This window comes from Pagrus major, chromosome 18 (genome assembly GCF_040436345.1).
Source record: "Pagrus major chromosome 18, Pma_NU_1.0".
Taxonomy (NCBI): Eukaryota; Metazoa; Chordata; class Actinopteri; order Spariformes; family Sparidae; genus Pagrus; species Pagrus major.
The window spans coordinates 18,314,092-18,455,808 of NC_133232.1; the positions used below are offsets into that span (position 1 = coordinate 18,314,092).

The window sequence follows — 141,717 nt, forward strand, 5'->3', positions numbered from 1 at the left end:
TGCACGCAGGTTATAATACACTCTGGGATGCTGTCATTAATCGACGACAGAAGCGCGTTGATGTTCAAGGTGTGCAGGTGGGAAAGTCCCACAGTATCACAGCGCAGACAGGAGAGAGTTGGCAGCAGGCTTGACTCCCCGTATCGAGACACCCCCACTGGCTCGCCATCACACACACATACACACACACACAGGCTGAGATCACAGGCTGAGCTTTTCATGCTTCAACACAGATCTTCCCCCAACCGTGGAGGAAACTGTGCACAGATACATGAGATAAGACCTCTTGAAAATAAATCAAGAATTCAGCTGCTGTAAAATACTTTTGGTTAGTTCTTAAATGATGGGACAGTAAAACAATCCTTCTATTAAACATTTTAACACAAACAAATAGAAATTGTCTGAAAAAAAGAGATTAACTAAAAATGTCTTGGCCACCTTGACTTCCATCATAAGATGTTTCAACAGGTCTACTGACCTAAAACCGTCAGCAGAGGTTACTTCATCCTTATCGCTCTGACCTCCACTTTTATACAGCTGCTAATGTTGCTGGGCCCGAGTTAAAGGTCACATTTTATTTGGCCCCGATCGCGTCGTTGCGCAGCCTCGACATTCAAACGATTGAGGAGGGAGGCTTTGAAGTTTTTATGCCCGCACCAGGTCTACGACTCGTCCCTCGGCATAAGTGTGTCCATAAAGAAAGACAACATTGGTCTCGTAAGCAGGTTTATATGTTTAAACTCTGAAAGACAAAAGCAACCAGTAAAGTGTCCACTTGTTTTAAAAATAAATATCGCTCTGTTGAAAGTAAAAATGTGCCTTTTTTTAAAGGAAATTTGGTAATAACTGGTCACATATCTTCATCTCTGACAAAAAAAAAAGCATTTTGATCACATTTTGAGCAATTTATTGTTTGTATCATCAGTTTTTTGACTTCAGATTCCTCCTGTAACACATGTAACAGTAGTTTGGTTGGAATTAATACGTCAACATTACAAGGATTTAAAAAGAGTTGATTCACAGTTGTCATATTGTGATTAAATGCATTTCAGATGTGGGGATCTTTTCCAAATTTTGCCAATATTTGTTGTCATATTACAGGTTATCACTAGCGAAGCTTGTTTTTCAGAATAAAAGACATAATAGTACAGTGTGTCAGTCTTTATATAATCGATACAGTTTCTAGTGGTTTCTCTATATTGCATGTATATAACTGTAAAAATATATTCTCAAATAAATAAATATATAACATAAATATATGTATCTAAAATGAATAAATAAATTGTTACATATTTTTTCTCTTTTCAAACAGGTCTACACACAGGTAAGAAATAAAAACAGAATTCCTTCAAAGTCCTTCTGAACAAACTACAGCTCTCTGACACCAAATTAAAAGTACCATTCATGATTCCCTCGGGCTCCACGTCAGCTGACCAGAGGAGATGCTCCCCGACCATCCAGCACCGCTTCCCATCCCTCTCCTATTCCATGCAGGTACTTTTTAGGGTCGTCTATCCTCTAAAACAAACGACCCCCTCATGCCGAGTGTGCAGACATTCTCGCCTGTCTTCCTGGCTGCTGAGAGATGGCCCGTGCATTCCTACAAGAGGCCCCCGGACTGTACCTTTATCCCTGCTGCTCGGGCTGATGTCCACCAGCCTGCACCGGCCACATCATCCCCATGCCTGCGTCCCTCTTCTCTTCTCTTCTCTTCTCTGCTCCCTGCCTGCCAGGGCTTTAGCAGCTATTCCTGAACTGGACCAGGGCTCCGGGTCTCAGCTGTGTCCCAGGATATCCCTGTACAGTTCTGGCACACGGTCAGGGTCCACAGGCCTGGGCAAGAAGTGTGTAAATTTCTGGTGCCGCCTGGATTTAGTCCCATCCCTTGGTGTCCCGTCTTTATTTAATGCCACAAAGTAACGCGTCCCTTTGTCTCCGTGTTTGTAGAGGTTGGACGAGTACGTGTTGTACCAGTTCTCCTCAAACTGCTCCCTGAAGACACATTCGGCCGTGAGCTTCTCCTGAAAACAACAGGGCACAACATAAGACAAGTCCTGGCTGATTACACATTTCATTACTTCTCTAAATGTATCTTCCTGTAAATCAAATTCTCCAAATATGTGAAAAGAAAAAGGCTGCATGCGCATCACCACAGGGATTTAGGCAGCATGAATAAGCGGAGGTGTACTTACAGAGCCATACAGCTCTCCTTTGTCGTTCATCCCCAGGTAGAGTCCACTGTCCACCCCTCTAATGCTTATCAACCCAACAGCAAGGCTTATGAACTCCAAAATACCTGGAGAAGAATAACACAGTTGTTCAGTTCAGACTTTGACAGAGATGAAAGAATAATATTATAGACGCTCAAAAGTTCAAATTCAACTCAACATTACATCGTAATAACAGGATTATATCATAAGATGGGTTTTTTTAATCATTATTTCCTTGTTGCTCATTACTCTAATAATTTGGCCACTTTCTTATATCTTTTGCTACCAAAACAAATTGAATTTTATTTACCAAATCGACTGTGGTCCTTCCTCGTGCCTTGCACAGTGCCGTCCGGAAGTATTTCCAGGTGAAATCCAGTTCTGCAGTACAGCTGTCTCCTCCTGAGGATCCCTTTGAGGTGCGTTAAATCCGCCGTGGTGCTCCGGGAGAGCCTGTCCCCGGGTATGAGGTGCTCGCCCAGCAGCGTCGGACTGTCCCCAAAAGGGGTCAGCAGGAAATGGGACCCGACCTGTGCGACACCATCGATGCCGTGCAAGACGCCTCCAACTTCCCCCAGAGTGGCAGCAGCAGCAGCAGCAGCCATCGCGTCAAAGCTCAGCGGGTAAAGTTCAGTGAGGAGGTCCGGAGGGAGCGCTCTTGCGTAGTAAGCCTACCTGGTTGCCACCGTCACTTACTGCATGTTTACGTCCACCTCCTCCGTTACTTAGCACATGCACTGATTCCTCCCCCCTCCTCACATGAAACACTCAGTAAACCTCCGCAGCTGCCCGCACCGATTTCTCCTTCTGTCGCTGCTCAGACAGCCCTCATGGTGCATACCTGTCCACAGCGGATGGTGATGCCTCAGTGGAGCCGGGCAGGATTGAGGAGTGAGGGCTGGATAAACGCTGCAGTGCAGGTAGAGGAGCTCCTGGAAGGTTTTCCGCTCAAAGTGGCAGGGGTGGTGAGGCAGGTGCAAAACCACAGGACTAGTAATGGGCGGGGCTGTCACAGTTGAGACGTGCCCTGGCAGATAGATTTTTCCTTCTCCCAAGGCATAAAATAAGAGACAGACAGAGAGAGAGAGAGAGAGAGAGAGAGAGAGAGAGAGAGAGAGAGAGAGTTGATGGTGGGCTTAAACTGAGCACTTACACACTTTAAATTCAAATTAAATATGTAAACACGAAACATTTGACACTTTAAAAAGAGACGAGACGTATTTAAGCGTTGTGTTTCCACGTTTGTGCAAAGATTTGAACATTTCCTTCACTCTCACCAAATCACGCCTTAAAATCCCCAAGCGACCTGAAATACCCACGGCATTTCTCGCGAGCTCGGAGCAGCAGGGCTCGAGCTGCTCTGCCCTGTGTGTGCGCGCGCGTCTCTGTGTGTGTGTGTGTGTGTTGGTGGTTACGACACCTTAGTGTAAACAGCCATGGCTGCCCTGCGCAGGCTTACACATTCACTCAGCTCCAAAGCAGCGACGTTTACGCCGCGGGAACAACGGAGCGGCTCGACGGCGACAAAGGTGCTGAAGGTGGTCGCAGCCGGAGCCTGCGTCACCGTCGCGGCCGGAGCTGCTTATTACGGCTCGGGCTCCGGGCTGAAGAGCCGCTTCGAGGCTCGGCTCCGTCATCTGCCGCTGCCGTCAGTTTCTGCCAGCGATAAGGTACAGTGGACATCTGTGAAGCTGACATCACTCAGCTCACACACGGTCACACAGAAAAAAGACACCAGCAGCCGGTCAACACGCTCCAGTTTACGTGAACACTGACCGAAGCTGCACTTCCAACACAATTAGCTGACGTCATATAGTGCACGTGAAAGTACAATAAGGTAAATGTGTCGTCACCACGAGGAGCTGTCCTCGACCTTTGGTGCTGAAGTGGCAAAACGGTCAGAGGAAGTTCACAGAGCACGTGACCTAGACTAATTGCTATCATAGCTGAAGGTTTTGCTGATTTTTCTGCACATATGAAGCATAAGTAATGTTCACCTCAAGAAAGCTAGGAGAAAATAGATATATTTATTCAATAATTATACTGTATTTACATATTTTAGGTGTTCAACAAAGTAACAAGAACACCTGGCTGTGTAATGTAATGTACTATACAATAGATTAGCAACAATTCATAGCTTTGGGAGGTTTGGAGTATGTTTTTTCTTTTTTCTTTTCTTCAAACCGCATCAGACATTTTTTAAATCAAATCATGGTGACGTTAGTGATGCCAGATTTAAGATGTTCCTATTATTAAAGCCACCCTAGGTAGCTACAGGGGTGGACAAAATATGGCAACGAAACATCTAGGATTGACATCATAATATTGTAAGTATAACTCCAACAAATTACTTTTTGATAGTGAGCAATATATTGATTATTTATTTGAAGAATTGATTAATTGTTTAGTCCAGAGAACATCCAAAACTAGTGACATCACGACTTCCGAGAGCTCAGTGACTTCTTCATTTGCTCGTTTTGTTCAAATAACAGTCACACACCAAGAGATATTCAACTTATGGAGATATGTAACAGCAAATCCTCACATTTGAGAAACATAAACCAGTTGACAGTGTATCCGATCTATTTTAGAGCTGAAACGATGAGCTGATTAGTCTGTTTCATTCTACAAAAAAGATAAATAATGTTTAAGAGTCAAAGCTTCAGCAATACTTGTGGAATAAAAAACTACTTTGTTGTGAGACCTTTGAGAGGTTTTGTGACTAAAAGTCATAAAAATAGTAATTTGTTCGATCCCTGGACACCAGAGAACACTGACGTATTTTCTTGAAAAATGCTTCCCCCCCGTTATTTAAAGTGCTGTGTCTATTGAAATTAAAATAAAAAAAACATTATTTATCCCCAAGGGGCAATTTCCAAAGGCAGACATAATAAAAGGAGGAAAATACACACAGTACATGTAAGACAATATGTAATGGACAAACAGTAATACATATGACAATATATGACAAACAGTATGATTGATACATTAATTGTTTAATCATTTCAGCAACAATTATTGGCTTTAAACAGGTTTTTTGCAGCATTATTGTATTTTTTTGCATTATGTCTGATGTTCAAGTTATTTTGTCCACCCACTGTACATTGAGCGTTTGGCCCTGTTAGCCTACATACCAACACTTCTACAGTAAGTCTCTTTAGCTCAGACGTGCTGACATTGTTGACACCATTCTCACAGATCACAGGGGATGTAAACAAACATGTAAACCATGTAAACCAGGTCTAGTTTGCACTTGTAGCTACAGAAGATTCCTTGTTTCTAATCTAAGGGAACCTTGACTGGTGTCCACAGGCAGCAAGAATCCAGGGACACAGGAAACTGGACACTGGGACTTGGCGGAGGGGCTGACATTTGATGAGAGGTGGGGGTGGTTGGAGGGGGTTTAATGGTTAAGCAGAGGGGGGCACACATTCCCTGGGTGTTTGCTCTGTGCCCAGTGGACCTGGCACGGTGCCACCTGACAGAGAGATCCACTCTGTCTTCACCAGTCCAGCCTTCTGATCTGGCTGGGTTTGAACAGTTGTAGGGACATTATCTGGTGCTCGGGGATGAAAAGTAGGGCTGACATAACATGCGCCCCATTACTGAATTAAAGCTCGGGCCTCTTTGTTGTTCCCTGTGAGCGAGGCTTTTCGTGACAAGAAAAGCTTCAGTGGATTTCATAAAAAGCATCTTTCAGACAGTATTATCACTATTTAGATGAGTTGCAGTATTTCATGATGGTGTGTGTGTGTGTGTGTGTGTGTGTGTGTGTGTGTGTGTGTGTGTGTGTGTGTGTGTGTGTTTACAGGCGAGGAGCTATGGTCTGGATGATGGAGATGTGTACATGTCATCCTATGAAAACAGATTTCGCCTGTTCAGTTCAGTGGAGTGCGACGGCCAGCTCTACATGACGCCACTCAACTTCATCGAGTCCATCACTTTGAATGAACCCAAGAGTGAGTGTACTCCTATTACTCAGCTTTTTCCCACAATACTAAAACTCACAATCAATCAGCTAGTCCACTGACAATAAATTCATTAACACAAATTTTTTGACACCGTCTTAAATGTGAGGATTACTCCTTTTCCATCGGTCATCAGCGCAAGTTCAATGTTTTTGGTGTTTTGGATGTCACCATGGGATTTGTGAGTGTGAGCGATCAAACAATTAATCCTGGAAATAATCAGTAGATTGATTTGTGAAAGTAATCATTAGTTGCAGCCCTTCTGATGTTAAGCCCATTTTTGGCCAAATGGTTCCAGGAACTTTGAAGCCACGAGAACTAAACTCAGGAAGTAAACGAGGAACCAAAGTCCAGTGTCTGAATTCCTGCTTGATTTCCACACATCTGACTAACGTTAAAGATTAGACAGATTAGAACAACATTGGATTAGATCTTTTGTGTCACAATATTCATACAAGAGAAAACATCAATGCATTGTTTCTGAGTTCGAATGTAATGAATGGATTCAGTGGATACATGCAGAGCTGGTTTCTGTCTCCAAAGTGGACAAACTGCTGAGTGTTTTGCCATCATTCATTTATTTAGTGCATAACTGCATTGAATCAAACATAAAATATGTTTTGAGAATTTGGGGGCCAGGTTGACGCCTTGAGCTCTTTCTCATGTTCCTCGGGCCATTCCTGAGGAGTTTTTGCAGTGGCAGGGTGCATTGTCCTTCTGCAGGGGACACTGCCATGAGTAGTTGTACTTGGTCTGCAATGATGTCAAGTGGCATCTACATGAATGCCAGAACCCAAGACTTCCAATGAAAACGTTGTTACGAAATGATCGCTGTTATTCACTTCAGCTGTTAGTCCCTTTGATGTTGTGGTTGATTGGTGTAATATCTGTACAGCAGTTGCAGAAGCCTGGACTTGATGTGTTTGATCAGTGAGCGACATTCAGCCCTGTAAACTCGTAAACCCGTCAGGAAATACTGTCTCCAGAGAAATTACTTTTAGGGGAGGTCAGGAACTATATGAGAGGAACCATATTTAATTCAGTTTCAATTGTTGAAGCACAAGTTGTTGAGTTCTTAAGAAGGTTCCTGGGTTCCTATAAAAGTTCCTGCATGGGACCAGAGGACACAATTTCTGAAGTGTTTTCAAGACTTCAGTTTCCCTTTGACTGTCTATAAATGAGTGCTAAAATGAGTTTAAAATCTTTGCTATCAATAATTTTTTTAAAGAAGGTGGCCTCTGACTCTGTAATGCTACACTGCCTTTCTAATCTTTGTAGCTCTTTGGAGATATCAGCCACATTTGCCATCAGCCAGTTGCTTAATTACACTTCCGTCAAGTGATCAGATAAACCCCCTGCTCCTTCATCCTCAATACCATGAGATTGAAAAACAACCCATTGTTGTTGTTTTGTCCTGGATCTTGTAGCTGAAGGCCCGTGAAGTGTCATCGGACAATAAGTTGTGGCTTGAAGAGCCTCAGTCATAACACCTGCATAAAGATAGACATCTTTACCAGCAACCCCACTTTTATGGCTCATTTATGTGGCAACAACCTCGCAGAGAGCCAGAGAGACCAAACAACTTAGCATGGATGTCATAAATGTAATGATAAGACATTCTGATTCTGATTTTAGGTGTGTGGCCTGCTGTAATCTTTTAGATATGTCTTCACTGGCAGCTAATGAAAAAGGAAAATAAGGAGCACTAATGTGTCAGCATACCGTGCGTCATTGTTCTCTGGTGGCTAATGGCTTGAGTAATCATGGTGTTTTAAGGCCATATAATAGCTGTAAAAATGGATGTGTTTTTCTCATTCTTATAGACGTTTAGGAAAGCCTTGGACGTGCCCACTTATGGTTCAATTTTAGAGACATTAAGCAGAGGACGGTGGGGTTTAGAAGTGAACCATTTGAGTCAAAAGTTAAAGTGCTGTCACTTAAATAATTCATATCACATCCATAAGCGTTTGCAGGTTATGAAACATTAATAGAAAGCATCAAATACATGAACATTGAGGACGATATCCTCCTTTTATCTCCGCATGCTCACTCAGACACCTCACTGTGGACGAGAGCAGGCCATCACAAGGCAATCATAATCCCAGCTTTAGACACAGGCTTTAAAATGTGTCGCTGGAGGGTTATTGTCACTGTTATCGATGTGATTTTTTTTTACAACGCGTCCACCTTATCTTCTGCTTTATTGACCAATGGAATGTGTTCATGGAGATAAACAGCTTGTGTTTCTGTCCACGTATAAACACCAGTTTTCACTTTTGTTTCCTGGTTCTGTATTCCTAACACAGAATTCACCTTTTAAATGTATTATTGTGAGTCAGATGTCATTTATCATCCGCTAACTGTTAACCTTGTTTTGTTTAGGTAGGAGAACAAGGAAGTCCCTCACCACAAAGGTGAGCAGAATCTACTCTTCATCCTGTAAAACCTCCAACAAACACTGCATTACGTCGTGATTAACTGGGAATTAGAAATAAGTGAGTGATTTTCTTCTATTCTCGCAGGATTTAGACAAGATGCTGGCTGATACCCCGCCTGTTTGGAAAGGATCATCTAATCTGTTTAGAAATCTTCGTGAACGAGGTGAAGTAACCCGCCACATAAATCCACTGAATTTAAAGTAATTCCCCTTTATGCTTTTATTTTTTTAAAGGCCTCTATGTCTCGTTCACAGTGTGCTCTGTTGTGCATGTCGACCTCATATAATCCAGTGAGTGTGTTGTAAATACTATCTTATCTCTCCATCAGTCTGGCAACATGTTGTAGATTTATTCTCAAGTAACCTCTGCAGGAGGGAATGCTCCATTGATAATACACGTAATTGTCTTCCCTGCTTTCTCTGCTAAAAATGCCCAAAGTTTCCTGGAAAGAAGTATATAATTTGGTACTAATTATAGGGAGCGGAGGAATTTACTTGAAAGCAAAGCTCATTTTAAGCCAAAGCTCGACCGATACTGGATTTTTGGGGCCCATGCCAATACAAATATCAGGAGGTGGAAAATGTTGATATTGATGTATTGGCTGACATACACACATTTTGGAGTGATGCCTCAAATGTAGTTATCAAACACTTGAGAAGTATTTGTAACAGAGGCAGGATATTTTACAGTGTTACAATAATCTTTTCATCTAAAATGACACGAACATGACATGAAAGAGTAAACTTAAGATTAATTTGATAATTATAAATTATCCCAAGAATCTGTTTCTGCATTATAAAAAAAGAGTTTTCATATTGCTCGGGAAACGATACCAATACCAATATATAAATCATGAAAACATCATGAAACAAGACTTATTCATTTGTTTTTGGAAACTTTATTGCCCATATATGTGGAACGGTGTGCTTGTTTGTAGACAAATTTCACAATTTTGCATGTTTACCTGAGCTGACTCTAGGGTTCATTCTCAATTAATTGGAATTAATTAATTTAAAGTGTATTTTTTCAGAAAACTTCTCAGAGACTGAAAATTGCTCAAAACTTTTGGACGCTCAAAATAAAGGCTAATAATGTGTTTAATGGTGTTCCTGTTAACATCCAGCCACTAAATGTAGCACTCCATGTTCCCCCTTCAACCGGTCTTGTTTGAATCATCTGCCCACTCAAGTGGTTGTCAGATTGTTGCACTACCTAACGTTGCTAACATTAGATAGTTCACCCATTTTTATGTTTTTTGACACTTGATGCTGACGAAACACAGATACCACGTGATACCCAGTGTCATACTATTGGTTGACAAACCTTGTTAGAAGCTGGAGCCACCTGTCCGAATTCTTACACAGAGATAAACAAAACAATCATTTTGGACCCGACAGTTTATTTTAGATTATTAATTCATAATCATAATAATGTTTTTCATGAAAAGATATACTTTTGTTCTGCACCTTTCTACAAGCTCTGTAGATGTATTATTTTTCAAAATTGATGACCTTTAAGGGAGTTCATGAAATACCTCTCATTCTTCATTCTTCACCTGCAAACCTCAAAGGAACAGTTCACCCAAAAATCAAAAGTGCATATATTTCCTCTACAAATACATCACAGATTATTTTGGTGTGACTTGAAGAGTTTTGGAGATATTTGCCGAAGAGATGTCTGCCTTCTCTCCAGTATAATGGACCTAGTTGGCACTCGGATAGCACACTGTTGCTAAAGCACACATCTGAAAAATGAACAGCAATGTCTCTTTGCAGAAATCATAGGTGCACACTTCCTTCTAGGCAGGTGTACTTCTGGTAAAAAGATGGTTTTTTTCTGGTGCTTTGAGCACCACAAGCCAGTGCCACCTAGCTCCATTATATTCATGAGGTGGCAGACATCTCTACAACTGCAACTCAAACCCTGTAGTGGATAAATAGCAACAGAGGTAAGAAGAAAAATGTGTGTTTTTGATCTGGGGGTGAACTGTCCCTTTAATTCAAACTAAAGTTGCATGAATAAAATGAAGTTGTCAGCGTGAGTGAAGATTTTTAAATTTTCCCACCTGGGCCTGCACACTCCCGCTCCGTAGGTCATACGAGCCAGTGGAGCATCAGATCTCACTGTTCTGCTCTCTCCTCTGTTGCTTTAGCTAAGTGCCAATGCCGGGATTTGGGGCTTTTAATCCTCCTGTTAAACGTTGCGGCTTTGTCAGGAAAAAAAGGACTGGATTGATCTGTGAACAAAGCGCTGCTTTAGAGAATGAGGGAGCTGTTTGAACCCAGCTATGTTGAGACATGTCCCACTGGCCACCCCCCTGATCACCACGGACATTATGAAGCCTAAGAATGGCATTGGATTACATCTCCGGGACTGCCACTCTGTATGAAGTGTTTCTGTGGAATTCTTTGTATTGTCTAACAACATCTACTTGAGCTCTGAGGCTCAGAGGGAGGAGGGAGGGGGGGCGGCTCCCTCCAGGACTGAAGGTGTGTGGTATTGGTGAAACATGGCTGGAATCTTAAAAGTTTTTTTTCTCTCTTCAACCCATTTAAGCTTTAAAGGCTTTGAAGCTGGAGATCTGCTGTCATTATAGGGCCGTACCTGCCAAACAGAGAGAGCTGGGGTGAGAGGATGGAGCACTTCGCGTGGGGATTTTTTGATGAACTTAGTCGAATGGCACGCATTGCTAATTCTCTTTTCACCCCTCAGTCTGTACATGTGTTTCACTGACTTTTACATCTTGTTAGCAGCAGAGTTTAAGCCTCTAGGGCAAATGTAGAAGTAAAAATGACATCTCTGTGTGCTAGTTTTTTCCCTCTCTCTGGAAATATCTCCCTGCAGCAAACCCTCTACCTGAATTCTTTTCCCATAACACCACGAGCACTCACCCAGAACTATCTGCGCTCGATTCTCTATCTTCCCGAGCAAACAAAAGCTTGGGAATGCTTTCAGAGTCAGAGGGGAGAAGCCTCCCGAGTCGACTGAGATGTCTCCTGACACTTACTCTTCCCTTCTCCGTGTCACACAACAAAGGGAGCTGAAGGACGCGACACAAAACCTGAATCGGCCATTCTCAATCAGTGACAGATCACTTGAGAATGTATTACACCTTGTTACCCAAACACGATCAGAAGCCGTGGGCCTTAAATTTGTTTGGGTTTGTGTCCAGATAGGTCAGCTCAGTTGTAAAGCCTGTGTTTGTGTGAGGGGAACACCAAGCATGAAGGAAAAGGCACCTTTTAAGATGTTATCAGTGAGCGCGAGAAGATTACTCTTGTCTGAAGGCGTGCACTGTTTCTTCGGATGGCTTATTCATCTCGGGCGGATGACTTTGAACATCTGTAAACATCTTGAGCTAACTGGTTAATGCTGTTTGATGCTGTTCTGTGTGGAAAAGGGAACATTTAGGTTTTTGTTTCCCAGCTTGACAAATCTTTCTCTTTTTTTCCCAGGTGTCATCAGTTACACAGAGTACCTCTTCCTGCTCTGCATTTTAACAAGTCAGTATTTATTTTAAGCAAAATTATCTTTAAAATGATTTCGAGTTTAAAAGGTGTCTCATGTGATTCTTGTTTTGTTTGATTTCAGAGCCCCATGCAGGCTTCAGGATCGCTTTCAACATGTTTGATGCAGATGGGAATGAAATGGTGGACAAAAGGGAGTTCTTGGTGGTAAGAGCCCCTTCTTGATATTCAGGTATTGTTAAATGCATTTGATCGGTTACATTCTGCATAATAACTTATCATCTTCTCACCAGCTGGAAGAAATTTTCCGTAAGAAAAAGGACAGAAAGGAAGTTGCTGAAGACGTGCAAAGATTTGACCAGCAGGTATGATTTGCTTTCAATTGCTTTTTAACAGTTATTAAAGCTGCTGTGATCAGTTTTTTTTATACTAACAATGTAACAAATGACTATGCATAAAGGTGTTGCTGGTGATTATTAACCCAGTCTTTGCAGTTCCCCTCATCTTTTTGTTTTTTAGCCATTGTTTTGGTCTATTGTGTGCAAATTCCAGTTTCAACCTTGGGGGTGTTTGTAAATCCAATCTAATGCTCTCCACTGAAATGAGAAAGTGGCTGTTCAAAGTACCAATACCTCTACAGTCTACAGTCCTCAGTTGCTACGTTTAGCCAGGACTGCAAAATAATTAGCTTTAGGTTTGTCGCTATGAATGACACCTTTTACATTACACACAGTCCTTTAATCCATTGTTAATTTAGAATAATATATCAATGCAGCTTGATATTGACCTGAATCTTACATTTGAATCAATAGCCCTTTTCACACAGAGACTCCGCATTATCTCTGCAGCAGAGGTTCGCCAAATCTCCGCCGTTGTTTGTTCACACTGAACCAAGCAGCTCCGGTGTAAAGCCGCACCAGTGTGTCAATTCATACAACAAGCCAGCGCTGCGGATCCAAAAGAGGCGTGACGGTATACGTCATGATGATGACGTCAGTGTGTTTTTTCAACGTGTTTCCCCTGGTGTCCACCTGTTAATCTAAACATGTACCCGCTGACTGTTTATATGCGGTATTTTTTTCCTCATGTAAGTTGCCAAAGACACTACCAGTTACCACATTACTGTTGTTTGGTCCTGTAATGTTGCTTTGCGGGTCCTTTCTTTTATTTGATGAGTGAAGGATCTGTTTAGCTGTCAGACTGTGAACACCATCAGACCGACATGCCCCCGCTCCGCGGCTCCGGCTATCCATTCACACAGACGCCAGCTCGCCTCTGCTGCGACTCTGATACTACCTCCGGAGGCGGATCAGAACTGCAGCGAAACTGTTCCCCCTCTCCGCATCTGAAACTTTCACACAGAGGACGATTCGGAAAATCGGCGCATGATTCCCGCACTCAAAGGGCAGTGTGAATGGGGCTAGTGTCTTACATGACATGACATTACACTTGCAGAGTTCCTAGATAGAAGACAGGCTGCACAGAGGTTAATGTGGTCATACAGGGTAAAACATGCCTGAGGCTTTCATCTCTTTAGGGCCATCTTAAGCTGCATGCAGGTGGATGTAAACAGGGAGAGCTGAATGGAACGATAAGAGCAACTCTTTGAGGTCTTATCGCACAAACACAACATGGAGGAGCTTACTCTGCCAGGACAAACGTTAGCATCTCTGGACGGTCTTGCATTAATCTGAAGCCCGTATGAGCTTCAAAAAGATCATTAGAATGGGTACTCTAGATTTGAAAATATAATGATGCTTTGCAAGAAGACAGAGCTGAAGATGAAGACAGCTACAACTTCAATCGACAGCTTAAAAACTCATTTCCATCCATCTTCCTGCTCTAAAATACTTTGTGAATTATAAATGAGTCTCCTCTTTCTGATCTCTCTTTGCGTTTCAGAGCCTGCAGCTGTACGGTCATCACAAATCCCAGCCGCACACTGTATGTATTGTTCTCTCTCCCTGAAGGAAAAATGAACTGTTCTGCTTGTTGCTTGTATTTTTGGCATGCGCTCTCCCTAACCTGACAATGTTTTTGCATAGTGAGTTAGCACAGAAAACACACATGTATCTCAGGGGCTGACACCACCCGTATTTGTGTCTGTTAACACCAGATAACCTCATTCACACTCACTGGAATTGAAACAGACCACTGTGCGCTTCAACATTATCTGACATATTGTCTTTGTGTGTGTGTGTGGTAGTATAGGGGGTGCACCGCAGATGATTTATGTTCTCGCCTTTTGTCAGCGTCGGGCAAGAGATTCCACTTCAAAAAGCTCTTACCTGAAGACTGACAACAACTTGCCCAGACCCCCATGTTTTATTTTTACAGTTTCTTGAGGAGTGGTATTTTGGTTCAGGTTACCTTTTGTGATGGGTTTGACCATGAAGATGCCAGTCAGAGAGGAGAAGCAGCACTGTGAGAAAACATTTAACACACACACATATAGAAGAGCCTCCAGCTAACAGAGGGACAGACCCATCTTTTCAGAGCACTGTTTGAAGACTTTCCCTTGAGGTGTGTCTGTTTTGTTTTGATTCCTCCTGACTTACTGTAGGTAACTTTCCAGCAAAAAAGTTCAAAAGTCAAATCTTTTCAAAAACACATAACAGGCATGTCTTCAGTGCTGCGGTTGGGCTTTCCCCAGCAAATTCTAATTACAAGTGTATCAGGATCTTTTCATGGGATGAGATGGGAACAGCGCGGCGCATTAAAGAGTTGTTCCGTAATTAGCTGTGGGATCATGTCATAAATCTCTCTCTCTGGTGAAAAGCGACGAGGTGCAGAGGAAGAGCTGTTTTATCAGCTGTCTCACGTTCCCCCTCAAGCGAAATGAAAAAAAAAAAAGTAAGATAAATAAATATTATGAAATGGAACAAGCCATTCCTAAGAATGCGTGTCGTCGTCTACTTGCTGTTTCTGGTTGGTCACATGAGAAACATCTTGACTGAAAGAACAGATTTAGAGCGAGACGCACCAACATGGTTTATAACTGCGAGTTAGAAATCCAAGTGTTTCCTTACTACTCGATTTCCTGTGATCTTTTTATTGCACATGGCCCCAATTACAAGAAAATTGTTGTTGACAGTTGTGTTTCAGTGCAGCTGTAGTTATAGTAGTCCCACGCAGCTGGGAGACTGCAGGGAGCAGCGTAAACTGTAATAACAATAATGATTGGTTAATCCAAGATCAGGAGCGTGACCTCATTGAGAAAAATAGCAGAGTGGCTTCTTTACTCGGAAACCCTGAGCAGGAAATGTGTTGAGGTTTTGTGCATTTTAGCTTATTGATCAAATCTGCACCATCATCTTTTATATTTAGACTTACAATCTCAGACTAAATTGTTCCAGAAAAAGTTTCCCAACAGTAGAGAGGTGTCTGATAACCTGCATTTACCTCACTGAGTAGCATCAAATGATGATGGCCTGGGTGGGATCAGTCACATAGTTAACCTGGCATGAATCACCCTTTAGCTCTCACGCCCTGCATGCTTTGTCCATGTGCTAGCTGTGTTGGCTCGGTGTCCTGCCAAGAGGCTGCATGCATCGCTGCAGAGCAGGCTCACGTCAGGGCTGATGGGCCCCTCAGATACACCGCTGTCAGCTCCCGTCTGAATGTCTGTCCCTCCCGTCTGACTTTTTGTCTCCTGCTACATTTGTCTGACTCTTCTTTCCTCAGTGTGCATTGTCCATCTTTGTCCGTCTTCCTTTTTCCTAATCTCAGTAACATGTGTGAGATGTATTTTCTAACAGCTGTGCTCCAACTGCTGCTACAGGTTCTTAAAAAAGGCAGTCAGCATGTGGAGGCCCGGGGCATGTGGGATGTTCTGAGACGTGGCACAAGTCAAGTTCTGTTTTCTGATCTCACTGAGGTAGCCAGATATTTCTTCATCACTTTAGTTACTCAGTAATGATAAGCACCAGGTTATGATTGTCCTTAACTGATTTGTTTCTTATAAAAACTCCTGTAGGTTCCCTGTTAGTGAGCACTGGGGAGCAAGTTATAGATGTACTCACAAAGAGCTCCTCTATTTTTTCCTCTGTAGCATGTTTAATGAATCTGTTGCATGGCACGTCTTCGTATCGAGCAGAAATGAGAAATGCTGGTTTGGTTTCAGGCACAGTGAAAAATTAAGCATTAACTCTGAGTAACTATTCAATAGTAGAATCTGGGTATGGCCATTAACTAACATCTCTACTTTCAGCATGTTGAATCAAAGTCATTGTTAATGTTTACCAGGTGTTACCATGATACGCTTGTATGTAACAAAACAGCTCTGCTCACAGACTGCTCAAACTGAAGACTTTACTCAATATTTGACTGAATCATTTCTGTGATTAACTCAATTTATTTGACTATATCGAACATATTGCATCTGAGGTGGATATTTAAAGCTATGAGGTGTCATAATGCACTCACTTTTTTCCCTCTCTGATAGCAAGTGGTTGAGAAAACAGAGACAACACTTCTGGTGCATTTCTTTGGGAAAAAAGGCAAAGCTGAGTTGAAATTTGAAGATTTTTACAAGTGAGTTGAAACACCTTTTTCTCTGCTCTGTGATAAATCATGGTGTCCCTGAGAAAATCATTATCTCACACTGTAATAAGGTCGTTAATCATTTTCATACCACGCTGAACCTCTTACCGCTCAACCTTTAGTGGTTTTGTTTGTGCCTACGTTAAGTGTTCCTTTGTGCATGCGAGTTTCTGGTGGTGGTGGTGGCGTTTCCTGTCAGCAGCTGCCGTCTGTCTCGCTTCTCCAGGTTCATGGACAACCTGCAGACAGAGCTGCTTGAGATAGAGTTCCTCTCCTACTCCAAAGGCCTGCCCACCATCAGTGAGGAAGACTTTGCTCAGATCCTCCTCCGCTACACCAACGTGGACGACGTCAGCGGGTATTTGGAAAATGTCCGCCACAGCATGCCGGACGAAAAGGTTCGCCTTTTTTTTCTCTCTTCAGATTCACTCTGTTATCACTTGTTACCTCTGACAGCTGTAATTTCTCATCTCAAAGTACACGGGGTAGATGCAATAACAGTAACAGCTTACATAATGATGTAATCCAATATAACATCAACAACTGGAGCCTCAAAAAATGCAGGAGACCTTGATGAACTTCTTTCTTCAGCATTAGAAGATTCACAAATCTTGTCGAAATAATTGAAGGTCCAGTGTGTAGGATTAAGGAGGATCTATTAGCAGAAATGTAATATAATATTTATATACTAAAACTAAGAATCAATTTTAAAAGGAGCAGAAGGAGCGGGCCCTATTCTGTGGGGTTGAATGTTGCACCACCATGTTTCTACAGTAGCCCAGAACAGACAAACCAAACACTGGCTCTAAGAGAGGGCTTTTCACGTGTTTTGCATGTTAAGTGGCCATCGTAGAGGAGGGTGAGGCGAGGGGTATTTGGTTGGTTGCAATGTAAAATCTCACCACTAGATGCCACAAATTTCTACACACTAGAACTTTAATTGGACATTTTTTCCGGGGATTTAAGGGCAACAGTCCAACATTTGGGGAAATAAGCTTTTTTTGAATTAAAAAAAAAAGGCAAATTGACATTTTTATATTTTGTTTTTTGTACAGCTAAAGCAAACAAAGAAAAATACTGTATAATGTGTAATTATGGTGTAAAGGTGCTCCCAGAGAGATACTTACTTTGGAGAGAGTAAGGCTAGCTCTGTCCCCCTGTTTTCAGTCTTTATGCTAAGATAAGCTAACAGCCTGCTGGTTATCATATTTAGTTCACAGACATGAGTGAGTGAGGAAGTCTTCTCAGGAAGACACTGTGATCTGACTTAAAATGGAGCAAACCAATTACCTCAAAATTACCAAGTAAAGTAGACTAATGTTTTTAAGTTGTCAAAACTTTTTAGCTCATAATAGTCTACTTTGCGTGGTAATTCTGAGGTAATCGGTTTCCTGACTTTTTAAAATTAATGAACAAAGCTCATAATCTGAACATGAACTGCAGCAGATTTTACAGATGTTTAAATATCGGGATAACAGCACTTGTTTACAGTTGTTTCAATTGTTTTGTGTGAGTATGGGAGTATTTCAGTCGTCTGTTTATTTGAATACCGCTCTCTGAATTAGCTGCTGAGTGAGGCATCCTCATTTTAGCTTTAATGTGTTTTTCCTCTTGGCTCACTGACCCGCTCCTCAGCCGCCTCGAGTAGCCTGTTGCTAGATCTCCATTATTATCAAGTGGGTCTCCTCGTTGGGCTAAGAGATATTTTATGGCCCTCACCTTGTTAAAACAGCAAAGCGTCACAGATTAGTCATTACTCCATTTGTTCGGCTGTGTGCGTTGCCTGTTTGGTGGGGCCCTGGGCGAGAGAAGCAGCTAGTAGCTGCGAGATGGTTGAGTGGACATCAATAGGCTCAGTGTTTGAGTCATCAGCCAAGCCTGAGATGTTTGGGGATTCATCACTTTTGTTGTTTTTGTTTATTCAAGTATCAGGTTAATCTGCCATAGAAAAGTCTGCAAACGGGCTGACCTCTCACCAAAAAGCTACAGTCCTCCCCCCGCCGCTGACAGCTCAGCGTGTCCATACTGCGCGGGGAAAATCCAGCAGTGTATACTTTGTGTGTTTGGGTGTGTTATCTATCTGATGGCTTCAAGGTCCCACACACACTAAAGGATTCCCCCCAGGATGAAAGACACATAATGTGTTGTGTGAACTGTAGCGCTATCCTCTGCTGTGTTGACACATGCAGCAGTTTGCTTTATGTGGCACTTCATAATTTCTCAAGCTTTATGTTTCAGAAATAAAGTCATCGTTTTATTGTCTCTTTGCAGGGAATCACCTTTGAGGAGTTCAGGTCCTTCTTCCAGTTTCTTAACAACCTGGAGGATTTCACCATCGCCATGCAAATGTACAACTTCGCCAACCGCTCCATTGGTCAAGGTAAAGCCTCAGTTTGTAGTCACACACATAATAGTTGTATAACACTCTAACTGGAGTCACTGGATAGTTTAGTTTTACTGTTTTTCCTTCTCATAATGTGACAAATTAGTTAAATGCATGGATATCTATGAGAGTAGGAGCTCCAACACAAACTTCTGGATTACACAAAAATTCATGAATGGATGTCTACCAAACTTGTATGGAGGATAAGTCTCGGCCCAGAATAAGAACTATTAACTTTTGGTGCCGATCCAGATAAAGGGAAGGATCCATTTTTCTCACTTTCTTCAACATTGTGAGATAGGAAGTTTGTTAAAAAAGGGAATAATGCACGGATCTTGATGAAAAAAACAGGCCAATTTAGGTGGCTGGTATCTATGAGTGAGTACAAAAAAGGACTGTTGGGCGTTGGTGGAGGTTTGTGCTATACTGAGTGCCATTCTAGTTATAAAGCCCTTATTTTTATTACAATACATATGTATAAAAAATAACAGAAAAAGGAGATGACTTGCTGCTCTATGCAACACAATGCAGACACAAATTGTATGCTGGAAAACAGGGAAAAGAGAACCCCAAAAACCAGAGGCAATCTGATGGGGATAAAAAAATACGTTTGTCACTCTCCAAACACTGATATCACTTTGATTTTAGTCTTATTTCAAGCTGAATTGTTAAAGGTAGTTGGATGCTGCTCCCCTCTTAACATGAGTTGTTGTTTACTTCTCACCTGATCACCTGTTTGTCTTCGCTCTCAGAGGAGTTTACCCGCGCTGTCTACGTGGCCACGGGCATCAAGCTGACCCGCCACCTGGTCAACACAGTCTTCAAGATCTTCGACGAAGATCGTGATGATAAACTCAGCCACAAGGAGTTCATCGGCGTCATGAAGGACCGGCTGCACCGCGCCGATGGGGTGAGACAGCAGCATATAAACGCCATCTGTTTCTGTTTGATGTCACTGAAGGTGACAGAATAAATGTGCTCACCCGGCCTTCTCTCCTCCTCCCTCGTCAGTGTGGGAGGGCAGCAGAAAGAGCTCAAAGATGGACACATGGATGCAAAGTCAAGTCAGTTTAGCAGGTTAAAGAAAAAAGGCAAATATGGGTCGGTGCTGAGCACAGAAATACATGTTTGTTTTCAGAACAGGGTACTTTAACACAATTAAGCCCACTTACGCAGCTATTAGCATCACAAACACCACCTTTCCTGTTTAATTACAACTTTGAGTCAGCCCTAATTATGTCACTTTTTTCTTTAGGTAGTGGTGTACTTAAATACCTCCATACCATAATGTCTAAATTACACTGCTGCCACTTTTTATTACTGAAACACATCTCACCACTGAGCTGGCGATTAGTGAGTTTTGTGAAATTATACTGCCATCTAGAGGGAGCTCATGAAACTGGTCTTCTCATAGTATTTCCCTCTGTCTCTTACCCACACACACCTATTTCTGCACTCACAGGGCGTCAGAGGGGAGGAGAAGTTCACCTCTTTTAAGTCCTGCATGAAGAAGGAGCTCTCAAGCAAATAGGTAAATTATTTTCTCACACTGTCAACATTAAGAATAAAGACATACTAACAATGTTTAATATGAGGTTAAAAATGCAACATTACTTTTAAAAAACTGTTCCCTAACAGAGTTTCCAGGCGCTGTATCCCAGTGCACAGTCAGTCTGTTCAGATGTGTTTTGAGGCCCACACTCTGCTCGCCCCGAGCATTGAGTTACACTGTAATATTAACGCCTGATCAACTGCCACCAGATACCAGCTTAAGTCTGCATACATGAGCAGTGAGCAGTGCAGTTTAAAGCCGTATAAATGTTTCAAAGGAAATGCACCTCATGGGAGAGGGCTTGATAATCTTCCCTGATAAATCTTTGGAAAGGACTCGATATGGATGTTTTTGAAAACAGTGCTGCTACATGAAAATATATATTTATTTATATTTATATTTTGAGAATTTCAAGAGAAAAGTGGCCTCTGTTTAGCCTCATTATTGTGAGATTTTGATCAGAATGTGAGAGCAGTAAACAGTTAATATTTCATTTTAAGTGCAGCATTTGTATTTATCAACAAACATGTAACCTTGACAGCAGCTAAAGGAACATTTTGCTTTCCTGGCAAAGTTGCATGATCCTCATATCTGTCTGTTGAGTCTTCAACCAGCAGCTGATTAGTTTAGCTTAGCACAAAGACTAGAAACAACAGGAAACAGCCAGCCCAGCTCTACCCAGTGCTAACAAAATCTTTCTTTTAAAACTTTGAGTAAGAAACAGACATTTGTCAAAATATTTTTGCCTCTCACAATTTCTCAGTCTGTTACTCTGTCACTATTTGTGAGAATTACAGCTGGTTGCTGCGTGTCGCCTGTACACTGAAAATCCACAGCTGTAGTAAATATGCTGAGGACCATATATTTTTCTGCATACTTGCAGAACTACTGCAGCTCTCGCACTCCATGGCTGTTTGATTAAGAGTTTCTGTTTCTCTGTAGTCTGATGTACTCTTTTTGCTCAGTATCTTAATTCTGCTATGTAATATAAAAGAAAGAACAGGGTGCAGTTTAAAGTAAGAACAATTCACATAATTCATCCTGTCTGCCTTCATAAGACAGCAGTGTCACACGTATTTATCATTGTCTCTCTGTTTTGTGTCCAGGTGAAAAGCCCATCATCGGTGCATGTCTCAGAAACTGGACAAGCCGTGCCTCCTCTGTGTTTTCTACCAGGACAGGCGGGTTAACGCATGTCGTGGCATCTTATTGCACTTTGTTAGAAGTTTTTAAAATAAACAGGATGTGGCGCAAACAGGAAGTGGTCAGCTGAGTGGGAAGCTGTCAAACAAACAAGAATGACCCTTGTGAGATCTAAACAGGAAAATCCACTGAACTCAGCGTTTCAGGATTCTGAATTGGACTCAATAACATGTCTTACTGCCTTTGAACTATTAATTGATTCACGTACTTGTAAATATATTTATCCCTTTACGATTGTTGTTAACACTGATTTTATTTATTTATCTAAAAGTCCAACATTGTCTTATTGCTGCTTTGCTTTGTTCAGGCTGATTCTCCTTTTTGTCCCGCATGGCTGCATTGCACACATACTTTGTCCTTCTGTCGGCTCTGCAGCCCCCTGCACGGATCAGCTTAGGACAGCACCTCCCCTCCTCCCTATCCACCTCCCCCTCCCTCCCCCTTCTCCTCTCTCCCAAAGCGCTGCAGCTAAAAACCCTCCAGGATCCCCCAGAGGCAGAAGGCCTGAAGCAAACCCAGTCTGTGGCTTTTTCACTGTTTAACTACGGGCAGCTAACAGCGTTAATCATTTCTTGGCTAGTAAAGACTAGTTCTGTTTTCATGCCACTGGCAGCAGAGACCTCTTTATAAATAAATATGCAGAATACTGAAGCCATATGTTTGTTCCACTCTGGGGACACTCAGCTGAAATAAGTGTTGGTTTTAAAGGAGCAATTTATAAAAATGACCCTCCCTTTAGGCTCTGTAAGGAAGAGTTTACACTTCTTTATCTTCTTTATAGAAATCCTCTCTTAAACTCTTGTTCACTCTTACTGAGTGATGCTGTTGTTTTCTGGTGTAATGTTTGCTCTGGGTGGGGTGTTTTACATGTTACATGCTTTACCAGAATAATGGGTTTGTATTTTAGGCCACTTACTGTTTATTTTGGGTGTTTGGATTAGTTAGTCTACCTCTTGAAGAGTTTTGGAAACTTCTCTCCATATGTGCTTCTTTTAAATCAGGCCTTGACTGTTACGCTGACATTCGAGTGTACATGCATTGATAAAGACATGGTACAATAAATATAACATAAAATATTTGGGTTCTTGTTTATTTTGTCCTCTCTCGCACACAGGCCAACATGTCTTGCTTTGTAGCAGTTATGATCACACGCCTCAGACAAACCTTTTCTTTGTGTCTACACTGGACTGATGGTGGGAGCACAGAAGAATAAATTAGCTGTTTTATTTCTCAACCCAAAGGCAAATCATTAACCGTATTAATCATCAGGAACCCAAGGCTGTGTGGGTGTACAAGACTTTAATCAGGGACATTTTTTTAATCTTTAAATGATTAATTCAGCAGGGTAATATTTTGCAGTCTCGCAGTCTAATCCTGCACTTCTTGATGTGAGATCAAGGAGATCAAGGACTCGGTAAAAGATCCCGGAAATGTGGGGAAAAGTGGAAGTTACAGCTGTTTTTAATGATAGAATTTTCTGATCTTTACCTGTTTTTGTGTGAAAGAAATAATTGAATGGCTGCACTTGTTTGCCCATCATATCCATGCAATGGTAAGTACCAGTAGTTTCCACCACTAGGAACAATCCTCTGAAGGGGAGTCTGAAGGGATGCATTTCCATAAAGTTCGGGGACTTAACAAGAGACAGATTAAAGAAAGAATGATCAAAAGTGATGCTGCAGAGGCGGTGATACCCTGACTTCTTTGTCCCTTTTAGAGGTGAAAGTCAAAACACACAGGATCCTACAATTGCCACAATGCAATTCGATGGCATCTTTTATTAGTCCCCCCTCGGCTGGTAAATGGCCACATCTTTCAGATTCCATACGACAAGTTTGTGAAGCAGGCTCAAGGGGTATTTTCTCAGACTTTAAAAGGGGCTCTTCAGAGCCACAGGAGACATCATACAGCTGTTTTCACAGGCTGAGTAGTACTCCTCTGATAAGTGAATCAATCCTCGTATGTAAAATCAGTGAAAGGGAGCTCAGGGTCAGTTGTAACATTTTCAAAATGGCCCCAAATATCTATAAAGGCCAACACAGTGCTCGTATTTGCATATATTACAGCTAGACACGCCATATGTTGTTGTAAATAGAAAATATGTATCCAGTGAAATGTACAAAAGTGCATTTACTCAAGAACTGTACTTAAAGCGACTTTAGATAGCAATCTGTAGAAATGTACATGTATTAATCATGTGACGGCCTCAGGGTTGGTCCTGCTCTGTCCTCTGTTGGCTGTGTCTTTCCTTGGTTTCAGGAAGTTGATGGGTGGAGCTGGGACCTCATCAGTGATGCAACACACCTGAGCAGGCTGGGCTCAGGTGGCTATAAATCAGACCTGCAGGATCCTCTCACTCTCTTGCCCTGACCTGCCGACTGACATTATTATTTATTTCTATACTGTGTTCCACATACATACTGATCGACTGATGGACATAATTATATTGCTTATTTCATTTAGTTAATTAAAACCTTTTGCATTATTTACAGACTATGTGTGGTCTCCCTCTTTGTTTTAATTGGCCATATGTGAGCGGATTGTAACGGGACCTTCAACAACTGGCATCTACACAGAAGTTCCTTTAAACAGACATTTGAGGAACTTGTTCTTCACTTGAGTGTCTTATTTTTATGCCACTTTCTACTTCAGGTTAGATATATTGTGCTTTTTTATCTGACAGCTTTAGTCACTAGTTTCTTTACAAATTGAGATTTTTGCACATGATGAGCTCATAAAATATGTTTTGGTTATAAAATGAACTACCCAACAGTTTATTCAAGTATAGCTGAAACCATTAGTTGATTAATGAATTGGTCAATTGACAGAAGATGAGTTAACAACTATTTTGATATCCATTTAGTCGTTTATCATGCAGAGCATATGGCTCCAGCTTCAAAAATGTGAGGAGTTGCTGTTTTTCCTTTTAATTATTTTAATTTCTAATTTTTAAATTCATTTTGAGGTTTGGACTGTGGTTGGACATAACAGGTTGTAATGGTGTCACTTTGGGATAATTGTCAGTAATTATGATGACATTTCACATTATTTTCAGAAATCAAACAATCAATCAAATAATGGTGAAAATAATCAGCAAATTAATCCAAAATAAAAATAATCATTAGTTACAGTCCTATACAAAAATACTTCAAAATGAGCTCCACCAAAACTATTCAACTTTTAATACTTTATGTACATTTTTCTGATTATTCTATTATTTATTACACTTTAACACTTTCAATGCAGGACTTTTACTTAAAGGGTAATTCCACCAGTTTTACACATTAAAGTTTTTAGTCTTGAGGAGCACTACTGCATATGTGAAAAAGCAGTATAAAGCCTTTTGTGGCTGCAGAGGAAGCTGCATGTAATCTGATAAACTACCTCCAGTGATGTAACTCAGTGGCTAAGTTGTGGGTAATGTAGGCGCTAGGTTTTAAAAAGGAAGAAAAATGTGTGGAATAATAAAGGCGGTGTCTCTGCTGTATCGATTTTGATCATTTGTTGTCCATAATGAGTCCAACAGTGTTGTAGAAGTGCAATGCACACCAGTGGACTGCTTTTCAAAACCTGGAGCCTACATTATCCAGAGGTGATAGAAATACACACGTTCTTCACTCAAGTAGAAATACAGATTCAGCTTCTTTACTCAAGTAAAAGTAAGAAAGTACAGGCTCTGAAGTGTACTCAAAGTGTTAGAGTAAAAAATATTTCTTGGAGCCAAATACTTCAAACAGTTCACTTAGATAAGGCCATGGGTGGGGAATGTCCTGCTTCTCACAATCTGCTCCGGTGTCGTCGGCAATGTTGCCACGGTCAAGTCTCATCCATGTCGCTGCCTTTGTCACTGCTACTTCTACGTTGTTTCATCTCACTACGCCTGCCATGCGTGATATGCATTGATTGGTTGAAATCAGTCTGGCGATGCTGGGAAGGCGCTGGCAATGACACAAAATAAAAATAATCGACAATATCCCTCAAATCCATCCAGTAACAAGCCTGTTTTCAACATGTAAGAAGTAGAAAATACAGATATTTGTGTTCAGATCTAGGGAGGAAAAGTAAAAGTTTGTCAGATACATAAATACTCGAGTGAAGTACAGATTCCTGAAAAATCTACTTAATTAAAGTAACAACGTATTTGTACTTTGTTACTTCCTCCCTCTGACATTACCCACAATCCAACTTAGCCACTGAGTGGCATCACTGGAGGCAGTTTATCAGATTACATGCAGCTTCCTCTGGAGCCACAAAAGGTTTTATACTACTTTTTCCAGATATGCAGTAGAGCTCCTCAAGACCTGTAAACACACTTTAATGTGTAAAACTGGTGGAGTTACCCTTTAAGTAAAGGATATGACTTCCTCTACCACTGGTTGTACCATGTTCGTCTGCTGAAACACTGAAACAGGTTGAGTTGTGACATGTGGCTGAGCCATCTGTCCTTACTGTAAGACTGCGATGCTTTATCATTGTGGTGCATATTGTTAGCTCGCTGCAGAACGCCATCCACCCACAAACCTGGCAACAGGTGGAAAATCACAGCCTAAATCTAACTCTATCTCACATTCAGACACCACTTATATAAAAGACCTTTGCATGGAGAAAGTGGAAGTGAAATGTGATGCAAAGAGCAGTTGGTGAGGAGAGTGCGGCTTGTACAATGCATTGAGCAGCAGCACTGCAAAATATTCTGCAGGTGCGGAAGCAGGTGGATCTTGCAGACCTCCACCTACACTGTCAGGTAACGGGAGAACAGAATATGCTGGCAACAATCCCTCAGACACGAGCAAATCATATTATAGCCTGCATGCTTAACAGTCATCAGATGGATTCTAGTTTGATATTGTCACATTGCACCATCCACAATGTGATACAAGGAGGTGAAAGAGTAAGAAATGTTGATAAAACTCAAAAATGGGTGAGTGTTTGGCTGCCTGTTGTTACATGTTAAGGTGAGGATTTGCTTTATGGTGAGTGTGAGTCTCCAGCGTGTGTGTGTGTGTGTGTGTGTGTGTGTGTGTGTGTGTGTGTGTGTGTGTGTGAGCAGACCCCCGTTTGAACACAGCCAGTGTGAACTTATTGAACCCATCTGCTCGCGGTGAAAAATGTGCCAGGCTTGCAGCATCCCGCGGACGTCATGGCAACCTGTGGGGAGGCAGCAGGGGCGGTCCTGACGCTCCTGCGCGCGCGTGTGTGTCAGTGAGTGTGTGTGTGTGTGTGTGTGAATGAGCTGTCTGATATTTTGTTGTAGTCTGTACCAGTGACTGAGCAGGACGATCAGAGGGGAGCAGTGCAGCAGGAGCAGCAGCATCAGTGGCGGGCGGGAGGCTGGTAGGATGTTGCGTCTGTGCTGCCGTTTAGGCTGATCAGAGCCGGAGCTACGATGCAGTGACAGTCTACACAGGAAGACACGGGCACACACACTTACACACACACACTTACACACACACACACACACACATACACACACTTACACACAGACAGACACACACACAGAGGGAGAGGGAGGGAGAGTAACACACGATTGCGCACGAGAAATGATCCGCTCCTAGACTATGGCACCGTCGGGCTCGCGTAGTATCAAGAAGGGCTGTCAGAGAGTTTTGTACTGGATCCCGGTCCTGTTCATCGCCCTCATAGTGGCTTGGTCATACTACGCCTATGTTCTGCAGCTTTGCATAGGTAAGAAACCAGCTGTCTGGGTAGTATGAGGAGGAGGTGTGTGTGTGTGTGTGTGTGTGTGTGTGTGTGTGTGTGTGTGAGGGGGAAATGCTGGCTGGTGTGTGTGTGTTTTTGGTGATGGGGTGGGGAGACATTTCTGTTTCAGCAGTTTGTGGTCCAGGCTGATTTTTTTTGTGTGGATGCAGGAGGCTGTCTTGTTGTTTATGCAGTGTGTGGACAGTGACAGTCACATGACAACAACAGTTCAACCAGGAATTGTCAGCATATTGTCACAAGGAAGTGGCAATTGTGCCTGAAAAACACAAGTTGAATATTTGTGTTGATAACAAAGACAGAATTAGAAATGTTTGACCTGCTTTTATTGTGAAGGGGGATGTACAGTGCAGGATTAGACCATTCATTATCTGACTCCTCCACTATCACTCTATCAGCACTATCTTAAAGACTTACTGTAATAGCTTCAGGCTCATGTAGTTGCAGAGCTTCATTATCTGAATTGTTACCATCCACCACAGCACCAGCAGCATTATCTGTTGGCACAAAGTCTTTCTGTAATGGCTTTGAGTCGGGCCTGCCTCCTTCCTGATGGTGCGTTTACAGACAGCGAGCCTCCTTGGTGAACGGTGAACACAAAGTTGACCTGGATAGTGAGTAATGGTTTCTAGGATGTCTCAGAGGAGTCTCGGCAGCCTACTCATGTGCTTCATTTGGCAGCTTGTCAGACCACTAGGAAAGCAGATCTCCTCTGTCAGAAAGGGGGATGAAATGGAGATGGTTTAATGAGACCAAACAGAGGAAAACACAGGGAGGGAGGGTTTGATGTTCTGGCTGTTTGTCAGTCTGATCTTCTCCAAATTTAGCCAGACATGCTGTCCAGCTGAAAGTTTACACCTTTAACTTTGTCTTTACTCCTGATCAGTGAGACTGCTGCAGGAGTCACAGCATCACTGGGTTCACCAGCACAGGTGTGGCCAGAGAGGTGGCGGGGGGGGTGATAGGTGGTTAGCTTCTTAGTATCATGGATGAATTACTGAAAGAACCTTCCAGGAACAGACCCAGGGCCGCTGGACCAGAACCTCTTTGTGAACTGACTGTTAACATGTGTTGTTTTCAAATGACCACAAAAAAAAAATCAGATAACCATAAAGAAAAAAACCAACCACAAAGAGACACAAAACTACTTCAAAGAAATAAAAACACCCACAAAAAGATGAAAAACAATCCTAAAGAAATGAAAACCAAGCACACTGGGATGTAAAATGATCTCAAAGAGATGCAAAACAACCAAAGACAAAAAAAACAACCACGAAGAGGTGATAAAGACCACGAGACACAAATGATTACAAAGAGAAACAAAACGACTGCAAAGAGACACAAAACGAACACAGTGAGACACAAAACGACCACAAAGAGACACAAAACAAACACAGTGAGACACAAAACGAACACCATGGGACACAAAAAGACCACAAAGAGACACAAAACAAACACAGTGAGACACAAAACGACCGCAGAGACACAAAGCAAACACAGTGAGACACAAAACGAACACAATGGGACACAAAACGACCGCAAAGAGACACAAAACGAACACAAAGAGACACTTAACAGCTGCAAAGACACACAAAACGTACACAAAGAGACACAAAACGACCACAAAGAGAGACAAAATGAACACAGTGAGACACAAAACGACCGCAAAGAGACACAAAACGAACACAAAGAGACACAAAACGAACACAGTGGGACACAAAACGACCGCAAAGAGAGACAAAACGAACACAGTGAGACACAAAACGAACACAGTGTGACACAAAACGACCGCAAAGAGACACAAAACAAACACAGTGAGATACAAAACGACTGCAAAGAGACACAAAACGAACACAAAGAGACACTTAACGACTGCAAAGAGACACAAAACAAACACAAAGAGACACTAAACGACCGCAAAGAGACACAAAACAAACACAATGGGACACAAAACGACCGCAAAGAGAGACAAAACAAACAAAGAGACGCAAAACGAACACAGTGAGACACAAAACGAACACAGTGTGACACAAAACAACTGCAAAGAGACACAAAACAAACACAGTGAGACACAAAACGACTGCAAAGAGACACAAAACGAACACAAAGAGACACTTAACGACTGCAAAGAGACACAAAACAAACACAAAGAGACACAAAACGACCGCAAAGAGACACAAAACAAACACAATGGGACACAAAACGACCGCAAAGAGAGACAAAACGAACACAGTGAGACAAAACAAACACAGTGGGACACAAAACGACTGCAAAGAGACACAAAACGAACACAGTGAGCACACAGAGAAAGCAAAACAATCACAAAGGAACAACAAAGAAGAGACGCAAAACTACAACACAAAACGACTACAAGGAGACAAAAACTACTGAGTCCAGAAGTCCATTTTCTCATGATCCATCCGTGGATGTGGCCTTTTTGGTGTTATTATAGTAAATGGAAGCTATTTATTGATATTATTTCATGGTATAATGTCTGAAAATGTGTTTGTTTAGCATTCGTTTATTACACTAAGAAAACTATGTAGCTATTAATGAATGAATGAATGTGCAGTTTATTCTTGCCAAGAGCCTTACAGTTGAGTCTAAACACATTTCTACTCATTTTATAAATGTCCTCCTTTTTTAAATCTACCCCTCACTCAAACATTTCTAGAGCCACCTCTGTTCACCAGAGAGTCCTGCCAGCTTCTGTCCCAGGATGAACCTCGTCTAGAGTTACAGGACGCCATGTCTCTGCTGCCCGCTCGTTGGCATATCGTCCTTCAGTACTTTAGGGTGACAGAAAAGCAAAATCACTGTTTGGTCAGGCGTTTCTTTCTTTTCTTTTTTTTTTTCAATAAACCATTTTGTTTGGTATTCTGCAGAACAAGAGCGAATTTGTGATGCATTCGGGTCACAAGGGACAGACAGATGAAAACAGCAGCAGCGGGGCAGGACAGCGGCTGCTCGGGGGCCAGCATGTGCTTTGCAGACAGACACACGGACAGTTGTGTGAACGTATCGTCAGCTGATACCTCTCGTTCGGCAGCTCAGTTAATCCCATTGTCTGGCTTACATAATTCACCCCAAGCAATCTGTGGTTGACCCACTTTCTTTTTAAGCACCGAACATCAGCCCCTGAACAGTTGGTCCCTTTTTTCAAGATTGTTGAAAATGAGAAATCAGGTGGTCTTATTTGTGTTTTGTTGGAAATGTAGCAGGAATTCAAAGATGGAAACAGAGTACAGCAGTGACCATAATGCTTTCATAGACACATTGATGTACATACTTGCAGATGCCCTTAATCACACTCACACACTTATGCTTCACCGTCAGACTCTCAGGCTTTTATGCTGGCAAGGCAGCATGCACATGATTTTTGGCTGCATGCCTTGATTCAGTTCCTTGGCTTACCTTTCTTCAGTTCCTGCTGTGTGCATGCATGCGTGTGTGTGTGTTGGCTAATTACTCAAGATGGATGACTCTGTATGCTCAGCTAATCATTGCTTAGATATTAGGACAAATATAAAAAAACAGCGTCAGCTATTCCTCCAACAGGTGTCCACTTGTCTGTCTTCATGTTCGGGTGCAGACCTTTAGGTGTGTGTTTGTGAAGGTGCTCATCAAGTGTGTATGTGCTGATGTCAGCCTTCAATCAGCAGCTGTGGGAGTTGTTGCAGTTGTCAGCATTCACACACACACACACACAAACTGTGCAGGATGCTCGTGCTGTTTTTCAATGCTTTTTGTCGATGCACAGTAATGCTTATCTACATGAGAGGAACAATGAGTCGAACTATTTGACTGGGAGTTTGCTGTATATTGATTTTGTGACTGGTGTGGTATTGGGCGCTGGCATTAAGGGTTTGCAGAGTCAGCAAATTTTCAGTTTTGCTAATTTGAGTTCAAACACTGCTGTCAGTCATGGACATTGCTCCATGTGAAGGAGGTCCCTGTGCTTGCATGTTGAAATTTGGGAATATTGTAAACATGCCCCACAGTGTGTTTCACCATCTTTTACACAGACCTGACTGTGTCTTTTCATTTTTACCTTTTCAGAGTCCATCGATGACACAGGAGAAAAGGGTAAGTGCTGCTGTTTAACATTAAGAGGAATCTTAAGGGTCTGCAGTTGTTTTGTATGTGTTAGACGTTGAGATCTGCAGCCTTCCGTCCGTGCAGAGGCAGCCCACATCAAAACAGAATAATCAGCCTGAATCAGAGTGTCATACATTTGTTTTTCATGACCTTGGATCTGTATTTAAATGCAGGCGTTTATACAGTGGGTGTTTTGTTTCCACTCAGTCTAGAGATGCATTGAAGACAACGACAAAAAAGATTAATTATGATTAATTTTGCGAGCAGCATTCCTCTATGGATGGTAATGTCAGTCTGTCAGTGAATCATGTTGGTCCAGGCTGAAATATCTCAACAACTATATACAATTACCTACAAACATTCATGGTCCCCAGAGGATTGATTCTCCTGACGTTTTGTGTATCTGACTTGAGGTCCGCATTTTTTGTTTTGACTGAAATGTCTCGACATCTATAAGTAACAATGCCATGAATTTTGGGGACGCACATTCATATTCCCCTCAGGATGAATTTTAATCACTTTGGTGGCCCACTGACTTTTCATCTAGTGCCATTATCAGATGAAAATCTCACCAAATAACTGCAAAACTAAAAAAAAATTCTCATTAGTCTAAGGGGAACATGGTAACCATTAAACCTACGAAACAACAGCATGGCATTGTAATAGATCCCACTGCAGTTCTCGGCTTTGTACGCAGTAGCTCTAGTAATGTGTGTTTTTCTCTTGGCTGTTCATAAGCAGTAGTTTTGCAGGTAAACACACCGACCTCTTTGGCCTCTTTTCAGGTCTACTGCTGCTCCTCTCTGGGTCAATCATCCTCTGGAGCCGCTCTTCACTAAAAGAGCATCTCTCAGCATTTGTTAGGTGGAGCAGACAGGCCAGCTGTCCGCAGGTCAGGGTGCTGCTGGGCTGTCCTGCCGCTTGGCTGGCAGGTCAGCCTGCAGTTGTGACAGCCAAATTGGTTGATGTGTTTGCCGAGACAACTACAGCTCACAAACCACTGCAAGAAAAACAGACATCCCCAGAGCTACTGTGTGAGTTAACAGTTTGAGTCAAGCATAGAGAATGCGACCACCAAAGCCAACCAATCACAGGTGGAGTAGGGCGGGTCTTGCGAGAACTGTGGTGGGATTCATAATAATGTATCAGCATGTTTGCAATGTCATTGTGTGGAGGTTAGGATGCTAACCTTAGCATTTAGGAATATGCATCATCAGGCACTGTTGATGCCTTATCATGCAAAATAGAGAACAAAATGAAAAATGTAAACTTCACTGTCTTTGTCAGATGTAGTGTAGATGTTCTGCAGTTACACAAAACAGACATTCAGATACATAAATATTTGTCCCACAAGTGTAAGAAATTATTGTCACATTAATCTCAATGCTGAGTTATCAACTACAGTGGATGATAATGATACAATATTTTGAATATTGTTCACCTGCCAGTGAAAACAAGTGTAAACACACTGAATCACAACACTATTTTTAATATTCACTGAAGGTGTAAACTCTGAGTAAATGGTTAAAAGCACACTGCCGATGAGAGGTGCTGCTGCTGAGGACTTGTTTATGTTTCTCTGCTTGCAGTTGTATACCTGCTGGTGTACCATGTCATTTTCATCATGTTTGTGTGGGCGTACTGGCAAACCATCTTCACCAAGCCCATGAATCCCCTGAAGGAGGTGAGTGTGTCTGACTCCGACGCAGCGTTATTGTCGGCTGCGACGATGATGAGGCATGGTGGGAAGTGCAGATGTAGGTTACAGCCTCCCTGTGTGATTGAACGCTGCATTTAGACTAATAATACTTTCCAGTGGAAGTGCCTGGAGCTGCTCTGCACTGTAATGGCTCTGATCCTGACCACAGCACTTCTGCTCTGCAGGCTCAACACACACACACATGTATGCGTCTTAGAGAGGACACTCAGAGAAAAGCCACCATTGCATTTCAGTTTGAACTGAGGCGACGCACGCATGCAGCAATGATTCATATGAAAGCTTTCCTTTATGAGACGTGATCGCTGGATCACTTGAGGTTTTGAGATTGTAATAAAAGTCAAATTTCATGTGTGCTGCACTGTTTGTTATCATCTGAGTTATTTGTTTCCAGTGTTCAATCATAAATCGCCTGAGTGGCTGAAAGTAATATCGCAGCTCTGTGCTGCTTTGCTCCCATTTGCCTGCTGGGGAAGAAAGAAACAAAACAAATGGAAGATACAGATACACCCTTCACTGCCTACTGAGCTGCAGCTTCACACTAACAGACATCCCTGCGTTATTGACACTCACACAGCCTGAAGCTTATCTGACAGATAATTTAAATGTGTAAGGGTATGATTCATTAGAAAAAACCAGCCCTGCTCACAGACAGAGCTATTGATAAATCACAGGTGTTGTTTGTCTTCCCTCTGTGTTCTGCCCCACATAGTTTCACCTGTCCTACTCTGACAAGGAGCTGCTGGAGCGTGAAGATCGGGGAGAGTCTCAGCAGGAGATCCTGAGGAGGATAGCCAAGGATCTGCCCATCTACACCCGCACCAACTCTGGAGGTACAGTACAGTACACACAGCTGCTGATGCGGAACTCAAGGAGCGGTCTAGACTGACGTGCAGCCCTCAGAGCTCATTTCACCCCCGTCACCTTGTTAGTCTGTGGTCAAGTGTTAGGAGAGGCTGCTGACGGCTGTGTGATTGAACTGCCTGTGTCTCCTCAGCAATCCGCTTCTGTGACCGCTGCCAGCTGCTGAAGCCTGATCGATGTCACCATTGTTCAGTCTGTGATAAGTATGGCTCCTATAGAGAAAAGACCACACAGTATATATTGCATTCTGGCAGGCGGAGTGAGATTCAATTACACTGACTTGTGACCCTGTTGTGTTACAGGTGCATCCTGAAGATGGATCACCACTGCCCATGGTACGTAGTGGCACTCTTTCATTAAACAGGCAACAGGACTTTAAACAAATATCTGTGACGGTGTACTCACATGGTGTTGTATTTTTGTAATTACACACTACTCACGGTTTCATGGAAAAGAGTTTTTCTGCCCAGTGATACTCCTGTAAACACACATCACATGTTAGCACAAAGAGCTTGTTTACAGGACAGCGTTTGACACTTGTAACCTCTCATCCTGCCAGATGACAGAATTTGGCAGCAGAGGGAAACAAAACAAATTTGATTCCATTCTGTGTAATTTTTCCAAACATGATTGGTTTGTCTGCTCTCGTTGCGATTATCATGTCTGGTGTTCAGACCAGGGATATGTATATATTGAAAAAAAGAAGATAAAAATAAGTCATTTTGTCAGTTTGCACTTGGATCATTCTGTAATGATCTCCAAACATGCCAGATGTGAACATGTTGTTTGTTGCTTTAGTAAAATTGCTGCCTGCGTCGTATTTGGCCTGCCAATTGTTTCTAGAGGGAAAAAAAGCTAGTTTTAAAAAGTTACTATAATATAAAGTTAATATGAATAACTTCTATAATAAATAATTACTATAATATATTAATATAAATCATTAATCTGTTGGTAGGTAAAATGCTCGGCGGACACTTATAACAGAGAATTTGGGATCCATGAACCATTTTGCATCTTAATAAATACAATACAATAGGTGTTTCCAAGGAAAAAAGTGTGGGCACCTCTGCTCTAGACAAAATTAAACTACAATAATGGCCCATGATTGGCTGAAAAAACAGATCCTCTAATTCACATGAAACAAACCTACTGAATGAACGTTTTCCTGTAAAGTTCTGTTGACCAGTTTGAATGTATTTACCTGTTTTTCACGCAAACAGGCTGAAAAATCGAAAAACAGTTGTATGCACATCTACAAAACATAAATCAATAGACAATAGACAACAACAGAAAAGTGGCTGCACTTTCCATTGTATATTACTGCTACAGTCACATTTTGATGGAGCAACTCACCCACAAAGTCATCCACAGTATTTACTGCTATGCTGCTCTTGTATATCAGCATTTTGAAAAGTTTTGAACATGTAGGGATGCACCAATTGTGAAATTATGGGCTGTTACCACTGTTTATTTAAATGCATTTATTTGTTGTTGTTGTCATTTATTCCCTCTTTTGTGCCAGTGAAACAAAGTATCTATCCAGTAACTATCTTTTAAAGGTGCTAATATGTAAGAATTTGCCACCTGTCAAAATCACACTCAAAACAAATGGGGTGCAACACATCACCTGAGCAAGACTAGACTGGGAGCTCGGGGACCAGGGGACTGTTAGTGTTTACACCCATGGCACCGGAGCATTGGACTGGGATGAGCTAGCTGGGCTAGGTTAGCATGCTAACTTAAGTAGATTGCTCTACAACATAATACATAAACATCATAATGTCAAAACTGCTATTTATTCACATTCTTTTGATAATTTTAGTTAATTTTTGAATGTTTTCAACTAAAATTATTATGTATTCAAAGCCAAAAAATTAAATCATACTTATTTATTAAACAATCTTTAATATAACCTTCTTTCGCAAGAAAAAACATTTTGAATTGTTTCAAAAGCCTGTTTAACTACCCACACAAAATTTGTAGTACTTACATAGCTTTACAAACTGATAGCAGAGCTGTCATGAGCCAGAAGCCCATTAATGTACACCACAATTGATGTTACACATCAGACAAACATCGGCCACTGCTATCAGTAAACTTCATCTTATTCGCTGACAACAGTCAAACAGTTGAATATTGGCTGTTATTGATGTTCGGCTGATAAATCAGTGCATCCTTAAACATGTATTAATGCTTACACTGACCTGTCATTATTGTTGCAGGGTGAACAACTGTGTGGGATTCTCTAACTACAAGTATTTCATGCTGTTCTTGGCATATTCGCTACTCTACTGCCTTTTTATAACTGCTACAGATCTTCGATTCTTCATCAAATTTTGGACGGTAAGTTTTGCTTGTCCACCACAACATGAACCATTGATCATATTATGTATTTTTTAATTAGAAATTGTTTGGCTTGAGACAAAATATCTCTAATCAAATCTGAAATGTCATCTGAAAAAATGCATTCTGTGTTAAATACCTGGTGTTTGATTTTTTTTCACAAGGCTGGAGGTAGAGCTCATTTCCGTCTGAGAGAGTACCTGGTATGAGCCAACCAACTAGTTAGTGACACTGCAGTAGAAACAGTTCAGTAAGCTCCTCTAGAGTAGAAATGTCTTAGATCCCTCTCAGAGTCCGCCATCACTTTTTTCACTCAGTTGGTTTGATTGTTCAGTTGTTGTTTTCCCTCAGAACGGACTCCCAGACACTCAGGCCAAGTTCCACATCCTGTTCCTGTTCTTCTCAGCCTCCATGTTTTCAGTCAGCCTGGCTTCACTTTTCACCTACCACTGCTGGCTCGTCTGTAAGAACAGATCTACTCTGGGTAGGTGTTCATGCCTTCGTGCATGTGTGTATTTGTTCTGTTTGCGGATGCAGTAATTATACAGCCCGTGTCGTACAGCAGCTCACTCGTCTTTGTGTACGGTGAGTTTCTGCTGTCGGTCTGCCTACAGTTTGCACAGTGTCGTCCCTGCGCTAATGATGAAGGATGTTTCATTGCATTTTTCCCACCGTCAGTCACCGTCCTCATCAGCACAGTGATTTGATGAGCCTCTCTGGGCCGTTATCAGACGGAGCAATTTCTCATTATGTGTGCACAGTGGCACACTTTGTCTGTCAGTTGAGGAGAGTGGATTATCCAGAAGAGTACGTTACAGTGTAATGCAAAGACACAAGGCTCAGAGCAGTAAGAAGCTTAGTAACAGACACTGCTAGGAAGAGAAGTCACACATGGTGGAACAGTCTGAGATCTGCTTTTCCTCCACAACAAAGACACTTTCATTCAGAATTGTTCCATTCATGCAGCCATTCAGCAGGAGTGTGTTGATCTGTTGTCTGAATGAGCTCCTTTTAATGGTCTGAATAATATAAAGACTGAGAGGGAGAGTGCTGTGTTTATTCATCTTCATGTCTGACTGAATCTTCTTCTCCATATGTGTCCTCTCAGAGGCTGTGCGCTCTCCAGTGTTTCGCCACGGCACAGATAAGAACGGCTTCAGTCTGGGCGTCAGTAAGAATTTCCGCCAGGTCTTTGGTGACGAAGTGAAATACTGGCCCATTCCTGTTTTCTCCAGGTGGGCTCTTATTTTGTCACATTGTATGAGTGAAAAGACTTCAAGTTGTGGAGCCTGAAGTTAAAGACGGAGTTGTGGAGCCTGAAGTCTTTAACTTAAGGCTCCACAACTCTGTTGTGTGGCAAGGACCTAAAAAACAGATCATTGAAATCAATGGCACAGATTTTCTTCAGAAAATGTTTCCGTAAGTCAGATAATCTCACTCAGGATGTCAGAGAGTCTTGAATGAGTAAAGTCACCGTTCAGCTCAGGGATTTGTTTCCTAGTTGAAACAAATGGTTTCATTTAGGAGGAGCGAAAAGTCCCGAAGGACACGAGAGAGAATTAGCTTCAGTAAACAACAACAACATCACCACTCAGGATTCATGCAGAAGCTCCAGTTTTGCAACATTATTAATTCATCCTGACAGAATGAATACTATTATGACTACAGCTTTTTGATTATTACAGTCAAATTATGAAAACATAAACCTCTGAACTTTACATTTTTAAATTAAAAGACTGTAACTGAAACAAATTTCAGATTAAAGGGACAGTTCACCCCCAAATCAAAAAACATATTTTCCCTCCTGTAGTGCTATCTTTCCATCTAGGTTGTTTGGGTGTGAATTGTTGAGTTTTGGAGATATTGGCAGTAAAGATGTCTGCCTCTCAAATATAGTGTAACTAAATGGCACTCGGCTTGTGGTGCTTAAAGTGCATAAATAAACTCAACAGCAATGTCTCTTCACATCTAGGAACTATTTTTGAATTGTATTTGTATTGTATTTTATTTTGTTGAAGGAAGAATGCATCCACTCATGGACAAGAGGCTAGCTAACATTAATGGTTTACAATCCACATACAAGGCCATTAATGTTTACAATGTGTGTTGTACATCCTGCGCTGTCACAGGGACGAGTCTCTCCTGTAATGAGAAGATGAACGCTTTCTTCTGCCCAGTGATACTGTTGAGTTCGGTAGAGAGAAATAGGTTCATACATAAAACTGCTCACAACAATGTCTGTGGATTATCTTGGGTAGCCAGGTCATGTGATCTGGAGAGGAACATTGCTATTTAGTTTTTCAAATGTTTATTTAGCGCTTTGAGCACCAAAAGCCGAGTGCCATCCAGATAATTAATTCAGGCATCTCTACGGCCAATATCTCCAGAACTCATTAACTCACAGCCAAAACAGTCTATATTGATAAACAGCACTACAGTTAAGAGGAAAAAATATGTCTTTGATTTAGGGGTGAACTGTCCCCTTACATAATCCCAAGTCTTTACTGGCCATCATGTCCACATACATAAAATAACGTATATAACATATAATTCTATTGATGTGTAAAATGTCATCTACATTGAACAGTTTTATGACCAGCTGCTCATTTAAACTTAAAGCCGTTCAATCATCTGTGTTTTCTGCTGGTCTTCCAGTTTAGGGGACGGTTGCTCGTTCCCAACATGTCTGGTGAACCTGGACCCAGAGCAGCCCTCATCGCCCACTGGCTCCAACCCTGCCAACAAGAGGTGAGTAAGAAAAAAAGTGGTAACACACAAAAATGTGAGTAGTTACTGAGGAGCGAGTAAGGAATGAATCAGGAATTACTTATTAACTATCAAGTGGTTCCTGTAATAACTGTGACTTCAGGACTATACAGGAGATAATGATGAGTTACTGGAGAACAGACTGGCAGGTACTGTATTACTGAATCATTGGGTAATGATCAGTTCATTAATATCTGTGAATATTGTCTGCTTTCTTCATGAGAGTAATTAGTAATCAAGTCATTTGTAATTAATTAGTAATTTGTCCACTTGTTAACTACTCAGTGTTATGTTTCACTTCACTTGAGGGTGTGAAAAGGAGTAACTAATGATTAGGTAATGAGTATTTAATGAGTTGTCACTAGTTTGTGCCACTCAGCTGGCTGATAGTTAATCAAGAACAACTCATGAAGAAAGTGGTCTGTATGTTGATTCACAGATATTTATGAATGAATCATTACCTAATGATTCATTAATGAAGTAACTAATCATTATCTACTATATGGTCCTCAAATCACAGTAATTCAGGTATTGCTCATTAATAATTTATTGTTTATCAAGAGTCATTCCATACTCGCTCCTTAGTTTTGTGTACCTTAGTGCAAAGTGTTACGGCAAGTCAGCTCCCAGTGGGTTTTTTATTTTAACCCTATAGGTTTAATGATGCAGGAAATTCCCCCCTGCAGTTTTAAATGACTCATTCAGATCACAGGATTACAGGATTTAGGGCTATTTTATTTAAAGAAGCATGTGGGCCCAGAAATACTCCTGAGGGATCATGATTCCTGGCTTCATCTCTGCTCATATGTGTGTGTGTGTGTGTGTGTGTGTGTTTGTTTCCAGTGCAGCAGAGGGCCGCCAATTTCCCTCCAAGCCACTGAGGGAGTCTCAGAGTCGACTGCTCACCAGCACCCCCTCCTGGACAGAGAGTGACAGTGCAGCTGACAAAGACAAGAAGGGTCAGATAATGTTCCACTCTTTTCAATTACATATCTCCCAACATTATCACAAAGTGCAAATGATTTTACATTTTCTAAATGATGGATGTCCCCCCCCGTGTGTGTGTGTGTGTGTGTGTGTTCAGGTGCCAGCAACCCAGTGATGACCATAGAGAATGAGGCGTAACCAGAGTTAAAGATAGAGGTGACACGTTTAACCCAGAAAAGTAAGTTTACAGTCATACAGACAGTATTCTAATGAGTAAATCTTTTAATTATCATTTGAACTAAAATAAATAATATCTCATAATTATGAGAAAAAAGTTAAGTTATGAGATAATCAGATTTTTCTTTTTTTTAATCAAGGCTAAATTTTCATACCTTTTTTTTTTTTAAACTGGCAGAAATAGGCCTCCACAGTATTCACCTATTCATACATGAAATTAATATCCGTCCCTGTGTGTGCTCACCCCACAGGTCTCTGCTGGCCCCTCCTCGGTGTTTGTGCCTATCAGAATGTGACGTGGTGGTGACATCATCAGTATTTGTTGTTTCCCATACATGCACACCGCTTCTGAGAGGTTTACACACGACTGATATCACATACAAACCAGAGAAAATGAACCACTGTTATCATCAGTATTGCTGTTATTGTTATGAGCAACAGTTCCTGCTGCTGTCTGAAAGAACAAGTGGACTGAAATGAATATATTGCATTCCAACTGTCACACTTTCTTTTGTTTGTATATGAATAAGCACAGCAGCAAATGGAAGACATGTTTTTGCACTTCGTACACTAGATTATTAATCTGAGCTGCTTTTGTATGTTACAGTAGAGTTATGTTACGTTCATAGCTTAGCACATGAAGTAAACGATGTTATGAGTTTGCCAAACGTTTGCACATTAAGTATAGATTAGTAATCGTGTTAATGTGATGTAACTGATATTCCTTTAGCCATTTTTTTTCAGTGAAGTTTCATGTTTTGGAAGGGGAGGGGGGGCAGGTTTTCCATCCACCATGTTGAGTTTCAATGAAGCTCAGATGATGCATGCTCTCATCTCAGGATGTCAACACAAACTGTTGTAGTGAAATGTACCACAAAATGTTCTCCCCTTTGCTTGGAAACAAACAAACAAAAAAAGTATTAATTAGTAATCTGAATAAGGGCTCTTTTGACTCGTTATAGCATGAGTGAGGATGTTGCTGCTGTCACATTGAAACACCTGAGAGTTGGTGCTGCGACAGAGCGCGTCCCCCTCTGCCAAATATCTACACTGTTGTCTGGTAGTCTACAGTACACAACCAACTGCCGGCCAAAAGCATCCCGATTGTCTCTGTGTTAATGCTGCAGATCTGTTCACCATCTAAAAGCAGATACTGTGGAGTTTTTTTCTATCTCAAGACACAGTGTCATGGATGAACTTCAGAGCAAAAAAAAAAAAAAATTATCCAACAGCTCCAGCTGCTTTGTATATTTTCACCTTTTGTGGATTCTGTCTGTTCTTGTCTCTGGCTGGAAATTATTGAATCATCACCAAAAATTAGTGAAGAACGTATGCTTGTTTAAAAAAAAAAAAAAAAAACTCCATGGTGACAGTCGGTGTCAATCTATATTTTTCTATTCTTCTCAAGAGACAATATGGATGTGTGAGGTAATGTACTGTACAGTTGTGATGCCTTATAAGAATAAAATGAGCTCATCTTCAGCCTCTTTATTCATTGCACATCTGGAGGAGTTTCGAGTCATTAAAGAGATGTAATGGCCAAGAGCGCTTTACGGTAGAAAAGTTTCAAGCCTTTATTTACAAAATAATCTAAAAACAATCCTTTTGTATATATTGCATATTCTTCTTTTGCTCCTTTACAGTGTGAAAGATGTGCTGCAGGGAGAAGGAAAAGTGTTTCAGTTGTCAGTTTTAGGGAGGTTAATAAGTACCTACACTTCAACACACACCTATGGAAGTTCAGGATACTATTCAACAACACAGCATTTATTCAAACTCTTTAGTACATGCGGCTGTTCTACGCAGCATGAATGAACTGGAAAGCAATACAAAAAAAAAAAAAAGTCATCCAGAAGGCCAGAACTACATGTGAAATGAACTGGAAGAGAAAGATGCATGTTTAAAATAAGGCCATGTCATTTTTTTACCCACTGGTTAAAAGTATTTTCTTCTTTTGTTAACACTAAAACTCCACAAAACCTTCAATTCAATTAAAAATGAAAATGTACTCTCAACAGAGTAGTTAAGGGTAACCTCAGTGGCTCCTACAGCAGGAGAATGTTTTGTTTTTTAAACACTTTTTTTTTTAAGGTTTGGTGAATTTGGTTGAAATCAGCGCAGGACCATGTAGAGCGGTGATGTGTTCATGTGTGCTTGTATCAATGAGGGTGTTTACATGCACAAATAATCCGCATTCCTCCACTGAAGAGTATGCATCTAGTACCAACTGTATATATATATATATCTCAGCATAATAAATACAAAAAGGAAATGGTGTTCACTTGTTTTAGTATACCATCTACGTATAAATAAAATAATCCAGCTTGTTAAAGGCTACTCACAGTGGGATTAGAGCTTATTCACGTCGTTATAACATCTTTATATGAACAAATGAAAAAAAAAACTTCAATGAGATATTCATGTGCACGTAAACAGACTCACTGAGAGCTCCCTTTCTCATCATCATACAAGAGATCAGATGACTTATTTCTGAATCTGTTCAATCTCAGAAAACCAGCACAATAAAATAAAGTTTAAAAGAAAAAGAATGCTGCTAATATTAAGGCTGAGCGTGGTGAGAGCGGCTGTTGTGATAGTACAGGTTTACATGTTCACAATGTAAAACTGGAACTTAGAGAAGGCAACAAAGAGAGAGACACCAGAAACAGCTTTCCATATAAAATCAGGTTAGAGCTTTAAAGTGCAAAACATTTTTCTACAGAACATTTTAGGAAAACTAAAATCCCATCTTTTCAAGCATGTTAAAGTGAACTGATCCAACCAGGCTACCTACAATGCTTCGTAGGAATAAAGACTAAACTCACACACACACACACACACACACGCAGCCATCAGGGGCATGTGTGAGGAGGACAGCTGTGGGGTTTTTTTTTTATGACCATCATATTCAGTTAAGGTGAGCAGAGCCTATGAGAAGAAGCTTGCTAAATGATGTGTGTATGTTCTGTGTTCTTCCATTATTATCATCCGGTTGGCGAAGCTTGGCTTCAGTGCCACACTGATTGTGCACGTTGAACCGCAGGATGGGAAAGTTTCAGAGTGATGTCACGACTGCTGTTTGTTAGCCTCTTCTTCGTAAGCGTTCCCCGTTCCGTTCTGGACGTAGGCCGAGCCGGAGCCCAGCCCGTACAAGTGACCACAGTACTTTGCATCGTCGATATGATCCTCAAAGAACATCTGTGGGACAAATAGAAAAAATACAGGAGATGTTTTAATATCATATTATAAAGTGCATCATAATTCAATTTGTTTGGAACTGTTAGATAGACGCATAGACACATCGAGTATTATGCTGATGATAGCATCATCATGTCAGCCTTGCAAAGCATTTCGGAAGCTCACCTTACAAAAGTAGTTTATCGGAAATGTTCACATTTCAGTGGATAGCTCTTAGAGAGTCACAATGTTTATTACAAAGTTATTTTCCGACTCATTTTGGCCAGTTGCTGATGCCAGTATATGCACAGCTGTCCACCTAATTGCAAAGAACATCAAGTCTCTCCAGTAATGGAATTAACATCTTATTAAGCTTGCTCTTACTGGCAGATGAAGACGTACAATGCTTTTCAAAATGTACAGTCAGTGGGCAAAATAAGACACTACTTAGCCTTAATTTGTGTGGCGTGCTTCATCTTACTTGCCTGTCACATTGGCAAAAATGCCATTTCAGACTGATGCTGATATTTCATTTAAGGTTTACAATGTTTCTGTGAAAAAGAGCTCTTATATTCATCAGATTGTTGGTTAAAAACTGATCCAATCATCTGCAAATATTGGTCTGAGGCCTTGCCTGATGACTCTAAAGCCCTTTTCTAGCTGAGCGATACTCGAGAGAAAAACGGGCCGATATACACACATTTTTTGCAATGATAATATCAACTGATAATATTGGCCAACTAATAAATCGGTCGGGCTCTAATATTAACATAGTAACATTGCTGGCATGATGGCATCCTGTTAGTCGGACATTGGTGCCTCTTATGTTATTGTCGCTCACGGCTTCATTCGGATATATGTGCTATCTAAGGAAAGAGCTGCATGCTCACGCCATATTTGGCAAAAAACGTACATATAGAATGATCTGATCAAGCTTTTTAACCACGTTTCATTAAAATGATGGTTGGAGAGGTGACCGTGACCACTGAGATGAACAGAGCAGGAGCTGGGAGTCATTTAGACTGAAGATTAGGAGAAACAGAAACCCCTGTGAATGCCTGCTGTTGATAATGCATTAAAATTGATGATTAAAGAGTAACTAATCCTCCAAGTAGTGTTTGAGAAGAATACTTTGTACTTTTACTTTAGCAGTTTTATTTGTAATTGAGTAATATTTCAGTAATGGAAGTGTACTGATACTTGAGTACAGATTTTGAGTACTGCCACCACTGCCAGGGTGCTTTTTTCACACACGAGACCTACCTGTTAGAACTACCATTGGATTAAGGGGTGCAGGTGTGAAAGGGGCTTACGTAACACTTTGGCTCAGTGAGGTTTGAGTTTCATCAGATTCCTACAACAGATCTCCTCTGTCTGACTTTTGGAGCGTACCTCTCTCATTTTGAAGAAAGCCATGCCTGTGAGTAAAGAGTCGGAGCCGGCTTGATGCTGTGGTCCGATCCTCTCCAGCTCCAGCTGCTCAGCTACTTCCTGCAGCCCGCCCTGAAAACAAAACACACTCAGTTACTGAAGATCCAGAGAAAACAAGGTACTAAGCTCTGCTACCTGCTGGAATATTGATTTAAATACCTTCAGGTTTTTACAGCTCTTCATGAGGTACTTGACATCATAAATGACTGGAAAGTACAAGCGAAGAATCTCAAAGAAGTCCACCTCCTCCTCAGGCAGGTTAGCGTTGGACAGAATCTTGATCAGGTATCCAAAGTCATAGCCACTGCAACACAAACACACACACACACACAGACGCAAACACACGCACAGTGTTTAACCTTGTTTTTAACGAACACACAGTAGGAGGCTTCAAGAGACTATCACTCCCAATCTGCCATGACACAGAGATAATTAAGGACAGGATGACTGGATTGTTCGCCTGTACATGCTTGTCACTGTGTCATCTCTACAAGAATACTACACATCCAAGGACAAGAAACTACACGAAGCCATTATCCCAGAAAAGACCTTGTGATTCAGGATTTTGATTTCACAATAAGCGTCTTACTAGTCATTGGCTACTAGGAACTGAAAAAAGATGCATAAGATGATCATGTTTTTCACAACATACTATTTCTCCAGTAACATAAACAATGCATTCACAAGAAAAAGCAATACAATGAATCTCGAACCATTACCCTGGAAGAGATGACAGTAATGTTTCAAGCCTAAGCTTTATTTACTTTCTGAGGCCTGGTTATCTTTGGCCTCAGTTTGTCATGGTGACACAGTGGGAAACTCAGTATGACATGAAGATGTTAAGCAGAAGAGTTTAGAACAAATACTGGGTAAAAGTAGCTTTATAGTTACAGATCAGAATAAACAACAAGTGTTCATTTTACTTTAGTTTTAACATGACATTTTCCTGTTTTATCATGTTTGTAGGACAACGATCATAGTTTGGCGTAACATCTAACCTCTCACTTAAAGACGAAAAAAAAAAACATTAAATAAAGCATTAAGTCATGATACCAGAATTAACACAGTGTGTTTCTGATAAGTGCTTGTTAATTAACTGAAGGGCTTTTCACACTGCATATTCCTGGCCCTGGGATAACCTATCCCCTTTACACATACATTCCTGCTCGCCCAGTGCATATGTCAAGAAAGTTTTCTAGCTTCCAGGTTTACTTCCTGGTTATGTGGCTCATGTGCAGTAGAGTTTCCACTGCTGGCCCTAGCTACGAGCTCCTGCTCCGCCATAGACTTTACATAGTGATGATGTCATGTTTTTTCAATTTCTCAGCTCAAATAAAGTTGTACAAAGAGTCAGAGTTGACCTTGTTTGCAGTTCAAGGGTTCCTGTCAACAGTTTTACAGACTGTTGTTTATAATGGTGCACTATGGGAAAATGCTTTTTTGGGCCACAGTGGAATTTTTCACTACAATACCGCAAGTGGCCACTGGGCAAAATTGGAAGCAAGGCTGAGTGGCACTGTACAATCTAAGTTCATTAAAATCTATGTTAACTCCTCATTTCTACTTCATTAATCTACTGTTCATTGTCACATTTCAATGCGAGTAGTGGAAATAGAAACAGGGCGTTCGGCTCAAAACAGCAAGACTGCGTAACTTGCAGCCAGGAGACTCCAATAGGAAACAATGACAACAATATTAAAAGCTAATTTTGTCGCTTATACTCACTTGTGTTGCATGCAGTTAGGACACAGTGTTGGTCAGGGGCTTAAACTGCTCTAAGAATCATTTTAGCCCTGGGCTAAGTGCAGCATGAAAAGACCTTTACATGCAATGAGTGAAAACCTATGAGAGATGGGGAGAGAATTTGTAATTTCTGTACATTTTTCCAATGAATATGACTCCTGTTGCTATGCAGCGGTCTACAGTGTAGCTGCCACAATTCAAAACTAACTGACTGCATACAAAAACAGCTACACTGGCAGAATACCTGTGAAAAGACAGCCACTTGACCCCATCACAGAGCACCACTCCTGATGTCATCAGCAGCTCTGCGAAGTACAGCGTCTCGATGCCTTCGTCCTCGTGCTTCTTGAACTGAATCCCTGAAGTGGTCAGGAGCTCAATGGAGTCCTGTGCATACATGTCTTCTCTGATGACAAACACATGTCATACTGTTATGAAAGACAATCAAGTGGGTGTGAAAGCAGTAATCGAATGTCATAATCATGATTTTGTAAGCGGATTCTGAGGTGTTGTGCTCTGCAGTGTATGCAGTTGAAAAAGCTCTCAATTTTGTCCTCAACTGTCCTCTGTCCTCAACAACTGAAAATATGTAAGAGAAACACAAAAGTTATCTTACGTGAGGTTAAACTTGAAGTTGAATTGCCATGTTGATGTTCCTGGAGGGTATTCCCCTTGTTCGTTCATAAACGTGAGGCCCAACTGGATTATCTTGAGCAGGTCCACATTACAGCGCAGTAACTGGTACTGATAGTCGGCGTTGCTTCTGAACTCTCCAATCGGTCTGGCTACTACACCTGGGAACTCGGTGTCCTGTAAGAAGACAGACAACTCATTATGCACAGCAGAAATCTGCTCGTATCGGACAGCTTCTGCCCTCTACGAGCACAACTCACCATAGCAATATAGTTGTATTTTCGGATGACATGTCGGATCCTCTTCAGCTCCTCCTCCAGGTTGTTGGCCCAAACCTCACATATTCTTTGGCTGTGATCCACAGTAGCTGCGGGCATAGTGCCACTTCACCATGCAAAGAGAAAAATGCAAACAAAGAAGCTTTATGACAGTTGGTTCATAGATCTATCAGCTAGGGCTGCAACTTATAAATGTTTTCATCGTAGATCTATCTTTTCTTCTAAAGTAATGGATTAGTTTGGTCTATAAAATGTCAGAATATTGTGGAAAATGTCAACGAGGGCTTCCCAAAGGCCAAGACGACATCCTCAAATGTCTTCTTCAAACCAAATATATTCAGTTTACTGTCATTCAGGAGAAACGACAGCATTTACACACGTAAGAAGCTGAAACCAGAGATTCTTTACTTAAAGATGACTTTAACTGATTAATCAATTATCAAAATAGTTGGCAATGTATTTAATAGTTGACAACTAATTGATTAATTGTTGATCTACAATCTGCTGACCTGTGACAGCCCTAATGATAATAGGTGGAAGGACAAAGGCATACAACACATGATCTCAAGATACCAAAGAAGAGCTCACAAACCATTTGGCTAACTATATAACGTTACTGCAGGAAATACAACCTGCCCAGGCACAGATATGTCAATGTCAGTCTCAACATTTGGGGACGCTAATTCAGCCTCAGAGGAGACTTCACGTTGACTGAGATGAACACGTTGCATTAATACAAACAGACATGATAGCAGCAGCTGTCTACTGAAGATATGCAGGACGTGCCTGCTGCTGCTGCTGCTGCTGTTAACATTAGCTCGTCGCAGGCAGCTTCCAGCAGCACTTGGGGCTAGCTAGGTTACCTGTAGCAGTTAGCAGGCTACAGACAGCTAACAGGAGCAGGACAGTGGAGGCTCTCAGGTGGGAGGGCTGTGTACAGTTTCAACACTCTTCTCAAGGTAGACAGTTCGCTCGACAGATGAACAGGAGTGTGGCAGACATATGACAGAGGCATGTAGTAACTAGCAGCACACACACAGACACACTCGGCGCCACTTTGATACTGCAAAGCTCACAGTAGCTCCGTGAACTTACCGTTCCCCAAACCGGCCGGTGTGTGTTTTAAGTGTGTGCTATCTGAAAAATGTTAATTTGCTCTACGTTATTGCGCCGGGGGTTTTCCGCTAACTTTTAAATAGTTTATATTCAGTAATGTTTCGATGTCAACCTACGGCTGCCATCATAGCTGAGCCTACAACACGACGTCATCACGTACAGCAGGAACGTCACGTGCGTATGTATGCATGTGCCGTGTGGCCCACGTCCTGTTCGTCCAGAGCCTGCTGCAGTGTTCACTGACAGGGGAGGTGGGTACATGTCAGTACTGTGTTCAAACACAACTGAGCAAAAGGGGGGAAAAAATCTGTAAAAAAAATTATTTATCTCGTAATTCGACTTTTTACCTTAGAATGGACTTGTACTCACATATTTTCTACTTTTTAGACTTTTTGCCATGACTTTTACTTTTAATCTTGTAATTTCGATATTTTAACTCATAATTCTAACTTTTTATACAATATTTATTACTTTTTATCTCATAATTTCAACTGTTTGTGTGATAATCATGACTTTTTAGCACAATTATGACTTTTTTTATCTCACCATTAAAAAACTTCTTATGTTATAATTATGACCTTTAATCTTATAATTTCGACTTTATTATGACTCACAATGGACATTAAAAAAAAAGAGAAATGGGCTTCCATATAATTATTATTTGCAGCATATTTTAGTACATATGTGCGGAAGTCCTAAAGGGCCATGCATTCATACATTTTATTTCCTTCGTTTTCCCGTGATAACGAGTTAATTTCATTTGTTTTCTCGATATCTCGAGTTATTATCTCGAAATAACAACTGCCATTTCCCGAGATAACGGGATAATTTTCTCGAGATCTCGAGATAACGAAAGTTTGTTTTCCCGAGATAACGATATAATTAATTCGAGATCTCGAGATAACAAAACTTTGTTTTTCCGAGATAAAGATATAATTAATTCGAGATCTCGAGATAACAAAACTTTGTTTTTCCGAGATAAAGATATAATTAATTTGAGATCTCGAGATAACAAAACTTTGTTTTCCCGAGATAACGATATAATTAATTCGAGATCTCGAGATAATGACTGTGATATGATAGGCCTGATTATGACGCCCCGGACCTCATAGCTGGTCAGCTATGTAGTTAACGACGACATCAGGCTCACTTAGATTGTGCCGCCGATATAGCTGAAGCCTTGCTAACCGTCTTTTTAGATTACGCACACTAATGTGTATATTATCTGTAATAGCAAGGCATAATGCTATTTCAGCCTGTGTCAGGCCTTGATTGAAAAGATAAGTGACGCGGTGATCGATATGCTCCTGCTCCTCTGACATTGCTACACTGAATGATGTTTCCTGCAATGATTTAATATACTACACTATCGTTTTCTCAAGATCTCAAATTAATTATATCGTTATCTCGGGAAAACAAAGTTTCGTTATCTCGAGATCTCGAGAAAACGGCAGTTGTTATTTCGAGATAATAACTCGAGATCTCGAGAAAACAAATGAAATTAACTCGTTATCACAGGAAAACGGAGGAAATAAAATGTATGAATGCATGGCCCTTTAGGGCTTCCGTACATATGTGTATCATAATCTTGCAGTTTTATTCATTATGTAGGCAAACTGGTTTAATACTAAAACTATAATGGCAAACAAATGGACAAAAATACACATTGTTGATCCTCAGAGTAAAATTCTCTTTGCTTGCAGATAATAAATGAAAGCAAGCTGGATGAGCCATGGAGCAGCACTACTGGTGCGGACAGGGCTTCAGGGTCTGGCTCATGGCCAGTATGGCTGGACAGATGTTCATAAATGACAGGGAATGATGCTGAGCCCTAAATTGAAAGACAGTATCTGCTACCATTGACTGAACCATTCACTGACTTGACATATATAATTTGTATCAGATTTTCTGTCAATGCAACCTGTAAACTGTGATTGCTGTTCTTTCTGTACATGCGACATCTATTGCATGACTGTCCATACTAGAAGAGGGATCCCTCCTCTGTGGCTCTTCCTGAGGTTTCTTCCATCGTCTTTTTTTTTCCCTGTTAAAAGGGTCTTTTTTCCCCATCAAGATGGCAAGTTTTTCCTCACTCGAATCGAGGGTCTAAGGACAGAGGATGTCGTTCACTGTACAGACTGTAAAGCCCACTGAGGCAATGTGATTGTGATTTTGGGCTATATAAATAAAATTTGATTTGATTTGAACTTAATAACATCATAAAATCTGCTGCATGCCTACTAAACAGTCATCATGAAATATATTATTGTTTGTGCATCAAGCTGATGATGCAAATACAGTTGTTCAGTCATAATTCATTTGATAAAGTTGCATGTCTCTTGCATTAAGGCTTCTATATGCTGAAAAGGGAAACAGGAATGAACACAGCAAGGTTTCAGCCCTGCTGTTTCAAGTAAATAAATGTGTTTGTCATTCTCAAGACTCAGCCTTTGCATATCATCAGCTGTTAAGAAGAATTTAATTCAGTTGAACTGAATATACAAGATGCCTGAAGATGCCTATTGTAAACTGAGTTTTTTTTCAAGGTTGGTTCACTCAAATTACTAAAACATAATTTCTCACCTTCGCGGCACCATGCAGATAATTTGGGTTTTATTCGTCCAGGGATTAAGACAGTGAAATGTCTACCGACACCTCATTACGAAGAGCGGTGAAAAATGACATCTCAAAAATTCAACAGTGACCCATTTCTACAATCAGTGTCCCAGTTACTTTGTAGAATCCACAGCTCACACTGTCAACATTTTTTTGCTGGAACTACTTTCTACTGACAAGTAAAAACTCTCCAGTGTGTTCTGCACATTCTCCACAAATGTCAGACCTTGGACAAATGCATGTGAAAAAATGTGAAGCGGAACTGTTAAATAGGCCAGGCATGCACACCACCAAGAATTATGATTGACAATAATATTTATTTCAAAAGAAAACAGACACATGTTACACAAGTCAAATCAGTTTGAGAAATTTGGCTCTTATTCCACCTGAACAAATAAACCCAGCGATATAAAGCTCTTTCTGTTATACAAGGTCACACTGGACATTTTCGACCTGCAGATACAAATAAAAACAACATGCATTAAAGCGAGATTACAGTAGTCAAAAAAATAGGTCAAAGTACAAAAATATCTTAACATGCTTTGCTCGATAATCTCTACATTGTTCATTTGCAGTGCTGGAGTGCACCTACTGTGTCCTAAACTATTAAAGTCAGCAGTTTTAATGCTTATTTTTCAGTCGAGATGGCACAAATACTCACAAAGTCAGTCGTTCAATCTGCTGCCCAAAGCAGCTGTACCTTTTTGTTCACATGCTCCAGTCTGCTGATTCAGTAGTCATAATTTACTCTGTGCACCATTAACACCAGCAGACAGATGATTCCCTTTGGTAAAAGTTTTGGTTTGTTCACAACAAATATTGTGTACAGAAATGTAATAAGTCTACTTGTAAAGATTTATTTTTCATACTTAAATATCACATGATATTGTGATATTTACACAACATGTATCTAGTTGAAATACTCAGATGTGGCCACAAGGTGCCAATCAACCACAACTTACCACTTGTTATTGTATTGTAACAGCTCTAAAACCCAGCTGAGGTCACTGTGGTGTGCTGAGTGAGTGATGTTCATTCATAACACTTCAAAACATCGCTACATGGGTGGAACGAGATTATTGCCGCTCCTACAGATCAGACTTAAATCTTGAATCTAGACAGCCTGCAAGTAGCGGCGACCATAAGGTGCGACAGCATTTAAATCAGGTGTCAACAGAATATTACAAAGACACTTCATGGAAAAAGACTTCTAGAGATGCAAACACTGCTAAAAAGATGAATCATTCTCCAATTAGAAGCGTCGACAGTCAACACCTGTACACGTTTGTCAAATCCTTGTTGATGAGCTTTCACTTGAGTCTTTTGTTTCTGTTTTTGTCTCTGCAGTTTGTCTATTTGTTGTTTGATCGGTTTAATTCTGGTGTAATTTAGCTCTTTATTCAATTATACTATTATTCAGTGCACCTAAAATGATGGTTTTGTTTCTTTGGAGCTCTCTTAATTGCTTCATGTTGCTTTGAAAACTCGAAAGGTGTTCACAAATGCCTGATGAATAAACAAAGTATATGGAGGAAGACTATAGTAAAAAGCAAGCTGTCCTTAATTTTTACGCTGATATTAGGCCTCAGTAGAATCTTGGTTACAATGTCTCTTCACCATTGAAGCATTTCCGTTACCCTGGAAGCCTTTCACTGTTTTCCACTCTGTGTATACTCTCATTGGTTAATTCTGCTGTCAACAACAGATGAGCAATATATTAAGCTTTGCTGTTACTTTTAGAATCTTAATTTCTTTCACCAACATAAATACAAATATGGTCAGCTACAGTAAACTACTACTAACTAGTATGTATGTGGCAACAGGGAGAGTCCACCACACCACATGCAAACAAAAGTGCAAGTCACTTGTGTAACCCAAATAAGACTTTTCACTGGAGTGAGCCTACAGCCGGGTTACTTGGTGAATGTGAAGGTTGTTCAGCGGCTCCGTGGACCTCCCACCAAATGCTACATTCTCTCAGGCAGCTGAGTAGGCAGCCTCATCGGAGTCTGGATCCCTGGTGCTGTCCTCGCTGAGGGGTGAGCGGCAGCTCAAATCTGCAATCCCCGACTCCTGGTCGCTGCCGTTGGAGAGGTTGGTCTCAGGTGTCTGGTTCAAGTCCTGGAGGATCAGGCTGCTGTCTGGCACTTTGGGCTGACAGGGGCTGCTGGTGATGAAGCCTCCGGTGTAGTCCTGAGGGGTGTTGGCCAGACCGAGGTCAGTACCGAGAGCCCACGCTGTGGGGCTCTTATCAAAAGTGGTTGTTGTCTGGGTCTCACTCCTCCACCCCTGCTCCTGCTCCAGCTCTGCAATTTTCTATTGATGACGTAAAACATGAAGACTACATTCATCTTCTATAATTAGGAAAATAACTGCCATAAAAGTTTTCTTCTCATGACAAACGACAAGCAGGATAAATTCTGTCCTACCTGTTTGTGTGAAGCCAGCTGCTCCTCCAGCTGCTGTGTCTCCTCCTGGATGGCGCTCAGATAATCCTCTACAGACTGACGAGGATGCATCCCGCGGTCAAAACGGTTATACAGCCCTCTCCAAAACCTATAGAGAGCAAGATATTTTAAAATCTGCAAGGAACATATCACTAACTCATACTCCTTCCTTTGTTTCATTTAACATTTATATAAACAGAATTGTTAAGAACTTTACATACTGTACATGTAATAGGAAAAACACTCGTATGCCTAGATTTAAAACAAGTTTTATGTTGTTAGAGTTTGTGAGAGCCTACTTAAAGCAGTAGGGGGCGGTAGAGGGCCTGAGGAGGCCCTGTGTTTGGCTGTGGTCTGGTCGGTACAGAGGGTTCATGTAGTCTGCCTGGTTGGTCCACAGATAACTCCACAAAGAGTGAGTCCTCTCACGCAGACTGTATGGGTGTCAAGTGGCAGTCAGGAAAAAAAGACAGCGAGAGAAAACTTTATTAATGGGCTTCTGAGGAAAGACAGAAACTTAGTTGTATTTTTGGGGGTTTCTTTCTAGCAAAGAGTTGTCTACATTTGCATGAGCCTGGTGATATACTGCTGGCTGTAGTAAATCTTCTCTCAGAGCAGTGTCTCTGTGCTGTGAAAAGGAAAAGAAACTGCAGGTGTAAATCTTACCCCAGCTCTAGCCTCTCCCGCTGGTTGTTGCCAATGAAGTTGCCATACTGACAGGAGTAGATGTGGCTGTGAATGGTGATGAGGAACCTCTCGTTGAACTCAAAGGCACAGGGGTACTGCTCCATGAGCTGCCACACACACTCCAGGAACTGATCGATGACGGGAGATACCTCTTTAGGGTCTCCGACCTGGTGGTTGCATCTGAAGAGGAGGTGAGGACTTTTAGATCCAAACACAACAAATAAATCATGGATCCTACAACAGTGATGCTTTATGGCCAAACCTGTGAGAGAACTTGTGTCCAAAAGAAACCCAGTCTTTCTCAATGAGAACCTGAGAGCAGGAAAAAAAACATATGCTGAAACACATTGGGGCCCAGAGATTGTGAACATGTTGAATTTCAGTGTGAGCAGATTAAAGGTTCAGACATAGTACACAGTTAAACCCTGCAGAATGACTGAACCTCTTCACCCTCTGTGTGGGGTCACTCTCCTCTGACTTTAGGGGCAGTTCCAAAAAGCAGGCTACTGTATTTTATTTTCCACGGTGGCTCTTAGTGGAGTCCGAATAAAACCACAAAAATCCTTCTGATCACAGAGACAAGCCTCATGAGTCCAGTATGGTATACTATCTTTCAGAATGAAACTGGATATATGAATATGATGCAGAGTGTACCAGTGGGGTTTGTGACATGCACAGGTTCAGTTCGTACCATTAGTCCTCGGAAGGTCCTGTAGTAAGGATCCAGCAGCACACAGGCCACCGAGCACACCTGGGCAGTGCGGTCCCAGCCATCTGAACAGTGAACCAGGACACTGACACCCTCCTCAGCAATAGCCTACACAAACACACACACACACACACACACACACACACACACACACACACACACACACACACACACACACACACACACACACACACACACACACACACACACACAGAGTATGTGTAGTGCCACAGCACAATCAAGGTAAAACAATACATTTAGAAACATCTACAGTAGTCAAAGTACAAATATCAGCATCTTCTGTCCCAGAACTGGAAAGTTCCACCTCCTGGTAGATGTGGATTAGATGCCAGTTACCCATTAATTATTCTATTATTATTATTACTGTTTAAAAAAGGGACAGAAGAGGAAGACTACAAGCAAGAAAACAAGGATTTAACGATATAAAAATACACTTTAAAAAATCCGCTTTGGAAATGTTTTCGAGGAAGGAAATGCATTTGCCATGTTATTTAGACCGCAGGGATACACACAATGGGCTTCTCTGTAAACAGAAATTTGTTTGTTTACAAGGAAACTCTAAAGGGCTCTTCTAAATGCTCAGATACAGCACTCCACTTTAGACGTGCTGAAGGACCTGCAGTGCACACGGACTCAAAACATGCATGACTAAACAATAAAAAAACTACTTAGACGAGAGTGCATCAGAACCTCAGTCTCCTGAAACCTGAAGTTTATGCTGCCGATGTTCAAGGAGATGGACAGATGTCACACATTTGTGATTATATTTTATTGTGTTTCTGTATGATTTCTGCCTCATGTTGGTCAAAGTATTTTATCAGTTAAATGCACAATACAAAACAAAGACGTTTGCAGAGTGTCGTGTGGGAGGGCTGGGCAGAAGTGGGGTGGCAGATTTGCTGCTCAGCTACTCAGAGATGGACAGATCTGGAGGAGAGAGTTGGGTGCAGAGCCAGACCTTCTGGAGGAATAAACATCCATTGTCACATTGGATTCTGCTCTGATCCAGAAATGTTTACTGACGGGAGGAGAGTTCAAACATTACTTCTGAACTGGATCTATCTTTACTCCCATTTATCAACCTGACTGCATCATTGATCCACGGAGGTGACCTCCATTGTCAGGTGTTTATGTACTGTAGTGATGCGAAGAAAACAATTTGCTTTGCTGGTGGTGAAGACACCATTCAACAACCACCACTGCAGATGAAAATGTGGGGCTGACTAATTGTATTGTATATACTGACAGGTGTTTCTATTATTATGTCTACCTTATTAAATCCCTGGAGGTAGCCAACGAACTAATTTGAAGGACAGATGTATCACACTTAATTACTTTCAGCTAGGTACCACATAACTGTGGTCAGTGTACAGACAGGCATCATGACAGGACACAACACACACACACACACACACACACACACACACACACACACACACACACACACACACACACACACACACACACACACACACACACACACACAGACAGAGAAAAACACCCACATACACCTAAGCTAATATTGAGTGCAGTGGTGAGGCAGACAGCAGGGATTAACCTCCAGACTGACCTTGGCGATGAAGATGCCTGCATCCAAAACAGCTTTGATGTGCTTCAGCCAGCCTGAGCTCTCCAGACCTTCCAGGAAGTCGGACATGGAGGGGGAGCGCAGCTCGCACACTGCAACCACAACACAGCTGTCTCACTGACAGGAAGCATGGAGCATACCTGATCACTGCGCTTTATTAAATCTCACATTCACCTTCGCATCACTACAAACAGCCATGACCATGAATTTATATGGAATCTGGGCATGACATGGGAAAATATGGGTCACATTCGTGTATTTTATGTTTCCAAGCAGATTTCCTTCTGCTTCTCATGTAAGGGTTCATTGGGAACAAAATTAATGGGCTTAGTCACACTGGCAGCGAGGCTCGAGGAGCTGCATTGTCAGCTTTACCAACACTTTGGTCCAGATTGAAATAGCTCCACAACTGCCATCAAATTTTGAACATGCATCATGGTCCCCAAAGGATGCATCCTCTGACTTTTTCTCTAGCGCCACCATCAGATCAAAGGCTTGACATGTGAAATATCTCAACATCTTCTACATGGATTAGCACAAAACCTGATACCAGATTTCCTTGAGCACAACCATGAGGTTCATTTGGGGTTCTGAGTGAACCTACTCTGCACCTACTTAAAGCAACATTATGCAACTTTCTGACCTTAAAATAACAGCTTCAAAATCATGTTGATGGTTCAGTGTCTTGTAATGCGGTGAATGGTGTCTCTGTCTCAGCTATCACTTGTTTCTGCTCTATGTCACGTCAGTGAGAGGGTAGGATCACAGTGTTACATACATGTTTACTTCAACATACAAGTTTTTAACATGTAACATTGTTATGACGTAATGAGTTTTGTTTGTAGTTAGCACCTACCTGACAAATTGTTACAGAGCTGGGATTTGAATTTACAACAGTAGTGTTGCACTCAGAAACTGTGGGGGGCACCAAATTGCACAAAATGCCAATTTCTACATAATGTTGCTTTAATGGATTACCATGATACTTGGGGCAGACATTCACATTTCCCTAATGATGAATTTTAATCACTTTGGTGATTTTCATCTAGCCTCATCTGGACAAGATTTTAAATTTATCCAACACTTTGACCAAATATCTGCAAAGCTAATGACATTCCCATCAGCCTCAGCTGTACTGTGTGTTTAGTGCTAATTAGCTAATGTTAGCATGCTAACACACTAAACTAAGGTGGTGAACATGGTAAACATTATACCTGCTAAACATTGTGAACATGCTGAAGTTAGCATTTAGCTAAGAGCCACAAGGTGTAAGTATAGCTTTAAAGAGCAGCTAGCATGGCTGTAGACTGTTAGTCTCGTGTTTGTATGTTTTAAAATTTGAATGTAAGACAAAGTAATGTGCAAACACATTAACACAAGCAAGGCAGACAATTAAATACAGATCCATGTCTGTATCATAAGGCTTCCTGCATTATGTTTGTTTATCTTCTAAAACTGTATCTAAAATTTATTTTTCCATCTTCAGGGCTCAACATAAATATTTGCGAGTTCACTGGAGGGGCAGGGTGACATGAACCCATTTATCCTCAGCTGACATTTCATTTGCTTGGGACTATTTATCACACTTATGTTCATAATTCAGATAAGTGTATGAAAAGATCCGCTCACTCCTCACTCCTCACTCATTAAGGCGATGAAGTGTTTTTTGCTGACCTGTAAGAGCGCTTTGAGGCCACCGACAGGAGAGCGAGCAGGTGAGTGGGTTCATTCACCTTTTGTTACACTTTGTAGAGCAGACTTCGGCTCAGAAGAAATGTTTGAGGTAATGCCACCAGGCAGGGGGTCTGCAAAGTCTTATTCAAGTGTGCAATTGGGTAGAAAGAGTCAGGCGCTGTCTCTAGCATTTAAAGACTTCCCTTGTGCTGCCAGGGGGCAAAGAGTTATCACAACTAAGAACAGCTATAACTTTTCAGACTTGAAATCACATCATTCTCACGCCCTCAGTCTCTCTTTGGGGGATAAGGTCCCGGATTGTCCACTCCGGGAAACCAAAATAGCTCAGAAATAAAATCCAGATGGATTCAAAGTCTTCCTAGGAGCACCCCTGCACAATACCCAGAAATTCTCCTGTGGGCTCATTTGAGGCCTGATTGCAGCACAGTCCGGTCTGCATGAGCGAATATGAAAGCCACAGGGGGAGCGTAGGGTCCCGCTCTGCTTTAGTAATGTGAAGAAGCGGCAGACTTTAAACAGAGGATGCCAGAAAATATATATTTCGTTCCACAAACACTGGTGTGGTGAAACATTTCTGACATAGTGATGAATGCACTGCTGTTTCTGAGGCAATTAAACATAAAAATCAGCGTGAGAAATCATTTGAGGCAGACGTGATAATTACCTTCCAGCATTTTTTGTTGGCTGTTTCTCATAACGTGGATGTTTTCGATGCCGATGAACTGGAATTTAATGTTGGAGTAGTTGTCTTCATTCTCATAGCCTTTTCCGGCAGCTCGGTTTGCGATTGCATTCAGCTACAAAGAAATGCGCTTAATCATCAGAACATACTTCTTAAAGAGCAAAAAAAATATAAACGGCTGTTACGTGATATTGATGATTGTTCAACAAGCACATGGTCAGGATGTTTTCAAGGCCTTTGTTGTGAGCACATCCAGCTGCCAAAACCCACCATGGAAAATAAAGCCCACCTGAACATACAACATTACTGTAAGAGTTGTATGTCCTCAGGGCTCACCTTAGGCCTGGTGTCCACCACATACATGAAGTCGCTGCGGGGATTGGACCTCAAGATGGCCTCCAGCATCTGTTCATCCTCCAGGCAGCGGGCGCTGAAACCTGACAGGGGCTGGCTGCTGCGGCAGATGGCAGCCTGGGAGGAGGCAAGAGGCACTCAGGCTTCATACAGGAATGTTTACTTGTCCTAACAGTCGATTTCAGGTGAATTATTACTTTGGATGACTTTAAGAACGAAGCAAAATGTGATATGTGAGAATCATGGTGAATACAAATTCACAGTACTTTTTCTTTCCTTGCATGTTCAATTTCAATTAATCAACCACACAATATCTTATTTGTGCATTCAGTAGCCACGAGGGATCAGGCCTGAGACCGTTGTGTGACTCTCCCTTCTGACTCATGAACCCGAGCGGAGCCCCTTTGTACGATCAGAGCTCCACACACTGGACCCTCTACCCTGGGAAGCTGACCTTGCACGCATAAAGCACTCCCAACTGTCCAGTCGAGGATTAATAGAACGGATCACGAATGTTATTTCTCATTCAGATTTAGAAAATGGGAATGATTCATGCTTTGATTTCAGCAGAGAATGGACATCTCCTCATGGGACCTTCGTGTGCCTGTTTAGCTTGCATGGCTAATAATCTGAGTCTTACATGCTGTAGGTTCTCTTTCCATTTAGTATCATTGTTGATCGAGTCTCAGTGAATCTCTGACACCGACTCACTTAATTCTGATTTCAGCTTCATGTCTCTTCTCGTCAGAGTCTCAGTGATCGGTTCTTTTAGAGTTATCATATGAACACTTAAAAACAAAGAGAAAATATATGCTTATGTCAACTTACATGATTTTCTTTGGAGTAGTACGACAGAGTGGGAAATCTGCCTCGGCTTCTGAACTTGGAGCTCCCCACTATGACCGGCGGTGTGGCGGACTCGGGTACAAACAGGTCAGCAGGGTAGGTGTCACTCACCTTTGGAAAATAACATTACAACAGTAGGCTGCTGCCATGTCCATATTAGGTTAAAACAGTACAACTGGTCATTGATGTTGGCTAACTGACCTTGTAGTGTTGGTTGACGGTGGAGAGTTTCCACAGGGAGTTTGGGAGTCCCATTCTGCTGTAATCAGCCTTGAGGTCCAAGAAGTCCCATTCCTGTCGTCTCTCCTCATCATCAACGTTAGGCTTATAGGAGAAGCAATACAGCTCCTCGTAAGTCTCTGCAGGGCACAGTAGTGGTGATGGATAAAAGGGTGATGCACAAAACCTCCAATCTCGAAAATCTCATATATCATCATATCAGCTTTAGAGCTGCAACAAATAGCCAAATAAACCAATAGTCAATTGAGATAAAATTAATTGCTAACTATTCTGGTAATTATTTATTATTTAATTATTTCAATGATTTTTCAAGGAAAAATGTAGATAATTTACTGGTTCCAACTTCTTCGATGTATTTAAGATGTTCTTCGATGTAAGAATTTACTGCTTTTCTTTAAAATTTTTGATAGGAAATGATGAGTCTTTGGGTTTGGAACTGTTTTTTGGACAAAAAAAAGCAATTCGAAGATGTTACTTTGTGCTTTGAGGGAATTTTTGACAATTTTTTGACATTTTACAGTCTAAACAATGAATTGATTAATTGTGATACGATAATATAGAACTTCTGATATAGTGGTTTGTTACTCTGACTCTTAGGTCACATTTGACCCACAAACTACACCACATTGATCCTCTGTTGCCATGACAACACAGGTTACCTGGCTGGGACAGACGCTGCAGTGACAGGTGAACATCATGACACTCTCGCTCTCGAGGTATGACAAAATGAAGAACCTGGAAGTTCTTGCAGTGAATGATGAGAGGACATCCTGAGGCTGAGGCGGCTTGTTTCTCCAGACTGCACACCAAACTGTGAAGCACCTGGTATGAAAGATTAAAGTCAAATACAGACATTTTATTTTATGACTTATATTGCAAATATTTTGTACAGCATGACGCCTGGATGCACACAGTGACTAATGAATGCATTGTCTACTACATCTGTACTACAGTGTACCTTGCACTGTATTTAAAGGATAAATTGACCCAAAAATGAAAATTCTGCATTATCTTTTCATCCCCATTTTGCAGTCTGCAAAACATTTCTTGCCTTACAGCAAAACAGGGTTGCAGCATTCTTCTTAACAGCTGAAGTAGATGGGGACAACAGAAAAATAAACTCATCGAGCATAATCCAGGGCTCCTTGAAAAGACATCATTTATACCCTCAGTATAGCTTGTGCACCCAGTTCAGACAGGGTGTGCGCTAATGCTTATTAGCTTGGCAGCTACAGTGAAAACTCAGCTGTATTAAGGGTGTAAATGGTGTCTATTCAAATAAATTTAGGATCTCGGGGCTTCCGGAGACTTGGATTACAGTGGACGAGCTGTATGGAGCAATTTTGTGAGTTTTAACAGTTGTTTTCTCACCTTTTTAAACAAGTCCCCAACTACTTCAGTTGTTTAGGAGACTGCTGCAACTCTGTTTTTCTTGTGAAGCATTTCTGGAAATGTTTTGTGGATCACGAAACTTAATCTGGCTTTCCATCAGCATGAGGGTGAGCAGGTAATGAGTGAATATTCATGTTTGGTTGAACTTATCCTTTAAAGAAGACTCTTTCCTAAACATTTCCTGTACTTTGATCTTTGTCCTGACTGATGTCTCTGATGATTACCCATGTTTCATTGCGCACTCCGGCCTCGTTCTCCACGAAGATGGTGTGTGTGGCCGTCAGGTAGAGGGTGCCCACCCTACTTCTTCTGGGGGACACTCTGTCGAGCAGCCTGACGCTCTCCACCTGGAAGAGGAAGAACATTAAACAGCCTCATCCTCAGCTCGTGTCCAGCTCCTCACACAGCAGCTGTGCTCAGGTGTTAGCTGCACTGACACACAAACACACACTGTCTGATAGCAGCAGGAGCAGCCCCGGCTGCCTACGTGGCCGACACGGCACACGCCCTTTTATTAACCCAGTATGTTTGCTTAATGGTTCGTATTTAAAGTACAGTTCATGGCGGCTCGTGTTGAGGTGAGACAGGAGGCTCAGTGCGGAAACTGTGGCTGAATCAATCAATCAGAGCCGCGGTTACCTTTGGTAGTCGGATGTGCTCCATCAGCAGCTGAGAGACGAGCCGCAGCTTCCTGTGGGTACTGAACCTGACACAATACAGCTACCAACAGTCCGACATGTGATCAATAAATCACAGTATGCTATAGGTTAGCTTAAATGGTTATCGTTAGTCGCGAGAAGGTAAACCCGACCATAACATTGCTGTCGGTGTCTTCACAGGAGATGCTCCGCCGGGTCCTAAAGCCCGCCACTGTACAGCCGTGGCCTGTATGACATGTTAAAGGGCATCTCAGGCTGCTGCTCACTGAACCCTTATTCACCGCCAAAAGTAAAGAAATACAAGACATTTATTTACCTCAAGTCATTTAAAATCTTCACTGAAATAACTCCTAACACTCTCAAAGACTTCTACTGAGCACAGGTCATCGGAACGAAAGTGAAAATGACTACAAATTGTTTTTACTGCACATTTCACAAACAAAAAACCATATGAAGTAAAAACTGATGAAGAGGTGAAAAGTAATTGTTCATTTTGTGTGCCGCCATACTGCTGTGATGTCGTTTGTGTTAATGTTGGGGAATTGGGCTTTTCTGATGATGACTGTCATCCAAGAGACAGTTATGTACGGCAAGCGAACAACAAACAACAAAAAAACTAGATACACAAACTAGACACAGCCTGTTTTAAAGACCCTGCACAGGGACACAGATGTTTTCATTTATTCTGGCTGATTACATCTGCTGAGGGTCGTGCTGGGTGAACCTTTACTGGGAATTGAGCGAAGTCACATAATAAAAATGTTCTGATTAAAACGATTACGGTGAAATTTCTACATTAAAATGCATATCAAAAGGTTAACGGGAGTTTGAAAGACACAGGAGAAGAGATCTAATCAGTGAAAACACAAAAAAAAGCTCAACTGACCAAGACAAAGTTAAAGGGAAACTCTACCAAAGGTAACTTGGGGAGTCCTACTGCATATGTGAAAAAAGTAGTATAAAGCCTTTTGTGGCTCCAGAAGAAGCTGCCTCCAGTGATGTCACTCAGTGGCTAAGTTTGATTGTGTGTAATGTGGGCGGCAGTTTTTGAAAAGGATGAAGAGCGTGTGGAATAAAAAAGGTGATATCTCTGGTTCTGCTGTATCAATTGGGATCATTTGTTTTGTTTAACTGTCCAACAGTGTCATAGGAGTGAAATGGTAAAACAGTGGGTTGTTTTTCAGAACATGCTGACTACATTATCTACAACGTATCTTAGCCACTGAGTGACATCACTGGAGGCAATTTATCAGATTGCATGCAGCTTCCTCTGGAGCCACTAAAGACTTTATACTACTCCTGACATATGCAGTAGTACTGTACACCCCAAGACCCTTAAACATACTTTAATGTGCGAAATTGGTGGAGTTACCCTTTAAAGCTGTTTATCAGCTCTGGCCTGGTCTTTTCACTGCAGTCAAAAAATTGTTTGAGGAAGAATATTAGTTACAATTACATTTTACTGCTCAGAATCAAACAAGAATAAAACATTGAAAGGATTAATTTTGAGATAAGATGTAGCATACCAACTTCAACAATGTGTTGAGCCAGCCCAGATGTCAAAGGATGTGTCACAAAGTGTGCAAGCAGACAGTTTAAAGGCAGAATTTATAGTGTTTCACTTATGTCACTGAGCATAAAATATGTAGAGTTTGCTTAAGGGATTGTTGCACTGTTAAACAGAGCGTGAAGCTATTTTGAGAAGTGCAAACACAGATAGATCCCATAAGATTTAAACAGCATTTATAAACATTTTATCTGGACAACCACACTGAACTGTTCCCGTTTATCTAGTTCTTCTGACATAGTTTCAGGAGGTTATAACCAAATGTATTTTTATATTCAGCAGTGTTTCAGTATTTTGCACATCAGTGAGCAGAGCAGCCATCTGTTGCAAGGCAGTAGACAGAAAAAAACAATAAAAGTGGTTAGTTAAACTAAGCAGAAGTGATTGACTTACTGACGCCTGGCAGCCCTGCTGCACGCCCTCTCCTGCTGCCCTGCGTTCATGCATGAGGAACCAAAAAAACCTTGATTGTCCAATTCAGTTCTGGTAACATCACACGGATCAGATAATTCGCCACTGTTTAGACGAGCAATCATATCATGTGCATATACTAATTCAATTTGTTCATGTTTGATGTCTGTTATATTGCAGGGACATGTAAGTGATGTCAAGAAGTAACTGCCTCATATAAAGGGTCAAAAAAAGATGAGAGGTTCATGACACTGCAGAGGGAAGATTTAAAAACCAAGTATTTATTTGTGGTTGTAAACCTGTGAAATCCCCCATGCATATCAGCCAGTTTTACGTGAAACCACATTTTATCCTTAGTGTGGAATTCATTTTTGGACGTCAGTGTATCCCGAGGGACTTGGAGTAAAGTCAGTTCGAGGTCACAATTAACTTGCAAGCCAAAAGATTCTTGGACATCACAGATCTTATTTAAAGGAATCTGATACTGTTGCCAAATGTGTTGAAAGAAGAGATTGAATATACCGTATACTAGTGTCACATTGTACCTGACCCGCGTCCAAACCTGTGGCCAGTGTCACCTACAACACAAACCTGTGAGTGCTACTGTACAAGGTTTGTACATTGACCTAGTTAGAGACAGGAAATCACTTTGAGCAGAGCAGGCAGAGGGAGTCTTCAGCAGGATGAATGCTGCCATAGATAATACTTCATCCTCCTACTTAATAAAAAGAGTATTAAGTCAAACTAAGAAAGGTAATGTCTTCAGGCCTCAGTCCCCAGACTGTTCTTAAAATGTAATACGAAGGGGCTTTGGGCCATTACATCAAATTTAACATCTAAACCATGGTTAATACTGGCCTCCTAAGCACATTTTTAACCTACTTTTTCCAGTGAACTGCGTGGAAGATGTATATATCTTATCCGGCCAACTCAATCCCCAGAATCGCCATAAATGTTGGCAAAGCTTGTGCAAACTACAGTTATGTTGAAACTTTACATTTCTTTATGTTGCAAAGTTACGTTTCTTTAGGTTCAGGTTTAATTTTCCTGATGTGGCAACTCTGTGCTTATGGTCTGGTCAGGTTTAGGCACAAAAACATGGATGGAAGTTGTCCCGACATCTCGCTAAAAATATCCAGTGGTTTGACTGTACAAATATTGAAACACCGTCTCCAACAGTGGTGTCTCGGTCGGCAGCCATCTCGCCTAGTTGTCACTTTTCCCATCATCCCCTCCTCCTCCTTGTGACTTGAAAGCCAGCTCATGCACATTTAATCAGAACGTGATATGAAATGTATTAGAAGTAGTAACATTTTATTCTTGCGACTGGCCTGAATCTGGTCTTAACATGGGATTGTGGCATTTAGCCTTTATTTGAATGAAACTTTGATATGTATTTAGCCTTTATTTTCTTAAGACTTCACAAAGGAGATTGGACGTCCTTGTTTTCCATTACCCCAACTGATCAATTGCCCTGTCTTTTATTTGACTTAGTAGATCCACTAGAAACTAGTTTTAGTTTTGTCAAATTGAGGTCTAAGTATCCTCCTGGCCGAAAGACTGCTGTTTTTAATCTGGTGGTCTCTAGCTGTCTTGATTTTACTCAGAGCTGTTGTCTGCCTTATCAGTAATTGTTCACTCAAACGTTTCCTGGTGACACCAGTGTTAACTGGAGCGAGCAGTCCCGCTGTCCACAAGGCAAACACCACTCTATCTGTTGACCATACCCACGTTTTCGAAGCTAGGTCACTCAGCCATTGGAGGGCAAATGCATTCAATTGGCTTCACAGAATTAGCGCATGTCAACAGTGAGACATGGCGAGCCAGTGACTCCTTTCCATCCTTACCATGGTTACAGTGACTGCCTGCATGTGAAAAAACTCATGGCTTGTTCCAATAGCAAGTATGTTTGTGGTTCAGGAGGACATGATGAGATTATTCCAAGAGATGTGTAATCCTCAACTCTCTTAATATATTCACATTTTTAAGTGCGACAAAAAGCATATTAAAGCAGATATAGGGTAATTCATATGACAGTAAATATCCAGCAACAAATACTGTTACATGATAATATGTTTGTTAATTAATTTTTCAAGCTATGTTAGTTTAAGAATCGGATTATTTGATTCACCAGTTTAACTGATCTCCTGCATTTTGCTGCAACAATCTGTGAATTGTTTAAGCCATTTTTAAAGAGGTCATATTATGCTAATTTTCAGGTTCATACTTTTATTTGGGGGTCTCAGTAGAATAGGTTTACATACTTTAATTTTCAAAAAACACATCATTTTTCTCATATGGTGCATTGCTGCAGCACACCTTTATACACTGTCTTAACACTCACGTTTTAGCTATGGAGTGAGACATCCTGCCTCTGTTCAATCTGTGATGAGAGTTGCACTGCACATTACTTAACGGGCAGGATGTAGCCATTCAGGGGCAGAGTAGGGCGGGTCATGCCGAGCAGGGTAGTGTGATCCAAAATAACGCTGCTACAGCTGGTAACCATGGCTGCGGTACAGCCGTATATCTTCTATGATATATAAATATATATTTTTATATGGTGCATGTTACATAGTGACACACATACGTTACGTAAGTAAAGGCTCAACTCCAAACCAGGCGTTTCAGGCAGTGCAGGAGCGGTGTTTTCTGTGTGTGTGTGTGTGTGTGGTAAGGGGTAACTCCCTTTGGCGTGGACTTTGGGCTTTTTCTCTTTGCAGACCTTTTACATGCACAAATATATGGAGGACCACCAGTGTCACGGAAATAGTAATAAAGCATTAAACTAATTGTACAATAAAAATGGGCATTAATTAACTAACCCTAACCCTGTTAAATGTTTTTGTAAATCCCTTTTTAATTTGAACTATTTATTGATGGATTGATATTTCATTTGTAAATTCTATTTGGAATTTATCTTTTTATTGTCCATTAAAATATCAAATAATGAATTACTTTGTGATTTAGTCTATTTATTAATAGATTAATAAATTAATTTGTGAACTAATTTATTAATGCCTATTTTTATTGTACAATTAGTGAAATGTTTTATATCTATTTCCGTGACACTTGTGGTCCTCCATAGAAAATGCTACATAACACAATAAAGGAAAGGCAAAACCCCCAAAACCATTTAAAGCAAAAATGTAAAACATTTGCAGGTTCCAGCTTCTTAAATGTGAGGATTTGCTGTTTTTCTTTGTCATTTATGATAGTAAATGGGAGAGTCTTTAGATTTTGGACTGTTGGTTGGACAAAAGAAAAATACTTTTTGGGCTCTAAGAAATTGTGGCAATCTATGGACCAAATCAATTAATTGCATTAATAAAAAATAATTGACAGATGACTCAATAATGACAATAGTCCTCAGATGTAGCCCTATTTTGCTCCTCACTGCACTACAAGACTTTGTTAAACCACAAATGCTCAAAGACGCAGGATGTATAAAAAAATTCTTTAAATGTTTCTTAGTCTAATGCTCTTCAGTTATTTGACAGGAGCCATATTATCAGGTCACTGCAGACTTTAAGCCGTATTTGTATTAAATCAGAATGTATTCAGGTCCATTGTGTAGCTAAATGACTGTGTGTGTGTGTGTGTGTGTGTGTGTGTGTGTGTGTGTGTGTGTGCATGTGTGTGTGTGTGTGTTTAAGACAAACAGCCAGCTAGAACAGTACTGTCTCCTGCCTGTCCACCACTAAGTAAAGCATTGGCTTTTCTCATCAGCATGCAGGTCAGATAATCAGGCCCTTCAGCCAGGGTTTGGTGGGCGATGGGCCATAATACTTGGCTGCTTGGCTGGGTGGACAAACTGAGAGAGAGCTGGCTGTTGTCATGCCACGGAGTCTCTGGTCTGTGGGTTGGACGGTGTTTCTTGCAGCCAGCAGCTGCCACCTTCCCACTGAGGTCTCAAGCTGGTTTGAGCTGGTCTTGGCACAAATTCCATCCACTGACAACTCGACCTTAATTGTAATTCGTAGGCAGTGTTTGATGAAAAAATTTTACTTTCTTCCTCCAAGAGCTCAAACTTGAAGTTGCTGTGGAGATGCCAGGCTTATGGTGGTGTACCGCAATGACCTGTGCTATTGATTTTGTAATGTTCATGGGTCCAATTGCTCAGGCAACATTGAGCAATACCTGTCTTCCATTAGGAGGACCTCAGCCCCCAGTACTGTAACTCGTCCACCCTTCATTGACCAATCAGCATCCATGCTTTTAGCAGCACTCCTGTGGGCTATGCTGGGTAAACACAAGTGTCTGCCTCAATGTTTGTCAATGTCAGTTGCCTAACCATTTATCAGTAGTCAGTAGGCATCTGGGCAGCTGGGATCTATTTGACCTGAGTGTGCATTAGAAATCACTAAATCTGCCACCAAGATCCTTTCTTTTCTCTTCTCTTCTCTGTCCTGCTGTGTGATCCCAGCATGAGAGTTGATTGTGCAATGCTGTCTCCACAGAGTTGAACTCCACCAAACCTCAAGAATGGAGGTGAAACACCACCCTCCCCACTCCCACCCTCACCCTAATTCCCGGTTCCCTCCTCCCCTCTTGCATCCCTGCTGGAGGGACGTCACTCCCCAGGCTGCAGCGGGACTGGAGGCTAAGCAGAGGGGCTAGGCGAGGGCAGATCCTATGAAGAAACACTGGGGACAGAGGGGAGGCGTAAAAGCACTGCTCTGCACAGTGCACACAGTGTACATGCCAGCATACGAGTTAGTGTTGAGCACAGTGCTGAAGGAGCGTTTCAAGGCAGCAGTTCATGGGATCACTGGATGTTATTTGACTTTTACCTGTGCTACATGTGCAGCTGATCTGCTGTGGCTCCCTGCAGAAACCAGCTGGAAGAAAAGCACAGACACTTCCAACAGCCTTTTCTTTTCTGTGTCTGATCTCAGACCTGTCATATCCACACAGTGTCATACTAACAGGTAGGTGCCTGTCTCTAATGAAATAGACAAAATATATGTTACCTACAGGGTTTGTGCATACATTTCCCTAATGCTTCAATAATGAAAATTTTACTGTAGCTGTGAGTTTTTGCAGAGATTCAACAGGTTCAGTTTAAGATATGACCCACATGTTGCTGTCACTGAACAATGTAAAGTACACATGTATTTCATGTATGAAATACATATGCATATTAACGTCTACATACAAATTGCTGCAGTTTCTATCGCCAATTTCCAAAACATACTTTTTTTACTTGTCAAAATCTGATTTTACTCTCTACTATCTTCACTTTCCATTCACTGTATTCTTGGAGACACTATGAAACAGCCCACATTGTAATGTAAATGAGCTGTCACATCCAAAACTAATTTCTCTTGGTCTTAAAAAAAAACACTTAAATGGAAATCAATGCATATTTGGACGGTTGTCAGTGTTAATTTACAGTCAAGATAAGCAAAGAAAAAGCCTCAACTTCAAAAGCAAGCCAGAAACTATATGGAGAGCAGGCATATTTCATTCATCTTTTATCATATTGCATTCATGCAAATGTTTCAGGCAGGGACCCCAGCAGTCTTACTAATGAAAAGAGACATTTTTAGGGACGAGACAATGAAAACAAAGAAGACAGCACTTTTTAAAAGTAATTAGTAAAGAAAGACACTGGAATGTCTTTATTGTGTTATAGTGCTGCATTCATGGTCCCCTTCATGAATGCAGCTCTTTGAGTACTTAGATCTGCACCATAACTCCAAACAATAGATTTTAATGGGAAGCTACTGTAAGAACTTCAGCAGGCTGTATCACTCTTGGCAACATTCCTTTAAATGCATGCTGTAGTTTGTTGGGTTAAAATCTCCGCTTAACAGTCTTTGCGCAACATTTGTTCATCCTTACTGGTTTTGCGACTGGCTTTTCAGCATTCTTTTAGAGAACAAGCTGCAAGAGCTGCTGAAAATGCAGATCAGGTGGAGTTAAATCATCTATGTGTTTATAGACCTGACCTGGTTACATAAGTCTTTAACCTTATGTTGAATGCAGATTTTTGTTCCCTCTCTTACACTGGGATTCCTTCTTTCTCTCTGTCTGCACCTTAAGAAAGTTAGTTCTCCTCAGTCAGGTGTTTTTCAAGGACTGCAGTTATTCAGCCTCTTTGAAAAAAGTCTGATCTGGTTTCCTCCATAACTAACAACTACGGGCCAATATCAAACTTACCTTATTTAGGAAAGATTGTTGAAAAGGTTGTTTTTTAGCAATGTAATGCTTTCCTGGGGCAAAACAATGTCTTTAATCCCTATCAGTCTGGATTTCGACCACACCACAGCACAGATACTGCACTTATCAAAGTCTTTAATGACATTTGTCTCAACAGAGATACATCAAAAAAAGTGCTTTTGGTATAGTGGATTTTAGTGTTGTATTCCACACAGTTGACCTTAAAATACTGATCAACAGACTACAAAATTGGGTGGGACCCTGTAAGGCATTGGTTCAAATCATAGGGTCAACACAGGGGCTACTTTGTGTCAGTGGGTGATTGTCAATCTGCGTGAACAAGAATCACATGGAGTTCCTCAAGTGTCTATTCTCAGGCCTCTTCCTTTCAGCAGATTATGGAATATTATAACATCTCCTACCACACAACACTGTCACCACACGACTACAGTCTCTTATAATCACTGAATATGTTTTATTAAGTTAGACCTGACCCTGGCAGCCATGTAGCTGCGGGCAATAATTGATAATTGAGATATAGTTGAAAAGTACCTGAATGCACACAGGGGAAGGTGAACAGAAAATGACGTTGTCAAAAGGAGACAGGACCGGCCAAAAGAATTTAAGTATGGAATGTACCAAAGTAGGCTTGGGTGATATCCAAAATGTTATATCACGATATTGTTCCACCCAAGTATGGCGACAGACGATATTATCATCACTTGGTCGCTCGGGGAGTCCAGCCAAGGGTACAACGCTGGGTGAGGGATGCTGAGATGAGACTGCAAATTTTTGGTGTTGCCCTGTTAAATTAACAACTGCTTACAGCAATGACGACATCTAGCCTTATTAAACCTTAAATATTGCCAAATAGGCGAGTTGGCATTCTTTGAAACTAAGTCCTCCATGTCTGTGTGTTAAAGTAACCTTTATTAATCTCCCAAAGCTGCCATGACAGCTCCTCGCGCATTTTCTTTTCAAACTAAAAGCCTGAAGCTGCCGTAACACCTGTTCAATATCGTGAAAAATATTGCATATGATGGCAAATATCCCAATATTCGATAATATCTTATATTGGCCCAAGCCTTTACCAAAGTTTAAGGCCCACAATAGACAGGATTGTAGTTGGGATATGAATGCATGTACCATCCAGAACCCTCAGGTCATCTAGAACAGGTTTACAAAGTGTTTCCAGGATCAAAACCAAGTAAGGTAAAGCAGCTTTTAGTTCATATGTCCCCACCTGAAGACAAGCTTCTTGAATACCTGAGGTCTGCTGAAACTACCTTGACACCCTTGTGCTACCTGCACCTTTACATCTTCTGTACATATTTAGCATATTAAATCAAAGAATCCAGTTCAAGTTTTTGTTTAAGTTTACGACCTGGCTCGAAGTAAAAGGTCAGTTGCTTAACACACAGTAAAGTAGACCAGACCCAAAGCTGCAGAGGTATTTTTCACCCTTTTCTTCCCTCTTTCCTTCTGTCAGCAGGTGTCGACATGCTGGAGCACGTTCTGTCATTCGGCCGCTCCTTGGTGCGCAGGAAGGTGGTCGACCTGAGCAGCCTGGAGGACTCAAAGCTGTGCCGCTGCCTGGGAACCGTCGACCTCATCGCCCTCGGGGTGGGCAGCACTCTGGGAGCAGGCGTCTACGTTTTGGCTGGCGAGGTGGCCAAGGGTGACTCAGGCCCCAGCATTGTCATCTCCTTCCTAATTGCTGCCCTGGCCTCGGTCATGGCCGGCCTGTGTTATGCTGAATTTGGTGCACGCGTGCCCAAGACCGGCTCTGCTTACCTTTACAGCTATGTGACTGTAGGAGAGATCTGGGCCTTCATCACTGGTTGGAACCTCATCCTCTCCTATGTGATCGGTGAGCTGTAGACAATCTTTGAAGCACATTTTATGTAAAGAACATGCTGATATTCATGCTGTTCATTGCTTCCTCACAGGTACCTCCTCAGTTGCCAGGGCTTGGAGTGGCACATTTGATGAGATGATAGGAGGACACATAGAGATATTCTGTAAAACCTACTTCAGCATGAACTCTCCTGGTTTGGCTCAGTATCCTGACTTCTTTGCCGTCTGCCTGATACTGCTGCTTTCTGGTAAGGGAGCCAAAAAAAAGCTGAAAATCATAAAATCCAAGTACATACGACCAACTTTCATGAGACACAGCTGGCATAATCCAATAAAGAGATGGCAGGACATTGAGCAATGATAAGGGTTTAGGAGGCAGTGTGAGTCCACTTCGTTTTAAAAATCTACCCAATCATCCTGTTAGTTTCCAGCACCAGCCTGCTTCTCTTTCCCACAGTCAAGCAATCACAGCTGAGCACTGCCCATTACAAGTTTCTTCACAACCTCAGTCCACTGAGAAGCTCCACTGTAGCAGCTGAGGGTTTAATAACTGCAGTAGCTGTTGGTGACCTGGAGAGAACTCTATATTCATGTCCCGTGGTCAGGATTTAAACTGGGCATGTTTTGGTTAGGTTTCACCTTCATGACCTCCGGGTTGACTCTGAAAACTGTATCATGTGTTGGATCTATTGGGCTGCCAGTACGATGATTACATTAGGTCAGTGTGACCCAGAAACAATCCAATAGTGTTTGGTTGTTTTTAAGAATCACAGATGTAGAACTTATGCAATACCTATCCATCAAAACAGAAAGTCCTGTATTTGGGAATACTAAAAGGAAAATAAGATTTGCAACTATCCCTTTTTTACTGCGGTCTGAAACACCACAAATTATTTTCTGTACAGTTTTTAGACATTTATCCTTTTAAACACACAGTACGTATTTTCTGCTGCTAGAGGTCTCAAAATCAAAACCATGAAAACAAAAGGTGAGAAGTAGAGTGGGATCATGGGAGCTGTTGTCATTGTTAAACAACCATCACTGCCAATGAAAATCTAGCTGATGTAACTCACAAACAAGGTACTGTATTAAAGTTGAATGTTTTTAGAATTTATAGCAACAGGCCGACTGAAATGAAACAAATAAAAACATGGGACCAATGGATAACTAAACTATATATATACATATATATATATATGTATATATATATATATATATATATTGATATGTGTGTGTATATATACTGTATATATATATATTTATATATGTGTGTATATATACATTTACATATATATACATATATATTTATATATATATGTGTGTGTGTGTATATACATTTACATATATATACATATATTTATATATATATGTGTGTGTATATATACATTTACATATATATATATATATATATTGCATATTGCATATATAAAAAGTTTGAGACATTTTAATTCAGGAATGTTACGTATTATATCTTTAACAAATTCTGTCATGGATTTAATTATTAGATACAGATTTTCAGCACTCTAACTTGCTGAAGTTCATGTATTCATGTACCCTCAGAATAAAATGTAATAATATAAGTAAAAACTTCAGTGGTCCTTGTCCTGGACTTTATCTAGCCCCATAATAAGGTCAATAATTTAATTTGTCCAATACTTTGGTTAATAAACATATATTCACGCTGCCTGTTTATATACAGTTTGTAGAAAATGTTAGCATGCTAACGTGCTAAACTAAGATGGTGACCATGCTTTCACTAAAATTCTTACATGTTGCACTTTTTAAACTAGAACAAACCTCACAATACTCTACTGATCCCATTGCCTTTCAAGGACTCCTGTCGTTTGGTGTGAAGGAGTCAGCCTGGGTCAATAAGGTCTTCACTTCAATCAACGTGCTCGTGCTCTTGTTCGTCATCATCTCTGGCTTCGTAAAAGGAGATACAGAGAACTGGAAGATATCAGAAGAATCCCTTGTAAATGTCACCATCATTAAAAGGTAATTTATTCATTTGTTAGCTGTTATTTCTTTTGTATGTGTGACTCACTAACGTAGTTCTCCCTGTCAAATACGCAGGGCAGCAGTGGCCAATGAAATGACAGTCTCTATGTTTCAGGAACTTGACAGCGACGGCCAACGTGAGCAGTGATTACGGAGCTGGAGGATTTATGCCCTACGGCTTCAGTGGGACTTTAGCTGGAGCCGCCACCTGCTTTTACGCTTTTGTTGGATTCGACTGCATTGCAACTACAGGTGAGCACCAGATAGGTTGTGATTCAAATCCATCAAAGCAGGTTGTTAAGATATTGTGTGTCTGTGTGTGACAGGTGAGGAGGTGAAGAACCCTCAGAGAGCCATTCCCATCGGCATTGTGGTGTCACTGACCGTGTGTTTCCTGGCGTATTTTGGCGTGTCAGCTGCACTCACGCTGATGATGCCTTACTACCTGCTGGATGAAAAGAGCCCTCTGCCCATGGCCTTTGAATATGTGGGCTGGGGCCCTGCTAAATATGTGGTTGCTGCAGGTTCACTGTGTGCCCTCTCCACCAGGTAACCACTGGATTTGCTTTCTTAAAATAAGTTGAGGGCAAAATATCAATATTTCTGGTAGATGAAAGCATTTAGATGTTGGATTTACTGTATCTGAGTCAGCTGAATTTATAATATGACTTCAATTTATGATATATTGCATCGATGCATTCTATAAATGGGTGATAATGGTGAATGAGATCTGGTCAAAAATGATGACCATATCTCTGTCTGTGTCTTGTTATTGGATTGATTCCTGTTGCTTAATGGGGCAAAGTGGGTGCTTATTCCTCTCTGCTTTCAGACACCTGCAATTCTTTGTTATAATCTATTAATAAGGATTTATAAGGTGGGCAAGTTTGTCTCAAAACAATATATTGGTGTGACTTAATTCTGTCTTTCTTCCCTGGAGGTTTGCTTTACCAGTGCCTCCTTCAGTAGTCACCAACTAACTTACCCCATGATCTGCATTCATGTGCATATTATCAAATTTGACTTGAACCAGTTACGTTTTTGATAAGTTAGTGCCTGCAATTCATGTTGAGGCTGTTAATTTGGAGTCCACCCTTTGCCAGCAATAGACCATATTCACATGGCGGCCATTGACCTCTGACATCACGCTCAGGGTGGGAAGCAAAACAAATGTTATGCTGCTGTGGTCTTATAAATGTAAGAAATCTGAAAAATCATTATCATTTCACCACTTCCCCTCTGATCAGCAACTGAAAAGTAGTGGATAGTGAAAATCCAGATGGTAAAGGATGGAAGGTAAAACAACATGTTTTATTTATCCAGACATGTCAGATTTTCACAATCCATCATCCTTTCAGTTGCTAATCCATCAGAAGTGGTAAAATGATGACGATTTGTCAGTTTCCGTACATTTATATGACATGAAGCCTGAAACACAGCAGTACGACATTTGAGCTTCCCACCCTGAGTGTGATGTCAGAGGCAAATGACCGCCATGTGAATATGGTCTTATTTCTGGCAGATGTTGGAGCCCTTTAACACACATTTTGGTGCTTTTATATGTTTGGACTAAATGTTTACACTCCTGGGAAATGTAATTTCTCAAGGGCCTCTAAAAACCCTTCATATCCAACTCCAATCAAGCTCTCAAAACTGAGAAAAACATCTAAAATCTTGTCATGAAATTAGAAATTTGACTGTTCATAGACACAAGTGATGTTTAACTTGCTTTTGAAAAAAGCTACAATCTATTGCACAATTGTATCCTGTCCATTCAAGTTAATGGAAATGATTAAAAGAAAATGATGACATGGGATAGCGTGCCAACAGGAAAGAAAGACACTCATAGACCATATTCACACGGTGGCCATTTTCCCTCTGACATCATGCTCAAGGTGGGAAGCTTAAATGCTGGGATAATGTTATGCTACTATGTTCCAGGTTTTCAGTTGCTGATCAACTGGAAAGTTGTAAATTAATGACAAAATGTCAGATTCCCTACATTTATATGACATGAAACCTGGAACACAGCATCATTGCATTATCCCAACATTTGAGCTTCCCACCCTGAGCGTGACGACAGAGGAAAATGGCTGCCATGTTGATATGGTCTTTTGACTTTAATCATGCTCTGAAGCTTTGTTGATGTGTGTGTGTGTGTGTGTGTGTGTGTGTGTGTGTGTGTGTGTGTGTGTGTGTGTGTGTGTTTGGAGCTCTTGACTAACGTGTTGGTCTTGCATGTCTCTGCTGTCTCATGCAGTCTGCTGGGCTCCATTTTCCCTATGCCTCGTGTAATCTATGCTATGGCAGAGGATGGTGTGCTTTTCAAAGTCTTAGCCCGAATCAATCCTAAGACGAAGACCCCACTTATTGCCACTATGACCTCCGGTGTAGTAGCAGGTGAGAGCTGGAGAGAGTCCAGTGAGATCACTTCCGCTAATCTTTCTCCACTAATCAACTGTGAAAGACGCACTTATATACACACCGTGTTCTTTCACAGTTGTGCTGGTGTCATGTTTTCTTTCCCAGGGTGCCCTGAACTTAACCATGACCCCTCTTCTCCCTAGCCTGTTGGGCTCCATGTTCCCTCTGCCGCGCATTCTCTTTGCCATGGCACGAGACGGTATTCTGTTCAAATTTATGTCCAAAGTGAGTAAGCGCCAGTCGCCCGTGGCTGCCACCATGGCGGCAGGTACCGTTGCTGGTAAGATCCCGAAACAAGGACTCAACTGTCATGGGGTTGTATCGTTGACTTGTTTGGGGTTTTTAATCTGTGCACATTGGTGGTGCTTGGTGATGACTGCATGTTAAAGTTGGTGATGGTGTTTCCAAAAGCATGTAAGAAAACATTACACACATCATTAAGGCTGATAAGCTCATGGACATTGTTTTAATTTTAAGAATTATGTGTTCACCGCTTTAGTCCATCAGGCTTTTAGTCACATTTCTAATCCTGAATGGCACTCAGTAGAGCGCATACCTCCGCCAAGGCCCTACAGTTCCCTTTCATATTCACTCATAGTTAGCAGCCACATAGATATGTCTGATTTTTTCATCAAGATACATGCATTATTCCCTGAGAAGTTTACAAAAATGTTTAAAAACACCCAACCCTGCAATGTTAAAGAAAGGGAGAAAGAATTCCTGGACCTGTCTCTACACCAAAAGTTAATGGGGTCTATTTTGGGCGGGGACCCATCCTCCAGGACGACACAGCTCCTGGTCAATAAATAGTCCAGCGCATAACCTCCAGTAAAACTCAGCGTATTGACTGGAAACAAGGGGAAAATGCTAGCTTGGCTCTAAGTAGAGGTGGACAATCTGATGATTTTAAATCATAATCATCCTTGGAGGCATTTCAATTCATTTTGAGGTTATTATAGTGGTTATTTTGAGGTAAATTCAAAGAAATTTCAAATAGTGTTACCTTCCATTTCTTCTAAAGAAATTCAAACAATTGGCCGTTGGGGACTGGTGTGGTGCTGATGCAATACATTTCTAAAGGGTGACCTGCTACACTACATCCACCCTCCCAGAGCCCCCAGAACTGGTAGAACTGGACAGGGGAGCTTTATATTTGTTTTAACGTGCTGCGGGGACCAGCAGAGATTAAAAAAAAAATTTAAAAAAAACACTCTGTGTTTGAACTGTGCTGCTGAGATCAGCTCCATACCAGAGTCTGGTGCTGAGATACAAGAGAGGGAACGCCACAGTGTATCTCACATCAAACGACACTCGGTATGGAGACGATTACAGCTGTCAGCCCAGGAAACATTTAGCTCCTTTGTGTCTTTTTATTGTGAAAACAAGTCTGCATGAAATTTAATTTGCATCTGTTCGTGTTCATGTGCTTTTGTTGGATGGTGCATCTGAAGAAAACAGCTTTTCCATGTATTATTGCAAGAATATTATTGTTACACTGCTGTATGTGGGTGTTAATGAATGTCGTCATTACGGCTGCATGATATAAAAACTCTTATTGCAGTTACTCTGACAGATATTGCCATATGATTCACGATTAGTGGGAATGACCATTTTTGCATCACAATTGAAAGAATTATTAAAATCATCATGATGTGAGATTTGTTGGGGTCTGTACCAAACAAACATGTTTTCTTATATCTGGAGAACATTTGTAAGCCATGACATCTCTGCAGCACTGCAGTACTTCATTATTCTGCTGTTTGTCACATATTTGACCTTCAATAACAAAATAAAACAAACAAATAGCAGCTTCCTGCGATTTGGATATTACATTTGACCAAACTGTGATATCAATAATATTTTCAATTTATTATGCCGGTATGGAAGCCCTGAGGGGATTTTTTTTTTTTTTTCTCTGGTTATCTATTTTCTAATTCTGATCTAACTTATTTCCTCTCCTCTGTCTATGACTTGAGACCTGGTAAAAATAAAGGTTTTGCCAGGATAACCTTACAGTTCCTTACATTTTTTTTTCATCTGTGAAAACAGATTTTTTTTCCGAGGAAAAAAAGCAAATCTTCTCCTGAGAAAAACGTACACTTTTCCACTTGGTTTCACGCATGAGAAAACATTTTTTTCCTCCAGGAATTTGTTTGTTTCCCCTGTTTTCACAGATGAAATAAATAGTTAAAGAAAGATTGACCTGGCAAAACCTTTTTTTCATCGGGTCTCAAGACATAAACAGGAGAGAAACATCTTACAACAACTTGCCCCTCAGGGCTTCCATACGCAGGCCAAGTTTTCATGTATTTTGCTAAAAATGATGTTACCACTAATCAGTAGTGATCCTATTTATATTTTTTTAAATGTTATTTTAAAAAGTGTTTGTGTTAACTGTGTGTTTTGCCGTTCACAGCCATCATGGCGTTCTTGTTTGACCTCAAAGCACTGGTTGACATGATGTCCATTGGGACACTGCTGGCCTACTCGCTGGTCGCTGTGTGTGTACTGATTCTCAGGTGGGTACATTTATAAATGACTCCAAAAAATATCGCTCAAAACAAATCTTATTTGTGCAACATTGTGAAACAGCTTCCGTTATAGCTTTTCCATAAACCCACAGGTATGATTACCCCATCGGTGTAACACACGCCTCATGTTATTGCATCACACTGGTGATGTAAGTGCTGTGAATGCTCCCATTGAATGAATGTGAAGTGGCTGCTTGAGTGATTCAAAGTGTTTACTCAAGTTTTCTGCACTTGCTAAACTCTGGACCTTCTGTACACCTCGGCTGGTTGCACAAAGGTGACTCATCACCACAGCCGCAGTAAACACAGATACAGTGTTTTCTCCCTGGTTTAATCTGGAGTTATAGGCCTCAGTTGTTTTATAAAGTAAAAGAGAATACTTGAAGGTGTTACAATGAAAGTGGTTTGTAAAGGATGTACACAGGTGGCATTTTGAGAAACCTATAAAACAGAACATTTCATTTTTTGTGCTGTAGTAAAATGCAGACTTGATGCCTCTGTGTTTCCAGGTACCAGCCAGATGGAAGCCTGGAGGGGCGGACAGGCACCACTGAGAAGGACTACCTGTCCTCTGGGGGGGACGAGTCTGACCTCACAGAGTCCGAGTCTCATCTTAACATGCTGAAGGGTGGCAACTCCAGCCTTCAGGCCGTCCTTCACCCTCCTGCCTCACCCTCTGAGCATTCCTCCAGCGTGGTCAACATGTCCATCGGTGTGCTCGGTAAGCACGCCAGGTTCGAACCTTTTCCTCTTTTTTTTTATGAATTACCGTAAGATGTGAGAATTAAGTGTGTGTTTTCAAAACACAGTGCTGGTAGTGTGTGTGCTCAGCTATCTGACCACCTACCACATCGGCTCCATCCTCCGTATGGAGGTGTGGATCCTGGCATCGCTGTCCATGTGTCTGCTCATCTTCAGCGGCTGCGTCTTCATGGTGTGCAGGCAGCCTCAGACGAGCAAGAAGGTCTCCTTCATGGTGCGTGGAAGCTCAATTAGTCCAACATTTTCATGCCAAGTCCTGCATTATGGAATGAGAACGATTCAATATGAATAAATTGAGGTTCGATTTTGTGCTTGTTGCCATCACAGGTCCCTCTTCTGCCTTTTCTGCCCATTCTGAGCGTATTTGTCAATATTTACCTCATGGTGCAGCTGAGTGGAGATACATGGATACGTTTCTCTGTGTGGATGGCTGTGGGTGAGTGTCTTTAAACTGCCTGTCTGATAAATTACAAACTGCCACAACCCATTCTGAATATTTCATGGAACAGTTTCAGACATTTTGGTAGATGTGCTTATTGACTTTTTTGTCAGGAGTTGAGGAGAACATCAGCACCGTTCTCATGTGTATGAAGCTAAAGTGGAGATGATTAGCTTAGCTTAGCACAAAGGCTGGAAACAAGGGGAAACAGCTTGCCTGGCTTTGTCCAGAGGTGCTATGTGTTTGTCAAGAGTAGTGACTTCCTGGCATCTTGTTTGTCACCGTGAGGTTCCCAGGCAACAAGTCACTGCTCCCAGCCAAGAAATAGTTCTACACACAACCCCTCGATACACCACAACATGTTTTCACACTTTGATTTTTGTTCAAATTAAGCAAAGAAGATATAACATGTTAATTAGTGAGCTTTGGAGGTGCTGGTGGCAGGGTATAGTTGATTGTTATAGTTAAATAAAACTAAACTACAAAAAACATTTTAATTAATTGAAATAACATTAAAAACTAGACTTAATAAAAAACTGAAATGATATTGTGTACTAACAAACCTAACTAAATAAAATACAAATATAGAAGAAATGTCTTTTGTTGACATCTTTGTCATCTTTGTCTATTTTGTCTACATACAAATGTTATCATTATGACCTTTAACAGGCAGATATGAGAGCGGGTCTAATCTTCTCATTTAATTACCAGCAAGAGAGCAAATATTTCTTAAGTTGGGTTGCTTAGCCAGTATTTTTGATCTTTTTGTATCTCATGTCTGTTCCCTCATTTTTCAGGCTTCTTGATCTACTTTGGCTACGGCATGTGGCACAGTGAGGAGCGCCAGCGCCTTCTCCAGGGTCCTTCAAAAAGCAGCAGCAGCACCAGGAAACACAACAAGAGCAGCGGGGACGCTGGAGAAAAAGACCAGGAGAGTTACATCTGCCAAGAAAAGACCAGCCAGTTTTAAAGTTTACCAGTCTGTGCACAGACTCTGTGAGGCGGCAGATGCACAGAGCAGCTCTGCCTTGATGTTCATACAGCCTCACCACAGTGTGCCTCAGACACAAGAACACTCAGTCTACGTCAGTATTGTTTATCAGATGACCACATGATGGGGAGCCGCTCTGTCACTGTGATGGCAGCACATCCTGTAGGACAGCACGGAGGCAGAATGGAAAAGGACAGGTAACACACTGGAGAGTGATGTTGAAGCAGTCAGTGCAAGACTGCAGCAAAGCTTTTCTGTTTCACACAGTTTGTCTATTCTGTTCATTTTTACATTTGTACAGGTGGGTTTTTGAATGTAAAGTTGGAAATAATGAATGGATGGATATTATTAGATTTTGATACAACAGTTATGTACTAGTATTAAAAGTAATGTTAGTTTGTGGTAAAAGAACTCAGTGTTCTTTTTGTGTACAACGCTGAAAAGGACCAACGCTAGGGTAAAAAATGTGTCGATCATGAAGTTGAAATAGATTTTAGAATTATTTGGTGCATAATTGTTTTACATGCATGTATGTGGAATTATGAGATCTGTATAGAGGATCATAAAGACGCTGCCTCATTTAGACCAATATGTACGCTATGTTCGATAGTTCTGTAGGCATGACATGACTCGACTCGACTTGACTCAATTCACTGTATATGTCAGATGTCAGACACCTGAAAGTAGGTCATGTGCTGGTGGAAAGTTTTAGGCTCCTGTAGGTGTTAAGTAACAGATCATGTCAATCTTTGTTGTAGTTATTGAGGTCACTTTTTTACTTTTGTTTGTCTACGAGCTGTTACAGACTGAATATGAAGATTATTTGACACAGAACTTTTCTCAAAAAGTGTTTGTACAATAGTTTCTTTTTTCACTCTATCAGGTAATGACAGGTTTTATTTTCTCATTTGTCTTCATGGAATTATTCTCTCTAAACCAGACCACTTGACAAGTAATTACAAGTGAAAGTATTACATAAGAAAAGGTCGGTCTGTGCCACATCATTAAAACGAACTTGGCGTTCATCCAGGTTTATCCTTGTGTGTTTAGTGTCTTTCTTCAACCACAGGAGTCTGTGTTGCCCTAAAACCATTTTGAAGAGACTTTTTCTTCTGAACTTCGTGAAGATTCAGTACCGACATTCTTCCCTCTGGGCTTTTAGGGGCCACCCTTTCCTTCTTGTACTATGAGTTGTAAGGCTCGGTGCCCTCCAGTTTTCTGTCTGATCTTTCACCCACAAAGCCAGTGTTTTACACCATCTGATCCTACAGTGTTCAAGAGGTCCAGTACTGAAGCTGAAGGTGTTGGTGATGAATTTGATCAGGTGTACTGATGAGTGCAGTGCAACAGTTTAAATCAACGTGGTGGAACAAATTCGAGCTTGTCTCAGCAGGAGTATGGTAGATACCTCTACATTAACAGTGGGGAGTCTTCTAGTGAGGTCACACAGTAAAGTACCTAGAAGTAACCGTGATGTCATGATCTAGTCACTTGTAACTGCACAAACAAAAACAATAAATGTGTTTTCCAGTAAGACTGTGTTTGGTGTTTTATTTATTCTATTGTTATGGTCTGTGAGTTAGCATTATAGCTGAAAAATAAAACTATTTCAGTAAGACCATGAATCAAAGAAGAACTAGCTCAGTTTTAATGTAGATGGCGCCACCATGTGGCCATTTATAAATAATGTTATGTTCTCACTCTTAACTCTGAAACTGGAGACATATTTTTGTTGTTTTTCTGTATGCCTTTGGTCCAGTATACTTACAGTGTCAAAAGTAGAAGTAACTGGTTTGCAGAAAATGTCTTATGTGACTAATGATTTATTATCTATGACATTATTAGATTTCTAATACTGATGCAGGTCACAAGACAGATCTGGAAGTCATGAATTGAAAGTGATTAACAGGGTTGGAAAGATAAGAATTTAAAGTTCTGCAGCACCAACCTGTCTTCATATAATAAACGTTTCTAATCTTTGCTGTTATTTGTGAATTCTTGGGTAATTTGTAATTTCACATCTTTGGATTTCAAACAGGTTTTAAGAAACAGTCCACTGGTCTAACATTGTACTCCTATGACACTGTTGGACTCATGACGCACAGTTTAAAAACAAATGATTAAAATCAATACAGCAGAACCAGAGATATCACTTTTTTAATTCCACACATTCTTCTTCCTTTTCAAACCCTGGTGCCTACATTACCCACAATGCAATGCAGCCACTTAGTGACATCACTGGAGACAGTTTGTCAGATTACATGCAGCTTCCTCTGGAGCCACAAAAGGCTTTATACTTCTCTTTTCACATATGCAGTAGTACTCCCCAAGACCTGTAAACATATGTCAATTCGTAGAATGGGTGGAGTTACCCTTTAAATGGCACAATGCTTCACACTCCAGCAGAGGGCTCTATAGTACGTATCTCTGCTCTTCAACTCTGAGGAGAGAGAGTAAACACAAGGGTTTTTTCCCTCTTCCTCTCAGTCTGTGAGGAGGATGGAGCTGGAAATCTGAACCAAGAAGCTGGAGCCTGCAGAGTTCCAGTGAAGCTCCGGGACTGAACCAGACCTCCCTGCAGAGGCCGTCAGAACACTATGAAGCTCTGGTTTGTGCTTTGCCTGGCACTGTTCTGGGTGGAGATCCAAAATGGTGAGTAAAGTCTCCATCTTCACATATGTCTTGTAGATTTATGATGAAGTTGATTTAATCGTGGGAACTTGGATTGGGAGCAGAGAGAGCATTAGATAATCTGAGGTTGGCTGGGGGCTCCGGTCTTTGTGATGGGTGTAGAATGAAAGACAGATTCACCAAGAAGTAAATCTCACATCTGGCAAAGACAAACACTTTATTCATTTGTCAATCGTTTAATCTTTCCTCAGTAACACACTGCAACCAATCTGCTGTGTATGAGTTTTCTATAAAGCATGTACACTCTAAAAGCTTGCTTCAGAGCTGCATGAAGTTCTGTGAGTTTTTGTAAAGTATTCCTGCAGACCAACTCAAACCAGCTGCATCTGGTGGAGGCATGCAACAGGCGTTTCCAATTAAATCGCCTTTACTGCTGACCTTTCCTTTGAGTCCTCATTAATGCTTCACTGAAGAACAGAACAACAAACCTCTCAAGGTCCACAGACTGATTATTTTGTTCTTGTCTCTAATGCTTTGTGTGTTCTGTGCCTACTGAGTAATACAGCTGAAACAGAGAGCAAGCTCTGGACATTTTGTGCCAGTTGTAGGGATTTAACGCTTCCTGTTCAACTGTTGTCACAGCTGGAGGAAACACACAGAGTAGCAGTAGAGATGAGTCTGGACTCTGCTGTTTCTTCAGAGAATTAGGCCACAGTACACGAACAGACGATTTTGTGACTTTGTTATCTTTAATATTTTTGCCCCTCTCGTCCCTCTCACCCTGCTTCCTCTGTGCCTGTGTGTTACCAGGTGCCTGCCAACAAGTCAAGCGGAGAAAAGACGTAGGAGAGAACCGCATCCGGCCTGGAGGGAAACGTGTGAAGATAAGACACCCCAAACTAAAAGATGGAGGAGTTAAAGGCCAGTCCCTGTTGACCCAGGTTTTAGATAAGGGACGCTTTGTTCGCCTGGGCCAGAGCACGACTCTGACTCCTGGGAAGAACATGGAGCTGCGCTGCAAAGGCAACGCCATCGGATGGTCCTACCCGACCTACCTGGACACCTTCAATGACTCACGCCTCAGGTGCTGGAGGCAGACATAAGCTTTTCGTCGCACTATAAGTTGAAATGAATGTGAAAAACTCATGTTTTTGTTTCCCGCCTCCAGCATCAGGCAGAGTGACAAGTACAGTCAGCTGATCCTGACATCGCCCTCTGCTGCTGACACAGGGCCCTACAGCTGCTGGGTGATAGTGTGTGACGGCACCGAGTGTGAGAAGGACCACGAACGCGCATATGTGTCATACATCTACTTCACAGGTGAGTAAAAAGGATACAGTGACTGATGACTGTGTAATGAGAACAGTGTCCCTCAGAGTGAAGGACCCACAGAGAATTATTACACAATAATGAAGGTCCACTCAGCTCTATGGACTGTTTTTATTTTAATTGTATTTGTTTATTCTATAGGGGCAGAGCAAGTAAATGAACATCAGTATAAAATACACAATGTAAACATGCCAGAGTTAGCAAGAATGCTAATTTAGATCCGTAGTCTCCAGGCTGGTAACAGAAGAGGTAACATAACAAATAATATGCAGGTATACAATACACAATTCAAAAATGAGCAAAAAGCCTTTAACATGTCCATTTAGAAATGATAACAGCTCTGGTTTTCTTTCCAAGCCATTGTTTCAGTTGAGTCATTTTAATGTCTTTCAGCTGTTTTGGTTTTGCGTTTAGTTGAAATCCGTTGTTTGTCTAATCCTGCTGACAAACCAACCAACAAACAAATGGACATGAGTGAAAACATAACCTCCTTGGCGAAGGAAATAAAAGCTCTGGTAAACCAAATGTACCCTTCCCATAACAAAGTGAACTTGGAGGAGCATTGAGCAGCTAAAGAGTCAGATATTTCCCTCGGGAGTTGGTGGACAGTGAATAAATTGCTAAAAGATGAGCATATTTTGGACTTAAATTTGTCAAGTTGCCTGAAAAAACAACTCCAAATGAATGAAATGTGTTCACATATCAGCTTTAAGGTGATCATACTGTTTGTGAGTGTTGTGTTTATAGTTTGTTTCTGAAATGTAAATTAATTCACTTAATTTAAAGCAACATTATGTAGAAATTGGCACTTTGTGTGATTTGGCGCCCCCCACAGTTTCTGAGTGGAACACCACTGTCGTAAATATAAATCCCAGGTCTGTAACAATTTGTCAGATGTAATGTAGGTGCTAACTACAAACAAGACTTGTACGTTGAAGTAAACATGTATGTAACGCTGTGATCCTACACTCCCACTGAAATTACATAGTGCAGAAACAAGTGATAGGGCGGCGGAGTGGCTGAGACAGAGACACCATTCACCCTGTTACAAGACACTGAACCATCAACATGATGTTGAAGCTGTTATTATACGGTCAGAAAGTTACATAATGTTGCTTTAAATAGTGTTTATCAGTGGTTGGAGTCTTTTGTTGGAAAACATACAGACTTTTGGATCTCTGTGGCACTTAGTTGGCCCACCTTGCTGTCGAGCATCTGCATTCAAGGCATTTTATTAAACTATCAATTAGCCACAAGCTATAAACACAACTCCTTTAAAAAGCTTTTTAACTTCAGTGCTCTGCCTTCTTTATTAACCATTCATAATGTCATTAGTGACTATTGATACCCCCAGTGTTTTATTGAAAAGTAATGCTATGATTTATCATAAATGAGCTGGTCAGGGTTTAATGTCTTCCTCATAAATACACTCATTTAGTTGTATTTCTGAGGGCATCTGAACCTTATTCGCAGTGTTCGATGCCGCACATTTGTCCCTCTTAACAGACAAAGACAACCTCTTCGTCCCCTCTGCCATCCACTTTGAGATCGTGTACCTGCGGCCCGACAGGCCAGCTGTGGTGCCCTGTCCTGTGACTGACCCACAGGCCAAGGTCTCCCTGCACAGAGAAGTCCCTCCAGAGGAGATCGCAGCCAACAGTACATTGGTGACCTACGACCCCACCAAGGGCTTCGTCCTGCAGAACCCCAGCCCCGAGCACCAGGGAGTCTTCTACTGCAAGGCTGTGACCAGAGGCACCCCGCAGATCTCCACCAAGTACCAGCTGCTCTATGTGGAGGGTAGGGATGAAACAATCACAACACAAGTGCAGCATCAGTAACCATTTTCCTGTCAAACATAACCACAGTGCTCATCACCTTATTGATTCACAGTGGCACTGTGAGAGGCGTTTCCAGAGTCATGAATCAAGTGCCCGTTACTCTGCTTCATCAGCTTCCAGGAAAAGGTTTTCAAAAACCTTCTCACTCCTCATGGCTGAGCTCAGTTTATGTGGACGCCGGCCAGCTGAAATGGAAATACAGTCTGGACTGATGAAGTGGAAATAGTGTGTGGTTTGGTTAGAATTAAGCTCCCATGGCATGTTTGACTGGCACATGGAGAAAAATAGAGTGTAGACTGGTGATGGTGATGGAGGTTTAACTACCACAATGCTTCATCTGTAATGTCCTACATTTGATCTGATGAACTGCTCACCTTCACCATGTCTCATGGAGATATTTGATAATACATATTGTTTACTGTCTCTTGTTTACAGTTCCTAGTGGACCACCATTTGTGAGCCTTGATGCCTCTCCCGAGTCTGTGAGAGGAGGAGACAACATCAATGTGACCTGCACAGTGCTGGGGGAGCCAGAGGTGGACGTGAGCTTCACCTGGTCTTATCCTGGTCAGGTAAGAGGAATACTGGCCTGAAAACCAAAAGTCAAACCTGATTCAGGATCAGCATCATCAACAACAGCCAGCGGTCTTGTGTTTATACGGGTCAGCTCAATAAAAAATGTCCTGCCAGAGGAATTTATTTTGTAGCCAGGAGAAATTAAACAAAACTACACACTATAAAACTATGATTTAAAGGGGAAGGACTCTAATGCATTCAGCAATAATCAAAAAATAGTCTCAATTGTGACACTTTTCAATTTCAGTTACTAAAAAAATCTGTTAATGCAGGGCTGCCCAAAGTTGGCCCACCATAAGGTTTGATTTGTCTCTAGAGAAAAAAATAACACAACACAATAGACATTTGCTTTTGGCCTGTGGTCCACCATTACATTCCCCTGTTTTAATGCATTCCTGTTTATACACTGTGATCAATTTATTATTAAAATGACAAAAAAAGTAGGGTGTCAATAAGTAAGATGATATAAAATAATCATTAAAGCTGCAATATGTAAGAATTGGCCACCTGTCAAATTCATACTACTAATAGAGGGCAACATATGACCAGAGTAACCACTAACTGCTGCTAACTGTAGCTGCCTTAGCTAGTTATGTAGCTGAGTTAGCCCGGCAGCTAGCAGTTCAGACTGGGAGCTTTGGGACCAGGAAGGTGTGTTTACACCGCTAGTAAGCTACAGGAGCTTTGGACCAGGATGGGCCGGGACTAGCTGTTGGCATGCTAACCTCAGTAGATACCTCTGCAACACAGTACATAGACATCAAAACGCCAAAACTGCTATTTATTCACATTCAATTGATGTTAATTTTGAAGGTTTCAACTAAAATCCGTACATACTGCCCTTTTATATGTACCACCTGATAATTATGTCTTATAACTGTCAATTATTTTCATTATTCTGTCTTTAAATGCAGAAGGAAATGAATGGATTCTTTAAAAGGAAATTCAAATGAACTCTTTATTTCATATACGTATTGATTCATTATTATTTGGAATAGAAAAAGTTTGAGATAGAATATGGTAGGAATAAAATGTAAAATTAGTGTATTTTGTAAAATGTATTTAAAGACAGAATGATTAAATAATCACATTTAATGATTGTTTAGAAAGATTTTTTACATCATCAGTGTATGTAATTAATCAAATTATATATATAAAAAATGTCTTCTCAAAAAATCCAGAATAAATGAAGAGACAATTTTTTTATTTCTTCAGTTTAACAGCTGGACACAAGATGTCTCCTGCTTCACTGAACATTCCAGTGCATTTGCACAGAAGGTTTCAGGTTTTCACATTACATGATGATGTCATGAATTCCTCCTGGTACACGTGTTAAACTGAGATTTAAGATCGCTGAGAAACTTTCCGCCATTAGCAGATGAGTGTGAAAACAAACTCCAACACCCAAGTGATGTAATAATAAGAGCACATTTTTAATTTAATGTGTCAATTACCACCAACAGATAACATAATGACAATAAATCATGTTTGTTTTGTTGTTAAGGACCGCCGTCCAGTTCACATCCACACCTCCTGGAGGCTGGTTAACAGAGGGATGGGCCACACCACGCGGGTCTCCCAGAGCGTCATGACTATAGAAGACATGGAGACCATCGACTTTGGAAACTACTTCTGTAAAGCCAAGAACCAGCACGGTGAGACGATTGTGACGAACAACATTATCTTCAAATAGCCTACCAGAGAGAGGAGATGAAATCGACATGTATATATACATAAAAATGGGTGTATTTTTAGATTGCAGATTGTGGAAACAAAATAAAGATTTGCTCCATCTTTTGTTGAAAAGTTTATTTTCAAAACTACAAATGTTTTTTTTTGCAGCTGGAAAGTTTTTAAATCACTTTTAACTGAACAGGGAACAAAAAGAAGCTGTAATTGTGCAGAGTCACGACCCTCCTCTGGCTTAAAGCTGTGAGGAGAGGATTAATTTTGCAGCAGGACAAAGAACCCAAACATGAATCCAAACTATCAAGTCCAAGGAGTGCCGACCTGCAGGGACCAGACGCCAAGTCTACTGAACATCTCTCAGATCATGTGATAAAAGAAAAGCAAAGCTGAATCCTAACATGCTTTGTGAGGCGCTCTACAGCAGTGTGGGTTTAATCTAGACTCTTGATGTCTGCAGAAGGTTGCAGAATGGATGCCAAAGAGAAAGCTTAAATTAAAGCAAATGTTATATTTATCAAATATTGAGATTTTCATTTTGAAATAACAAGAGTTCTGGGTAGTGGAGTCAGAATTTATGGCCTCTCTGACAGAGACAACACCCGACTGCTGTAAGCCTTGGCTCTCCGTCGTGTTGGCTACCTAATCAAACATCACTGACTAATCACACTAAGTCTTTACGGTACATTTAAATAAAATAATGATGCTGGAAAAGAGAGAAGCAGCCGTCAGAGACTCGAAGAGGAGGATCTGGTTTGCAGCTCAGCTGTGTGCCAGGCTGACGTCCTAATGCTCTCCGTATGTGGAATGTGATCTGCAGGCCCAGAACTTATTTTGGTCCAATGCGACACTTGCTGCAGTTTCCACTTTGCTGAATAGCTGCTGGTTATGATGATTTTGGAATATACTGAAGCTTAGGACATGGATGGCTGTGGTTTTGAAGACATTCAAAGATATTTGACTCCAACACAACAGTCACAAGGCTGGACATATACCTGCTCAGCTCAAGTTTGTCCCAGGAAAAACTTTTATCCGTTTTTGAGTTTCATCTGCCGCGATCAAGTCAAAACGTGTACATCACAGTTATAAAGCTTGACTTTGATACTGCAGGTTTAATACAAGACTTTATTAATTGCATATCTCAAACAGGGTCAACACACCAATAATACCATTTCCACATAAAATACTCTTTTTCATACATTTCCAGGAGGCAGTGCCTCTGACAAGTACTGTAAAGCTTCTTCTGGTTGACTCCTTGCAAAGACCCCGACTTTAAAGCTGCGTTGGGAGGGTTCAGTAAGGGCTGATACCAAGACTCAAACACATGCACAAAGACTTGGATTGGTCCCTGGTCAAATGAACAAACATAAAAAAACAAACATGTTTGAGGCCACAGATGATACTTTAACTGCCATTCTAGACCTAAAAAATACCAACCGTTAAAAAAACGTGTCGTCAAAGAAATCTGAACATAGATGGAGACTTGCACAGCTCTGATGTGCTGTAGAGCAGACAGATGTTAGTAATGTGACAGTTTGACTGTCACTTTGATGCAGTTATCTGTGAGAAATGGTGCTGAAATTATTCCATATTTAAAACATATTTCAAACATATTTCAAACTGCGCTCTGAGGAGGGACTGTGTCATCTGTATTAATAGATGTTCTGAATTCAGACCTTGCAGGGCTGCAGTCTCCAGAGACACAGAAACCATCTAAAGGGCTGCATCTGCATTTATGTGTGTGCGTGCATTGAGCTTCAGGAAAGGCAAGCATCTGCCAACAAGTACAAGTAACAAAAATAGTGTTTCATCACATAGAAGTCCTGAGATTTCCTTTTCCACATCCATACTATCAGTCGTGAAAGGCAAAAAACAAGGTGACCTTGCTTATTAAGTGCTCCTGTGCAACTTTTTCCTTTATATACAGTCTATAGCATCTCTGCCCAGAAAATTGTCTGATGCCTGAGTTCATCCAGTCCCGAAGGAGCCATGGTCAGGCTGATGTGTTGCTAATCTAAGAGGAAACAAACACGGCTATTAATTCCAGGGGATAACTCTGGAGGGGAGAGGGGCTGCTTCCTGGAAGCAGGGGCCCATCGTTATCTTGGTGACAGAGGAGGGCTGGAGAACACGGCGGAGCTGATGGAGTGGGGGGGGGAGTTGGAAACGGACACCCTGCGGGAGCTGCTCTGCTCTCCATTATGGAGCTTCCACAGCAGCTCCTCGTTCTCCATTGACAAACGCTTGTTGACCTTGGACTCCTTCTGTAGGGACTCCTGCAGCACTGCCTGCTCTGTCGACAGCTGCCTGTAATACATCAACACAACAAACAGCTTAGAAACAGTCTGGAAACAACTAATGTTTGCAGACATGCAAATGTTCAACCAGTAAATTAAAGCCCCCACCACTGGTATATATCAAATCAAATGACTAGTTATTATGTAAAGACTACTGTAAGAAATTAACAAAATAAATGAACGGACTCAAATAAAATTATGATTGAAGAGGCTGTTTTGGGAAGCCAAAAAGAGAAGACTGGTGATATTCCATTTTTATTATTGTCAACAAATGCCACGAAAAGACCCAAATCAACAATACAATCATTTATCTCTCAATACTTAGACATCCCCCGCCTGTTTGTTGCTGTCAGATCCAAACCCAGTTGTTCCTACTGAAGATTGGATTCTTTAAAATTGTCTCAATTATATAGTTTCATATCTGTCCTGCACAGCTGGGCACTGTAGTTTGCCAATTGTTTTTTTTAGCAAACGTAAACTGGACTTAATGTCAATATTGAGGATTATTGTCAGCCGGGATGGCGCATGTGCGGATGAGTCAAAATCCACTATAGTGTGTGTATCCATCATAGAGAAGGTGTCATTTAGTGCACTGGTGTGGCTCATTGACGAATAGTTTTTAGAAAATAATGCAGGTCTACAACAGAGGAGTATTAACTTAATCACTCAAAAGTTATATCTGCGCTTTAAACCATAAGTGCGCCATAAAGTGTCAGAACTGAGGTGGGTGGTTAGATGCTTCAAAGTCTGGTTTCCATCACTACACGTGTTCATGTGGTGAAGTCTTACCTCGACAGTGCAGCGTGTCTATCCATGCGTGCTTTCAGGTCCTCATTCTCCTGCTGGACCTTCTTAAGGCTCTCGTCCAACTTCACATTTTTCTCTTTCTGGAAAAAACAACAGTTGAGTGATTCATGTGTTTGTGTTCAGTAGCAGCGTTTGTCTTGATGCCCAGCTATCATTTTCATCTGCCTCAGGTCTCACCAGTTTGTCAACCTCCATCAGCTTCTTTTCCTGCTGGTGGAGCTGTTTGTTTTTGATATCCAGCACCACTTTGAGGCTCTCCAGCTCCTGCTCCAGATACAGGGTGTGGGAGTCCTTCTGCAGGGACAAATAAATTGTGCCAAGATGTTCAGGGATTGTCAATTACTTCAGAAAAGAGCACAGTCAGCCTCGTACATTTCATATGGCCAAAAATCCAGAGCCACACAACAGAGGGCGCTATACATCACTTAGACAATATTCACTGCTTGTTCAGGGACAATGAAACTCAGGATAAACATATAAACAAGTGTCAAACAAATAATGTGTGCAACAAGAGTGTTCTAACTAAACCTAGTCCCCTCTTTAAACTACATGCCATCATTTATCTATTAATAGCAGATGTGGAGTGTTACGTGAGGTAGTTACCTTAATGACTCTACTGTGCCAGGGCAGAATGCTGAGTACATGTGGCAGCCACTTAACACTGATGAGGAGTGGCGGCGTTGCTGTACAACAGCACTCTGGGAAAATTAAAAGCTACACTCCGTGAACAGAGGGAGGGCAGTGTTGTAACACAGAGACCAACTCCACTCTTGTTCAAACAGGTTTATGTGTCAAAGAATGGTTAATGGTTAATTCACCTGAAAGAAAACTCTTAAACATGAGTTCTTTTAAGAAACCGTGAATTGATTTTTGCTTCTGTGGGTAATTTGTCTTTTGGTAATCATTGGCCTTTTGTGCTTTGAGCCAAGCAACACTGGAGTCACAAGATGTTGTGGCGCTGTGCTATAATAAGCACACAGATAAGAGTACCTGACACTTTTCGGCCAGCTCTTTCCTCCTGTTCCCCTCTGCAGTTAGCTTCTCAGTGAGAGCATTGTTCTCCTCAGTCAGCACTTCAATCTGTCCCTGTGGAAGCACACAGCACAACAAGTCACTGAGTAAAGTTTTTACACACTGGTTCATCAATCTATAATGGTATTGTTTGTGTGATTTTCTCTGATAAAAAGATAAAAGCCAAGCTTACAGACAGAGTGGCATCTGTGTCTTTCAAAGTTTTGTCCAAAATCTGCAGCTCCTGATTGTGAACTTTGTTGAGCTCTGAAGAGTTACAGGAAAGAAGAAAACTCAAATTGTGCAACAAATGTCCATGATTCAATTCAGTTTAACAATTCATAGCCTGACATTCATTTGTCAACTGACTGACTAAACTCATGATGCAGCGTCACAGAAAATGATTTAGTTTCAATAACAATTTGGTCCAGTACTGTTCACTCACCTCCCAGTAACATTTCATGCTGCTGTTTAACACACTGTAGCTGTTCTGTATGGCTCTGCTCTAGCTCCAGCTTCATGGCTTCATGATTGGCTTTGAGTTCATCCATCTTTAAAAATAACACCATATAGACTTCACTTTGAACCACAGCATCATTGATGTCATGGCAATACTAAAAACTGCATTATATGAAAATGTTTTAGTCATTTTCTCAAAAATCCAAACAAACACTGACATTTTATAAATATACTGCTAGTTGATTCACTCATTGATCCAATATTGACTAACAGCACACCCTCCACTGGTGTCTGAGCTTTTACATCGAACACTGTTCTATTAAATGTAATAATTGAAGAGGTTATAAATTAAAACACAGTAGGATACTTGGAGGCAAAAGTAAATCTCTTGACATGAATGATTAAAGGTGATGTAGGGACAAACCTGCTCTTGCATGAGCATCTTGCACTTGTTAGCCTCCTCCTGGTAGGTGAGGTGGACCTTGTCCCACTCAGCCTGGTAGAAGGTCTGCAGTCTCTCCTCCAGCTCATCCAGGTCTTTCTGGTGCTGCTCCTGAAGTGTCTGCAGTGCATCCTCCAGAGAAACTCGCAGCTCATCCCTCTCCTTCTCCAGACGCTCAGATGAATGGATGGAGCAAACTGGAAAATAAACAAAAAGCTACCATTTTATTTTGGTAAAATTGTGATAGAAAGGGTCAGTGGTATACCGGTTTTGTCACTGGTGTCACGTTCAGCCACGACGTGGATTTTGCAGCCGATTTTTTATAATAATGTGCTTTACTGTGGCTGTGATAACATGCAGCTAGAGAGCTAACACTCATAGCACTAGAGTTACATCCAGTAACTGCTGTTTTTCACGCCAACGCTGACTTCGGTAACACAAGCATGTGGAAGGTAAACAAAGCACCTCAATTTCTCCATTGTTGACTACAATAACTAACATAAAAAGGTCTTCATCTACTCCCACCAGCCAAGGAACTGAAAACCCAGTGGAATAAGTTTATTTTTGATAGAAATGTCCCCACAACAATTGGAAAACTCTTGTAGACTATGAGTGCACTAACATTTTACTTCGGACTGTTTTCTCAACGAGGGCCAACAAAATTAAAAAGCAGGATGTGCTTCAAAACTCAAGCTCACGGATGGATGGTTACAGAGTTCAAACTTCGAAAACTGTATGATTTGCCACCGCTTTAGGTAACTATTTTGCAGCGTAACCTGTTGATCTTAGCCTTAGCACGTCCCACGGCTAATGTGGCTACTATTTAGTATCAAGGGACAGTCAGGGCAAATTGGTTATTTAATCAGCTTCAAATGAGGCTAAACGTTCACGCAGAGTAGTAGGTTAGATGTGGGAAACTTTTTATGTTGCTCTATGTGCTACTTAATACGGCAACGCAGCTTAGCTGGCTCTGTTAACTTTAAATGAAAGCTCCTTCTGCTCTTTGATCCTCGTCAGTATGTGTGTCTATTGGTGCTGTATGTAAATCTACTTGATAGATGAGCCCTGTGATATACTGACTATTGTACTTCAATAAACATACTTTGGGTTTTCTACAAATAAATGTTTTAGACATGCCTAATTTTCGACTTGTCTAAATGAATGAATCATGTTGGTTACTAATTAACACAGTCACCGCAAAAAAACCCCAAAACAAGCAGTGATATAAATTTCAGGTCATACCGCCCACCCCTACTGTGACAGGATATTTTCATGAAGTTAAACAACTGTCTGCAGCTGTGCAGACTGATATTCATTAAAACAGGGCAGAGGAAAATTGTACTTGTGAGTGCTTGTGTAATGAATATGGTATGTCCACTGGGGAACCTCTGTTCAGCAGAGTTCTCCATTGATGTAAATGTGACACTTGGTGTGCTCCAAAAAGGAATGGAAAAACTGACTATCAAGGGGAGGTCCCTCTTGCACTTGACTGCATATGCCAACTCCACTGCTGTCATTTATAGCCACATGTAGCTATGGTAACAAGTCTGTTAATTATTTCACAATATATTGAAATCTGTAACGTAGGTAAAAGATTTCTTAAATCAGGCTCGTCTCTCCATCCCCACATAGCTGGTAATTTGCCATTTTGTGTAATCAGTGGCTTTTGCTTTTGTTCTGTAAACCAACCTCATGATTTCCCAACTGTTTCCATCACCATGTGTTTATATCTGCTTTGGAGTGGGTGACAGTGACCGACTCCATATCCTGTCTCCCCTTTAAGTGCTTGTACACCAACACTGTAGATACTCAGCAGCTGGTGTTGCCAGCTGAACAACACCTCACTAGTAGAGGACAGGCAGCTGTACAGAACAAGAACGTCTGCCTTTACGTTAAGCAGGTGATTTTTTTTTCAAAGGTTTGGTTTCAAATACATGGTACGACTATAACCCACAACTATGTTTAACTTAGTTGTGGTCCCCAGAACACTGTTTGAAGCTAGAAAGGTGGCAGGGTCCGCCACATATAAACAGAGTAAAACAGTATGAAATTGTGTTGTCCTTCAAGGTCAGTTTGTTTATTCAGTCACAAAAACAAAGATAGTTTGTTTTTGTAGTTTGTTTAGGCATAATAAAAAAATAAAAGTCAGTTAAGATCTTTCTCTTCTGATTAAAATCTCTTCTCAGAAACTATATAGTGCACCTTTAAAATTATGTATAAATTCAGTAGTGGGCATGAAATCATAGTGAATCCAGATGTTGCTCTGCTATGCAACAACATATGTGGCACAACAAAGGTAAGTACTATTCCATAATTAAAAAGGTATAAGTTATCCTAAAAGGAGCTTTTTAGCAACTTTTTTACACATATGAACAATCTCCCTGCTTGCCATGGGGCCACACACTGCATTTGATATGTCCTTAGTGGTTCACACTTATCTGTATAGAGGGCTGCAATTCAAGTTATGTTGGACAACCTTTTTTTTCGTTTCTTAAACCTTAATCCAGATTAAATTAAGGCCCAGAGTCTATTTTTGCAAAGTGCAATACTGAGCTACAGTATGAAGGAACACTGCAGTGCATGAGCATGAAGATTCACCTTACCAAGAGTGAAATAATGGCAGCAGGAAGAGAAGCAAAACTAACATGAGGACTAACTATCAGGCTTTGGCATGTACAGCTCAACAAACAGAGCCTGGCACTCCACAACCAGGTGCACAGTGCACATGCACAGTTAATCTAAAGTTAGCTGCATTTTGGGGCGTCAGTCTGCAGCATGATGGGGTTTGGAAATGCGGATGCTGAAATGTGCAGATCACTCTTCGATGTAATTTTGCGTGTGAGTAATGATGACAAAGGGGGTGTGGTTGGACCACAATTTTGGCCTTGGCCCAAGATTGTAATTTATTGCTGAATGAGGAGTTAGATCACTGTTGAAGCAGGCAGCAACGTAGTCTTAGAGGGAAATAACAACAGACTCATTAACAATACCTCTGGACACACAATACAAAAAGGTCCATCTGAGGTCAGTGTGTCTCTCAGCCCCCTGATGTCAAGAATGTGTTAAAGTGCAGATATAACAGTACTCAGCATATAAGAGCAGTCATGTGGAAGTCCCGAGGTTGTGAGGGAGGGGTGGAGCCACAACACTACTGCTGCTTTTAGTAAGAGAGATGAAAGCTGGTGTGTAAGCGTGTGTGTGCCTGTGCGTGCAAGGCCCCAGCACTCAGGGCTGGACATTAAACATGGGTCATTGTCCCTAAACCGTCACAAGGCCTCAGGTGGTGTGGCATTCCACCACTGGGAGCCCCTCCTGTGTGGGGTCAGAGGTCAGCCTGTCACTCCCTAGGGAACTGGCTGACACCACAGCGTACACACAGGATTTTTAGCAGAGGATAAAAGCAATTAACAAGTGGAGGGTGAATAACAGGGGGTATCTATGTGATATGCAAAAGCAAACAAGAGTGAGATCCCAACCTGCATTGAAATATAGAAATATTTAATTAATGAAGCCAGTCTGACCCAACAGTCCCATCTAATAAATCACTTCAAGGCACGGCACAACTACTTCATTATCATTTAAGAATCATTTCATTGTTTATCAAATAAATCAAACTGCAGCACTCAGTCTGGAGAAATCTATGTAATGTAATGGTTGACCAAATCAAAATCAAATTAAATCAAAATTACAGCACCAACTCAGATAATAACTGCATTAAATCACAGCAACAAAACAAACAACTAAATACTTATGATGAAAAATTGTCCTCATTATCTATACCTACGTGATCCGCAATGTATCCTCACTTGTTATGTAGATTGAACAATCAACTGGCCTAAAACACATGAGAAAGGGGCACTAGAAGGAGACCCTGTTCCAGGAGTGTGTACTTTTCCGATAACAACTTTAAACAGAGCTGATGCGTGAGCAATTTGACCTGACTTACCCAGCTCTCCTCGAAGGTTGACCAGCTCCTGGGACAGATCCCTGCACTGCCTTCTGGCTTCATCACGCTGCAGTGAGGGAGAGAAAAGTAAACAGTCATGCACAAGCTCATGAAGACAGATGTTCTTGCAATTTCTGGAGTATTTGATTTGACACAGCAAACAACTTAAATCACAAGATCATGAATTAACCATAAAAAGGAAGGTTCTTTAAGGGCAACACCCTGACACATAATCATCTAATGTTTTCCTTCTTTCCTTGTGTTTGACTGCCAAATGTAAATAAATTAACAGGGATAGGGGGAAGGGGATCATGGAAAACTTGACTTTGAACTCATGTTTTCAGTCTTAGCACATGCCTTCTGTCAGGTTAACTCTGTTTCTTCACCCTTTCTGACTCGATTTTGCAGTATTGAGGGGGCTGCGCTGTAGCTGCAGTGCTCCTCCAGACTTCAAACTGACGCAGAGATGGTCCAACCTGTTTACTTTCATTTACCAGCTTTCTCTTACTATGCCGATTCACACATACAAGCTGACACACTAGACGGTACATCACAAAGCCTAAATAATTCAATTAATCATGCAAAATAACCCAGTAAGATGAGCCAGACATCACTTCACTCATCAGTTTACAAAAGCAAATACAGTCCGTCCTGTCCTGTCCTGTCCTGCTGTAGCTCACATCTGCATCTATTCCTCACTGCAGAGTAGAACAATGTAGAAGCCAGTTACCCTCTCTGCAGTGCAGGGAGCATTAAGGCACGCTCTGCTGCCAGAACAGCCCATGATCCAGCCTCAGCCTGAGGCGTGGGTGCCGGAGTCCCCCCCCCTCCAGCTACGGAGACCCGGTACTCCAGGACAAACAGTGGTCCAGGTGGACGCACCACCTCCACGCACCTCCTCCCAGACTGCTCTGACTACATCTGAGGCAGGACTGAAAAAGCCGCTTCACTGGCTGTGGTGAGTGACTGCAGAGCACATTACCGTATTACACCTAAAAAAAACCCGAAAGGGGCAGGCCACAGTGTGAGTGAGAGCAGCCTGCTTACCAGGAAGGTGAGGTCACTTTAAGACAGCCGGAGTGGAGCAAACAGATAAATTGTACAGAGCTGCCTGACATCAGGCTGATGGAGCAGGACTTTTGCTGTGCAGTGACCTTCCCAGGGGATACATGGAGAGGCTTCATTACCACCATCCCCCACCACTCATCCAAACCTACATTAAATCTTCCCCTCACCCCTCTGCACCATTACCTTACACTGTGTAGCGACAGACTTCATGTGTACAACCTCTCCATTACAAGATGATTTAATGCCGACAGATCACATTTCTAGCTTCAGTCTGAGTCATTACAGTCAATGTACAGAAAATGATCTGGCATTTGTGGACTAACCACTAAATGTCCTTGGTAATTATTCCTCTGACTGTATTAGAAACAGCACATCTAACACAACATAAAAAAAATTAAGATTACTCAACCATCCATTTGTTGCAATGAAAAACCTCTATGTTTGGCTGTGTGTGTTTTTATAATTTCACCTCCTGTTTCTCAGTTGGTAAAGCCCATGTAACTGTAACATGTAAAAAGGTACATCTAGCCGGCTGCAAGGAGCAGACGTGTCCCCAGTGTATATCAGTATGATAGCATGTCAGGTGTAGAATAACACTTGATGGCAGACTAAGATCAATCACTAATTGCTTCAGATCAAGTTACAATTTCCTGGAAATACTGTGAATATCAGACTGCAGGTGAAATAAAGCGAGATTGTAAATAATTTTTCTACCATTTTCTATCGTTTTTCCTACATTGAAATGCAAATTGTGTCACAGCATTTTCTCTTTGAGAGAAGGCATGTCAAACCAGGTCCAGCGCTTACACAATCCAGCCAATCAATGATGAGAAGCAGGGCTCATCCCTTGCTTAGTGTTTGGCTGCTGTTCATAACCATATCAAGTCAACAGCTGGGACATTCTCACACTATGATGGCAAGGACCTGCCTCCTATTCCTGGTCTGATGAGTGGCCACTAGATTCCATTTAACACTACATGTGCACCGACTCGTCCATCAATACACCTGGGGCCTTGTTACAGAAACTTCCTAAGTCTGAAATCTTTGCTTCGTTTAGGGTGACTTTTAGCCAATACAGGACCATCCCTCCTATCTGAAGAATTTTCTAAGAAAGGAATCCCAAATTAGGATGGCTAATTGTTGTTAGGCCCATATGGCAACGACAATGAAGATGGGGGGGGAAATGACCACTGAAATATGACTGAAAAACTACTACTTGTTGGAGAGGCCAAATTCACTGACAATATATAAACGGGTATATAACTGACACCATCCGCCAGTGACAAGTGAAGTCAGACAGCTGTTGTCATGGATACAGGCAGTCTTTCTATACATTGTAAACACAGATACAGGCATGACAGGACGAGAGCAGATTGAAAATCTACTTTACAGTTCTAGTTAGGATTTCTTAAGTTAAGATAAAATACATCTGAGAAAGATAGAACACACTTCAGGAATACGGTCTTAAGTTACTGAAGCACACGGATAAAGGCAATAAACTTCATTAAATGACTAGCGTTTTGACACCATGTGCATCTTTGGAATGTATTCCTGGAGTTTTGCCTGATAGGACACTGGTTTAAGAATTGCTTCTGTAATAGAAAAAAATGGAGTTATTGAGGCTGAGACAGCTGGTTTTCCATCAGAGAGGAACAAACATGTTGTGTTTTTATTAATATTTGTTGATGTAATCAGTTTCACAACCCTATTGCCACCCGAACAGAGGGATATGAGTCAATCATCAGTGACTGCAGATCTCACTCTGTGCCTGAAATACCAGTGGTCTCATTACATGGGTCATCATCTCATACATTTACACACATTTTTCTCTAGCTTTGTTTTATATGACTGCATATGTCCATCAGTCAATACTCTGCAGTGTTCTCTCAAAAATAACTTACTAGTGGCTACTTCTTTCTACCTTCTTTCTAATGCCTGGAATGTGCACTCAGGTTACAACAGGCACATATGTTCTCAAGATGGATCCTAAACAGGAGGAGCAAATGTCAAAATAACTTACTCAACTGCATGATCAGACTATCTAGATTTCCCCACCTTTTAGATCAGTGGGGCAGCATAAACTGAGAAACAACAGAACTCACTGAAGCTCACTGTGGCTAAAATTGGACAGATCTGCCTGGTGGCCAACTTAGTGAGGCAGGAGTAAAGGGAGTTGCTTTAATCTAGGCCAAAGGAAAAAATGCATGTTTTGCAAACGAAAGAAGGGGTGGTTTAATTTTCTGAAGTAGTTCACATCAAAGAAATGTCCCCTTGTTTCTTGGCCACGTTTCATGTTTCTTGGTTTCCCCTCACACAATTTCTGATATAACGTCAGATTGAAGGAATTTCACACTTCTACAAACTTTGAGAATTTTAATGATGAAGCATGCCCTCTTTCCCTGCGGCCCTTGGAAATACATACAGGAGAAAAATGCTAGCAAACAACAACACATCGCTGAAGTCACTGGCTTCTTTTCATTTGACATCAACAAACTTCACCAGGACCACGTCATGCTTATTGAGATTCACACAAGAACCCTCCAGTCTGCAAAGGTGCCTCTGCCAGCTAGATGGAGTCACTAGAGCAGCAACAAGTATGATCCCTCACCTACGAACATTGATAAATCATATGCGATGGACTGCTCCGTTCAGCTGTAGGCGGCGCAGCTAAAGTAATCACTTCTGTAGTGTTCTTCCTCTGCACCACCCTGGTGACACTAAGTCTACTATATCTGCAGTACAGGGATGCTAGGCTGAATAAAGATTTGTGTGTTCACGTGGGTTATTTTTACAATCCCATACAATTCAATTTAATGGATTTGGCCTCAGCACAGCATGTGTTAAAGGCATAACAGCAATGTCAGATGAGGTCCAGTGGAGCCACTGCAAGGCAATGATGGCAAGTTCCCAGTGGCCTCTAGAGGAAAATCCTGGCAGACCTGATGTCTGCTACTCATACCACTGAAACAGTCCTCATCTGACATAAAACCAATTTACACACATGAAATAAAGGAAATTATGACAAGTCAACTACCTGTCATATGACAATAAGGAGGATTACCAAGGGAACTTTGCTGAACTGATGATATACGATATATAGGGATACACTCAAGTGTTCCTAGAATTATTGCATCAGCTACCTCAGTGTACTGCTGGTTGCATGCTGCTGATGTTTGACAACAGTCGAGGCAACAGGCAATGTTAGCCGGGGGATAATGAAGAGCGGAGGAGAAGATCAAATATCACATCCGTCATGAATCCCCTCTTTACATCAGGCTAGCTATCACAGTTTTTAAAAATTGTACTTGTGTGACGATTCACTTTTTATTATATACACATCTTTTCTCTGACTTCAAGATAAGACAAAGGACAATTTTCAAAGAGACTTGACAGAGACATTTCAACATTGGTACACACAAATACCAGTGCTGTAGTCAAGACCAAGTCATGTCCAAGACCAGAGTGTATCTACACTAGGACAAGACCAAGACATTGAGGGGTTGCGACCAAGAGAAAACTGCACACTGCATTTATGATAACTGTGTGACTCCAAAAGCTGAGTGGTATAATCCTATGAAGTAAAGACTGTGTCATACAATTTAATGGAGCCACTAAATATCATCCTCTGTCAGAAATCAATTTATATTTAGATGGCACATTCCAGTTGTTTCACTCGATCATCACATACAGTGTGAAAATATTTGACAAGGACACTTCTAAAGTTCACCAGGGGGACTGAAATAGCTTGTGACATTTTATGTACTCAAAAGAGGGTAACAGAGTATCTAATTTTTCTTCTGGGTTCACATGAAAACACAGATATAAATATATACTAACTGCATTAGGTCAATTTAATCTAATAATTTCACTCATATTAGACATATCCCTTTGATGTAGAGTCCAAGCACCACATCATAAATTTGCTTTGACAACAACTAAATGAGGGAGTATGATGGTTGGGGTTGGGTGCAGGTTAGCTGATAGGATAAGCCTGTTTGTATTGCACTGTGGGAAGAATAATCCCTTGGGGCATCAAGTTCCTGGAACCCATCACATGGCACCACTATTGAAAGAGACCCAAAACAAACAGCAACCTTAAACAGTCACATTTTAAAGGCTCTCAGGATCATACTTCGAGTATCATACGATGAAAAGGTACAACTGAAAGACTGCTGAAATGTAAATTAATTTCACTTTGATACAGGATTGCTTCAGTTCAGTGGACAACAACAGGCTGTAGCTGTTTTGTGTTGGACAGCTTCCAAGTATGTCTGTGTGCAGCCCCTCATGCCCTTACAATCACTCCTCATGCTGTTGCTGTAAATAGAAATGCCATTTACTTTCCCTTGTATCAACAGCAGGATTTCATGTTGCAGCACATGTAGTTATGATACAAGGTGATTAATCATAAGATTGATTCTTTGTGTATGGTTGTTTTAACCTGTATGTTAAAGCAAAGACTAAGGCCTCTCTTGCATACTATTTAATGTATTTGAAAACTCTTCAGATATTGAGATTCCTCATAATTCTGTCTGATATATAGATAATGTGTATTGTAAATTTAAGTATTACCTTATTGATGATACCTTGTATGATGTGAACTACACATTGATCCAGACAAATAATTAATTCAACACCAACAACCACAAACTGAACTAGGCCAGTGTTCTCCTACATATTTCTGTCATAATATGCAACGGATCTTTGTTGTTTTAAGATCTGTGTATTTCTCTCTGAATAAAAAGGTCGCACTTCATTATTTCCTCATAGGAAAAATTATTAAGAGTCCATGTCATGCAACTATAACATTTAAAAAAATTAAATTCCCATCAAATAAAATGTTCCTACCTGAGCCAAGGTTTGCTGCAAGACGATGGCGACTGCCTCAAATCTGCAGTTACTAGCTGCCAGAAGTCCTCTGAGATGCTGGTTGCTCTGGTCCTTCCTCCCCCCATCGATGATGCTCGCTGGTACCACATCCGGAGGTCTGTTACTCTGGCTCGGTTGGGATGCTTGCTGATGAGGGGGCTGCTGGCGGGAGCTGGCCTTGGGTTTGTTCTTGTCCACTGTGAAAGAACATGTGTTGAGTGTCGTGACAACGTTGATCATCATTATACCCCCCTCTATAGACACTGCAGCTGCTCTGACAGCAGTACCACCCACCCTATACGCTGCTGTCAGGGTCACAGATGCAGCAAGCTCCTGTGTCAAAGCGTTGGATGTTTCTGCAGTACAGAACTGTTCTGTCCAATCAGTCAGTCTGATAAATCCCAGTGCTGCTCCTCCGACAGCTCGGACATAAAATGGATCCTCTGAATGCAATTAGTTTTCCACATCCTAATTCAATCTAGCGCTCTGGTCACCAAGGACAACTTATTTTAGCGAAGCTGTGCTACCTTAGTTCTGATTTACATCAGCTTTATAAATACATCACCTCCATACAATAGTTATTGTTGATTCAAGTAATGAAGAACACTTTGTTTACACTGCTACAACACTAAGACATGTGAATGGACACTAACTGAGTGTTACAATGGAGAAGAGGAAAAAAAGGACTTGATATTGGACACCTGAGTAAAAACGGTTTCTGTGAAAGCATAGTTTGTTTACGAGGAGACTGCAGTGAGCGTTATGTAACACAGCAGTGAGGATAGTCCGAGACATATCAGGAATACCAGTGAGTGGAGTATACTGTGCCACAAGGGGCCTATGGACATACTCACTGTTTTCAGAGCTGATTAGCATTACTAAACAGGCATCCAATATTGATATAGATGCCAGTGAATTTGGAATGGTAAAATAAATATACTTTACTAACAAATGACGCAATCCACCCAAGTAGCTCCCTTAATACTATGTGTGGGCATACAATCCCATGAAGTGTTTACAATTGTGCCTTGGAGCATATTCAAGTTAAATTTAGAAGCACTAAGCAGGGTATCATCCTAACATCCTAGAATAGCTCCAGCATGTAACTCTAGGATATAGACATCTTTCTGCGCAGAATAATGCTCCATTTGCTCTAATGCCTTTCAAAATACCTATTGGCAGAGAAGAGCAGCAGGTTTTCAGTCAAACAAGTGTTTTCCCTGCTTGCAGGCAGACCGCTGATCCTGGAGCTGCAGGGCAGCCTGCTCTCTGGAGCCTAGCCTGATGGGGGCAACATAACACTGCAGAGAAAATAACACTCCAGGCTGACCGGGCCAACAGAGGGAACACTGTTGTGATGAACTACGAGGCAACAGATTCAGACCAAACTGTGGAGTCATGGCTTAACATTAAGACCTATGTAATAACAGGGTAATAAAAAGCCAGATCCTTCTCATCTTAATTAAATGCTGTTTTTATGCCAAAGATTGACTTGACTTTACACAGCTCCATATCCGGATGTGCGGTTCACCTCAAAACTAGTTTCTGAGTGGCCTCTGTGTTTAACAGCTCAAGTAAACAGTTCAGCATGAAAGACAGACACAGCCCCTAAGACAAACAAAATATTAATATTGTACTACACCTGGATGGATGGTACACCTGAAAAAACAAGGCACACTCTTTACTACACGTCTTCTATATTGCTTTAGTTTGGCGAACAATTTACATAAATGTTCTCAAGTTTGTACTGCAGAACTGAAATACGGGATGAGGATTATTCAAGACCAGAAACCCAGATTTCCATCTTAATATCCTGACTGTGTCATGTACAGTACAACAGTACACCATGAGAAATGTCAAAATAGAGCTCTGCTGCTTGACTTGCAATCATTTTGATGATGCTGCACTTTGCTAAATCTGAAAGGGTTTCTTTAAATTAGGATGCCCTCTGCTGGTTGTGCAAAGAGTAGAAAAAGAGACACCATCTCAAGTTATTACAGTCAATATGCACCACATATGCGCCTTCAAAGCAAAGCTCCATGACAGACTCAGGCTGTCGAGCTTCTACAGTATCATGTGAACTATTACATTTGTCCATGTGATGCTGGAACCAACAGGTTAGTCAAAATTAAGTAGTTGTTAGTGAGCAGCATGATAATATCTTATCCTCTGATGTAATAGACTGCTATTTTCCTTTGATAAATGTGTTTTTTTAAAAACTTGTAGTTATTGCTGTTTGCTTTTTGTTTGTCATCCTGGAAGATGATAGATAAAATAGTTGGATCATAGCCATGTTCACTGATGCCACTTCTACATTGTCCACATAAGGAGGACCTAGCGGAGTTAGTTAGTTTCCCACAGCAACAATCTTGTGCATTTTTTCCCCAGAGTCAGGAGTGGACATTATGCAACCATTTTCTGCTGTATTTAAAAAATTCATACTCTCACCTTTTTAAATAATTAAAAATGGTCGAGATGGCCAGGTTCCAGACTTTGAGAAAATCTGAGATGTGGGCAGTGATTCAACTGCAATTCAGTCTGTATTTCAAGTGAACACAAATCTGCACTTTCAAAATGAATTGAACTTTATGTAATCACATAGGCCACCTCTCTGTGTGCTCCATGGCAACAGAGGACCTGCCCTCTTTATGTCAGACTGCCTCCCAGGCTCAATCAATCATTTTTTACCAATTCAACAAGTACACTTAATACAAATACGGAGTGATTTAGTGACTTCATAGCATAGTGCTCTGCTGCTTGAGGGAGATATCACATCATAGCACAAAGCATGATGGGTGATGAGACGCCTCACAATCAGGCACTTGTTATAGTGCTCGGTCAACAGAATACCAGACACTAATTCTCAGTGCGTCATTCATTGCAGACTTATCTTAAATAAATAAAACAACTAAGTGTTTCACCCTATAAAACCCTGATTCCAAAAATCGATTCCAATCAGGCGTTTTTGGAGCGCTTCACAACTTTCCCAGTCTTTTGTTGCCCCTGTTCCAACTTGTTTGAAATGTGTTGCTGCATCAAATTCAGAAAAAGCATATATTTAAAAAACAAGGAAGCTTATGAACTAAAACATTAAATATCGTCTTTATGCCATTTTAAAAATTGTATTCATGTCCAAAAAGGATTAGCAAATTGTCTCATTCTGTTTTATTACCGATCATTATGCATCCCACTTTTGGAATTTGGGTTATACATACTAAACAACTTGTTTTGTAAATTAATAATGCTTTCCCATGCTTAAATAAGAAATAATCCCATTGAGGTACTAAAATGCCATATTTGGTCATAACCTTTCAAAAACATGATAAGAATGCTTTAAATGTGGGAAATACAGGAAGTGGCGGTGCTCCCACAGTCCTGTTCAACAATCAAAACAAGCTTCCCATGGTTCAACCTAGAGACCAAGAACCAAAATAACCTTAGTACATTTCAGGGTGAAACAGGAGTACGGGTGTCCCAGCGAGCAAGACGAAGAGCGTTTTGACGCACATATGTCATATAAAAAGGTGATATCAAAAAGCATACAAGCCTTATTGAGATGTCAATATGGCTTTAAAATGAGACTTTTCAGATGTGTGTTTGAATAAATTTGTTACTGATTTAAAGATGTGTTTCCTAAAATAAATGGGTCACACATTTTGGTGACCAAGGTAGGTTAATGAAAGATGAACCTCCTGCTTTGACGGCTAGTAAACAACCATACTAAAAATAGATTTCAGAATCAACTAAGAGCACAGACCTACATATGAGGTAAACACAAATAGGTTTGGCTTAAATATTTAAGCACAGAGACCCAGAAACCCAAACAATGTCACTAGAAATATTAAATACTGAAATAAGACTGACAGACCTGCTTTGAAAACCACAGTGTTCTTCCTGCATCCTGACAGCAGCTGAATGTTTCGGAGTAAACCCTTGGCTGTCAAACGCACGTGGATGTTGGACAGGGAGAGCTTCGGAGACCATAACATTGCTCAAAAACAAAGCTAGACAGTCAGGCTTCAATTGTTTAAAAAACAGTGTCCAAATGTAGAAGCTCGATACAGTCTATGAGCCACATGCCATGGGTGCCTCAGTGTATCACGCCTCAGGTGACAGCAGCACTGATGGGCACAAAAATAAATAAATCAATAAAAAACAGTAAGAGTTACACCGCTGAGCCAGTCTTGAAAAAAGTGAAGGCACCCAGTTCAGCATGGCAGGTCTCCCGACTCAAAATTCAATTCCCAGCTGTGAAGGCTGGAAGATACAGAGAAGGTTAAAGGCTGGATGGTGGTTTGTGGCACAGCCTGATAGACATGATCGGGGCAGGGAAAAAAAATTAAAATCCCTTAATCCTCTTGGTAAAGCCGGGCTTCAGCTATTCACCAAACACATGAATCTCTCATAGCAGAGCAAAGCAGCATCTTCAAGCTGGATGATGGCGGTGCTGTAGTGGAGCCAGGATGCAGAGGGGGTGGGGTGGGAGAAACAGTAGTGGGAGGAGCAAACGGCATAACTGCAGCCAATGGGAATTCAATCCAGCCCACCACTCTTCATCATATTTATGCTCTTTCCATGTTTCACCAGCAGTGGGATGGCATGAGATGACAGACTTCTCATGGCATGGTTTTGTCTGATGGGCAGAGCTGTAAACAAATTGGCTGGCACAGTTCTGTGAAAATGTGCCCTCAGCTATGACTGAAACATTTTTAATCCAAGACTCAAAACAATGTGCTGACTAACTGAGTGTTATATAAGGCAGCATCTTTCAATCTAGATTCTGCAAAACTATAAGCTTGAATTAACAACACTGTAAGACAGGATGACACATGAAGAGCCTGAAAATAGGCATCAAGCATTTTGTGTGATCAGCAGAGGCAACAGAGGTCATTAAAACTGAGAGCACACATTACAGCTTTAGTGTGATTTTGTTTACAGGAAACAGATATGAAAGAGTCTGGAAAAAAAAAGAGTGGCTGCGGAGTACGGGTGTGCCATCTCATGTTATAATTATAATATGATAAAAACAAAATCATATTGTTATATTTGTGACCAATTTCTTTTTAAAATGTTCTACACAATTGGAGGCGTTGATGTCAGTTAAACAATAAAGTTTATTGTTAAACTGTAAAATATCCTGCCTCCATTGCATGTCTTTGTCACCAGTTTTAAATAACCACATTTAAGGGATCATTGCAAAAAATATGTTTATACCAGCTGACATATTTGACATTTTTTACTCATTTATATCCGTATTTGTCAAAAAAAAATTCAGTATTGATCAGGCTGTAATACCGTCAAAGTGAAATTTGCTGTTGGATCTGCAGTGCAGGACTTGGTTCCAAAAAGGGGGTCGACTTCATTGACGAGGAGGTGGTTTGGTTATAAAAGATGAGATGTACAACAGACGACAGTAATATGTCAGAAGTGCAAGAACACTGTAGCAACAAACAAATACAACAAACTTAACCTCAACCAGAAGCACCTGGTTGAGGAAGATGAGAGCCCAAAATCTTGTGGGTAGAACTCAACAGCTATTAACCAAAACTATTTTTTGTATTATGTGATGTGCGACCATTATCGCAGAAATACCCTTCGATCTCCTGATATTATTTTAGGCCCATATTGCGCACCCTTACTGCTGATAAAACACCAAAATGATCACAAACCACATCTGATATAGTGTCACAAGTTCCTTATAGCACTGACCAGCATTTAAAAATATTAGTTAATCAGTAGTTTAAGCTGTTTTAAAGTATTCACAGTTAAATATTAGTAGTATAATGCTATACTTTTATATCAATCAAGGATAAGGCAGCAGGGGACAGTGTTTTATGGAGTCTATACAAATACAACATGATCATGAAAACTAAACAGGCTTTTAGTAGGGTAAAAACTAAATCGTTGTACAATAAAAAAGGCAAATTAACCCCAATATCTTCTGAAACCAAGCCCACACCCATAACAAGTCATGTAGACATTTAGTTAAAACAATAAATCTAATGGATACAGTACTATTAGTTGTGTCAAAAACACAAGGAAAAGAAAAATGTCTTACCAGGTCCACATGATGTGAGACGAACTCTTGCAGAAGCTGTCCTCTTCAGTGGATTGACTGTAGAATTTGAAACTCCTTTGCTGGAGGAAGCAGCAGGTCGGCATGCTGTGGCCAAAGCTGTTACAGGCAGAAGATCCAGGTGAGACACGAAGCAGGAGTTATTCTGACCCATAATATAGCACACGCCAACACTGGGAACTGACCATAACCACACACAGCTTTTATGTAAGACCTAAGTCATGAGGTTTGAGCACACAGATGTAAGTAATTAAATCAATCAAGATCAAAGAGGCCTTAGCAAACATGGTTACCACACTGTATAAACAGCATTAGGAGGTAACAGTAGCTCCTTTTTGAAGTTGAGTGTATTGGGAGGGTTTAATCACGTTCAACCTAAATCAAATTTAACAGGGCTGTTTCTTATAGTGAGGATTTGATAAAAGATGTATGTAAATCAATGTGTTCTCACTCACATTTGCTTACATAAGCTCAATATCTTATTTTTTTCTAGAAACTAAATTATAAGAATGAGGGGTACTTTGTACAGGGATACAAGATAAAGGAAATTGTGTCTGGAATGTAAAAATGTCTGTGTGTGTATATACAGATCTTACATGGTCCAGTGGTTTTCGCAGGGGTTGTGGTGAGTCTAGTTTTCAGCAAAGTCTTGAATGGGGTCGGTTTAAGTTCAGCTCCTCCAGAAACTGTTGAACAAGAAGAGAAGTGTGGGTTAAATACTGCCGAGAAATTTTGACAAGCACATGTGCTTCTGTAGAAGACTTAAAATTCACTGGGCATTTCAATACCTCTGCTTTCAGTACAGTACGGCTGTCAACATGAGTTTTGTGAGAAAAATCATGTCAACCTACTCTACATCCTTTCCTTGTTCTACTTTTATACTTCTAGTATAACAAGCACAACCTCAAGTGCGACACGGTAAATACAATTATTTTAATGTGATCAAGTATAAACATTCTGATAAAAGAAAATCAGATGAACAGATGTTAGTCTGACCATTATGACAACATTTACCATAGCAAGAAGTAGCAAATATAGAATCAAATTTGTAAACAATGTGACTGAATGAATGTCTGGTACACAAAATAAATGTGCCCTGAGTTAAAATATCCTGAAGCTCTTTAAATCAAACACTTCACTACTGCAGTTACGATTCAACTTCCAGTCTCACTTACTTCTCCAAAGCTTTCTATCTTTTCCATTAAACGCAGCTAACAAAGGGATGATACAAAAGCGATAGGATCCAATGAGCAGGCATGTCAGGAGAGTGAGATCGCAGCTGGATGCTGCACTTCCCTGTGCCATTGAAAAGGAGTTGTTGAAAACATGAGGTGGAGATTCAGTCCAAGTGCAGCTTCGAAGTCCTGTGTAACCTGCCATTGGTTTTAGATTTTAAAAATAAAAAACAGGAAACTGCTCCTTTTCTGCACCTCAGACAGCATCAGTTGTGGTGTATGTCTGCTCACGTTCCTCCAGGCAACGCTGTGTGTGAACTAGAGTGGAATAGAACCCGTTGCCATGACAACCACACAAGGGGGGTCCCCAGATTGGAAAATAGGTCCTCTCAACCAATCATAGACCTGCATGCTGTTGAAGATACTGGGAGGAAAAGATCCCACTGTCTACCAGTTCCCTTTTTTCATTTATATTCTCTAAAATAAAATTCCATTAGAAAACCAGCCAAAGCTCAGCAGAAACACAAAAGAGTTTGTTGGCAATGGACAGAATTTCAGATCATTGATACTCATTAATAAAATGTTTTTAAGATGTCAAGCTCCTAGATCTCATCTTGTTCTGTGACGTGGAGGTATTAAATCAGAGAGAGATTTGCCCTCGGGGAAATTTACATTCAAGCCCAGCCCTGAAGTGGGTCATTTCATTTCAAACAGACACCAATCCCCTCTGTGTCCAGATGTGTCCCTAAAAAGCACAACGAACACCGTGGTCTGACCCTGGATAAATCTGGTTTTATACCTTTATGTAACAGCCCGTAGGGACTGAACATCCTACTACTAAAAATGATGAAAATACTTGCTAGGTTCACCTTGTGTACTTCCAGCCCCTTCACTCAGCTCAGTGTGAACACTGGCCTCAGTATGGCTCCTGGATGGCCCCAGGGTCTTGCGTGGTAGTCTGGAAGCAGGAGTAGGGGGAAGGCCCATAAGAGAGGGGCGAGTGGGAGTCTGAGAAGGTCGGGATCCATTCAGATGGGGCTTAATATTTGCTGTTGAGACAAAGCCAAGAGATGGCTCTCCTGCTGCCTGTGCTCTCTGACCGCCTGGGATGCAATGGAGCACAAATAAACACTGAAGGTCAGCCACACACACACACACACACACACACACACACACACACACACACACACACACACACACACACACACACACACACACACACACACACACACACACACACACACACACACACACACACACACACACACACACACACACCTGTGTATTGGTCATGAATACAAACGTTGGCAGTAAACATGTCGAGAGCTACCAGACATACCAACTCAGGCCACATTAACCAGCCAATATTTTTCTCATAACAGGTAGTAATACAATGAATCATTTTCATGGGATAATTTAGGATGTTTGTCAGAAAGCAAAAAGCTAAAAGTACATTGTAAAGTGTTGTAAACATTCTGTCATGAAAACAAATTCTCAAGAGCTTACCTACTCCTTAATTGTTACATTTAATATAGAAACTGTACAACACTTACCTATTGTACTCATTACAGCAAACATGTCAAATTTGATCAACTACAAACAAACAAACCAACCAAAAACAAGTTGCAGTTTAAGCAAAATAATGCATCCCAATGGAGCGTCCCTGTAGCCAGAACATGAGAAGGTTACTGCTTTTACTGTGCTCAGGGTGGTTGTTTTAAACACTCAGTTCTCCCTTTAAGACTATTGGTGAGCTCAAAAACTCCCTTTCCTTCCCCTGCTTTTTCCACTTATACAGATGGCTTCCCATCAGAGGAAGTGTCCCCCTCCTCCCCAGGATTCCTCTTACTATGAAGAGCAATAGGGCAGAGGGAGTTGGCCGTTTATCCCCGAGACCAGGACAAGAGACCGGAGGTGACATCTGTATCCAACACTGTTCCTGTGGGACATGGCTGAGCTCATCAGGAGGAAGACAGCAGGTCTGTAAGAGGAACTGCTCAATGACGCCCTCTGATGGGGAGACTACTTCACTACAACCTGAATAATCTTAGTTTACAGCTATGAGAATTGCGATTAAAACTTAAATACCGTTATTCATTATTTGTATCTGTCATTTTCATATTTCCTGAAATGATGACCGCAAGCTTTTGAATAAGTGAAAACAAGCCACAAAACCCATGTACCTCTGGTGATGCCTTCAATCCTATATGGTCCGTCAAGTATAGTCCTAGTCCTTGTTTCCATTAAACAGAGGGCTAAACTGACCTATTACACAACTCTGTTTACAAAACAGAGAAAAAAGTTGGGAATCATTCTGTGCTTAGTCAAAAGCAGGTCATAAGATTAATGAGGGGACTGCTTGTGACCTATTGGCAATGTTTACTTACTGACAATCACAGGTCAACTTTACTTTTTGTGAAACAAATGAGGGACAGCTTTCAACTTGTCTCAAGACTCCTGCAATGTTTTCACAAGTTCAGCTGAACTGGACAACCAAAATGACACAGCATTTACAGCATTTAACATTGTTGAAGACAGATAAGCCTTACCTGTGCTGCTCCTCTGCTTGGTTTGTGGTGTCCCTACAGCTTTGGAGGTCCTACATTCATCCCTCCCCAGGGTGCCCTGCCTCTGCCTGGTTGACAGAGTGGCTGATCTGGGGCTGGTAGCTGGAGCCTGTGAAAGTGTTGCTCCTCTTGTTCGTCTTGGAGAAGGCCATCCTTGAAATCTGCTCTTGCTCTCATCCCATGAGCCTCCTGCTGTGGTTGATTTGCTGGACTCTGCCTGCAAGGAGTGTAACGTCTCACTCTGTTCATCAGGTTTATGCAATTTTCCTAAACATCCCTGCCAGCTCAAACAAAATATAGGTCCTACTCAAAAATAATAATTGAATGTTGTTTATATAAAAAACTGAAATGGCATGGATACTAGAATTGTAGCTGATGTTTTTATATTGTTCACATTATAGGTCCATGTGGTGGAAATTCTTATTTAAAATTGAACAAATATGAATACTACTTTGCTACTACAGTCCATACTCACCACTAGGCTGAGCTTCTTGACCTCTCTTAGGGAGCCTGAACTGCTTTTCCCAGAATAAACGGGCAATACAGGCTGAGGCTGCAAAGGGACCTTCTGAAAACTCCTTGTTTTGGTCTGGCCCAGGTGGGTGTCAGTTGTGGGAATGGTAAAGCTAGTTGAGTACTTTAGAGTCGTTCTTTTCTCCTTAGGTGGCCTAGATGATGATGAACTCTCAGATGAGCAGCGAGGCCGGGTTTTCAGGAAAGGACATTTGTCTTGACCTAATGCTGAGGCTGACCTGCCCTCAATTTTGCTCGACACGCCCTTCTTTGGAGTTGGTTTGGGATCTGTTTGGCCACTTCCATCAGGGGATTTATCTAGGGATGAGAGGCAGAAGGTCCGGTTGCCAGCTTGCTGTGCTGCAGCGTCTGCCACTTGGCTTGAGGCTGCCTGCTCTGTTTCAGAGCTGGCGTTACTACATTCAACTGCTGAAGCATGTTTATTTGCAGCATGGTGGTGGTAAGATGGGGATGCTCTACTCTTGCCTTGTCCATCCACAGCAGGTTGCCCAGATGACTGCATCACTGTCGGACCAAAATTAGCAGCCCCTGTATTCCCCTGAGCATCACCGACCATTTTAGTTGTGGCAGAGACAACTGCGGTGCTAGTCCTCACCTTGGCGGGTGTAATCCTGGTAGTTGCTCCTCTATGTGCTTCAGTGTGTTTATTGTTCACATTAACCTGTGGTGCTTTGTGCTGAGAAGCATGGCCTGGCACTGATATTTGAAGCACATTTCTTGTTACAACTTTAGATTTTATGCTGCTGAAGTCTGACTTCGGAAACTTCTTAATTTCCATTCTCTTGTATTTGTTGGCTGATGGCAGCATTCCTGCAACCAAACGTTGTTTAGAAGTCACAGAGCTTTGCTGCCGTTTAACAGGGTGGAGTCCTGAGCTGCCAGTGTTTCCAGTGCAGGGAGACTCTGAAAAAGAGGGGAGGCTGAGTATCTCATTCCCAATGTGTTGTATTGGGGTGGAAGTATGGATATCCTTATCAGTGTCTTGCATAGCTGACAGAGTGGACACAAAGGTACTGCCTTGTTCTGGTGTAACTGCTGCAGGGAAATGAAGCAGCTGTGCTTCAGCACTTGCAAACTGAGCCTCTTTTCCACACCCACTAGGAGATGTTTCACAGACAAAGGTCATCAAAAGTTCTCCTTCATTCTCACCTGGCAGAGCTACAAGAGAGTTGGATGTTGCCATGTCATTTTCCTCTGTGGGGAGCTCTGCCTGAGTGAACGTTATGCCAAGACATGGATGGCCTGTGTTCTCCTCAATGACTTTTTCTAGAGGGTTTTCACAGATATCCAGCAGAGTGGTTGATGGCAGGTTAGATTCAGCAGGCGATGCTGGATGGCCTGATGATTCCTCCAGGGATGAGACTAACGAGAGTGACTGATCTTCCAGGCAAAAACTGTTGCTCCTTATTATCATTTCCCCAGAGCTCAGGGAGCAGCAGTCATCCTCAGTGGATCCTCTACGGGAAGTCTTACATGAACCCAGATGGCTTTCCCTCCCAGCAGAGTCTGGAGACGTCACTTGACTGTTACTTCCGTCTTCTGACTTCTTACTAAAAGTCTGGTATTTCTCTGATTCTGTCTCACAGTTGCTAATTTGACTCAAGTTTTCATTCCAGAAGTTCACATTTCCATTTACAGGTGTGGCAATAAAGGTTTGGTTCAGGTTCATGCTTACACCACAGAGCACATTACCCTGTGGTAAAGTGGTGTTGAACGGACCGTCCAGAGGAATGTCCACTGGGCAATTATCGCTGAGATGGCACTCCAGCATGTTGATGTCAGGGGAGCTGCTGGCTTCTCTGTCACTCAAGTTGGAAAAGCTACTGTTAGAGTCAGGTGAAGGTGACAGGGACGAGTTGCTATAATGACTCTCAGATGCGAGGCCCAGCATCAAGTCTCTGTGGGGCAAAGGATCTGTGCACTTCACTTGGTCAGTGGACTTGTTAAATGTCTTAGACATTTTGGTGTTCTGATGGGATTTTTACCTTCCTCACATTCAGTCAGCAGCACTGTAATCCATTAAATTCTTATCTGGCACGAATATCTGTAGAGAGGAGAAAAGGTCAAATTTTTAGAACGGTGTTACTTCACAATCTATGCTGACATTTTTGTAATCTCACAGAATGTTAACAGGGAAACCCCACCACCATCACCAGTGACTTTGGCTTGCCCTGGTAAGCCATTGGCCATTGTAACAGTAGCTTGATACTCAAATTATTCATGACTTAGTTAAATGAAAAATGCAAAAGTCATCAGGGTAATACTTGGGGAATATGGTAGTGCAAGTATGTCTAAATGGTCTCATTTTTGTTCTATGTGCTAATTGAGCTGTCTAAGTTCATTAAGATTGTAGAATATCACATTACCTAGGTATCTGTATCCTTTCTAAAGATGTTTGACCAGACACAGTATCGTATGTCAAGGCATCTACTTCTTCCTATAGCGCACACTTCACCTTCCAGGTGAATGAGTAGAAAATATCACTACCACTGTTATCATCTCTTCTGAATCATCATTTAATAATAATGATAATAATAATAATAATAATAATAATAATAATAATAATAATAATAATGATGGACCAACCGATAATCAATGTTACTACTCTGAAATGAGCCAACAAGTGTTTGACATGAGAATTAAACGGCAGCTTTAACTGCCTTATTGTGTGTTGTGTTTATTTAAGCAGACTGGACTGCTAAGCTTGCCAGCCACTACTACAACAAAAGCACCATTGTGGTATGTACGACCAGAGATATCAAGTCACCAACAGCCTGAAAATGTTCCAGTATGCAGACCCCAGACATCCTGGGGCACATAAGAAAACACTTGACACACTCCATGTGCCCCAGTTGTAATCACCTAAATAATGTATGAAACACAGGCATATATGTTTATTGTTTGGAGCGAAATTGTGTACAGTGCTACACTTCTGTCATGTTTAACGAGACAGGGTACTGCTGGAGAAAGGCTGGGCAGGGTCAGTGAGGCTATGTGACTTTTCAACGTTTCAACAAAATTCAGGAGAAAAGATAACTTAATTTAAAAACTGAGCTCAGGGGTTTCTCTTTGTTGTCAGAGCAGCTTTACAGAAAAACACTGAACAGAGGGAAGGTTCAGTTTATAATATACAGTATGGTCACCACATGTTTCCATTCTTGAGTGGCAGCTTCCTTGCCGTTGGCTTGTCTGTGTTTTACTGCCAAGATAGAAATTTCTTTTATGGCAATGTCAAAACATAATCCACCAGTTGAATGGTCTGGGTGTCAAAATACGTCTTTTCTTTCCCTATGTACAGAGAGGCAAACCTGGCTTTACTTTAAGTCAGTGACGTAACTAAAGAGTTAAAGACACAAGCAGTCACTAAAGACCTGACAATTCCACAGCTAGCTCTGAGCCTGAGGTGCACAAAACTATAATTACATTGACTGATAAAAGGTTGCTGATGTTTTGGCAATAAGAAAAAAAACAAAATCATTTTATGCTAGTACATTGCCTCAATCAGATCCTACAAATGACACATTCAGCAAGTTCCAACTTAAATGTATTGATTTTTCTTCAAACTAGACATAAGAGCAATCAATAACACAGGAACACGATATGAATAATAATTAAGGTGTCCTTAGTGATTGCTGGTCCATTCTGGCCTCACCTCCAAACATGCACACCTCAAAATGTTATTTAGCTCAGTCTTTAAAAACATAAGACACAATGTACATGAAATAGACCTGAAATATTATGTAATATTATAGTGTTCATTTTTAAATTGGCCATACTTTCAACACTACTGCTGATAAGATATATCACAGTAACTCCGTTTTATCAATATGGGCGATCGGCCAAATCTGGATGAATAATATTGGTTCAACAGGCAGAGAAATGACACACCTGACTGTACATCACAATCTGTACAATCAGATAAAATATATGGCTGTAGCAAACTGCTGTGCACACTGAACCTTGGCACCTCAGAGGCTACTGCAGTATCCACCCCGACAGAAAAACAATGCAGAACAGTGATTTTGCTGATTAAAATTGTGACTGGGCATTATATTGTATGTAAAGTACAACTGCAGCTGACACAAATCATGGCCTGACAATGTTTATGGAAAAACAAAAACATGAAATTCAAGCTAAAAGACACCGAGTCAATAAATGGAAAAAATTAAGATAAGCATTTTTCAAACAGTTTACAATACTTAAATTTCACTAAAAGAACTGCTCAACTATAATATGAACATACTCAAAACCTCTACTCGTCTTCTTACCATTCAATGATAACAGTGAGGAAGAAAATGCCTCCACAGTCAGTTCTGTTGTCTGCTGCATTTAGCCAGAGATCACTCACGCAGGTTCACTGGCTCATTTTACCCTCTCAGAAACAATCCCATTACTTCTCTCCTTCCAAAGCGCTAAATCCAGCCAACTGGGCAGGCCGTGGTGTGCGAGTCTGCTGTAGCCACACACCAACAGCCCCAGTCCCACTACTCCTCGAGTTCAGAGTCAACCGTGCATCAGTAACGTCACAGCCTGAATGAGGGTGCCCCCATTGCAGGCATTAGCTTCTATTTGTTCCTCCCCACCCGAGATAACGTGACTTAGTCCAGCAGGCCCGCTGCAGCAGTAGATCAGAAATCTCTCCAATCAGCCGCTGTGTCAGATACCATCAGTGACTTGGCTCCACACTGCTTCCCATGTCAAGGTTCAGTTCAGGACTGTACTCAGTGTCGAAAGCTCCACTCCCAACTTTACAGAGGGAGCAAGCAACACGTTACCTTATCCATGCCGAGCCCAGTGCAGGGGGAGTGGCCATGGCCTGCCAGGCCGAGTTGGCATTCACTGTTGCTTAGCAGCCAAAGTCCCTCTTTTATGAGGAAATGGATCAGGCGGCCTTTTAGTAAGGGATAAGTGAGAAGAGGAGCAGAATGGTGGGAGGACTGTGTGCAGGAGAATGTTTCACTATGACAGTTTTAAATGATAGGTCCCAAACAGAATTTGCATACAAACTTACTTACTCCAAAATGGCAAGACACATTACAGTGTCCATCATAGCTGATAAGTTCTCCAAAGTCCTCCACTGACAATGTCACTGTCTGATGACATGACCTTATGTTATACACAAACAGGTTGACACTTGATCCAGACTCTACAGCAGTGATGTGACACCAGAGTCTAAGACCCCTAAGACACATGCTATTTTCTGCTTAATCTATACAAGGCCCCTGACTGGAGAGCTACTGGCTAATCTTAACCACAGACAAGATGTAAATCATGGTATAGAGTAGGCTTGTTATTAGAGCTACATGACATGCTAAAAAACCATTGCAAGATTATATTGATGATATTATGGTTGAGATATGAGACAGGATTTTGATGGGAATGGGAATTTTCTTTAATTTCCACTGGGGAAAAAAAAAAGTTATTTTTGCTTGGGGTCTGTGTCAAACAAGAATGTTCCTGTACATCTAGACATGAGTTGTAGGCTGGGGCATCTCTGTAACAACACAACGCTTCACTTATAGTGGTGTGTTGTGACACATCTCACCTTATTGAAAAATTGCAGCTCCTACAATTTGGACTGTTCTGCCCTACTAAGAGTTCTCAGAATTATTCTCACTGTAAATCCTGTAAAATCTGTTATTTGGTGGGTCTAGTTATGGAATATAAGCATTTTAACATTGGTCCTCAAGTACAGCTGTTAACAAGAAAGCAGAAGTGATATCCCTTTTGAGCAGAATTGGCTGATATTATAAGACGATATTAGCGGATATGGGTGGATATGTAGCCGATATGCACCGATGGAAACGTTTTGTTTTTTTCCCTTTTTAGAGATTACAATGCAGAAAAAGATGCTTGGGATTATTTATAATCTTTGTGTAATTTACCATTTCAGGGCACTGACGTCATTTTAGACAGTAGAGTTTATTGTTAAACTATAAAATACACCACCTCAGTTACATATCTTTGTCAAAAGTGCTTGATAACCACATTTAAATGATGTGCGTTTTTCGGTCAATATAGTGGAATTGGAATGTTTTACTTCCTTCTACCGATATCATCATCTACGCCAAAAATCAAGTACCAGTGGGGCTGTAATACATGTTTCTACCTACACAGTATACACTCAGAGGGATTTTAGCTGGTCATACTAGTTGTTGTGAATGTATCTTGCTCCCATTTATCCCACACTCAAAGTATCTGCAGTAGTTGACTGTGTGGTCTACTGGACCCTGTGTTTTCGGATTCAGATTCAATCGGCCTTGTCAAACAATAAAATTGGGTTGTTTTGTCATTGGCTCACATTAAGTAGCCACATTACTGTTTGATATGAGATTTCATAGAGTACCTCTGCTTGTTTTTAAAGACATTCAATGACAGTTACTGTCAAATTGCATTACACATTTAAAATCAAGAGTGACATTAAATGAACAATGCCTCTCCATTTCTGAAGGCCCTCAGGCACTTTGCAGAACGCCTCAAGTGGCCTTTCCCTGCCTTTGCATGGGTGAATGGACATATCAGTACAATACAGTGAGCAGTTTTGAGTAGCAGGGACAGCCATCAAAAGCCTCGGCACAAAGCTGCCCCACACTACAGCAGGGCAGCAGGTCAAGCTGGGGGATTCCAGCCAACATACCACAGGGACAACGATGTCCTCTGTAAAGCACAGGGCAACAAAACCACACCAGTGAGCCTGGTTAGGAGAACAGCACGGCACTGTCTTTCAACAGCCAGAATATTAGCAAGTCTGCTCCAGGAAGGCACAATGGAAAACGCTTTCAAGACAAAGCTCAAGAGCTGTGGGCCTGTGCCATCTAGTGAAAAACAGAGGCATACAGATGTGTCAGCAGCTGTCCAATTTAGATCTCAACTGATATATCGCTTGGCCAATATTATAAGCCGATATGGCCCTTTCACAGTATTGGCAGAAATCTTTTTTTTTTAGAGAGATTGTAAAAAGAGTAGTAATTATTACATTACATTTTAGACAGAAGAGCTTATAGCATGCAGTTATTACACCACAAGCAAATTAAAATTGAACAGTTTAATCAGTTTGCAAGCAGATAGTCCAATTTCAACTGATCAAGGTGTATTTAAAGCCACATTACCATGAATACATTTTGCTCTGTGTGCGTGTGTGTGCGTGTGTGTGTAGTAGCAGATTACCTCAAAACAACTAACTGCACCTGACTGACAGATTATCCCTGCCTGAGGCCTCCTCCAGCCAGCTAGGTCTATAATTAGATGAGGAGTAAACATAGTGAGGAGCCACAAATAGCAAGGAAAATACTCGTTCAAGTCCGTAAATGGTTTAAAAACACGGCAGACTACACATCACCTCCGAGGGACTTTAAAAGATGAGGGAATAAACTGGTGACGTCATGTTAAAACGCAGTATTAACGTTACCATTAGTGATAGCAGAGTTTAATATAACTTAGTTAACTTACAGTAATAAGACGCTGGACTAACACAACCACTTAGGTTTTCAACCATCACTTCTAACGGTGAACTAAAATGGAGGGCAGGAAACAGCGGTTGACGACAAAAAAACACATTTAGCTAGCTTGAGCTAACTCCTGTTGCCAGGAGACGGAACTTTATTGTACCTCAAGTATAAAACTTGAGAAAGGACCAAAAAAAAAAGGTCTTACTACCTGCTAAACATTTAAGACATACAGTCGTTAAATAAGTTAAACATAAGAAGACAAATTGACACAGTACTGAGGGGATGGTTTACCTGTCACAGGAATGAGCAGCACCTGCGGGACCGCGTGTCCTATGTCTCCTAATGAACAACTCCTTTCACCTGGTCATTTTTCAGAGAGGTGCCTCCTCAACAAACCGACTTCACACAGTTAATTCTTAAAAAAGAAACCGGAGTTTGGCTCTGTTGTCCCGCAGAGGTGATGAACAAGTGTTGCTTGCTTGAATTTTGCCACAATGTGATGAGTTGGCCTCCCATTGGAACTAGTAAACAGTCATGACAAGTTGGTTGTAAACACTTTTTGAAGGAACTGCCTTCATCCGCATGGTACGTCGTGTAACCAGATCAAAATAAAAGCCATAGACATAATAATAATAATAATAATAATGATAATAATAATAATAATAACAACATCTGGTTTACATCTGTAGAGACCAACCACTTGATACCATCAGATTTTATTATTTGAAATCTGAATGTACAATAATCAAATAATAACATGATTATAAATCATATGATGCCAGGAAGCAAATCTATGTACAATGTAAAAAGTGCATTGTGTTAACAGAAAAAAAAAACATTTGGGCACACTGAACATCCTAGCAGAGGTAAAAGGTTAAAGGAAGCCTCCTATCAAGTTGGGAAAAAGATAAGGATTTTCTCAAAAACCAGGCTTGATTTAAAAGAACCATTGTGTCTTCTGAATCAGGGATATCAATCATATTTACAATATTTATTTGTATGATCATATCTGGTATTTTACAACATCCATTTCAGAATATACTACTGTGCTTGGTGATAAATCATGAAATAAATCAGAAAATCTGTTTCACGAGCCACATGCCACTTGAGACATACTGTATACTGCATCAGTTTTGTCAAAAATTAGCTTTCAGTTATGTAACAGACAACCGGACAGTGTATTGAGGGAGTCCTTCTTGATGGATCTGATACACTCTTAAGGCTACCGACACTTGCAGGTCTCATAGGTATTGGTTGATAACAAAGGAAAAGCAGAACAATAACAAAGCAATCTTTGCTATTTTTGTGGCTCATTCCAGCTATCAGTCTGAATGGGTTAATTACATAGATAGGTGCAGGACAGTATCACAAACTGATACATCAGGCCACTATGTGCATGACACAGGATGAATGAACCAAATTAGTATAAGACAAGATCATTGTTCCACATCAGATTTAGGCCACATGGCTGCTGTCCATTAGTGCGGGTATGAGGTGGGACTCCCTGTCCAGAAGGAAGGTCAATGTGCACGCTATCAAAGAGAGGAGCAAGGAATGAGGCAGGAGGAGGAGCAGCAGCATGTGTCTTCTGGAGATGTTGAAGCTGTAGGAGTAAAGGAAGGAAAGTTGTGTTTCCTTTTGTATCCATTGGCAGGCAGAGTTGAATAGGCGCTTCTCCCCCTCTTCCTTTTTACTTCATGTCCTTCTCTTTTATCACCACCTCTGCTCTCATTTGACACAAGAGGGCCAGCTGAGGCCTCCACAGGCAGCAGAAACGATAATGTAGAGGACCACCTGAAAAGCGTGTAGAAACAGAAGAAAATGTAAAAGCAAATTACAGCAAAGCTGTGCCAAAAATCGAAGCAGTAGCAGCCAAGCAATACTGGCAATTTCTTATGTTAAGGCAACATTATGTAGAAATTGGCATTTTGTGCAATTTGGCGCCCCCCACAGTTTCTGAGCACACCAAAGAAGAAAGAAAGTCCAATGTAGGTGCTAACTACAAACAAAACTCATCACGCCATAACAATGTTATGTGTTGAAAACTTGTATGTTGAAGTAAACATGTATGTAACGCTGTGATCCTACCCTCTCACTGAAGTTACATAGTACAGAAACAAGTGATGGGGGGCAGAGTGGCTGACACAGAGACACTATTTACCCTATTACAAGACACGGTACCATATTTTAAGGTCAAAAAGTTATACAATGTTGCTTTCATGAACAAAATATACTGTTTGCAACTCAGGGCATTTTCTCAGCATAGATAAAGCCAAGTAACAATCCACCAAATTGTCTAAAGAACCATTACACTGTATCCAATTCATTACCAAGATCTCATCAATTACAATTTTTTCCTTACTCACCAGGCACACCAGCACGATGACAACAGTCAGCTTGAGGTTCTTCATACACATGGCACGTGCCAGGTTACGACTAGTGGTCTTAAATGTGACCGACTAAATGAAGTAGGGAGAGAAAGTAACATCAGTGACATTGTTTGTGACTAAGCAACTTGCTAGATTGCTGTCAAAATATGAACCTGTATACTGCAGAATATCATGCATCAGAAAACATGTAGGATGCAATGGGGCTAGGCAATATATCGTATTATATCATCATTGTATTATGACACTAATCTAATATTTTGGATTTCTTTTCCTGGTTTTAAGACCCTGACCTGGCCTACCAGACTGTTCTACTTGTTCTAACTCTTGCATTTACCCACTTAGCCATTATATCTGCATTACTGATTATTCATTAAAGATATATACAATATTGTTACAATGCTGGTATCGAGGTATTTGGTCATAAATATTATTGGATTAGATAGATATTGGACTCTGTCATCCAATCCTAGCATTTATAAAGTGCTTTTGAGGAAGATTTAAAATATTGAGATATGTACTGTGTATCTTGATAAAGCCTAATGCCATATCCCTCAGCCCTAGGTTAAACAGGGATAAACTAGTTCATTAAACTCACTGAATCAACCAGATTTTCTGTCTTGTCGATCAGCAACTCCAGCTTCTCTCCCCTCTGAGCGACCAAGTCTATAAAAAGACACACAGACAAACAAAGTTAACTTGACGGACACAAAAAGTCTAATGTAATGAGAATTATACCAAAATGGACACGTTTTTGGCTAGAATATTTGCTTCAGGCATTATGGCCAACAAATACCAGTGCTGCATTCGCAAAGCAAAAATGGGCATGCCACTGCACACTGTATTCATTTAAAAAGGGAAAAGATGCACATAGCAGGCTTCACATGATTCAGTTAAAAGGTCATTTAATTTTGTTGTTATCTTGTAGTTTCATCTCTAAAAGAGGACATTTCAGCCTCCCTGTGCCATGGGGAAACTCATGAGAAGCCCACCTATGTTGCGGACCATGATGCCCTTCAAATCATCCACATGCATCTGAGTTTCAGTGACACGGTCTGATCCACGTGGGTCTGAGTGGTGTTTCTACAAATAGAAATACAGACAGAGAAAGTTTTTTTTATACACTACAGAAGTAAAAAGCAGTCACAGAGCCCTTGCAAGAAAATGTTGCGCAATGTGATCAGTATGCAATACGCTTGTCATACTCACCATCTGAGCTGCCAGTGTTGAGGAGAACTCACTGTTCATGGCGTAAGGCAGGGCTGTTTGTGCTCTCGACCCGTACGTTGTCTGGAAGCGCTTCTTGACTTCACTGAGGAAGCTGAATGCGCGTGACCTCTCAAAGTCCTTAAGTACAAAACAATTATACACAAGAGCTATTCTAAGTATATTCCCATTAAAAGGTCCAGTGATAAGAAAAATGGCTTTCTATTAACCTGTGTCTCTGAGTTTATTTTTCTGCTTCCTGTTGTCATAGGCTGAATATATTACTTCACAAACATGGGTTGGAGGAGATGCAATAACTATAATTCTATTTCTCAAAGTGACTGGTTTACTCAACTTCACTTCTGAACTCTTCTTTACATTCAGTTATTCACATAAAAGGCATCATGCCCCATCTCCGTAATGCAGAAGCACATCAGTAAAAAAACAACAACAACAAGAACAAACAAACAAACAAAAAACACACATCTCTAAATGAATAAATCCACAGATATCTGAGCCATATATACTTACATCATCAGTGATACACAGGTATATGATTCTGTCATGGCAGATGTAATGAAACAGATAGCTAAAAAAGAAAAAAGACAAAAATTGTCAACATTACAGATAGACAGTTGAAAACACACCATTTAATACAGAACACCATGGTCACTGTAAAATGTCTAAGGAAACATTAACTGCAGATAAACAGAAGGAATTGGGCTGTAACTTAGATTACAGTGGGTCATGAGGACACATTGAATTGGGCTGTAACTTAGATTACAGCGGGTCATGAGGACACATTGAATTGGGCTGTAACTTAAATTACAGCAAGTCATGAGGACACATTGACTTGTGCCTTTGTGGCATGTGACACAGCTTGATTGTTTCAGGTGATTGTTTCCTGCAGTGCATCTTCTGTAAGCTCTGATATCAGAGCTTTGAGTGATCTAGCGCTCGCCAAATGTGCTGACACTCCACTCTGGATGTAATCGTGCAAATGACATAATTAATGCTGTAAGAAAATGCTTTGATCTTGTAAGCATTACATGCCCATAGGGTCTTCAAACTGAAATAGTGTGTTCATATACAATGTAATAATCAGAATATTCTAATGTAATGTAATGCTGGAGAGTAATGATGAGGAATCCATTACATCAACTCCTATTGGCAACAATAAACTGCCACACCCAAGTGGCTGTTGGGATTTGCAAGTACATTTGTTCTAGATGGCTGATCGTTATTAACAATAATGCATAGCGAAACATAATCACATCATTTTTTATAGGGCAAAGTTTTTGTGTGCATAGTCATAGTCAAAGTTTACACTTGCCCTGAGAAACCACTGGGAGCTAATGTAATGGGTAGGTCTGCCCTCATAACTTTGCTTTTATACTCTTATATAGATGTCCTGTGTATTACACTAAATGTTAGTACCTTGTTCTGTATTTTGTTTGTGTATCTTGTGTAGTCTGAATGGTTGCTTCAGCCCCATTGAATGTCGCATCACTCATTCTTTGTGCTTACACCAGAAATCTGGAGAAAAAACTATTTCTTTCACCTGTTTACTGTGCTGCACTGCATAAAGAGTTACAATATAACAATCGCCACACACATGGTGCACTTTTTATCACACTAATATAGTCATCACTGCTTATACATAAATATGGCTAGTGGGATATGAACTTTCTGGGAACTGGGAAAGACAGACCCATGTAGCAGCCGCATAGTGACTGATGCTAAAGTAAGATGGAAGAATAACACACGTGTGTGTAAGCTTTACCTGCCGTGGCTGTAGGTCAATTTATTATTTTCTGATGGGATTTTGGCTAAAATCTGTTCAGTCACTTCCAGGAAGTTTCCACCGCACCATGCATGTTTTGCCAGGATGGTGGTCCCACGAGCCACCACAGCGAACAGGATTGCCATGGCAACAGCTGGGGTTTCAGCTCTGTTTTTCGCTGTCAACACGAAAACAAGAACAGTGACATGTTTCTGGTGAAGCTACAGGCACGTAGACGACAGAGGAGATTGCTTAACAGAGAATGATTATGGCGAAACATTTGAGGTTAACGTTTCAGATGTGAAATAACATCTGTGAAAGGAGCCTAGTACCGTTACTGGGACGGATTCCTTCCAAGTAGTAGCCACTAAGCTAGTTAAACACTTCTTACATGATCCAGCTGTCACGAGAAATGAAAACGAAAGCCGATGGCTTATAAACAATTGGATAGCTAGCTAATAGGGTTGTTAACCAGTGTACATAACAACGCTAGGTAGGTAAGTAGTAAGCTAGCTGTCGCAATACAAATTATCGCTTCTAGCGACGAATGTTACGCAATTAACAGTGATATATAATAACAAACCCAATACCTCTGTGTGTCAGCGCTGTTCAAAGTAGCCCGTTTAGCGCAAATTCCAACATCTAAAGAGATTTCATCTGCTAGCAAGCTAGCTAATCCCTTTCGAGTGACTTCTGCTTTGCAAATCACCCAGACCTCCAGACCGGAACGAATTCACTCTCCCGCTAGGTAATGTAGTTCTTACCACACTCCTTAGCCCATTTACTCAAATGTAATGCTTCGTTATATGGACTACATTTTTTTACTTCCTTGTTATTCAGTCGTATGCGTCACATGTTTTCATCCTACGTCACGTCATCGCGACAGCTTGGATTATGAGGCTACTTTAGCCCATGTCGAGGTCTTACAGGCAACGTACGTTCTGCTACAATGGCTAGACAAGTCGTTAACTAACCCACAGTGCACTGGTCCTACTTCACAGTTTATCACTAATGCAAACGTTGTATTTAAAGACAGTCACAGCGTGACACAAGAGCCAGCTAAGACTAAAAAAACTGTGGTGCCGAGGTAAATTAATATATCACCTAAACATTTTATTAAAAATTAGATTTCTTCATAATGTCTCAATATTCACTGCTATAATCACTCCCCAAACACAGGGCTCGTCCCCTTGCCTGTCAGACAGTGCTGAGGGGTGAAACTCGGGGGCTCGGCATTGACGGACAGAGTAGGAATGTGAAAGCATGGCCGGGGAAGGAGAAAAGAAACCGGTGCTGGAGATGGTAAGAAGCAAAAATTCCGTTTGCTTTTCACATCGTACGCAGCTTTGCCTGTCAAACTCCGTCTGTAAGAAAATATTCAGCTAAAGAAGCTAATGATAGCATTTCGACTGCCATTTAACTCCTCACGTGGGTAGCTACAGAAGCTAGCAGTGAGAAAACAACAAGAAAACAAACGCAACCAAAACTACATTGAAAGCAGTTGTGTCTTAGCACAACCCAGGGTGTGGACTTACAACTTGGGTTGTGCTAAGGTTACGCAAAGGTTACTTAAATCACTTCAGCTACTTTACATTTACCTCCTTCTTAGTCTATAGCTGACTCAGAGTTTCTCCACTGGGGGGCAGTGTTCCCTCAGTTTCTCAGTATGCCATATGTTAACCTGATGCTTGTCAATGTGCATAATAGAGACAGCAAGTATTGGATGTGCTGTCAATGTATAATAGATCCCTGATTCTCCCACTTGTCAGTCTCCAAGAAGGGCGCCGGGTAATGTCTGTGTCTAAAGATAGATGTGTGGTTCTAATTAAAAGCATTTCTGTTGTGTTGTAGATCCAGGCTGATGGGGCCGATGAGGGCTGTGTGACGTTTGTGCTGCATGATGAAGACCATACACTGGGCAACTCCCTCCGATACATGATCATGAAGACGTCAGTGTTTTTTCTTTTCTCTCTTTAACAAACTGCTGCTTTAAACTCAACATGTTGTGGCCGTGTTTGATCTGTCTCCCTTTTGTCTGTTTAAAATCATCGAACCCTACACCGATGTAGCATGTTTGAAGTAGTATGACTAATGCTTAATTGGTGTCATTTGTGATTTGACTCCAGCTGGAAGAGACTGTTTATTCCCTTAATGCTCAGACTTTATCTATATTAATCATGCCAAAAAGGACCTCAAGTGTGTTTGTGATTCCACTTTGTTCCCAGTGTTTTTGTCAGTCCCGGTCAGCTGGGATGAGTTGATCCTGGAAACATTTGTAACAAAACTAACTTGCCTCCACCCACTTAAAGCAAAACATCGATGACAATCACAAATCATGCTTTCACTCTCCTATTTTTTGTCAGTGTGGATGTGGAGTTCTGTGGCTACACCATCACGCATCCGTCCGAGAGCAAGATCAACTTTCGCATTCAGACACGAGGTGAGATCCCTGTCGCTTCATCTTCTTTTCTCTCCTCTTCACAATCCAGGTTAGTTCATGTGTGCATACATTCGTCGGACAGCTAGAGAGCAAAACATTTTCAGGCTCTGTTGCAGCGTAAACATTTAGATTGGAGTCTGGTGCATTCACTTTGTCCACTCAGCCGACTAAGAAATTCCTGTGACCGACCTAAAGTGACACACATGCACATATAAACCCTCTTGTTCCAAAAAAAAGTCCCCACAGATAACAGCGGCCCATCACATGAAAGGATTTTGCAGGACTGAGAAACAACTTGTTTTTGTTGTTGAACTGAGTTTCCAGTTGCCTGGAAGATCTTTCCTCATGGCCTCATCACAGAAAAAGGCACAATTACCTTCCAGGCACCAAAAAAAAACCCCTCGTTTCAACTGTGCTTTCATATATTCAGCTACAGCTCTATATTTATTTCTGTCTTTACTATCTCCCACCATGACCACAATGAAAATGGGTTGGTTTATCCCCGTGGGAGATGAATAAAGATCAACTGTTGTCATCTGCTTGCACTTCTGCGCTGTTTTAATCACTTTTAAGGCAATTAAAGTCTTCATTACCTCTTGACCTGCTGCATCATCATCAGTGATCAGCTGTTGCTTTGATAAAATTGCTGTGAAAGACTTTTTAGCAGACATTGGACTAATGCATTTTTACTGGGGGGGAAAAAATGTTTATGATTCATTGATTTCTTGGTATTTATATGAACGCAACTTTGGTTGAGTGCTTGATTGTAATCTGGTCTCTTCCCAAAAAAGCAATTTGCGATCCACTGCTTACACAAACATTATTGGCAGAATCACGTTTGTCACTTGCAATTTGTATGTAATTTGAGAGTCCTACAGGGCTCCTGTATGGTTATGCAAGGGTTAATAATATGTCATTTGTCTTTATTTGTGAATGAGAAAAAATGTAGGTGGTAAATTGCAGCTTGCATGTTGCAAATTTGGTGAAATTTGCGCTGGAGCAGCATCTTACTCCTGCTTTGTGTTTTTCGAGTAACTCTGCCCGCCCTCGTCGTGGCTGTCTACACTAATCAGCCACAACATAAAACCACTGGCAGGTGAAGTGAATAACATTGATAATCTTGTTACAATGCATTGTTCTGCTGGGAAACAGGTTCCAGGCATTCATGTGGAAACCACTTGACACACACTCCCCACTCAAACACTGCTGCAGAACATGCACACCCCCTTTTCCCCATGGGGCCGCTGTGCGTTGGACTTGTTCCAGGCCATCTCACGGATGCTCGATCAGATTGGGATCTGATAAATTTGTCACATTCCTCGGGTCATTCCTGAGCAGTTTTTGAGTTAGCAGGGCCCATTGTCCTGCTAAGGGGGGGACACTGTCAGCTGGGAGTGCTGTTGGTATGGTGGGTTGTACTTGGTCTGGTACAATGCTTGTAGATGGTGCGTGTCAAGTGGCATCCTCATGAATTCCAGGACCCAGCAGAACGCTGCACTACAACAAGATGGTCAGTGTTTTTCACTTGAACTGTCAGCTGTCTTAATATTGTGGCTGAACAGTGTACATCATAAGTGAACGTAAAAAAAATGTTTTAACTTTGTGCATTGTGGAGCAAGATGAAAACTCACCACCTGTCCGGAAGAGATGATTGACCCACAAAATGCAAGTGTTGTGTTTTTGTTAATACTGTTGGTGTGGATGGTTTTCTTCTGTTTCAGGGGGACTTCCAGCCACAGAGCCACTGCGCAGAGGCCTGAATGAACTCACTGATGTTTGTCAACATGTTCTCAACACCTTTCAGGTGAGCCTTTTGTATCCATTTTGGAGAGCACGACCGATATCGGTCAGCCTATATTATCAGCCAATATTGGCCTATCACAGATATCGGTATCTGTGTGTATGTTGTCTGATACGCATCGATATGTGAACTAATTATTAAAAGAGATAATAAGGGAGAAAAAGATGCTTGGGTTAATTTAATTATTGAATTCCCTGCAAAGTTTGTTGTTTCAGTGCACGAATGTCATTTTAGACAATAAAGTTTATTGTTAAACTTTAAAATATACTGCCTTTGTTTGTTTACCACATTTGAGGGACAATGGCAACAGCCCCAAAAATCGAGTATCGGTTGGGCTCTACCATTTTGTGCACTGATGAGCAGTCTCTTGAGCAGCAGTGGTTCAATTATGATTTTAGGGTTGGCTTTTACTTCATTCTATAGAGATCAATATAGAGAATCAATTGATAACTTTAAATTGATACATTAGTAAATAATTTGCTGCGCATACATGAATGTGCCTCAGTGCTAGGATCCACTTTACAAATAATTTTCAAGCTCAAATTTTCTGTTGAGTCGCCGACATGATTTGATGACATAGTGGTGTAAAAGGCTTGTGAACTGTGCAGCAAGCATCATCTGTCAGCTACATCTGTCTTGTGAAGGGTCCTTGTCTGTGCGTGTTCAGAGGCTGACGTCTCTACAGAGGAAGGCAGGCAAGAAGTGAAATTTAATTTCCACAGATGGAAAAATATTATCATTCATTGACTCATGGGGGATACAGGAAGAAGCCATGCATTGTTTGGTTGGCTCTGTATATCAGCCCCATGTTGAAAGGAAAGTCAGCCAGCATCGATTAAATTGAACACCCCCTGCACAGTCTCAGCTCCATTTCTGACTACATGTCTTTTTTGTTTTGTTCCAGGCGAGGGTAAATGAGTTCAAAGAGGGGCAGGAGCAACCCATGGAATGAAGACCATCACATTTACGTGACTATGAAGCTATTGGACACCGTTTCTACAAGCCTTTTTATATTTCTACTAGTTAAAGTATGAGAAGTTCTCCTCTAATACTTTAAACATGTCACATTCAAACAGTTGTACAGTTTTATTTTTTGTATTATGTTGAAATTGGCCTATGCTGTATGATAAATGTGTATGATAAATGTGATTCAGTCCTGTGTTTATGTTTCCTGATTTTTTGGAATGATTAGCAAAAGAAAATGTGATGAATGATGTTGAATGAACAAGGACTTTCATTTTCTTTCTTTCTTTTTGAATTTCATGGAAAGATATCTAGCTGGAATAACACTCACTTGTGCTTTTAATATTTATTTTGGTCACTTCTCACATAACACTGTTTGAAGGATGTCCAAACCTAAAGTGTGGAGTGTCAAAAACCAAATTGCTCTCATCTGTCCTTTGAAGCCTTGCTTGATGAATTGAAGGAAGAAGTGTAACCTCAACTGTCCTTATTAGCAGAGGAATGTGGTGCGAAGGACTTTATACAGCGCCACGAAGACAGAGAGGGAAAATGAGGTGAGACAAGTGTAAATAATAAGGTTAAAGTTACTGAGGTTAATCGTATCCCTCTGTCAGTCACATCTTAATGCGTGGCAGCGTCTGTGGGTACGGAAGATAATTTGAGGAAAAACAGCAACTATGACTCATTTAAAAAACTATGTACGGTACAGGAAATGAGATCTGTTGAAAATTTGGTTTGTACAGGTTTGTTTTCATATGAAAGAACATATGAAGGAAACCGTGGGATAGTGGGAAATCGGTGGAAAAATATTTTCGGAATGTAATGCTGATATGCTTTCTCGCAGATAGGTAAAGGGATCAATGCAACCCTCATGTCTGTAAAGTAAATATGAAGTTTAGCTTAGCGAAAGGGCTGAAAAACTGGAAAACAGCCAATCTGGGTTTGTCTGCACGAACCAAATCCAACTATGGGCACCCTTAAAACTCACAAATCAACACGTTATGTTGTGTGTTTAATACAAAAACTGTTGTGTAAAAATGTCATGTTTTGTGTGTCAGGTTTAACAAGAAGTGTGGGAGGTAAAAGTCAGAGGTCCGCCCGGCAGACGTTTGATTCACAGCTCATTTGAGCAGATCGGAGTTTGTATCCTCGCCCTAGAGCCTATAACGGCTAATGAGTGAGTGTGTAGACAAGTGACCTACTCTCTCTTCTTTCTTTTCTTTCCTGAGCTTTTGTAGTTTATGTAGTTTTGTGCATTTTGCCCTTTGAATAGGCAGTTTTTCCATCTAAATACTTGTTTTTGACTATTTTATATGCACAAAGTTAGTGTAAATAAGATATTAAAGAACTATAATGTGATTTTGCTCCTGTTACTCTTACAAGGGGTATTTTGAGGTCATAAAATGCCATTTTTCACCAAGCGCCTGAATATTTCCTCAGAAAAGTGTTCAGTGTTCATTTTCAGTGATATTCTTATTAAATTTGAAGTTAGACTATGTGATGTGGACCCATTGTGTTTTCCAGCTAATAGGGGCAGTTACAGGTCATCTGCAGGCTTATTTTTGCATTAAAAAATGTAGATGAGAAAAATAACTTGATAATTCAGCGTGTTCAAACCCCTATAGATGAACAGAAAAGTAAAAATTCAGCTTATTACCTTTCAAAAGAGCCCAAAGGCATGTCTGTACTCCAAATGGTTCAACAACAGCTTCAAATTTACTTTGTGCTTGACTGAACTAGTGCAACACCACTTTTGTAAATGCACAAACAACACTCATAACATCATAACAATGTCATGTGTTAAAAAACTTGTATGTTGAAGTAAACATGTATGTAACACTGTGATCCTACCCTCTCACTGAAGTTACATAGTGCAGAAACAAGTGATGGGGCTCAGTGGCTGAGACAGAGACCATTCATCGTATTACACGACACTGAACCATAAAAAAGGATTTTTCAAGCTGTTATTTAAACGTTTAAAAAAAAAGTTACATAAAGTTGCTTTAAACTGTATCGATAAATGCCAGAACCAAAAATAAAAAAAGCTTTAAAAAGCTGTACTACATGTTCAAAAGCAACATGATTTTAGTTAGTTAAAGCATGAGTTATTGTGATGTGGTTCTGGATTCGATATTGAGAAATGTTCCCGAGCGTGAAATTAGCTGGAAACATGTTAAATTAAGTTCAGGCTGATTGGCACAAACTCTTCTTTTTGTAGTACCTGCTTATCCTTGTGGAAAACTTAGATGAATTCAGGACATTTCCCCAATTCAGTCAAAATATCATATTTCTCAAAGTAATCCACCAGCTCAGACTTGTCCTGCTTATCACAGCAAACTCAAATGACAGTTTGCAAGATTTGTTTAAGAATCCTCTTTGTAACTTGCACTCCAGTGACCTGTACATCTCAAATCCACTTAAAAAATCTGCCCTCTGACTTTCCCTCATGTAATTCCAGCACAAACGAGGAAATGAGGACCAAAAGTTATAAAAAAAATAAACAAAAAAAACCTTTTGGAAGATGAGATCATGGTGATGGTAGAGGAAATTGGAGCCAGGCAACATGTATTATTCTGTGGACTAAAAAAGAAGTTTGGGAGAGCACATTGTTCAGAAAGCTCATGTGAAATTCACTCCAGGCGTGGATGTATATGTGTCCCAAGCTGCAATACCACTAACCAGGAAAATCACTGAAGTTAAGTCTATACTTTGCTTAAAGATTAGATCCTAAGTTTCTATGAATAACTACTTACATGCAGTTTTCAGTTTAAGTCATACTCAGGGTTAACATTAATCTTAAGAATTTATAATTGAGGACCTGGTCTTAACACTAGAAAGAGCAAAAACTTGAATAATTTATTTAATGGGTTTATCTCTTGCTAACGTGTTAGTCATTTTCTTATCTATAGATAACAGCTTGTTTTCTGAAATAAATCAAATAAAAATGATTTATCTAGTTATCTCTTGGAAATAAAAGGCAGGTTTCAACAGCTCAATCAGATTCTGGGCTGGGTTTGGCAGTTTTGAAGATACTGTATGAACTTCTGACCTTATGGACATTTGTTGTAAGAATGTTTTCCCTAGTGATTTGATATGAGGGTATTTACATTATGGTTAGTTATTGTAAGGGATAGGCTTGCATACAGTGGTCAACTTAAAGCAGATGTGTTACTGTACAGGAGACGATAACCTAGAGAGTAGACTATATTCACCCAACGGCCATTTTCCTCTGACATCACACTCGCAGCTCCAATGTTGGACTGCTGTGTTCTGGGGTGTAGGTCATATAAACAAAGGAAATCTGACAAATTGTTATCATTTTACTGCTTCCTGGTTGATTAGCAGCTGTAAAGACAATGAACAGTTCGATCCGGAGGGACATCGGACCATATTTCAAGCTCAAACAACTGGTTTGATAACCGATTAGCCACCATTCGACAACAGCTATCGTTAGCTTTCAACCACATTCTAGCTAACGTTACTGTTTCAATACAAATATGTTGTTTCACCTTGAAATATAGCCGAATGTGCCTCCTGATTTTCACCAGCCATCATACTTTGAGTTTGCTGATCAAGTGGGAAACAGTAAAATGACAATTTGTCAGATAACCTACCTTTAAATGACTTGCAACCTGGAACAAAGCAGCATAACATTCCAGCATTCAAGTTTCCCACCCCGGCACTGGATGAAAATGGCCACCGTGTGAATAAGGTCAACTTGAATTAAACTTACCAGAAACTAACTCGGTTTTTGAATATCTATATCCACGAGTAACACTGACTACAGTCTGATGCACTGTCGATTAATTAGCACTTCTTGAACTCACATCTTCATGTTAGATCACTCTACAGAGTTCAAGATGCCACTCATGCATGCTGGCGTGGCATTCTTGATCTCTGATAAACATAAAAAGAGCAACCTTGACTTTTTTCTTGTGATAACAGGCTGATTATCTCAAGATAATGAAGCCCGTTTCCTCCAGATATCCAAACAATTGACTTGTGATCTTTAGATGACAACATCAAAGAAAAATAATTGCAAGCACGACCGTTCTTGGCTTCCGTTTGTAAAATTAACCTATTTAACTTTTGCTGAACAGCAGCCGCTGTGGCCTCAAGCAGCAACAGTAATAACAGTAGCACAGCTAGAGAATCAGATACCCTGTTGCTGCAAGATCCATTGCATTCATCTTTCGTGTGTCAGAGAAAGAATGTATCACAGGATTGATTCACTTAGAAAACAACAATTTTGGTTTTTTTTGCACTGTGGTTGTTGATGTGGTCTTGTTCAAAATGCCACACTGTCATGAAGTTCAGGATTTGTTGAGTTTAATTCGGAACAAATGTGTTTGCATATTCATGTTCACCAGTTTGAAGGGAAATTCCTCTAAACTGACTAAATATCAATACGCTTTTCCTTGTTTTCCCTCATTATTTTTCAAATATCTATATTGAAGTGCAAGCAAAAAATGGCAGTTGTGGAAATGTTGATTTAGTGCTTTTAATATTTTAGATTTTTTGTTCATCCTACATTGAGGTTTATTGATGCAGCAGTGTTTGTCTGTATCCTCAGCGTTCAGTTATGTAGATTATTGACAACAGTCAGTTCTTTGTGGTTTGTGAAATGTCAAGAAAACAAACCCCAGGCCTTTTCTCTAGAATTGCTAAACAGTTTTCTCTGTAACTCAGACATTGAACCTCAGAGGCAAACCTTAATGAATTACTCTAGGGCAAAATGATTAAATAAAGCTGCGTCAAAATAAGGTTCCCTGCTTCGTGGAAGTTGTGACTCTTTCCAAGAAACAGCTTCACAGAGTGAAAAACAGGACTCCTTCAAATCTGTAATGTGCACTGATGCAAAAGATCTTCTCTGAGATTTAATCAGGAGTTATCTACGTAAAACCTGGCCACTGGCGCCTAATGTCTGGTTGTCTAAGGCAATGATTTCAAACTAGGTAAAGAAAGGTCCTTCATAACTCATTTCACATGTTTTCCTCTGACAATGTTATTCTGAAATGTAACCTTTCCTCAACACAAAAACAACAGGCATGAAACGCGGGACTGAATACAGGCTGTTTATAGGATATATAATCAAGTCAAGTCAAAGCTTTTTATATAGCCAAGAATCGCAAATCACAGTTTGCCTCAGGGAGCCTTACAATCTGCACAGAATATAATGCCCTCTGTCCTTTGACTCTTGATTCGGATAAAGAAAAACTCCCCTTAACAGGAACAAAGCAGGAAGTTACGAGGGGATGATAATAATAAGAGTTTATGTTCACTTCGGTCAAGAGTACACCAGTCGCTCATAACACAGCTGTACTCTGATTTTACAGGGGAAGAAGAGACATATTTGAGCATTTGCCAAAATTATCTTATACTCAGGTAATTGATGTATAAAAAAAGATGTAAAGCACATTTCATCAAACATTGACAGGAAAGCCCTACAAGACTTTAAACCAGTGATGTCTGATCCTTTAGACCCTTAAAGGTGCCCTGCTGAAATTTTCTCACATCACGATATATCTGATTGTGCCGTAAATAATTTGGTGTCATGAAACCACGTGTAGTAGGAGAATAGTGTTTTAAACCTAATTTTGGGGTGTTTTTTTAAATGTTTAATTCCCATGTGTCAACTAAAGTGAAGTTATGGCTCTCTCCCCTACATTTAGATCAGGAGCTGGACTTGTTAGGCTCAAATACCTGCTCGGAGGTGTTGCCAAGATGGCTGCTGTGGGCAAGACTTGCCCAAAGATTTAAACAGAACTAGATACTGAACGCGAAGATGCCTCATATTCAGTCCAATGAGAGTCCACCAGTGCATACGCCAAAAAGGTTTCAAGAAAAGCTTCTGGGTTTACTTCCTGGTTATGTTGCCCACTGAATAAGTGCAGCAGAGTTTTCCCCGCAGGCCCTGCCCGTAAATTCCTGCTCTGCCCAGAGACTTTTCATTCGGATGATGTCATATGTTTTTAAAAATATAAAACGTCCATTAAAAATCCAAGATTTATAATAGAAAGGGTCACAATTTACATTGTTTGCAGTTTGAGATGTCCTGTGAAGTTTTACAGATGTCTCCTTTATAATGATGCTCTATGGGGAAAATGCTTTATGGGCCAGAGGGGAATGTTCAGTAAATAAGTCACAACACACATGCTATAAAATAATATTTATTACTGCATAACCTCAACAAACAAGTCCAGTATAAATGTCATTTAAAACACCAGGGCTTATATTCACATTACATTTTGTCTTTGCTTTCTCAGTCTCAGAGCTGCTCAGACCTTCCAGTCCACGGTCGCTTTTGGATGAAAGCACAGCGAAGATGGCATAAACAGATCTGATGAGTTAATGAGTCACATACTGCTAATCAGCTGATTTGCGTGCCGTTGCAAGAGAAATAAATTGTCTAAACCTTAATACATTCTATTACATGTATCAAGTCTGTTTTAAGGAATGTTTCAGTGTAAAAAAAAACACCTTGTCTGGTTTCTCAGCACGTATTTGATTTTGAAATGACACTTTCGCTCATTAGTTTGATGTAGAAAACTGCCAACACCACAACTCAGTCACGATGTGCTGAGAGCCACAAGAGCACCAGATAAAAATGGATCCATCTTGTGCGTCTCATCAGTATGGGCTCTCAGTACTGCCAGTGTTCAAACCTTTGATTCATTTAGGTTTAAATGTTACTTATAATCATTTTCCCAAACGAACACACAATCCATGTATTCTCTGATGCAGCTTCAGGGTTGGAGACTTACGCACAACCAGCAGTTTCACCTCATCTCTGACTTTTTAAAGAGCTGGAAGAGCTTTTTTCCTTGATGTGTTGGCATCACAAGATGAGTCACAAGTATGTGACTACTGAGTACTGCAGTTAGCTCTAGCTACAGACATCCTAACTCTAAAAATAACATAAAATAACAACACATTTCTCTTTTCTTGTTGCACCACACATATTCTCCCTCTCCTTCACAAAAAGTCAAACACATGAAATCAGCTAGATTTAATGAATTTTACCTGGATTATATATAAACAACTTATATATCTAAATGATTTCTAAGACCATTACTTAAAAAAAGATGTATTGTCCACTAAAAACATTCACTTCTTAAAAACATCCATCTGTGCAGAATGTATTTTTCCTTCCGAAAGACTTTTAAATGGTTCAATTTTAGAAAATGTATTCCTCAAGCAGCGCTTAGTCGTAATTGTCAGAATCATTTCCAGCCACAGGGACATTCATGTAACATGACCACTCACTGACAGAGGTAAAATATTTGGAAAATAACAAATGAACACCTCATGTTAGAAGATTAAACAAGCTACACATGTTTTGTATTTTCTTAGAAAAATATAAGCTACATTGTAGGACACAGGTTAAGACTTTATACACAGTGGAAATGGAGGCCACGTACGACACCATCAATACTGCAATTACAACAGACCTAATAATGACCTTTTCTGCAAAACATGATGAGAATCATCTGGCGTTTGTCTCCGTCTTCTCCGTCAACAGCTGCCCTCCACATGACTTGAAGCAGTAATGATTTCCAGAAAAAAAATGTCCGATGTTTGACTCCACATGACTGAGGGCCTGTTTTACTCAGGTATGTCACCAGGACACATGGCCCTTGAGGAAACTCAGTGACGACATGCGGCACGTTGTCAGATGATCAGCTACTGATTGTGTTCATATGCAGAGGCACACTTTTTAGACAAAGGCAACCTTGTGAGGCTTTTGGAAAATAGCTCAGGGCCGCAGCATCCCTCCGTCTTTCCCCCCTGAGGTATTAAAGCTTCAATCAGTGCTGCTCATATTAAGCACTCAGGCTGGATGTAATCATAAGTCTGCAATCTGCATGTTAATAAACCTGTACATAAATTTTACATGTGGTTAATAAACATTCTTTATAAATGTATTCCAGGTTGGTCCACTTTAGGCCTCAGTGTGGCCTCACTATGAACAGATTTATGTCGCCTTTCATCAAAGCTTTTGCAGTTAGTAATACAGCCTGAACAGGTACAGTCCTGTCATTTCAGTTTGGGTCAGTCCTTTTCTATCAGAGTCTTCTACCTCCATTTTCTACCTCGCTCCATTTTACCTTTCCTAGGTCTGTTGGCAGTGGCAGTGCTGTGTCTCCATGATGGGAACATGGGTTTGGCGCATGTGTTTATGAAGTGTTTATGAAGAGCTTGTGTATTTCTGACTGGAGCGGGAGCTGGAGCGGTCGAGTCCATTCCCATGACAAGAGCCCTTCCAGCGTCCTCCTGAACCTCGTTCATCCAGGGGAGATGTTCTGTAGCACCAGCAGCACAGGCAAGACTGCGACACACACACACAAACACACACACACACACACACACACACACACACACACACACACACACACACACACAGTTATTTTCCTTTCTGTGTTTTCCAATAACACCATGTTTTTTGTGTCAGTGTGAGCCCTCTTACCTGGAAGCAGTTT

The 141,717-nt window shown here is 41.0% G+C and overlaps 11 protein-coding genes across 15 annotated transcripts in view; 5 read left to right on the forward strand and 6 right to left on the reverse strand.

The window, feature by feature from the left end:
* Positions 1-907: 907 nt before the first annotated feature.
* Positions 908-3,699, reverse strand: fgf20b (fibroblast growth factor 20b). Its single transcript, XM_073487041.1, has 3 exons — positions 2,521-3,699; positions 2,193-2,296; positions 908-2,021 (listed from the first exon to the last, which is right to left on the reverse strand). Exons 1-3 carry the CDS (start codon positions 2,813-2,815, stop codon positions 1,776-1,778), a joined length of 645 nt encoding a protein of 214 aa, XP_073343142.1. The 5' UTR covers positions 2,816-3,699; the 3' UTR covers positions 908-1,775.
* Positions 3,627-22,839, forward strand: micu3b (mitochondrial calcium uptake family, member 3b). 2 transcript variants are annotated; one of them, XM_073487039.1, is made up of 15 exons: positions 3,627-3,880; positions 6,022-6,169; positions 8,561-8,592; positions 8,701-8,779; positions 12,072-12,119; positions 12,208-12,290; positions 12,377-12,448; positions 13,986-14,027; positions 15,865-15,960; positions 16,528-16,616; positions 16,852-17,023; positions 18,897-19,005; positions 19,761-19,918; positions 20,471-20,539; positions 21,667-22,839. In XM_073487039.1, exons 1-14 carry the CDS (start codon positions 3,647-3,649, stop codon positions 20,537-20,539), a joined length of 1,431 nt encoding a protein of 476 aa, XP_073343140.1. In that variant the 5' UTR covers positions 3,627-3,646; the 3' UTR covers positions 21,667-22,839. The 2 variants fall into 2 exon arrangements, with proteins under 2 accessions (XP_073343140.1, XP_073343141.1); XM_073487040.1 differs by lacking the exon at positions 15,865-15,960.
* A 4,482-nt stretch (positions 22,840-27,321) lies between these two features.
* zdhhc2 (zDHHC palmitoyltransferase 2) lies at positions 27,322-40,748 on the forward strand. Its single transcript, XM_073487048.1, has 13 exons — positions 27,322-27,448; positions 31,541-31,567; positions 33,169-33,263; positions 34,009-34,129; positions 34,294-34,363; positions 34,463-34,495; positions 36,383-36,503; positions 36,855-36,987; positions 37,612-37,738; positions 39,159-39,251; positions 40,113-40,228; positions 40,354-40,434; positions 40,685-40,748. The coding sequence occupies exons 1-12, from the start codon at positions 27,322-27,324 to the stop codon at positions 40,392-40,394; spliced, it is 1,104 nt and encodes a 367-aa protein (XP_073343149.1). The 3' UTR covers positions 40,395-40,434; positions 40,685-40,748.
* Positions 40,749-41,982: 1,234 nt separating this feature from the next.
* On the reverse strand, positions 41,983-48,958 carry cnot7 (CCR4-NOT transcription complex, subunit 7). Of its 2 annotated transcripts, none has more exons than XM_073487049.1 (7): positions 48,791-48,958; positions 47,678-47,801; positions 47,401-47,594; positions 47,029-47,190; positions 45,201-45,345; positions 45,003-45,113; positions 41,983-43,631 (listed from the first exon to the last, which is right to left on the reverse strand). In XM_073487049.1, the coding sequence occupies exons 2-7, from the start codon at positions 47,792-47,794 to the stop codon at positions 43,500-43,502; spliced, it is 861 nt and encodes a 286-aa protein (XP_073343150.1). In that variant the 5' UTR covers positions 47,795-47,801; positions 48,791-48,958; the 3' UTR covers positions 41,983-43,499. The 2 variants fall into 2 exon arrangements, with proteins under 2 accessions (XP_073343150.1, XP_073343151.1); XM_073487050.1 differs by lacking the exon at positions 48,791-48,958 and adding an exon at positions 48,559-48,782.
* Positions 48,959-51,724: 2,766 nt separating this feature from the next.
* On the reverse strand, positions 51,725-62,944 carry mtmr7a (myotubularin related protein 7a). Its single transcript, XM_073486320.1, has 14 exons — positions 62,728-62,944; positions 62,313-62,435; positions 61,356-61,518; positions 60,658-60,815; positions 60,439-60,567; positions 59,593-59,727; positions 59,239-59,371; positions 56,862-56,971; positions 55,253-55,378; positions 54,824-54,873; positions 54,541-54,741; positions 54,174-54,308; positions 53,857-53,983; positions 51,725-53,743 (listed from the first exon to the last, which is right to left on the reverse strand). The coding sequence occupies exons 1-14, from the start codon at positions 62,749-62,751 to the stop codon at positions 53,405-53,407; spliced, it is 1,953 nt and encodes a 650-aa protein (XP_073342421.1). The 5' UTR covers positions 62,752-62,944; the 3' UTR covers positions 51,725-53,404.
* Positions 62,945-62,946: 2 nt separating this feature from the next.
* Positions 62,947-83,429, forward strand: slc7a2 (solute carrier family 7 member 2). 2 transcript variants are annotated; one of them, XM_073486318.1, is made up of 13 exons: positions 62,947-63,036; positions 69,186-69,656; positions 72,383-72,760; positions 72,840-72,995; positions 74,580-74,745; positions 74,864-75,000; positions 75,075-75,297; positions 77,316-77,452; positions 79,589-79,691; positions 80,213-80,424; positions 80,513-80,679; positions 80,793-80,901; positions 81,702-83,429. In XM_073486318.1, exons 3-13 carry the CDS (start codon positions 72,391-72,393, stop codon positions 81,872-81,874), a joined length of 1,953 nt encoding a protein of 650 aa, XP_073342419.1. In that variant the 5' UTR covers positions 62,947-63,036; positions 69,186-69,656; positions 72,383-72,390; the 3' UTR covers positions 81,875-83,429. The 2 variants fall into 2 exon arrangements, with proteins under 2 accessions (XP_073342419.1, XP_073342420.1); XM_073486319.1 differs by lacking the exon at positions 62,947-63,036 and having other exon boundaries at positions 68,826-69,656; positions 72,380-72,760.
* Positions 83,430-84,471: 1,042 nt separating this feature from the next.
* pdgfrl (platelet-derived growth factor receptor-like) lies at positions 84,472-90,066 on the forward strand. Its single transcript, XM_073486996.1, has 6 exons — positions 84,472-84,547; positions 85,337-85,610; positions 85,695-85,846; positions 87,362-87,655; positions 88,132-88,268; positions 89,777-90,066. The coding sequence occupies exons 1-6, from the start codon at positions 84,493-84,495 to the stop codon at positions 89,963-89,965; spliced, it is 1,101 nt and encodes a 366-aa protein (XP_073343097.1). The 5' UTR covers positions 84,472-84,492; the 3' UTR covers positions 89,966-90,066.
* Positions 90,067-91,063: 997 nt separating this feature from the next.
* On the reverse strand, positions 91,064-123,048 carry mtus1a (microtubule associated tumor suppressor 1a). 2 transcript variants are annotated; one of them, XM_073486998.1, is made up of 16 exons: positions 122,949-122,971; positions 122,377-122,444; positions 115,151-117,253; positions 114,658-114,892; positions 112,978-113,211; positions 111,530-111,619; positions 110,916-111,032; positions 104,837-105,054; positions 98,921-98,987; positions 94,957-95,171; positions 94,519-94,624; positions 94,267-94,340; positions 94,053-94,148; positions 93,240-93,356; positions 93,045-93,142; positions 91,064-92,265 (listed from the first exon to the last, which is right to left on the reverse strand). In XM_073486998.1, the coding sequence occupies exons 3-16, from the start codon at positions 117,167-117,169 to the stop codon at positions 92,058-92,060; spliced, it is 3,894 nt and encodes a 1,297-aa protein (XP_073343099.1). In that variant the 5' UTR covers positions 117,170-117,253; positions 122,377-122,444; positions 122,949-122,971; the 3' UTR covers positions 91,064-92,057. The 2 variants fall into 2 exon arrangements, with proteins under 2 accessions (XP_073343099.1, XP_073343098.1); XM_073486997.1 differs by lacking the exon at positions 122,377-122,444 and having other exon boundaries at positions 122,949-123,048.
* Positions 123,049-123,357: 309 nt separating this feature from the next.
* Positions 123,358-128,740, reverse strand: sybl1 (synaptobrevin-like 1). The gene is made up of 8 exons (XM_073487585.1): positions 128,624-128,740; positions 128,034-128,211; positions 126,782-126,839; positions 126,254-126,391; positions 126,037-126,127; positions 125,643-125,710; positions 125,024-125,116; positions 123,358-124,451 (listed from the first exon to the last, which is right to left on the reverse strand). The coding sequence occupies exons 2-8, from the start codon at positions 128,177-128,179 to the stop codon at positions 124,386-124,388; spliced, it is 660 nt and encodes a 219-aa protein (XP_073343686.1). The 5' UTR covers positions 128,180-128,211; positions 128,624-128,740; the 3' UTR covers positions 123,358-124,385.
* A 488-nt stretch (positions 128,741-129,228) lies between these two features.
* polr1d (RNA polymerase I and III subunit D) lies at positions 129,229-133,435 on the forward strand. Its single transcript, XM_073487153.1, has 5 exons — positions 129,229-129,335; positions 129,885-129,982; positions 130,397-130,473; positions 132,195-132,277; positions 133,179-133,435. Exons 1-5 carry the CDS (start codon positions 129,297-129,299, stop codon positions 133,224-133,226), a joined length of 345 nt encoding a protein of 114 aa, XP_073343254.1. The 5' UTR covers positions 129,229-129,296; the 3' UTR covers positions 133,227-133,435.
* Positions 133,436-139,391: 5,956 nt separating this feature from the next.
* LOC141013122 (endothelin receptor type B-like) overlaps positions 139,392-141,717 on the reverse strand; it is a 14,592-nt gene continuing 12,266 nt past the window's right edge. Inside the window, exons 7-8 of the mRNA XM_073486688.1 lie at positions 141,705-141,717; positions 139,392-141,566 (exon numbers count right to left, since the gene is read on the reverse strand). The exon at positions 141,705-141,717 is cut by the window's right edge and continues 96 nt beyond it. Of these exons, the coding sequence (XP_073342789.1) occupies positions 141,426-141,566; positions 141,705-141,717 (154 nt within the window). The 3' untranslated portion in view covers positions 139,392-141,425. The remainder of the gene's footprint in view (positions 141,567-141,704) is intronic.

Excerpts from the sequence above, each read along its gene's own strand:
- fgf20b (XM_073487041.1), bottom strand. The coding sequence starts at position 2,815 with ATGGCTGCTGCTGCTGCTGCTGCCACTCTGGGGGAAGTTGGAGGCGTC. Across the intron at positions 2,297-2,520 it reads GAAGGACCACAGTCGATTTG|GTATTTTGGAGTTCATAAGC; the intron begins GTAAATAAAATT and ends ATTCTTCTCCAG. Across the intron at positions 2,022-2,192 it reads AAGGAGAGCTGTATGGCTCT|GAGAAGCTCACGGCCGAATG; the intron begins GTAAGTACACCT and ends TGTTGTTTTCAG.
- micu3b (XM_073487039.1), top strand. The coding sequence starts at position 3,647 with ATGGCTGCCCTGCGCAGGCTTACACATTCACTCAGCTCCAAAGCAGCG. Across the intron at positions 6,170-8,560 it reads CACTTTGAATGAACCCAAGA|GTAGGAGAACAAGGAAGTCC; the intron begins GTGAGTGTACTC and ends TGTTTTGTTTAG. Across the intron at positions 16,617-16,851 it reads AAATTTGAAGATTTTTACAA|GTTCATGGACAACCTGCAGA; the intron begins GTGAGTTGAAAC and ends TCGCTTCTCCAG.
- zdhhc2 (XM_073487048.1), top strand. The coding sequence starts at position 27,322 with ATGGCACCGTCGGGCTCGCGTAGTATCAAGAAGGGCTGTCAGAGAGTT. Across the intron at positions 34,496-36,382 it reads ATGGATCACCACTGCCCATG|GGTGAACAACTGTGTGGGAT; the intron begins GTACGTAGTGGC and ends TTATTGTTGCAG. Across the intron at positions 36,504-36,854 it reads TCTTCATCAAATTTTGGACG|AACGGACTCCCAGACACTCA; the intron begins GTAAGTTTTGCT and ends GTTTTCCCTCAG.
- cnot7 (XM_073487049.1), bottom strand. The coding sequence starts at position 47,794 with ATGCCCGCAGCTACTGTGGATCACAGCCAAAGAATATGTGAGGTTTGG. Across the intron at positions 45,114-45,200 it reads AGAGCTGTAAAAACCTGAAG|GGCGGGCTGCAGGAAGTAGC; the intron begins GTATTTAAATCA and ends TTTTGTTTTCAG. Across the intron at positions 43,632-45,002 it reads CTTTCTTCAAAATGAGAGAG|ATGTTCTTTGAGGATCATAT; the intron begins GTACGCTCCAAA and ends TTTGTCCCACAG.
- mtmr7a (XM_073486320.1), bottom strand. The coding sequence starts at position 62,751 with ATGGAGCACATCCGACTACCAAAG. Across the intron at positions 61,519-62,312 it reads GAGTGCGCAATGAAACATGG|GTGCTTCACAGTTTGGTGTG; the intron begins GTAATCATCAGA and ends CTTTCATACCAG. Across the intron at positions 60,816-61,355 it reads GCAGCGTCTGTCCCAGCCAG|AGACTTACGAGGAGCTGTAT; the intron begins GTAACCTGTGTT and ends TGTGCCCTGCAG.
- slc7a2 (XM_073486318.1), top strand. The coding sequence starts at position 72,391 with ATGCTGGAGCACGTTCTGTCATTCGGCCGCTCCTTGGTGCGCAGGAAG. Across the intron at positions 75,298-77,315 it reads CTGTGTGCCCTCTCCACCAG|CCTGTTGGGCTCCATGTTCC; the intron begins GTAACCACTGGA and ends TCTTCTCCCTAG. Across the intron at positions 77,453-79,588 it reads GGCGGCAGGTACCGTTGCTG|CCATCATGGCGTTCTTGTTT; the intron begins GTAAGATCCCGA and ends TGCCGTTCACAG.
- pdgfrl (XM_073486996.1), top strand. The coding sequence starts at position 84,493 with ATGAAGCTCTGGTTTGTGCTTTGCCTGGCACTGTTCTGGGTGGAGATC. Across the intron at positions 84,548-85,336 it reads CTGGGTGGAGATCCAAAATG|GTGCCTGCCAACAAGTCAAG; the intron begins GTGAGTAAAGTC and ends GTGTGTTACCAG. Across the intron at positions 85,611-85,694 it reads TTCAATGACTCACGCCTCAG|CATCAGGCAGAGTGACAAGT; the intron begins GTGCTGGAGGCA and ends TCCCGCCTCCAG.
- mtus1a (XM_073486997.1), bottom strand. The coding sequence starts at position 117,169 with ATGTCTAAGACATTTAACAAGTCCACTGACCAAGTGAAGTGCACAGAT. Across the intron at positions 114,893-115,150 it reads TCAAGAAGCTCAGCCTAGTG|GCAGAGTCCAGCAAATCAAC; the intron begins GTGAGTATGGAC and ends CACTCCTTGCAG. Across the intron at positions 94,341-94,518 it reads GCATGAAATGTTACTGGGAG|AGCTCAACAAAGTTCACAAT; the intron begins GTGAGTGAACAG and ends GTAACTCTTCAG.
- sybl1 (XM_073487585.1), bottom strand. The coding sequence starts at position 128,179 with ATGGCAATCCTGTTCGCTGTGGTGGCTCGTGGGACCACCATCCTGGCA. Across the intron at positions 126,128-126,253 it reads CAACACTGGCAGCTCAGATG|AAACACCACTCAGACCCACG; the intron begins GTGAGTATGACA and ends TTCTATTTGTAG. Across the intron at positions 125,117-125,642 it reads CAGAAAATCTGGTTGATTCA|TCGGTCACATTTAAGACCAC; the intron begins GTGAGTTTAATG and ends TACTTCATTTAG.
- polr1d (XM_073487153.1), top strand. The coding sequence starts at position 129,297 with ATGGCCGGGGAAGGAGAAAAGAAACCGGTGCTGGAGATG. Across the intron at positions 130,474-132,194 it reads CTTTCGCATTCAGACACGAG|GGGGACTTCCAGCCACAGAG; the intron begins GTGAGATCCCTG and ends CTTCTGTTTCAG. Across the intron at positions 132,278-133,178 it reads ATGTTCTCAACACCTTTCAG|GCGAGGGTAAATGAGTTCAA; the intron begins GTGAGCCTTTTG and ends GTTTTGTTCCAG.